Here is a 144179-nt window from a genome sequence, read left to right as displayed (position 1 = left end):
TTGTATTAGTGTGGAAAAAACACTTTTTGCACTTGTGATAGTGTTGAAAAACCACTTTTCGCACTTGTGTTAGTGTTGAAAAACCACTTTTCGCACTTGTGTTGGTGCAGGAAACCACTTTTGCACTTGTATTAGTGTGGAAAAAACACTTTTTCAACTTGTGATAGTGTTGAAAAACCACTTTTCGCACTTGTGTTAGTGTTGAAAAACCACTTTTCGCACTTGTGTTGGTGCAGGAAACCACTTTTGCACTTGTATTAGTGTGGAAAAAACACTTTTTCAACTTGTGATAGTGTTGAAAAACCACTTTTCGCACTTGTGTTAGTGTTGAAAAACCACTTTTCGCACTTGTGTTGGTGCAGGAAACCACTTTTGCACTTGTATTAGTGTTGAAAAACCACTTTTCGCACTTGTGTTAGTGTTGAAAAACCACTTTTCGCACTTGTGTTGGTGCAGGAAACCACTTTTGCACTTGTATTAGTGTGGAAAAAACACTTTTTGCACTTGTGATAGTGTTGAAAAACCACTTTTCGCACTTGTGTTGGTGCAGGAAACCACTTTTGCACTTGCATTAGTGTGGAAAAACCACTTTTCGCACTTGTGTTAGTGTTGAAAAACCACTTTTCGCACTTGTGATAGTGTTGAAAAACCACTTTTCGCACTTGTGTTGGTGCAGGAAACCACTTTTGCACTTGTATTAGTGTGGAAAAAACACTTTTTGCACTTGTGATAGTGTTGAAAAACCACTTTTCGCATTTGTGTTAGTGTTGAAAAACCACTTTTCGCACTTCTGTTGGTGCAGGAAACCACTTTTGCACTTGAATTAGTGTGGAAAAACCACTTTTCGCACTTGTGTTAGTGTTGAAAAACCACTTTTCGCACTTGTGTTAGTGTTGAAAAACCACTTTTCGCACTTGTGTTAGTGTTGAAAAACCACTTTTCGCACTTGTGTTGGTGCAGGAAACCACTTTTGCACTTGTATTAGTGTGGAAAAAACACTTTTTGCACTTGTGATAGTGTTGAAAAACCACTTTTCGCACTTGTGTTAGTGTTGAAAAACCACTTTTCGCACTTGTGTTGTTGCAGGAAACCACTTTTGCACTTGTATTAGTGTGGGAAAACCACTTTTCGCACTTGTGTTAGTGTTGAAAAACCACTTTTCGCACTTGTGTTGGTGCAGGAAACCACTTTTGCACTTGTATTAGTGTGGAAAAAACACTTTTGCACTTGTGATAGTGTTGAAAAACCACTTTTCGCACTTGTGTTATTGTTGAAAAACCACTTTTCGCACTTGTGTTGGTGCAGGAAACCACTTTTGCACTTGTATTAGTGTGGAAAAACCACTTTTCGCACTTGTGTTAGTGTTGAAAAACCACTTTTCGCACTTGTGTTAGTGTTGAAAAACCACTTTTTGCACTTGTGTTAGTGTTGAAAAACCACTTTTCGCACTTGTGTTGGTGCAGGAAACCACTTTTGCACTTGTATTAGTGTGGAAAAAACACTTTTTGCACTTGTGATAGTGTTGAAAAACCACTTTTCGCACTTGTGTTAGTGTTGAAAAACCACTATTCGCACTTGTGTTAGTGTTGAAAAACCACTTTTCGCACTTGTGTTGGTGCAGGAAACCACTTTTGCACTTGTATTAGTGTGGAAAAAACACTTTTTGCACTTGTGATAGTGTTGAAAAACCACTTTTCGCACTTGTGTTAGTGTTGAAAAACCACTTTTCGCACTTGTGTTGATGCAGGAAACCACTTTTGCACTTGTATTAGTGTGGAAAAATCACTTTTCGCACTTGTGTTAGTGTTGAAAAACCACTTTTCGCACTTGTGTTAGTGTTGAAAAACCACTTTTCGCACTTGTGTTGGTGCAGGAAACCACTTTTGCACTTGTATTAGTGTGGAAAAACCACTTTTCGCCCTTGTGTTAGTGTTGAAAAACCACTTTTCGCACTTGTGTTGGTGCAGGAAACCACTATTTCACTTGTATTAGTGTGGAAAAAACACTTGTTGCACTTGCGAAAGTATTGAAAAACCACTTTTCGCATTTGTGTTAGTGTTGAAAAACCACTTTTCACACTTGTGTTGGTGCAGGAAACCACTTTTGCACTTGTATTAGTGTGGAAAAACCACTTTTCGCACTTGTGTTAGTGTTGAAAAACCACTTTTCGCACTTGTGTTAGTGTTGAAAAACCACATTTCGCACTTGTGTTAGTGTTGCAAAACCACTTTTCGCACTTGTGTTGGTGCAGGAAACCACTTTTGCACTTGTATTAGTGTGGAAAAAACACTTTTTGCACTTGTGATAGTGTTGAAAAACCACTTTTCGCACTTGTGTTAGTGTTGAAAAACCACTTTTCGCACTTGTGTTGTTGCAGGAAACCACTTTTGCACTTGTATTAGTGTGGGAAAACCACTTTTCGCACTTGTATTAGTGTTGAAAAACCACTTTTTGCACTTGTGTTAGTGTTGAAAAACCACTTTTCGCACTTGTGTTGGTGCAGGAAACCACTTTTGCACTTGTATTAGTGTGGAAAAAACACTTTTGCACTTGTGATAGTGTTGAAAAACCACTTTTCGCACTTGTGTTATTGTTGAAAAACCACTTTTCGCACTTGTGTTGGTGCAGGAAACCACTTTTGCACTTGTATTAGTGTGGAAAAACCACTTTTCGCACTTGTGTTAGTGTTGAAAAACCACTTTTTGCACTTGTGTTAGTGTTGAAAAACCACTTTTTGCACTTGTGTTAGTGTTGAAAAACCACTTTTCGCACTTGTGTTGGTGCAGGAAACCACTTTTGCACTTGTATTAGTGTGGAAAAAACACTTTTTGCACTTGTGATAGTGTTGAAAAACCACTTTTCGCACTTGTGTTAGTGTTGAAAAACCACTTTTCGCACTTGTGTTGGTGCAGGAAACCACTTTTGCACTTGTATTAGTGTGGAAAAAACACTTTTCGCACTTGTGTTAGTGTTGAAAAACCACTTTTCGCACTTGTGGTAGTGTTGAAAAACCACTTTTCGCACTTGTGTTAGTGTTGAAAAATCACTTTTCGCACTTGTGTTGGTGCAGGAAACCACTTTTGCACTTGTATTAGTGTGGAAAAAACACTTGTTGCACTTGTGATAGTGTTGAAAAACCACTTTTCGCACTTGTGTTAGTGTTGAAAAACCACTATTCGCACTTGTGTTAGTGTTGAAAAACCACTTTTCGCACTTGTGTTGGTGCAGGAAACCACTTTTGCACTTGTATTAGTGTGGAAAAAACACTTTTTGCACTTGTGATAGTGTTGAAAAACCACTTTTCGCACTTGTGTTACTGTTGAAAAACCACTTTTCGCACTTGTGTTGATGCAGGAAACCACTTTTGCACTTGTATTAGTGTGGAAAAATCACTTTTCGCACTTGTGTTAGTGTTGAAAAACCACTTTTCGCACTTGTGTTAGTGTTGAAAAACCACTTTTCGCACTTGTGTTGGTGCAGGAAACCACTTTTGCACTTGTATTAGTGTGGAAAAACCACTTTTCGCACTTGTGTTAGTGTTGAAAAACCACTTTTCGCACTTGTGTTGGTGCAGGAAACCACTATTTCACTTGTATTAGTGTGGAAAAAACACTTGTTGCACTTGCGAAAGTATTGAAAAACCACTTTTCGCATTTGTGTTAGTGTTGAAAAACCACTTTTCGCACTTGTGTTGGTGCAGGAAACCACTTTTGCACTTGTATTAGTGTGGAAAAACCACTTTTCGCACTTGTGTTAGTGTTGAAAAACCACTTTTCGCACTTGTGTTAGTGTTGAAAAACCACATTTCGCACTTGTGTTAGTGTTGAAAAACCACTTTTCGCACTTGTGTTGGTGCAGGAAACCACTTTTGCACTTGTATTAGTGTGGAAAAACCACTTTCGCACTTGTGTTATTGTTGAAAAACCACTTTTCGCACTTGTGTTAGTGTTGAAAAACCACTTTTCGCACTTGTGTTAGTGTTGAAAAACCACTTTTCGCACTTGTGTTAGTGTTGAAAAACCACTTTTCGCACTTGTGTTGGTGCAGGCAACCACTTTTGCACTTGTATTAGTGTGGAAAAAACACTTTTTGCACTTGTGATAGTGTTGAAAAACCACTTTTCGCACTTGTGTTGGTGCAGGAAACCACTTTTGCACTTGCATTAGTGTGGAAAAACCACTTTTCGCACTTGTGTTAGTGTTGAAAAACCACTTTTCGCACTTGATAGTGTTGAAAAACCACTTTTCGCACTTGTGTTGGTGCAGGAAACCACTTTTGCACTTGTATTAGTGTGGAAAAAACACTTTTTGCACTTGTGATAGTGTTGAAAAACCACTTTTCGCATTTGTGTTAGTGTTGAAAAACCACTTTTCGCACTTGTGTTAGTGTTGAAAAACAACTTTTCGCACTTGTGTTAGTGTTGAAAAACAACTTTTCGCACTTGTGTTGGTGCAGGAAACCACTTTTGCACTTGTATTAGTGTGGGAAAACCACTTTTCGCACTTGTGTTAGTGTTGAAAAACCACTTTTCGCACTTGTGTTAGTGTTGAAAAACCACTTTTCGCACTTGTGTTAGTGTTGAAAAACCACTTTTTGCACTTGTGTTAGTGTTGAAAAACCACTTTTCGCACTTGTGTTGGTGCAGGAAACCACTTTTGCACTTGTATTAGTGTGGAAAAAACACTTTTTGCACTTTTGATAGTGTTGAAAAACCACTTTTCGCACTTGTGTTAGTGTTGAAAAACCACTTTTCGCACTTGTGTTGGTGCAGGAAACCACTTTTGCACTTGTATTAGTGTGGAAAAAACACTTTTCGCACTTGTGTTAGTGTTGAAAAACCACTTTTCGCACTTGTGGTAGTGTTGAAAAACCACTTTTCGCACTTGTGTTAGTGTTGAAAAATCACTTTTCGCACTTCTGTTGGTGCAGGAAACCACTTTTGCACTTGTATTAGTGTGGCAAAACCACTTTTCGCACTTGTGTTAGTGTTGAAAAACCACTTTTCGCACTTGTGTTAGTGTTGAAAAACAACTTTTCGCACTTGTGTTAGTGTTGAAAAAACACTTTTCGCACTTGTGTTGGTGCAGGAAACCACTTTTGCACTTGTATTAGTGTGGAAAAAACACTTTTTGCACTTGTGATAGTGTTGAAAAACCACTTTTCGCACTTGTGTTAGTGTTGAAAAACCACTTTTCGCACTTGTGTTGTTGCAGGAAACCACTTTTGCACTTGTATTAGTGTGGGAAAACCACTTTTCGCACTTGTGTTAGTGTTGAAAAACCACTTTTCGCACTTGTGTTAGTGTTGAAAAACCACTTTTCGCACTTGTGTTAGTGTTGAAAAACCACTTTTTGCACTTGTGTTAGTGTTGAAAAACCACTTTTCGCACTTGTGTTGGTGCAGGAAACCACTTTTGCACTTGTATTAGTGTGGAAAAAACACTTTTTGCACTTGTGATAGTGTTGAAAAACCACTTTTCGCACTTGTGTTAGTGTTGAAAAACCACTTTTCGCACTTGTGTTGGTGCAGGAAACCACTTTTGCACTTGTATTAGTGTGGAAAAAACACTTTTCGCACTTGTGTTAGTGTTGAAAAACCACTTTTCGCACTTGTGGTAGTGTTGAAAAACCACTTTTCGCACTTGTGTTAGTGTTGAAAAATCACTTTTCGCACTTGTGTTGGTGCAGGAAACCACTTTTGCACTTGTATTAGTGTGGAAAAAACACTTGTTGCACTTGTGATAGTGTTGAAAAACCACTTTTCGCACTTGTGTTCGTGTTGAAAAACCACTATTCGCACTTGTGTTAGTGTTGAAAAACCACTTTTCGCACTTGTGTTGGTGCAGGAAACCACTTTTGCACTTGTATTAGTGTGGAAAAAACACTTTTTGCACTTGTGATAGTGTTGAAAAACCACTTTTCGCACTTGTGTTAGTGTTGAAAAACCACTTTTCGCACTTGTGTTGGTGCAGGAAACCACTTTTGCACTTGTATTAGTGTGGAAAAAACACTTTTCGCACTTGTGTTAGTGTTGAAAAACCACTTTTCGCACTTGTGTTGGTGCAGGAAACCACTTTTGCACTTGTATTAGTGTGGCAAAACCACTTTTCGCACTTGTGTTAGTGTTGAAAAACCACTTTTCGCACTTGTGTTAGTGTTGAAAAACAACTTTTCGCACTTGTGTTAGTGTTGAAAAAACACTTTTCGCACTTGTGTTGGTGCAGGAAACCACTTTTGCACTTGTATTAGTGTGGAAAAAACACTTTTTGCACTAGTGATAGTGTTGAAAAACCACTTTTCGCACTTGTGTTAGTGTTGAAAAACCACTTTTCGCACTTGTGTTGTTGCAGGAAACCACTTTTGCACTTGTATTAGTGTGGGAAAACCACTTTTCGCACTTGTGTTAGTGTTGAAAAACCACTTTTCGCACTTGTGTTAGTGTTGAAAAACCACTTTTCGCACTTGTGTTAGTGTTGAAAAACACTTTTTGCACTTGTGTTAGTGTTGAAAAACCACTTTTCGCACTTGTGTTGGTGCAGGAAACCACTTTTGCACTTGTATTAGTGTGGAAAAAACACTTTTTGCACTTGTGATAGTGTTGAAAAACCACTTTTCGCACTTGTGTTAGTGTTGAAAACCACACTTTCGCACTTGTGTTGGTGCAGGAAACCACTTTTGCACTTGTATTAGTGTGGAAAAAACACTTTTTCAACTTGTGATAGTGTTGAAAAACCACTTTTCGCACTTGTGTTAGTGTTGAAAAACCACTTTTCGCACTTGTGTTGGTGCAGGAAACCACTTTTGCACTTGTATTAGTGTTGAAAAACCACTTTTCGCACTTGTGTTAGTGTTGAAAAACCACTTTTCGCACTTGTGTTGGTGCAGGAAACCACTTTTGCACTTGTATTAGTGTGGAAAAAGCACTTTTTGCACTTGTGATAGTGTTGAAAAACCACTTTTCGCACTTGTGTTGGTGCAGGAAACCACTTTTGCACTTGCATTAGTGTGGAAAAACCACTTTTCGCACTTGTGTTAGTGTTGAAAAACCACTTTTCGCACTTGTGATAGTGTTGAAAAACCACTTTTCGCACTTGTGTTGGTGCAGGAAACCACTTTTGCACCTGTATTAGTGTGGAAAAAACACTTTTTGCACTTGTGATAGTGTTGAAAAACCACTTTTCGCATTTGTGTTAGTGTTGAAAAACCACTTTTCGCACTTCTGTTGGTGCAGGAAACCACTTTTGCACTTGAATTAGTGTGGAAAAACCACTTTTCGCACTTGTGTTAGTGTTGAAAAACCACTTTTCGCACTTGTGTTAGTGTTGAAAAACCACTTTTCGCACATGTGTTAGTGTTGAAAAACCACTTTTCGCACTTGTGTTGGTGCAGGAAACCACTTTTGCACTTGTATTAGTGTGGAAAAAACACTTTTTGCACTTGTGATAGTGTTGAAAAACCACTTTTCGCACTTGTGTTAGTGTTGAAAAACCACTTTTCGCACTTGTGTTGTTGCAGGAAACCACTTTTGCACTTGTATTAGTGTGGGAAAACCACTTTTCGCACTTGTGTTAGTGTTGAAAAACCACTTTTCGCACTTGTGTTGGTGCAGGAAACCACTTTTGCACTTGTATTAGTGTGGAAAAAACACTTTTGCACTTGTGATAGTGTTGAAAAACCACTTTTCGCACTTGTGTTATTGTTGAAAAACCACTTTTCGCACTTGTGTTGGTGCAGGAAACCACTTTTGCACTTGTATTAGTGTGGAAAAACCACTTTTCGCACTTGTGTTAGTGTTGAAAAACCACTTTTCGCACTTGTGTTAGTGTTGAAAAACCACTTTTTGCACTTGTGTTAGTGTTGAAAAACCACTTTTCGCACTTGTGTTGGTGCAGGAAACCACTTTTGCACTTGTATTAGTGTGGAAAAAACACTTTTTGCACTTGTGATAGTGTTGAAAAACCACTTTTCGCACTTGTGTTAGTGTTGAAAAACCACTTTTCGCACTTGTGTTGGTGCAGGAAACCACTTTTGCACTTGTATTAGTATGGAAAAAACACTTTTCGCACTTGTGTTAGTGTTGAAAAACCACTTTTCGCACTTGTGGTAGTGTTGAAAAACCACTTTTCGCACTTGTGTTAGTGTTGAAAAATCACTTTTCGCACTTGTGTTGGTGCAGGAAACCACTTTTGCACTTGTATTAGTGTGGAAAAACACTTGTTGCACTTGTGATAGTGTTGAAAAACCACTTTTCGCACTTGTGTTAGTGTTGAAAAACCACTATTCGCACTTGTGTTAGTGTTGAAAAACCACTTTTCGCACTTGTGTTGGTGCAGGAAACCACTTTTGCACTTGTATTAGTGTGGAAAAAACACTTTTTGCACTTGTGATAGTGTTGAAAAACCACTTTTCGCACTTGTGTTAGTGTTGAAAAACCACTTTTCGCACTTGTGTTGATGCAGGAAACCACTTTTGCACTTGTATTAGTGTGGAAAAATCACTTTTCGCTCTTGTGTTAGTGTTGAAAAACCACTTTTCGCACTTGTGTTAGTGTTGAAAAACCACTTTTCGCACTTGTGTTGGTGCAGGAAACCACTTTTGCACTTGTATTAGTGTGGAAAAACCACTTTTCGCACTTGTGTTAGTGTTGAAAAACCACTTTTCGCACTTGTGTTGGTGCAGGAAACCACTATTTCACTTGTATTAGTGTGGAAAAAACACTTGTTGCACTTGCGAAAGTATTGAAAAACCACTTTTCGCATTTGTGTTAGTGTTGAAAAACCACTTTTCACACTTGTGTTGGTGCAGGAAACCACTTTTGCACTTGTATTAGTGTGGAAAAACCACTTTTCGCACTTGTGTTAGTGTTGAAAAACCACTTTTCGCACTTGTGTTAGTGTTGAAAAACCACATTTCGCACTTGTGTTAGTGTTGCAAAACCACTTTTCGCACTTGTGTTGGTGCAGGAAACCACTTTTGCACTTGTATTAGTGTGGAAAAAACACTTTTGCACTTGTGATAGTGTTGAAAAACCACTTTTCGCACTTGTGTTAGTGTTGAAAAACCACTTTTCGCACTTGTGTTGTTGCAGGAAACCACTTTTGCACTTGTATTAGTGTGGGAAAACCACTTTTCGCACTTGTGTTAGTGTTGAAAAACCACTTTTTGCACTTGTGTTAGTGTTGAAAAACCACTTTTCGCACTTGTGTTGGTGCAGGAAACCACTTTTGCACTTGTATTAGTGTGGGAAAAACACTTTTGCACTTGTGATAGTGTTGAAAAACCACTTTTCGCACTTGTGTTATTGTTGAAAAACCACTTTTCGCACTTGTGTTGGTGCAGGAAACCACTTTTGCACTTGTATTAGTGTGGAAAAACCACTTTTCGCACTTGTGTTAGTGTTGAAAAACCACTTTTTGCACTTGTGTTAGTGTTGAAAAACCACTTTTTGCACTTGTGTTAGTGTTGAAAAACCACTTTTCGCACTTGTGTTGGTGCAGGAAACCACTTTTGCACTTGTATTAGTGTGGAAAAAACACTTTTTGCACTTGTGATAGTGTTGAAAAACCACTTTTCGCACTTGTGTTAGTGTTGAAAAACCACTATTCGCACTTGTGTTAGTGTTGAAAAACCACTTTTCGCACTTGTGTTGGTGCAGGAAACCACTTTTGCACTTGTATTAGTGTGGAAAAAACACTTTTTGCACTTGTGATAGTGTTGAAAAACCACTTTTCGCACTTGTGTTACTGTTGAAAAACCACTTTTCGCACTTGTGTTGATGCAGGAAACCACTTTTGCACTTGTATTAGTGTGGAAAAATCACTTTTCGCACTTGTGTTAGTGTTGAAAAACCACTTTTCGCACTTGTGTTAGTGTTGAAAAACCACTTTTCGCACTTGTGTTGGTGCAGGAAACCACTTTTGCACTTGTATTAGTGTGGAAAAACCACTTTTCGCACTTGTGTTAGTGTTGAAAAACCACTTTTCGCACTTGTGTTGGTGCAGGAAACCACTATTTCACTTGTATTAGTGTGGAAAAAACACTTGTTGCACTTGCGAAAGTATTGAAAAACCACTTTTCGCATTTGTGTTAGTGTTGAAAAACCACTTTTCGCACTTGTGTTGGTGCAGGAAACCACTTTTGCACTTGTATCAGTGTGGAAAAACCACTTTTCGCACTTGTGTTAGTGTTGAAAAACCACTTTTCGCACTTGTGTTAGTGTTGAAAAACCACATTTCGCACTTGTGTTAGTGTTGAAAAACCACTTTTCGCACTTGTGTTGGTGCAGGAAACCACTTTTGCACTTGTATTAGTGTGGAAAAACCACTTTTCGCACTTGTGTTATTGTTGAAAAACCACTTTTCGCACTTGTGTTAGTGTTGAAAAACCACTTTTCGCACTTGTGTTAGTGTTGAAAAACCACTTTTCGCACTTGTGTTAGTGTTGAAAAACCACTTTTCGCACTTGTGTTGGTGCAGGCAACCACTTTTGCACTTGTATTAGTGTGGAAAAAACACTTTTTGCACTTGTGATAGTGTTGAAAAACCACTTTTCGCACTTGTGTTAGTGTTGAAAAACCACTTTTCGCACTTGTGTTGTTGCAGGAAACCACTTTTGCACTTGTATTAGTGTGGGAAAACCACTTTTCGCACTTGTGTTAGTGTTGAAAAACCACTTTTCGCACTTGTGTTAGTGTTGAAAAACCACTTTTCGCACTTGTGTTAGTGTTGAAAAACCACTTTTTGCACTTGTGTTAGTGTTGAAAAACCACTTTTCGCACTTGTGTTGGTGCAGGAAACCACTTTTGCACTTGTATTAGTGTGGAAAAAACACTTTTTGCACTTGTGATAGTGTTGAAAAACCACTTTTCGCACTTGTGTTAGTGTTGAAAAACCACTTTTCGCACTTGTGTTGGTGCAGGAAACCACTTTTGCACTTGTATTAGTGTGGAAAAAACACTTTTCGCACTTGTGTTAGTGTTGAAAAACCACTTTTCGCACTTGTGGTAGTGTTGAAAAACCACTTTTCGCACTTGTGTTAGTGTTGAAAAATCACTTTTCGCACTTGTGTTGGTGCAGGAAACCACTTTTGCACTTGTATTAGTGTGGAAAAAACACTTGTTGCACTTGTGATAGTGTTGAAAAACCACTTTTCGCACTTGTGTTCGTGTTGAAAAACCACTATTCGCACTTGTGTTAGTGTTGAAAAACCACTTTTCGCACTTGTGTTGGTGCAGGAAACCACTTTTGCACTTGTATTAGTGTGGAAAAAACACTTTTTGCACTTGTGATAGTGTTGAAAAACCACTTTTCGCACTTGTGTTAGTGTTGAAAAACCATTTTTCGCACTTGTGTTGGTGCAGGAAACCACTTTTGCACTTGTATTAGTGTGGAAAAAACACTTTTCGCACTTGTGTTAGTGTTGAAAAACCACTTTTCGCACTTGTGGTAGTGTTGAAAAACCACTTTTCGCACTTGTGTTAGTGTTGAAAAATCACTTTTCGCACTTCTGTTGGTGCAGGAAACCACTTTTGCACTTGTATTAGTGTGGCAAAACCACTTTTCGCACTTGTGTTAGTGTTGAAAAACCACTTTTCGCACTTGTGTTAGTGTTGAAAAACAACTTTTCGCACTTGTGTTAGTGTTGAAAAAACACTTTTCGCACTTGTGTTGGTGCAGGAAACCACTTTTGCACTTGTATTAGTGTGGAAAAAACACTTTTTGCACTAGTGATAGTGTTGAAAAACCACTTTTCGCACTTGTGTTAGTGTTGAAAAACCACTTTTCGCACTTGTGTTGTTGCAGGAAACCACTTTTGCACTTGTATTAGTGTGGGAAAACCACTTTTCGCACTTGTGTTAGTGTTGAAAAACCACTTTTCGCACTTGTGTTAGTGTTGAAAAACCACTTTTCGCACTTGTGTTAGTGTTGAAAAACCACTTTTTGCACTTGTGTTAGTGTTGAAAAACCACTTTTCGCACTTGTGTTGGTGCAGGAAACCACTTTTGCACTTGTATTAGTGTGGAAAAAACACTTTTTGCACTTGTGATAGTGTTGAAAAACCACTTTTCGCACTTGTGTTAGTGTTGAAAAACCACTTTTCGCACTTGTGTTGGTGCAGGAAACCACTTTTGCACTTGTATTAGTGTGGAAAAAACACTTTTTCAACTTGTGATAGTGTTGAAAAACCACTTTTCGCACTTGTGTTAGTGTTGAAAAACCACTTTTCGCACTTGTGTTGGTGCAGGAAACCACTTTTGCACTTGTATTAGTGTTGAAAAACCACTTTTCGCACTTGTGTTAGTGTTGAAAAACCACTTTTCGCACTTGTGTTGGTGCAGGAAACCACTTTTGCACTTGTATTAGTGTGGAAAAAGCACTTTTTGCACTTGTGATAGTGTTGAAAAACCACTTTTCGCACTTGTGTTGGTGCAGGAAACCACTTTTGCACTTGCATTAGTGTGGAAAAACCACTTTTCGCACTTGTGTTAGTGTTGAAAAACCACTTTTCGCACTTGTGATAGTGTTGAAAAACCACTTTTCGCACTTGTGTTGGTGCAGGAAACCACTTTTGCACCTGTATTAGTGTGGAAAAAACACTTTTTGCACTTGTGATAGTGTTGAAAAACCACTTTTCGCATTTGTGTTAGTGTTGAAAAACCACTTTTCGCAGTTCTGTTGGTGCAGGAAACCACTTTTGCACTTGAATTAGTGTGGAAAAACCACTTTTCGCACTTGTGTTAGTGTTGAAAAACCACTTTTCGCACTTGTGTTAGTGTTGAAAAACCACTTTTCGCACATGTGTTAGTGTTGAAAAACCACTTTTCGCACTTGTGTTGGTGCAGGAAACCACTTTTGCACTTGTATTAGTGTGGAAAAAACACTTTTTGCACTTGTGATAGTGTTGAAAAACCACTTTTCGCACTTGTGTTAGTGTTGAAAAACCACTTTTCGCACTTGTGTTGTTGCAGGAAACCACTTTTGCACTTGTATTAGTGTGGGAAAACCACTTTTCGCACTTGTGTTAGTGTTGAAAAACCACTTTTCGCACTTGTGTTGGTGCAGGAAACCACTTTTGCACTTGTATTAGTGTGGAAAAAACACTTTTGCACTTGTGATAGTGTTGAAAAACCACTTTTCGCACTTGTGTTATTGTTGAAAAACCACTTTTCGCACTTGTGTTGGTGCAGGAAACCACTTTTGCACTTGTATTAGTGTGGAAAAACCACTTTTCGCACTTGTGTTAGTGTTGAAAAACCACTTTTCGCACTTGTGTTAGTGTTGAAAAACCACTTTTTGCACTTGTGTTAGTGTTGAAAAACCACTTTTCGCACTTGTGTTGGTGCAGGAAACCACTTTTGCACTTGTATTAGTGTGGAAAAAACACTTTTTGCACTTGTGATAGTGTTGAAAAACCACTTTTCGCACTTGTGTTAGTGTTGAAAAACCACTTTTCGCACTTGTGTTGGTGCAGGAAACCACTTTTGCACTTGTATTAGTATGGAAAAAACACTTTTCGCACTTGTGTTAGTGTTGAAAAACCACTTTTCGCACTTGTGGTAGTGTTGAAAAACCACTTTTCGCACTTGTGTTAGTGTTGAAAAATCACTTTTCGCACTTGTGTTGGTGCAGGAAACCACTTTTGCACTTGTATTAGTGTGGAAAAACACTTGTTGCACTTGTGATAGTGTTGAAAAACCACTTTTCGCACTTGTGTTAGTGTTGAAAAACCACTATTCGCACTTGTGTTAGTGTTGAAAAACCACTTTTCGCACTTGTGTTGGTGCAGGAAACCACTTTTGCACTTGTATTAGTGTGGAAAAAACACTTTTTGCACTTGTGATAGTGTTGAAAAACCACTTTTCGCACTTGTGTTAGTGTTGAAAAACCACTTTTCGCACTTGTGTTGATGCAGGAAACCAATTTTGCACTTGTATTAGTGTGGAAAAATCACTTTTCGCACTTGTGTTAGTGTTGAAAAACCACTTTTCGCACTTGTGTTAGTGTTGAAAAACCACTTTTCGCACTTGTGTTGGTGCAGGAAACCACTTTTGCACTTGTATTAGTGTGGAAAAACCACTTTTCGCACTTGTGTTAGTGTTGAAAAACCACTTTTCGCACTTGTGTTGGTGCAGGAAACCACTATTTCACTTGTATTAGTGTGGAAAAAACACTTGTTGCACTTGCGAAAGTATTGAAAAACCACTTTTCGCATTTGTGTTAGTGTTGAAAAACCACTTTTCACACTTGTGTTGGTGCAGGAAACCACTTTTGCACTTGTATTAGTGTGGAAAAACCACTTTTCGCACTTGTGTTAGTGTTGAAAAACCACTTTTCGCACTTGTGTTAGTGTTGAAAAACCACATTTCGCACTTGTGTTAGTGTTGCAAAACCACTTTTCGCACTTGTGTTGGTGCAGGAAACCACTTTTGCACTTGTATTAGTGTGGAAAAAACACTTTTTGCACTTGTGATAGTGTTGAAAAACCACTTTTCGCACTTGTGTTAGTGTTGAAAAACCACTTTTCGCACTTGTGTTGTTGCAGGAAACCACTTTTGCACTTGTATTAGTGTGGGAAAACCACTTTTCGCACTTGTGTTAGTGTTGAAAAACCACTTTTTGCACTTGTGTTAGTGTTGAAAAACCACTTTTCGCACTTGTGTTGGTGCAGGAAACCACTTTTGCACTTGTATTAGTGTGGGAAAAACACTTTTGCACTTGTGATAGTGTTGAAAAACCACTTTTCGCACTTGTGTTATTGTTGAAAAACCACTTTTCGCACTTGTGTTGGTGCAGGAAACCACTTTTGCACTTGTATTAGTGTGGAAAAACCACTTTTCGCACTTGTGTTAGTGTTGAAAAACCACTTTTTGCACTTGTGTTAGTGTTGAAAAACCACTTTTTGCACTTGTGTTAGTGTTGAAAAACCACTTTTCGCACTTGTGTTGGTGCAGGAAACCACTTTTGCACTTGTATTAGTGTGGAAAAAACACTTTTTGCACTTGTGATAGTGTTGAAAAACCACTTTTCGCACTTGTGTTAGTGTTGAAAAACCACTATTCGCACTTGTGTTAGTGTTGAAAAACCACTTTTCGCACTTGTGTTGGTGCAGGAAACCACTTTTGCACTTGTATTAGTGTGGAAAAAACACTTTTTGCACTTGTGATAGTGTTGAAAAACCACTTTTCGCACTTGTGTTACTGTTGAAAAACCACTTTTCGCACTTGTGTTGATGCAGGAAACCACTTTTGCACTTGTATTAGTGTGGAAAAATCACTTTTCGCACTTGTGTTAGTGTTGAAAAACCACTTTTCGCACTTGTGTTAGTGTTGAAAAACCACTTTTCGCACTTGTGTTGGTGCAGGAAACCACTTTTGCACTTGTATTAGTGTGGAAAAACCACTTTTCGCACTTGTGTTAGTGTTGAAAAACCACTTTTCGCACTTGTGTTGGTGCAGGAAACCACTATTTCACTTGTATTAGTGTGGAAAAAACACTTGTTGCACTTGCGAAAGTATTGAAAAACCACTTTTCGCATTTGTGTTAGTGTTGAAAAACCACTTTTCGCACTTGTGTTGGTGCAGGAAACCACTTTTGCACTTGTATCAGTGTGGAAAAACCACTTTTCGCACTTGTGTTAGTGTTGAAAAACCACTTTTCGCACTTGTGTTAGTGTTGAAAAACCACATTTCGCACTTGTGTTAGTGTTGAAAAACCACTTTTCGCACTTGTGTTGGTGCAGGAAACCACTTTTGCACTTGTATTAGTGTGGAAAAACCACTTTTCGCACTTGTGTTATTGTTGAAAAACCACTTTTCGCACTTGTGTTAGTGTTGAAAAACCACTTTTCGCACTTGTGTTAGTGTTGAAAAACCACTTTTCGCACTTGTGTTAGTGTTGAAAAACCACTTTTCGCACTTGTGTTGGTGCAGGCAACCACTTTTGCACTTGTATTAGTGTGGAAAAAACACTTTTTGCACTTGTGATAGTGTTGAAAAACCACTTTTCGCACTTGTGTTGGTGCAGGAAACCACTTTTGCACTTGCATTAGTGTGGAAAAACCACTTTTCGCACTTGTGTTAGTGTTGAAAAAGCACTTTTCGCACTTGATAGTGTTGAAAAACCACTTTTCGCACTTGTGTTGGTGCAGGAAACCACTTTTGCACTTGTATTAGTGTGGAAAAAACACTTTTTGCACTTGTGATAGTGTTGAAAAACCACTTTTCGCATTTGTGTTAGTGTTGAAAAACCACTTTTCGCACTTGTGTTAGTGTTGAAAAACAACTTTTCGCACTTGTGTTAGTGTTGAAAAACAACTTTTCGCACTTGTGTTGGTGCAGGAAACCACTTTTGCACTTGTATTAGTGTGGAAAAAACAGTTTTTGCACTTGTGATAGTGTTGAAAAACCACTTTTCGCACTTGTGTTAGTGTTGAAAAACCACTTTTCGCACTTGTGTTGTTGCAGGAAACCACTTTTGCACTTGTATTAGTGTGGGAAAACCACTTTTCGCACTTGTGTTAGTGTTGAAAAACCACTTTTCGCACTTGTGTTAGTGTTGAAAAACCACTTTTCGCACTTGTGTTAGTGTTGAAAAACCACTTTTTGCACTTGTGTTAGTGTTGAAAAACCACTTTTCGCACTTGTGTTGGTGCAGGAAACCACTTTTGCACTTGTATTAGTGTGGAAAAAACACTTTTTGCACTTTTGATAGTGTTGAAAAACCACTTTTCGCACTTGTGTTAGTGTTGAAAAACCACTTTTCGCACTTGTGTTGGTGCAGGAAACCACTTTTGCACTTGTATTAGTGTGGAAAAAACACTTTTCGCACTTGTGTTAGTGTTGAAAAACCACTTTTCGCACTTGTGGTAGTGTTGAAAAACCACTTTTCGCACTTGTGTTAGTGTTGAAAAATCACTTTTCGCACTTCTGTTGGTGCAGGAAACCACTTTTGCACTTGTATTAGTGTGGGAAAACCACTTTTCGCACTTGTGTTAGTGTTGAAAAACCACTTTTCGCACTTGTGTTAGTGTTGAAAAACAACTTTTCGCACTTGTGTTAGTGTTGAAAAAACACTTTTCGCACTTGTGTTGGTGCAGGAAACCACTTTTGCACTTGTATTAGTGTGGAAAAAACACTTTTTGCACTTGTGATAGTGTTGAAAAACCACTTTTCGCACTTGTGTTAGTGTTGAAAAACCACTTTTCGCACTTGTGTTGTTGCAGGAAACCACTTTTGCACTTGTATTAGTGTGGGAAAACCACTTTTCGCACTTGTGTTAGTGTTGAAAAACCACTTTTCGCACTTGTGTTAGTGTTGAAAAACCACTTTTCGCACTTGTGTTAGTGTTGAAAAACCACTTTTTGCACTTGTGTTAGTGTTGAAAAACCACTTTTCGCACTTGTGTTAGTGTTGAAAAACCACTTTTTGCACTTGTGTTAGTGTTGAAAAACCACTTTTCGCACTTGTGTTGGTGCAGGAAACCACTTTTGCACTTGTATTAGTGTGGAAAAAACACTTTTTGCACTTTTGATAGTGTTGAAAAACCACTTTTCGCACTTGTGTTAGTGTTGAAAAACCACTTTTCGCACTTGTGTTGGTGCAGGAAACCACTTTTGCACTTGTATTAGTGTGGAAAAAACACTTTTCGCACTTGTGTTAGTGTTGAAAAACCACTTTTCGCACTTGTGGTAGTGTTGAAAAACCACTTTTCGCACTTGTGTTAGTGTTGAAAAATCACTTTTCGCACTTCTGTTGGTGCAGGAAACCACTTTTGCACTTGTATTAGTGTGGCAAAACCACTTTTCGCACTTGTGTTAGTGTTGAAAAACCACTTTTCGCACTTGTGTTAGTGTTGAAAAACAACTTTTCGCACTTGTGTTAGTGTTGAAAAAACACTTTTCGCACTTGTGTTGGTGCAGGAAACCACTTTTGCACTTGTATTAGTGTGGAAAAAACACTTTTTGCACTTGTGATAGTGTTGAAAAACCACTTTTCGCACTTGTGTTAGTGTTGAAAAACCACTTTTCGCACTTGTGTTGTTGCAGGAAACCACTTTTGCACTTGTATTAGTGTGGGAAAACCACTTTTCGCACTTGTGTTAGTGTTGAAAAACCACTTTTCGCACTTGTGTTAGTGTTGAAAAACCACTTTTCGCACTTGTGTTAGTGTTGAAAAACCACTTTTTGCACTTGTGTTAGTGTTGAAAAACCACTTTTCGCACTTGTGTTGGTGCAGGAAACCACTTTTGCACTTGTATTAGTGTGGAAAAAACACTTTTTGCACTTGTGATAGTGTTGAAAAACCACTTTTCGCACTTGTGTTAGTGTTGAAAAACCACTTTTCGCACTTGTGTTGGTGCAGGAAACCACTTTTGCACTTGTATTAGTGTGGAAAAAACACTTTTCGCACTTGTGTTAGTGTTGAAAAACCACTTTTCGCACTTGTGGTAGTGTTGAAAAACCACTTTTCGCACTTGTGTTAGTGTTGAAAAATCACTTTTCGCACTTGTGTTGGTGCAGGAAACCACTTTTGCACTTGTATTAGTGTGGAAAAAACACTTGTTGCACTTGTGATAGTGTTGAAAAACCACTTTTCGCACTTGTGTTCGTGTTGAAAAACCACTATTCGCACTTGTGTTAGTGTTGAAAAACCACTTTTCGCACTTGTGTTGGTGCAGGAAACCACTTTTGCACTTGTATTAGTGTGGAAAAAACACTTTTTGCACTTGTGATAGTGTTGAAAAACCACTTTTCGCACTTGTGTTAGTGTTGAAAAACCACTTTTCGCACTTGTGTTGGTGCAGGAAACCACTTTTGCACTTGTATTAGTGTGGAAAAAACACTTTTCGCACTTGTGTTAGTGTTGAAAAACCACTTTTCGCACTTGTGGTAGTGTTGAAAAACCACTTTTCGCACTTGTGTTAGTGTTGAAAAATCACTTTTCGCACTTCTGTTGGTGCAGGAAACCACTTTTGCACTTGTATTAGTGTGGCAAAACCACTTTTCGCACTTGTGTTAGTGTTGAAAAACCACTTTTCGCACTTGTGTTAGTGTTGAAAAACAACTTTTCGCACTTGTGTTAGTGTTGAAAAAACACTTTTCGCACTTGTGTTGGTGCAGGAAACCACTTTTGCACTTGTATTAGTGTGGAAAAAACACTTTTTGCACTAGTGATAGTGTTGAAAAACCACTTTTCGCACTTGTGTTAGTGTTGAAAAACCACTTTTCGCACTTGTGTTGTTGCAGGAAACCACTTTTGCACTTGTATTAGTGTGGGAAAACCACTTTTCGCACTTGTGTTAGTGTTGAAAAACCACTTTTCGCACTTGTGTTAGTGTTGAAAAACCACTTTTCGCACTTGTGTTAGTGTTGAAAAACCACTTTTTGCACTTGTGTTAGTGTTGAAAAACCACTTTTCGCACTTGTGTTGGTGCAGGAAACCACTTTTGCACTTGTGTTAGTGTTGAAAAACCACTTTTCGCACTTGTGTTGTTGCAGGAAACCACTTTTGCACTTGTATTAGTGTGGGAAAACCACTTTGCGCACTTGTGTTAGTGTTGAAAAACCACTTTTTGCACTTGTGTTAGTGTTGAAAAACCACTTTTCGCACTTGTGTTGGTGCAGGAAACCACTTTTGCACTTGTATTAGTGTGGAAAAAACACTTTTGCACTTGTGATAGTGTTGAAAAACCACTTTTCGCACTTGTGTTATTGTTGAAAAACCACTTTTCGCACTTGTGTTGGTGCAGGAAACCACTTTTGCACTTGTATTAGTGTGGAAAAACCACTTTTCGCACTTGTGTTAGTGTTGAAAAACCACTTTTTGCACTTGTGTTGTTGCAGGAAACCACTTTTGCACTTGTATTAGTGTGGGAAAACCACTTTTCGCACTTGTGTTAGTGTTGAAAAACCACTTTTCGCACTTGTGTTAGTGTTGAAAAACCACTTTTCGCACTTGTGTTGGTGCAGGAAACCACTTTTGCACTTGTATTAGTGTGGAAAAAACACTTTTTGCACTTGTGATAGTGTTGAAAAACCACTTTTCGCATTTGTGTTAGTGTTGAAAAACCACTTTTCGCACTTGTGTTAGTGTTGAAAAACAACTTTTCGCACTTGTGTTAGTGTTGAAAAACAACTTTTCGCACTTGTGTTGGTGCAGGAAACCACTTTTGCACTTGTATTAGTGTGGAAAAAACAGTTTTTGCACTTGTGATAGTGTTGAAAAACCACTTTTCGCACTTGTGTTAGTGTTGAAAAACCACTTTTCGCACTTGTGTTGTTGCAGGAAACCACTTTTGCACTTGTATTAGTGTGGGAAAACCACTTTTCGCACTTGTGTTAGTGTTGAAAAACCACTTTTCGCACTTGTGTTAGTGTTGAAAAACCACTTTTCGCACTTGTGTTAGTGTTGAAAAACCACTTTTTGCACTTGTGTTAGTGTTGAAAAACCACTTTTCGCACTTGTGTTGGTGCAGGAAACCACTTTTGCACTTGTATTAGTGTGGAAAAAACACTTTTTGCACTTTTGATAGTGTTGAAAAACCACTTTTCGCACTTGTATTAGTGTTGAAAAACCACTTTTCGCACTTGTGTTGGTGCAGGAAACCACTTTTGCACTTGTATTAGTGTGGAAAAAACACTTTTCGCACTTGTGTTAGTGTTGAAAAACCACTTTTCGCACTTGTGGTAGTGTTGAAAAACCACTTTTCGCACTTGTGTTAGTGTTGAAAAATCACTTTTCGCACTTCTGTTGGTGCAGGAAACCACTTTTGCACTTGTATTAGTGTGGCAAAACCACTTTTCGCACTTGTGTTAGTGTTGAAAAACCACATTTTCGCACTTGTGTTAGTGTTGAAAAACAACTTTTCGCACTTGTGTTAGTGTTGAAAAAACACTTTTCGCACTTGTGTTGGTGCAGGAAACCACTTTTGCACTTGTATTAGTGTGGAAAAAACACTTTTTGCACTTGTGATAGTGTTGAAAAACCACTTTTCGCACTTGTGTTAGTGTTGAAAAACCACTTTTCGCACTTGTGTTGTTGCAGGAAACCACTTTTGCACTTGTATTAGTGTGGGAAAACCACTTTTCGCACTTGTGTTAGTGTTGAAAAACCACTTTTCGCACTTGTGTTAGTGTTGAAAAACCACTTTTCGCACTTGTGTTAGTGTTGAAAAACCACTTTTTGCACTTGTGTTAGTGTTGAAAAAACACTTTTCGCACTTGTGTTGGTGCAGGAAACCACTTTTGCACTTGTATTAGTGTGGAAAAAACACTTTTTGCACTTGTGATAGTGTTGAAAAACCACTTTTCGCACTTGTGTTAGTGTTGAAAAACCACTTTTCGCACTTGTGTTGGTGCAGGAAACCACTTTTGCACTTGTATTAGTGTGGAAAAAACACTTTTTCAACTTGTGATAGTGTTGAAAAACCACTTTTCGCACTTGTGTTAGTGTTGAAAAACCACTTTTCGCACTTGTGTTGGTGCAGGAAACCACTTTTGCACTTGTATTAGTGTTGAAAAACCACTTTTCGCACTTGTGTTAGTGTTGAAAAACCACTTTTCGCACTTGTGTTGGTGCAGGAAACCACTTTTGCACTTGTATTAGTGTGGAAAAAACACTTTTTGCACTTGTGATAGTGTTGAAAAACCACTTTTCGCACTTGTGTTGGTGCAGGAAACCACTTTTGCACTTGCATTAGTGTGGAAAAACCACTTTTCGCACTTGTGTTAGTGTTGAAAAACCACTTTTCGCACTTGTGATAGTGTTGAAAAACCACTTTTCGCACTTGTGTTGGTGCAGGAAACCACTTTTGCACTTGTATTAGTGTGGAAAAAACACTTTTTGCACTTGTGATAGTGTTGAAAAACCACTTTTCGCATTTGTGTTAGTGTTGAAAAACCACTTTTCGCACTTCTGTTGGTGCAGGAAACCACTTTTGCACTTGAATTAGTGTGGAAAAACCACTTTTCGCACTTGTGTTAGTGTTGAAAAACCACTTTTCGCACTTGTGTTAGTGTTGAAAAACCACTTTTCGCACTTGTGTTAGTGTTGAAAAACCACTTTTCGCACTTGTGTTGGTGCAGGAAACCACTTTTGCACTTGTATTAGTGTGGAAAAAACACTTTTTGCACTTGTGATAGTGTTGAAAAACCACTTTTCGCACTTGTGTTAGTGTTGAAAAACCACTTTTCGCACTTGTGTTGTTGCAGGAAACCACTTTTGCACTTGTATTAGTGTGGGAAAACCACTTTTCGCACTTGTGTTAGTGTTGAAAAACCACTTTTCGCACTTGTGTTGGTGCAGGAAACCACTTTTGCACTTGTATTAGTGTGGAAAAAACACTTTTGCACTTGTGATAGTGTTGAAAAACCACTTTTCGCACTTGTGTTATTGTTGAAAAACCACTTTTCGCACTTGTGTTGGTGCAGGAAACCACTTTTGCACTTGTATTAGTGTGGAAAAACCACTTTTCGCACTTGTGTTAGTGTTGAAAAACCACTTTTCGCACTTGTGTTAGTGTTGAAAAACCACTTTTTGCACTTGTGTTAGTGTTGAAAAACCACTTTTCGCACTTGTGTTGGTGCAGGAAACCACTTTTGCACTTGTATTAGTGTGGAAAAAACACTTTTTGCACTTGTGATAGTGTTGAAAAACCACTTTTCGCACTTGTGTTAGTGTTGAAAAACCACTATTCGCACTTGTGTTAGTGTTGAAAAACCACTTTTCGCACTTGTGTTGGTGCAGGAAACCACTTTTGCACTTGTATTAGTGTGGAAAAAACACTTTTTGCACTTGTGATAGTGTTGAAAAACCACTTTTCGCACTTGTGTTAGTGTTGAAAAACCACTTTTCGCACTTGTGTTGATGCAGGAAACCACTTTTGCACTTGTATTAGTGTGGAAAAATCACTTTTCGCACTTGTGTTAGTGTTGAAAAACCACTTTTCGCACTTGTGTTAGTGTTGAAAAACCACTTTTCGCACTTGTGTTGGTGCAGGAAACCACTTTTGCACTTGTATTAGTGTGGAAAAACCACTTTTCGCCCTTGTGTTAGTGTTGAAAAACCACTTTTCGCACTTGTGTTGGTGCAGGAAACCACTATTTCACTTGTATTAGTGTGGAAAAAACACTTGTTGCACTTGCGAAAGTATTGAAAAACCACTTTTCGCATTTGTGTTAGTGTTGAAAAACCACTTTTCACACTTGTGTTGGTGCAGGAAACCACTTTTGCACTTGTATTAGTGTGGAAAAACCACTTTTCGCACTTGTGTTAGTGTTGAAAAACCACTTTTCGCACTTGTGTTAGTGTTGAAAAACCACATTTCGCACTTGTGTTAGTGTTGCAAAACCACTTTTCGCACTTGTGTTGGTGCAGGAAACCACTTTTGCACTTGTATTAGTGTGGAAAAAACACTTTTTGCACTTGTGATAGTGTTGAAAAACCACTTTTCGCACTTGTGTTAGTGTTGAAAAACCACTTTTCGCACTTGTGTTGTTGCAGGAAACCACTTTTGCACTTGTATTAGTGTGGGAAAACCACTTTTCGCACTTGTATTAGTGTTGAAAAACCACTTTTTGCACTTGTGTTAGTGTTGAAAAACCACTTTTCGCACTTGTGTTGGTGCAGGAAACCACTTTTGCACTTGTATTAGTGTGGAAAAAACACTTTTGCACTTGTGATAGTGTTGAAAAACCACTTTTCGCACTTGTGTTATTGTTGAAAAACCACTTTTCGCACTTGTGTTGGTGCAGGAAACCACTTTTGCACTTGTATTAGTGTGGAAAAACCACTTTTCGCACTTGTGTTAGTGTTGAAAAACCACTTTTTGCACTTGTGTTAGTGTTGAAAAACCACTTTTTGCACTTGTGTTAGTGTTGAAAAACCACTTTTCGCACTTGTGTTGGTGCAGGAAACCACTTTTGCACTTGTATTAGTGTGGAAAAAACACTTTTTGCACTTGTGATAGTGTTGAAAAACCACTTTTCGCACTTGTGTTAGTGTTGAAAAACCACTTTTCGCACTTGTGTTGGTGCAGGAAACCACTTTTGCACTTGTATTAGTGTGGAAAAAACACTTTTCGCACTTGTGTTAGTGTTGAAAAACCACTTTTCGCACTTGTGGTAGTGTTGAAAAACCACTTTTCGCACTTGTGTTAGTGTTGAAAAATCACTTTTCGCACTTGTGTTGGTGCAGGAAACCACTTTTGCACTTGTATTAGTGTGGAAAAAACACTTGTTGCACTTGTGATAGTGTTGAAAAACCACTTTTCGCACTTGTGTTAGTGTTGAAAAACCACTATTCGCACTTGTGTTAGTGTTGAAAAACCACTTTTCGCACTTGTGTTGGTGCAGGAAACCACTTTTGCACTTGTATTAGTGTGGAAAAAACACTTTTTGCACTTGTGATAGTGTTGAAAAACCACTTTTCGCACTTGTGTTACTGTTGAAAAACCACTTTTCGCACTTGTGTTGATGCAGGAAACCACTTTTGCACTTGTATTAGTGTGGAAAAATCACTTTTCGCACTTGTGTTAGTGTTGAAAAACCACTTTTCGCACTTGTGTTAGTGTTGAAAAACCACTTTTCGCACTTGTGTTGGTGCAGGAAACCACTTTTGCACTTGTATTAGTGTGGAAAAACCACTTTTCGCACTTGTGTTAGTGTTGAAAAACCACTTTTCGCACTTGTGTTGGTGCAGGAAACCACTATTTCACTTGTATTAGTGTGGAAAAAACACTTGTTGCACTTGCGAAAGTATTGAAAAACCACTTTTCGCATTTGTGTTAGTGTTGAAAAACCACTTTTCGCACTTGTGTTGGTGCAGGAAACCACTTTTGCACTTGTATTAGTGTGGAAAAACCACTTTTCGCACTTGTGTTAGTGTTGAAAAACCACTTTTCGCACTTGTGTTAGTGTTGAAAAACCACATTTCGCACTTGTGTTAGTGTTGAAAAACCACTTTTCGCACTTGTGTTGGTGCAGGAAACCACTTTTGCACTTGTATTAGTGTGGAAAAACCACTTTCGCACTTGTGTTATTGTTGAAAAACCACTTTTCGCACTTGTGTTAGTGTTGAAAAACCACTTTTCGCACTTGTGTTAGTGTTGAAAAACCACTTTTCGCACTTGTGTTAGTGTTGAAAAACCACTTTTCGCACTTGTGTTGGTGCAGGCAACCACTTTTGCACTTGTATTAGTGTGGAAAAAACACTTTTTGCACTTGTGATAGTGTTGAAAAACCACTTTTCGCACTTGTGTTGGTGCAGGAAACCACTTTTGCACTTGCATTAGTGTGGAAAAACCACTTTTCGCACTTGTGTTAGTGTTGAAAAACCACTTTTCGCACTTGATAGTGTTGAAAAACCACTTTTCGCACTTGTGTTGGTGCAGGAAACCACTTTTGCACTTGTATTAGTGTGGAAAAAACACTTTTTGCACTTGTGATAGTGTTGAAAAACCACTTTTCGCATTTGTGTTAGTGTTGAAAAACCACTTTTCGCACTTGTGTTAGTGTTGAAAAACAACTTTTCGCACTTGTGTTAGTGTTGAAAAACAACTTTTCGCACTTGTGTTGGTGCAGGAAACCACTTTTGCACTTGTATTAGTGTGGGAAAACCACTTTTCGCACTTGTGTTAGTGTTGAAAAACCACTTTTCGCACTTGTGTTAGTGTTGAAAAACCACTTTTCGCACTTGTGTTAGTGTTGAAAAACCACTTTTTGCACTTGTGTTAGTGTTGAAAAACCACTTTTCGCACTTGTGTTGGTGCAGGAAACCACTTTTGCACTTGTATTAGTGTGGAAAAAACACTTTTTGCACTTTTGATAGTGTTGAAAAACCACTTTTCGCACTTGTGTTAGTGTTGAAAAACCACTTTTCGCACTTGTGTTGGTGCAGGAAACCACTTTTGCACTTGTATTAGTGTGGAAAAAACACTTTTCGCACTTGTGTTAGTGTTGAAAAACCACTTTTCGCACTTGTGGTAGTGTTGAAAAACCACTTTTCGCACTTGTGTTAGTGTTGAAAAATCACTTTTCGCACTTCTGTTGGTGCAGGAAACCACTTTTGCACTTGTATTAGTGTGGCAAAACCACTTTTCGCACTTGTGTTAGTGTTGAAAAACCACTTTTCGCACTTGTGTTAGTGTTGAAAAACAACTTTTCGCACTTGTGTTAGTGTTGAAAAAACACTTTTCGCACTTGTGTTGGTGCAGGAAACCACTTTTGCACTTGTATTAGTGTGGAAAAAACACTTTTTGCACTTGTGATAGTGTTGAAAAACCACTTTTCGCACTTGTGTTAGTGTTGAAAAACCACTTTTCGCACTTGTGTTGTTGCAGGAAACCACTTTTGCACTTGTATTAGTGTGGGAAAACCACTTTTCGCACTTGTGTTAGTGTTGAAAAACCACTTTTCGCACTTGTGTTAGTGTTGAAAAACCACTTTTCGCACTTGTGTTAGTGTTGAAAAACCACTTTTTGCACTTGTGTTAGTGTTGAAAAACCACTTTTCGCACTTGTGTTGGTGCAGGAAACCACTTTTGCACTTGTATTAGTGTGGAAAAAACACTTTTTGCACTTGTGATAGTGTTGAAAAACCACTTTTCGCACTTGTGTTAGTGTTGAAAAACCACTTTTCGCACTTGTGTTGGTGCAGGAAACCACTTTTGCACTTGTATTAGTGTGGAAAAAACACTTTTCGCACTTGTGTTAGTGTTGAAAAACCACTTTTCGCACTTGTGGTAGTGTTGAAAAACCACTTTTCGCACTTGTGTTAGTGTTGAAAAATCACTTTTCGCACTTGTGTTGGTGCAGGAAACCACTTTTGCACTTGTATTAGTGTGGAAAAAACACTTGTTGCACTTGTGATAGTGTTGAAAAACCACTTTTCGCACTTGTGTTCGTGTTGAAAAACCACTATTCGCACTTGTGTTAGTGTTGAAAAACCACTTTTCGCACTTGTGTTGGTGCAGGAAACCACTTTTGCACTTGTATTAGTGTGGAAAAAACACTTTTTGCACTTGTGATAGTGTTGAAAAACCACTTTTCGCACTTGTGTTAGTGTTGAAAAACCACTTTTCGCACTTGTGTTGGTGCAGGAAACCACTTTTGCACTTGTATTAGTGTGGAAAAAACACTTTTCGCACTTGTGTTAGTGTTGAAAAACCACTTTTCGCACTTGTGTTGGTGCAGGAAACCACTTTTGCACTTGTATTAGTGTGGCAAAACCACTTTTCGCACTTGTGTTAGTGTTGAAAAACCACTTTTCGCACTTGTGTTAGTGTTGAAAAACAACTTTTCGCACTTGTGTTAGTGTTGAAAAAACACTTTTCGCACTTGTGTTGGTGCAGGAAACCACTTTTGCACTTGTATTAGTGTGGAAAAAACACTTTTTGCACTAGTGATAGTGTTGAAAAACCACTTTTCGCACTTGTGTTAGTGTTGAAAAACCACTTTTCGCACTTGTGTTGTTGCAGGAAACCACTTTTGCACTTGTATTAGTGTGGGAAAACCACTTTTCGCACTTGTGTTAGTGTTGAAAAACCACTTTTCGCACTTGTGTTAGTGTTGAAAAACCACTTTTCGCACTTGTGTTAGTGTTGAAAAACACTTTTTGCACTTGTGTTAGTGTTGAAAAACCACTTTTCGCACTTGTGTTGGTGCAGGAAACCACTTTTGCACTTGTATTAGTGTGGAAAAAACACTTTTTGCACTTGTGATAGTGTTGAAAAACCACTTTTCGCACTTGTGTTAGTGTTGAAAACCACACTTTCGCACTTGTGTTGGTGCAGGAAACCACTTTTGCACTTGTATTAGTGTGGAAAAAACACTTTTTCAACTTGTGATAGTGTTGAAAAACCACTTTTCGCACTTGTGTTAGTGTTGAAAAACCACTTTTCGCACTTGTGTTGGTGCAGGAAACCACTTTTGCACTTGTATTAGTGTTGAAAAACCACTTTTCGCACTTGTGTTAGTGTTGAAAAACCACTTTTCGCACTTGTGTTGGTGCAGGAAACCACTTTTGCACTTGTATTAGTGTGGAAAAAGCACTTTTTGCACTTGTGATAGTGTTGAAAAACCACTTTTCGCACTTGTGTTGGTGCAGGAAACCACTTTTGCACTTGCATTAGTGTGGAAAAACCACTTTTCGCACTTGTGTTAGTGTTGAAAAACCACTTTTCGCACTTGTGATAGTGTTGAAAAACCACTTTTCGCACTTGTGTTGGTGCAGGAAACCACTTTTGCACCTGTATTAGTGTGGAAAAAACACTTTTTGCACTTGTGATAGTGTTGAAAAACCACTTTTCGCATTTGTGTTAGTGTTGAAAAACCACTTTTCGCACTTCTGTTGGTGCAGGAAACCACTTTTGCACTTGAATTAGTGTGGAAAAACCACTTTTCGCACTTGTGTTAGTGTTGAAAAACCACTTTTCGCACTTGTGTTAGTGTTGAAAAACCACTTTTCGCACATGTGTTAGTGTTGAAAAACCACTTTTCGCACTTGTGTTGGTGCAGGAAACCACTTTTGCACTTGTATTAGTGTGGAAAAAACACTTTTTGCACTTGTGATAGTGTTGAAAAACCACTTTTCGCACTTGTGTTAGTGTTGAAAAACCACTTTTCGCACTTGTGTTGTTGCAGGAAACCACTTTTGCACTTGTATTAGTGTGGGAAAACCACTTTTCGCACTTGTGTTAGTGTTGAAAAACCACTTTTCGCACTTGTGTTGGTGCAGGAAACCACTTTTGCACTTGTATTAGTGTGGAAAAAACACTTTTGCACTTGTGATAGTGTTGAAAAACCACTTTTCGCACTTGTGTTATTGTTGAAAAACCACTTTTCGCACTTGTGTTGGTGCAGGAAACCACTTTTGCACTTGTATTAGTGTGGAAAAACCACTTTTCGCACTTGTGTTAGTGTTGAAAAACCACTTTTCGCACTTGTGTTAGTGTTGAAAAACCACTTTTTGCACTTGTGTTAGTGTTGAAAAACCACTTTTCGCACTTGTGTTGGTGCAGGAAACCACTTTTGCACTTGTATTAGTGTGGAAAAAACACTTTTTGCACTTGTGATAGTGTTGAAAAACCACTTTTCGCACTTGTGTTAGTGTTGAAAAACCACTTTTCGCACTTGTGTTGGTGCAGGAAACCACTTTTGCACTTGTATTAGTATGGAAAAAACACTTTTCGCACTTGTGTTAGTGTTGAAAAACCACTTTTCGCACTTGTGGTAGTGTTGAAAAACCACTTTTCGCACTTGTGTTAGTGTTGAAAAATCACTTTTCGCACTTGTGTTGGTGCAGGAAACCACTTTTGCACTTGTATTAGTGTGGAAAAACACTTGTTGCACTTGTGATAGTGTTGAAAAACCACTTTTCGCACTTGTGTTAGTGTTGAAAAACCACTATTCGCACTTGTGTTAGTGTTGAAAAACCACTTTTCGCACTTGTGTTGGTGCAGGAAACCACTTTTGCACTTGTATTAGTGTGGAAAAAACACTTTTTGCACTTGTGATAGTGTTGAAAAACCACTTTTCGCACTTGTGTTAGTGTTGAAAAACCACTTTTCGCACTTGTGTTGATGCAGGAAACCACTTTTGCACTTGTATTAGTGTGGAAAAATCACTTTTCGCTCTTGTGTTAGTGTTGAAAAACCACTTTTCGCACTTGTGTTAGTGTTGAAAAACCACTTTTCGCACTTGTGTTGGTGCAGGAAACCACTTTTGCACTTGTATTAGTGTGGAAAAACCACTTTTCGCACTTGTGTTAGTGTTGAAAAACCACTTTTCGCACTTGTGTTGGTGCAGGAAACCACTATTTCACTTGTATTAGTGTGGAAAAAACACTTGTTGCACTTGCGAAAGTATTGAAAAACCACTTTTCGCATTTGTGTTAGTGTTGAAAAACCACTTTTCACACTTGTGTTGGTGCAGGAAACCACTTTTGCACTTGTATTAGTGTGGAAAAACCACTTTTCGCACTTGTGTTAGTGTTGAAAAACCACTTTTCGCACTTGTGTTAGTGTTGAAAAACCACATTTCGCACTTGTGTTAGTGTTGCAAAACCACTTTTCGCACTTGTGTTGGTGCAGGAAACCACTTTTGCACTTGTATTAGTGTGGAAAAAACACTTTTGCACTTGTGATAGTGTTGAAAAACCACTTTTCGCACTTGTGTTAGTGTTGAAAAACCACTTTTCGCACTTGTGTTGTTGCAGGAAACCACTTTTGCACTTGTATTAGTGTGGGAAAACCACTTTTCGCACTTGTGTTAGTGTTGAAAAACCACTTTTTGCACTTGTGTTAGTGTTGAAAAACCACTTTTCGCACTTGTGTTGGTGCAGGAAACCACTTTTGCACTTGTATTAGTGTGGGAAAAACACTTTTGCACTTGTGATAGTGTTGAAAAACCACTTTTCGCACTTGTGTTATTGTTGAAAAACCACTTTTCGCACTTGTGTTGGTGCAGGAAACCACTTTTGCACTTGTATTAGTGTGGAAAAACCACTTTTCGCACTTGTGTTAGTGTTGAAAAACCACTTTTTGCACTTGTGTTAGTGTTGAAAAACCACTTTTTGCACTTGTGTTAGTGTTGAAAAACCACTTTTCGCACTTGTGTTGGTGCAGGAAACCACTTTTGCACTTGTATTAGTGTGGAAAAAACACTTTTTGCACTTGTGATAGTGTTGAAAAACCACTTTTCGCACTTGTGTTAGTGTTGAAAAACCACTATTCGCACTTGTGTTAGTGTTGAAAAACCACTTTTCGCACTTGTGTTGGTGCAGGAAACCACTTTTGCACTTGTATTAGTGTGGAAAAAACACTTTTTGCACTTGTGATAGTGTTGAAAAACCACTTTTCGCACTTGTGTTACTGTTGAAAAACCACTTTTCGCACTTGTGTTGATGCAGGAAACCACTTTTGCACTTGTATTAGTGTGGAAAAATCACTTTTCGCACTTGTGTTAGTGTTGAAAAACCACTTTTCGCACTTGTGTTAGTGTTGAAAAACCACTTTTCGCACTTGTGTTGGTGCAGGAAACCACTTTTGCACTTGTATTAGTGTGGAAAAACCACTTTTCGCACTTGTGTTAGTGTTGAAAAACCACTTTTCGCACTTGTGTTGGTGCAGGAAACCACTATTTCACTTGTATTAGTGTGGAAAAAACACTTGTTGCACTTGCGAAAGTATTGAAAAACCACTTTTCGCATTTGTGTTAGTGTTGAAAAACCACTTTTCGCACTTGTGTTGGTGCAGGAAACCACTTTTGCACTTGTATCAGTGTGGAAAAACCACTTTTCGCACTTGTGTTAGTGTTGAAAAACCACTTTTCGCACTTGTGTTAGTGTTGAAAAACCACATTTCGCACTTGTGTTAGTGTTGAAAAACCACTTTTCGCACTTGTGTTGGTGCAGGAAACCACTTTTGCACTTGTATTAGTGTGGAAAAACCACTTTTCGCACTTGTGTTATTGTTGAAAAACCACTTTTCGCACTTGTGTTAGTGTTGAAAAACCACTTTTCGCACTTGTGTTAGTGTTGAAAAACCACTTTTCGCACTTGTGTTAGTGTTGAAAAACCACTTTTCGCACTTGTGTTGGTGCAGGCAACCACTTTTGCACTTGTATTAGTGTGGAAAAAACACTTTTTGCACTTGTGATAGTGTTGAAAAACCACTTTTCGCACTTGTGTTAGTGTTGAAAAACCACTTTTCGCACTTGTGTTGTTGCAGGAAACCACTTTTGCACTTGTATTAGTGTGGGAAAACCACTTTTCGCACTTGTGTTAGTGTTGAAAAACCACTTTTCGCACTTGTGTTAGTGTTGAAAAACCACTTTTCGCACTTGTGTTAGTGTTGAAAAACCACTTTTTGCACTTGTGTTAGTGTTGAAAAACCACTTTTCGCACTTGTGTTGGTGCAGGAAACCACTTTTGCACTTGTATTAGTGTGGAAAAAACACTTTTTGCACTTGTGATAGTGTTGAAAAACCACTTTTCGCACTTGTGTTAGTGTTGAAAAACCACTTTTCGCACTTGTGTTGGTGCAGGAAACCACTTTTGCACTTGTATTAGTGTGGAAAAAACACTTTTCGCACTTGTGTTAGTGTTGAAAAACCACTTTTCGCACTTGTGGTAGTGTTGAAAAACCACTTTTCGCACTTGTGTTAGTGTTGAAAAATCACTTTTCGCACTTGTGTTGGTGCAGGAAACCACTTTTGCACTTGTATTAGTGTGGAAAAAACACTTGTTGCACTTGTGATAGTGTTGAAAAACCACTTTTCGCACTTGTGTTCGTGTTGAAAAACCACTATTCGCACTTGTGTTAGTGTTGAAAAACCACTTTTCGCACTTGTGTTGGTGCAGGAAACCACTTTTGCACTTGTATTAGTGTGGAAAAAACACTTTTTGCACTTGTGATAGTGTTGAAAAACCACTTTTCGCACTTGTGTTAGTGTTGAAAAACCATTTTTCGCACTTGTGTTGGTGCAGGAAACCACTTTTGCACTTGTATTAGTGTGGAAAAAACACTTTTCGCACTTGTGTTAGTGTTGAAAAACCACTTTTCGCACTTGTGGTAGTGTTGAAAAACCACTTTTCGCACTTGTGTTAGTGTTGAAAAATCACTTTTCGCACTTCTGTTGGTGCAGGAAACCACTTTTGCACTTGTATTAGTGTGGCAAAACCACTTTTCGCACTTGTGTTAGTGTTGAAAAACCACTTTTCGCACTTGTGTTAGTGTTGAAAAACAACTTTTCGCACTTGTGTTAGTGTTGAAAAAACACTTTTCGCACTTGTGTTGGTGCAGGAAACCACTTTTGCACTTGTATTAGTGTGGAAAAAACACTTTTTGCACTAGTGATAGTGTTGAAAAACCACTTTTCGCACTTGTGTTAGTGTTGAAAAACCACTTTTCGCACTTGTGTTGTTGCAGGAAACCACTTTTGCACTTGTATTAGTGTGGGAAAACCACTTTTCGCACTTGTGTTAGTGTTGAAAAACCACTTTTCGCACTTGTGTTAGTGTTGAAAAACCACTTTTCGCACTTGTGTTAGTGTTGAAAAACCACTTTTTGCACTTGTGTTAGTGTTGAAAAACCACTTTTCGCACTTGTGTTGGTGCAGGAAACCACTTTTGCACTTGTATTAGTGTGGAAAAAACACTTTTTGCACTTGTGATAGTGTTGAAAAACCACTTTTCGCACTTGTGTTAGTGTTGAAAAACCACTTTTCGCACTTGTGTTGGTGCAGGAAACCACTTTTGCACTTGTATTAGTGTGGAAAAAACACTTTTTCAACTTGTGATAGTGTTGAAAAACCACTTTTCGCACTTGTGTTAGTGTTGAAAAACCACTTTTCGCACTTGTGTTGGTGCAGGAAACCACTTTTGCACTTGTATTAGTGTTGAAAAACCACTTTTCGCACTTGTGTTAGTGTTGAAAAACCACTTTTCGCACTTGTGTTGGTGCAGGAAACCACTTTTGCACTTGTATTAGTGTGGAAAAAGCACTTTTTGCACTTGTGATAGTGTTGAAAAACCACTTTTCGCACTTGTGTTGGTGCAGGAAACCACTTTTGCACTTGCATTAGTGTGGAAAAACCACTTTTCGCACTTGTGTTAGTGTTGAAAAACCACTTTTCGCACTTGTGATAGTGTTGAAAAACCACTTTTCGCACTTGTGTTGGTGCAGGAAACCACTTTTGCACCTGTATTAGTGTGGAAAAAACACTTTTTGCACTTGTGATAGTGTTGAAAAACCACTTTTCGCATTTGTGTTAGTGTTGAAAAACCACTTTTCGCAGTTCTGTTGGTGCAGGAAACCACTTTTGCACTTGAATTAGTGTGGAAAAACCACTTTTCGCACTTGTGTTAGTGTTGAAAAACCACTTTTCGCACTTGTGTTAGTGTTGAAAAACCACTTTTCGCACATGTGTTAGTGTTGAAAAACCACTTTTCGCACTTGTGTTGGTGCAGGAAACCACTTTTGCACTTGTATTAGTGTGGAAAAAACACTTTTTGCACTTGTGATAGTGTTGAAAAACCACTTTTCGCACTTGTGTTAGTGTTGAAAAACCACTTTTCGCACTTGTGTTGTTGCAGGAAACCACTTTTGCACTTGTATTAGTGTGGGAAAACCACTTTTCGCACTTGTGTTAGTGTTGAAAAACCACTTTTCGCACTTGTGTTGGTGCAGGAAACCACTTTTGCACTTGTATTAGTGTGGAAAAAACACTTTTGCACTTGTGATAGTGTTGAAAAACCACTTTTCGCACTTGTGTTATTGTTGAAAAACCACTTTTCGCACTTGTGTTGGTGCAGGAAACCACTTTTGCACTTGTATTAGTGTGGAAAAACCACTTTTCGCACTTGTGTTAGTGTTGAAAAACCACTTTTCGCACTTGTGTTAGTGTTGAAAAACCACTTTTTGCACTTGTGTTAGTGTTGAAAAACCACTTTTCGCACTTGTGTTGGTGCAGGAAACCACTTTTGCACTTGTATTAGTGTGGAAAAAACACTTTTTGCACTTGTGATAGTGTTGAAAAACCACTTTTCGCACTTGTGTTAGTGTTGAAAAACCACTTTTCGCACTTGTGTTGGTGCAGGAAACCACTTTTGCACTTGTATTAGTATGGAAAAAACACTTTTCGCACTTGTGTTAGTGTTGAAAAACCACTTTTCGCACTTGTGGTAGTGTTGAAAAACCACTTTTCGCACTTGTGTTAGTGTTGAAAAATCACTTTTCGCACTTGTGTTGGTGCAGGAAACCACTTTTGCACTTGTATTAGTGTGGAAAAACACTTGTTGCACTTGTGATAGTGTTGAAAAACCACTTTTCGCACTTGTGTTAGTGTTGAAAAACCACTATTCGCACTTGTGTTAGTGTTGAAAAACCACTTTTCGCACTTGTGTTGGTGCAGGAAACCACTTTTGCACTTGTATTAGTGTGGAAAAAACACTTTTTGCACTTGTGATAGTGTTGAAAAACCACTTTTCGCACTTGTGTTAGTGTTGAAAAACCACTTTTCGCACTTGTGTTGATGCAGGAAACCAATTTTGCACTTGTATTAGTGTGGAAAAATCACTTTTCGCACTTGTGTTAGTGTTGAAAAACCACTTTTCGCACTTGTGTTAGTGTTGAAAAACCACTTTTCGCACTTGTGTTGGTGCAGGAAACCACTTTTGCACTTGTATTAGTGTGGAAAAACCACTTTTCGCACTTGTGTTAGTGTTGAAAAACCACTTTTCGCACTTGTGTTGGTGCAGGAAACCACTATTTCACTTGTATTAGTGTGGAAAAAACACTTGTTGCACTTGCGAAAGTATTGAAAAACCACTTTTCGCATTTGTGTTAGTGTTGAAAAACCACTTTTCACACTTGTGTTGGTGCAGGAAACCACTTTTGCACTTGTATTAGTGTGGAAAAACCACTTTTCGCACTTGTGTTAGTGTTGAAAAACCACTTTTCGCACTTGTGTTAGTGTTGAAAAACCACATTTCGCACTTGTGTTAGTGTTGCAAAACCACTTTTCGCACTTGTGTTGGTGCAGGAAACCACTTTTGCACTTGTATTAGTGTGGAAAAAACACTTTTTGCACTTGTGATAGTGTTGAAAAACCACTTTTCGCACTTGTGTTAGTGTTGAAAAACCACTTTTCGCACTTGTGTTGTTGCAGGAAACCACTTTTGCACTTGTATTAGTGTGGGAAAACCACTTTTCGCACTTGTGTTAGTGTTGAAAAACCACTTTTTGCACTTGTGTTAGTGTTGAAAAACCACTTTTCGCACTTGTGTTGGTGCAGGAAACCACTTTTGCACTTGTATTAGTGTGGGAAAAACACTTTTGCACTTGTGATAGTGTTGAAAAACCACTTTTCGCACTTGTGTTATTGTTGAAAAACCACTTTTCGCACTTGTGTTGGTGCAGGAAACCACTTTTGCACTTGTATTAGTGTGGAAAAACCACTTTTCGCACTTGTGTTAGTGTTGAAAAACCACTTTTTGCACTTGTGTTAGTGTTGAAAAACCACTTTTTGCACTTGTGTTAGTGTTGAAAAACCACTTTTCGCACTTGTGTTGGTGCAGGAAACCACTTTTGCACTTGTATTAGTGTGGAAAAAACACTTTTTGCACTTGTGATAGTGTTGAAAAACCACTTTTCGCACTTGTGTTAGTGTTGAAAAACCACTATTCGCACTTGTGTTAGTGTTGAAAAACCACTTTTCGCACTTGTGTTGGTGCAGGAAACCACTTTTGCACTTGTATTAGTGTGGAAAAAACACTTTTTGCACTTGTGATAGTGTTGAAAAACCACTTTTCGCACTTGTGTTACTGTTGAAAAACCACTTTTCGCACTTGTGTTGATGCAGGAAACCACTTTTGCACTTGTATTAGTGTGGAAAAATCACTTTTCGCACTTGTGTTAGTGTTGAAAAACCACTTTTCGCACTTGTGTTAGTGTTGAAAAACCACTTTTCGCACTTGTGTTGGTGCAGGAAACCACTTTTGCACTTGTATTAGTGTGGAAAAACCACTTTTCGCACTTGTGTTAGTGTTGAAAAACCACTTTTCGCACTTGTGTTGGTGCAGGAAACCACTATTTCACTTGTATTAGTGTGGAAAAAACACTTGTTGCACTTGCGAAAGTATTGAAAAACCACTTTTCGCATTTGTGTTAGTGTTGAAAAACCACTTTTCGCACTTGTGTTGGTGCAGGAAACCACTTTTGCACTTGTATCAGTGTGGAAAAACCACTTTTCGCACTTGTGTTAGTGTTGAAAAACCACTTTTCGCACTTGTGTTAGTGTTGAAAAACCACATTTCGCACTTGTGTTAGTGTTGAAAAACCACTTTTCGCACTTGTGTTGGTGCAGGAAACCACTTTTGCACTTGTATTAGTGTGGAAAAACCACTTTTCGCACTTGTGTTATTGTTGAAAAACCACTTTTCGCACTTGTGTTAGTGTTGAAAAACCACTTTTCGCACTTGTGTTAGTGTTGAAAAACCACTTTTCGCACTTGTGTTAGTGTTGAAAAACCACTTTTCGCACTTGTGTTGGTGCAGGCAACCACTTTTGCACTTGTATTAGTGTGGAAAAAACACTTTTTGCACTTGTGATAGTGTTGAAAAACCACTTTTCGCACTTGTGTTGGTGCAGGAAACCACTTTTGCACTTGCATTAGTGTGGAAAAACCACTTTTCGCACTTGTGTTAGTGTTGAAAAAGCACTTTTCGCACTTGATAGTGTTGAAAAACCACTTTTCGCACTTGTGTTGGTGCAGGAAACCACTTTTGCACTTGTATTAGTGTGGAAAAAACACTTTTTGCACTTGTGATAGTGTTGAAAAACCACTTTTCGCATTTGTGTTAGTGTTGAAAAACCACTTTTCGCACTTGTGTTAGTGTTGAAAAACAACTTTTCGCACTTGTGTTAGTGTTGAAAAACAACTTTTCGCACTTGTGTTGGTGCAGGAAACCACTTTTGCACTTGTATTAGTGTGGAAAAAACAGTTTTTGCACTTGTGATAGTGTTGAAAAACCACTTTTCGCACTTGTGTTAGTGTTGAAAAACCACTTTTCGCACTTGTGTTGTTGCAGGAAACCACTTTTGCACTTGTATTAGTGTGGGAAAACCACTTTTCGCACTTGTGTTAGTGTTGAAAAACCACTTTTCGCACTTGTGTTAGTGTTGAAAAACCACTTTTCGCACTTGTGTTAGTGTTGAAAAACCACTTTTTGCACTTGTGTTAGTGTTGAAAAACCACTTTTCGCACTTGTGTTGGTGCAGGAAACCACTTTTGCACTTGTATTAGTGTGGAAAAAACACTTTTTGCACTTTTGATAGTGTTGAAAAACCACTTTTCGCACTTGTGTTAGTGTTGAAAAACCACTTTTCGCACTTGTGTTGGTGCAGGAAACCACTTTTGCACTTGTATTAGTGTGGAAAAAACACTTTTCGCACTTGTGTTAGTGTTGAAAAACCACTTTTCGCACTTGTGGTAGTGTTGAAAAACCACTTTTCGCACTTGTGTTAGTGTTGAAAAATCACTTTTCGCACTTCTGTTGGTGCAGGAAACCACTTTTGCACTTGTATTAGTGTGGGAAAACCACTTTTCGCACTTGTGTTAGTGTTGAAAAACCACTTTTCGCACTTGTGTTAGTGTTGAAAAACAACTTTTCGCACTTGTGTTAGTGTTGAAAAAACACTTTTCGCACTTGTGTTGGTGCAGGAAACCACTTTTGCACTTGTATTAGTGTGGAAAAAACACTTTTTGCACTTGTGATAGTGTTGAAAAACCACTTTTCGCACTTGTGTTAGTGTTGAAAAACCACTTTTCGCACTTGTGTTGTTGCAGGAAACCACTTTTGCACTTGTATTAGTGTGGGAAAACCACTTTTCGCACTTGTGTTAGTGTTGAAAAACCACTTTTCGCACTTGTGTTAGTGTTGAAAAACCACTTTTCGCACTTGTGTTAGTGTTGAAAAACCACTTTTTGCACTTGTGTTAGTGTTGAAAAACCACTTTTCGCACTTGTGTTAGTGTTGAAAAACCACTTTTTGCACTTGTGTTAGTGTTGAAAAACCACTTTTCGCACTTGTGTTGGTGCAGGAAACCACTTTTGCACTTGTATTAGTGTGGAAAAAACACTTTTTGCACTTTTGATAGTGTTGAAAAACCACTTTTCGCACTTGTGTTAGTGTTGAAAAACCACTTTTCGCACTTGTGTTGGTGCAGGAAACCACTTTTGCACTTGTATTAGTGTGGAAAAAACACTTTTCGCACTTGTGTTAGTGTTGAAAAACCACTTTTCGCACTTGTGGTAGTGTTGAAAAACCACTTTTCGCACTTGTGTTAGTGTTGAAAAATCACTTTTCGCACTTCTGTTGGTGCAGGAAACCACTTTTGCACTTGTATTAGTGTGGCAAAACCACTTTTCGCACTTGTGTTAGTGTTGAAAAACCACTTTTCGCACTTGTGTTAGTGTTGAAAAACAACTTTTCGCACTTGTGTTAGTGTTGAAAAAACACTTTTCGCACTTGTGTTGGTGCAGGAAACCACTTTTGCACTTGTATTAGTGTGGAAAAAACACTTTTTGCACTTGTGATAGTGTTGAAAAACCACTTTTCGCACTTGTGTTAGTGTTGAAAAACCACTTTTCGCACTTGTGTTGTTGCAGGAAACCACTTTTGCACTTGTATTAGTGTGGGAAAACCACTTTTCGCACTTGTGTTAGTGTTGAAAAACCACTTTTCGCACTTGTGTTAGTGTTGAAAAACCACTTTTCGCACTTGTGTTAGTGTTGAAAAACCACTTTTTGCACTTGTGTTAGTGTTGAAAAACCACTTTTCGCACTTGTGTTGGTGCAGGAAACCACTTTTGCACTTGTATTAGTGTGGAAAAAACACTTTTTGCACTTGTGATAGTGTTGAAAAACCACTTTTCGCACTTGTGTTAGTGTTGAAAAACCACTTTTCGCACTTGTGTTGGTGCAGGAAACCACTTTTGCACTTGTATTAGTGTGGAAAAAACACTTTTCGCACTTGTGTTAGTGTTGAAAAACCACTTTTCGCACTTGTGGTAGTGTTGAAAAACCACTTTTCGCACTTGTGTTAGTGTTGAAAAATCACTTTTCGCACTTGTGTTGGTGCAGGAAACCACTTTTGCACTTGTATTAGTGTGGAAAAAACACTTGTTGCACTTGTGATAGTGTTGAAAAACCACTTTTCGCACTTGTGTTCGTGTTGAAAAACCACTATTCGCACTTGTGTTAGTGTTGAAAAACCACTTTTCGCACTTGTGTTGGTGCAGGAAACCACTTTTGCACTTGTATTAGTGTGGAAAAAACACTTTTTGCACTTGTGATAGTGTTGAAAAACCACTTTTCGCACTTGTGTTAGTGTTGAAAAACCACTTTTCGCACTTGTGTTGGTGCAGGAAACCACTTTTGCACTTGTATTAGTGTGGAAAAAACACTTTTCGCACTTGTGTTAGTGTTGAAAAACCACTTTTCGCACTTGTGGTAGTGTTGAAAAACCACTTTTCGCACTTGTGTTAGTGTTGAAAAATCACTTTTCGCACTTCTGTTGGTGCAGGAAACCACTTTTGCACTTGTATTAGTGTGGCAAAACCACTTTTCGCACTTGTGTTAGTGTTGAAAAACCACTTTTCGCACTTGTGTTAGTGTTGAAAAACAACTTTTCGCACTTGTGTTAGTGTTGAAAAAACACTTTTCGCACTTGTGTTGGTGCAGGAAACCACTTTTGCACTTGTATTAGTGTGGAAAAAACACTTTTTGCACTAGTGATAGTGTTGAAAAACCACTTTTCGCACTTGTGTTAGTGTTGAAAAACCACTTTTCGCACTTGTGTTGTTGCAGGAAACCACTTTTGCACTTGTATTAGTGTGGGAAAACCACTTTTCGCACTTGTGTTAGTGTTGAAAAACCACTTTTCGCACTTGTGTTAGTGTTGAAAAACCACTTTTCGCACTTGTGTTAGTGTTGAAAAACCACTTTTTGCACTTGTGTTAGTGTTGAAAAACCACTTTTCGCACTTGTGTTGGTGCAGGAAACCACTTTTGCACTTGTATTAGTGTGGAAAAAACACTTTTTGCACTTGTGATAGTGTTGAAAAACCACTTTTCGCACTTGTGTTAGTGTTGAAAAACCACTTTTCGCACTTGTGTTGGTGCAGGAAACCACTTTTGCACTTGTATTAGTGTGGAAAAAACACTTTTTCAACTTGTGATAGTGTTGAAAAACCACTTTTCGCACTTGTGTTAGTGTTGAAAAACCACTTTTCGCACTTGTGTTGGTGCAGGAAACCACTTTTGCACTTGTATTAGTGTTGAAAAACCACTTTTCGCACTTGTGTTAGTGTTGAAAAACCACTTTTCGCACTTGTGCTGGTGCAGGAAACCACTTTTGCACTTGTATTAGTGTGGAAAAAGCACTTTTTGCACTTGTGATAGTGTTGAAAAACCACTTTTCGCACTTGTGTTGGTGCAGGAAACCACTTTTGCACTTGCATTAGTGTGGAAAAACCACTTTTCGCACTTGTGTTAGTGTTGAAAAACCACTTTTCGCACTTGTGATAGTGTTGAAAAACCACTTTTCGCACTTGTGTTGGTGCAGGAAACCACTTTTGCACTTGTATTAGTGTGGAAAAAACACTTTTTGCACTTGTGATAGTGTTGAAAAACCACTTTTCGCATTTGTGTTAGTGTTGAAAAACCACTTTTCGCACTTCTGTTGGTGCAGGAAACCACTTTTGCACTTGAATTAGTGTGGAAAAACCACTTTTCGCACTTGTGTTAGTGTTGAAAAACCACTTTTCGCACTTGTGTTAGTGTTGAAAAACCACTTTTCGCACTTGTGTTAGTGTTGAAAAACCACTTTTCGCACATGTGTTGGTGCAGGAAACCACTTTTCGCACTTGTGTTGGTGCAGGAAACCACTTTTGCACTTGTATTAGTGTGGAAAAAACACTTTTTGCACTTGTGATAGTGTTGAAAAACCACTTTTCGCACTTGTGTTAGTGTTGAAAAACCACTTTTCGCACTTGTGTTGTTGCAGGAAACCACTTTTGCACTTGTATTAGTGTGGGAAAACCACTTTTCGCACTTGTGTTAGTGTTGAAAAACCACTTTTCGCACTTGTGTTAGTGTTGAAAAACCACTTTTCGCACTTGTGTTATTGTTGAAAAACCACTTTTCGCACTTGTGTTGGTGCAGGAAACCACTTTTGCACTTGTATTAGTGTGGAAAAACCACTTTTCGCACTTGTGTTAGTGTTGAAAAACCACTTTTCGCACTTGTGTTAGTGTTGAAAAACCACTTTTTGCACTTGTGTTAGTGTTGAAAAACCACTTTTCGCACTTGTGTTGGTGCAGGAAACCACTTTTGCACTTGTATTAGTGTGGAAAAAACACTTTTTGCACTTGTGATAGTGTTGAAAAACCACTTTTCGCACTTGTGTTAGTGTTGAAAAACCACTTTTCGCACTTGTGTTGGTGCAGGAAACCACTTTTGCACTTGTATTAGTATGGAAAAAACACTTTTCGCACTTGTGTTAGTGTTGAAAAACCACTTTTCGCACTTGTGGTAGTGTTGAAAAACCACTTTTCGCACTTGTGTTAGTGTTGAAAAATCACTTTTCGCACTTGTGTTGGTGCAGGAAACCACTTTTGCACTTGTATTAGTGTGGAAAAACACTTGTTGCACTTGTGATAGTGTTGAAAAACCACTTTTCGCACTTGTGTTAGTGTTGAAAAACCACTATTCGCACTTGTGTTAGTGTTGAAAAACCACTTTTCGCACTTGTGTTGGTGCAGGAAACCACTTTTGCACTTGTATTAGTGTGGAAAAAACACTTTTTGCACTTGTGATAGTGTTGAAAAACCACTTTTCGCACTTGTGTTAGTGTTGAAAAACCACTTTTCGCACTTGTGTTGATGCAGGAAACCACTTTTGCACTTGTATTAGTGTGGAAAAATCACTTTTCGCACTTGTGTTAGTGTTGAAAAACCACTTTTCGCACTTGTGTTAGTGTTGAAAAACCACTTTTCGCACTTGTGTTGGTGCAGGAAACCACTTTTGCACTTGTATTAGTGTGGAAAAACCACTTTTCGCACTTGTGTTAGTGTTGAAAAACCACTTTTCGCACTTGTGTTGGTGCAGGAAACCACTATTTCACTTGTATTAGTGTGGAAAAAACACTTGTTGCACTTGCGAAAGTATTGAAAAACCACTTTTCGCATTTGTGTTAGTGTTGAAAAACCACTTTTCACACTTGTGTTGGTGCAGGAAACCACTTTTGCACTTGTATTAGTGTGGAAAAACCACTTTTCGCACTTGTGTTAGTGTTGAAAAACCACTTTTCGCACTTGTGTTAGTGTTGAAAAACCACATTTCGCACTTGTGTTAGTGTTGCAAAACCACTTTTCGCACTTGTGTTGGTGCAGGAAACCACTTTTGCACTTGTATTAGTGTGGAAAAAACACTTTTTGCACTTGTGATAGTGTTGAAAAACCACTTTTCGCACTTGTGTTAGTGTTGAAAAACCACTTTTCGCACTTGTGTTGTTGCAGGAAACCACTTTTGCACTTGTATTAGTGTGGGAAAACCACTTTTCGCACTTGTGTTAGTGTTGAAAAACCACTTTTTGCACTTGTGTTAGTGTTGAAAAACCACTTTTCGCAATTGTGTTGGTGCAGGAAACCACTTTTGCACTTGTATTAGTGTGGGAAAAACACTTTTGCACTTGTGATAGTGTTGAAAAACCACTTTTCGCACTTGTGTTATTGTTGAAAAACCACTTTTCGCACTTGTGTTGGTGCAGGAAACCACTTTTGCACTTGTATTAGTGTGGAAAAACCACTTTTCGCACTTGTGTTAGTGTTGAAAAACCACTTTTTGCACTTGTGTTAGTGTTGAAAAACCACTTTTTGCACTTGTGTTAGTGTTGAAAAACCACTTTTCGCACTTGTGTTGGTGCAGGAAACCACTTTTGCACTTGTATTAGTGTGGAAAAAACACTTTTTGCACTTGTGATAGTGTTGAAAAACCACTTTTCGCACTTGTGTTAGTGTTGAAAAACCACTTTTCGCACTTGTGTTGGTGCAGGAAACCACTTTTGCACTTGTATTAGTGTGGAAAAAACACTTTTCGCACTTGTGTTAGTGTTGAAAAACCACTTTTCGCACTTGTGGTAGTGTTGAAAAACCACTTTTCGCACTTGTGTTAGTGTTGAAAAATCACTTTTCGCACTTGTGTTGGTGCAGGAAACCACTTTTGCACTTGTATTAGTGTGGAAAAAACACTTGTTGCACTTGTGATAGTGTTGAAAAACCACTTTTCGCACTTGTGTTAGTGTTGAAAAACCACTATTCGCACTTGTGTTAGTGTTGAAAAACCACTTTTCGCACTTGTGTTGGTGCAGGAAACCACTTTTGCACTTGTATTAGTGTGGAAAAAACACTTTTTGCACTTGTGATAGTGTTGAAAAACCACTTTTCGCACTTGTGTTACTGTTGAAAAACCACTTTTCGCACTTGTGTTGATGCAGGAAACCACTTTTGCCCTTGTATTAGTGTGGAAAAATCACTTTTCGCACTTGTGTTAGTGTTGAAAAACCACTTTTCGCACTTGTGTTAGTGTTGAAAAACCACTTTTCGCACTTGTGTTGGTGCAGGAAACCACTTTTGCACTTGTATTAGTGTGGAAAAACCACTTTTCGCACTTGTGTTAGTGTTGAAAAACCACTTTTCGCACTTGTGTTGGTGCAGGAAACCACTATTTCACTTGTATTAGTGTGGAAAAAACACTTGTTGCACTTGCGAAAGTATTGAAAAACCACTTTTCGCATTTGTGTTAGTGTTGAAAAACCACTTTTCGCACTTGTGTTGGTGCAGGAAACCACTTTTGCACTTGTATCAGTGTGGAAAAACCACTTTTCGCACTTGTGTTAGTGTTGAAAAACCACTTTTCGCACTTGTGTTAGTGTTGAAAAACCACATTTCGCACTTGTGTTAGTGTTGAAAAACCACTTTTCGCACTTGTGTTGGTGCAGGAAACCACTTTTGCACTTGTATTAGTGTGGAAAAACCACTTTTCGCACTTGTGTTATTGTTGAAAAACCACTTTTCGCACTTGTGTTAGTATTGAAAAACCACTTTTCGCACTTGTGTTAGTGTTGAAAAACCACTTTTCGCACTTGTGTTAGTGTTGAAAAACCACTTTTCGCACTTGTGTTGGTGCAGGCAACCACTTTTGCACTTGTATTAGTGTGGAAAAAACACTTTTTGCACTTGTGATAGTGTTGAAAAACCACTTTTCGCACTTGTGTTGGTGCAGGAAACCACTTTTGCACTTGCATTAGTGTGGAAAAACCACTTTTCGCACTTGTGTTAGTGTTGAAAAACCACTTTTCGCACTTGATAGTGTTGAAAAACCACTTTTCGCACTTGTGTTGGTGCAGGAAACCACTTTTGCACTTGTATTAGTGTGGAAAAAACACTTTTTGCACTTGTGATAGTGTTGAAAAACCACTTTTCGCATTTGTGTTAGTGTTGAAAAACCACTTTTCGCACTTGTGTTAGTGTTGAAAAACAACTTTTCGCACTTGTGTTAGTGTTGAAAAACAACTTTTCGCACTTGTGTTGGTGCAGGAAACCACTTTTGCACTTGTATTAGTGTGGAAAAAACAGTTTTTGCACTTGTGATAGTGTTGAAAAACCACTTTTCGCACTTGTGTTAGTGTTGAAAAACCACTTTTCGCACTTGTGTTGTTGCAGGAAACCACTTTTGCACTTGTATTAGTGTGGGAAAACCACTTTTCGCACTTGTGTTAGTGTTGAAAAACCACTTTTCGCACTTGTGTTAGTGTTGAAAAACCACTTTTCGCACTTGTGTTAGTGTTGAAAAACCACTTTTTGCACTTGTGTTAGTGTTGAAAAACCACTTTTCGCACTTGTGTTGGTGCAGGAAACCACTTTTGCACTTGTATTAGTGTGGAAAAAACACTTTTTGCACTTTTGATAGTGTTGAAAAACCACTTTTCGCACTTGTGTTAGTGTTGAAAAACCACTTTTCGCACTTGTGTTGGTGCAGGAAACCACTTTTGCACTTGTATTAGTGTGGAAAAAACACTTTTCGCACTTGTGTTAGTGTTGAAAAACCACTTTTCGCACTTGTGGTAGTGTTGAAAAACCACTTTTCGCACTTGTGTTAGTGTTGAAAAATCACTTTTCGCACTTCTGTTGGTGCAGGAAACCACTTTTGCACTTGTATTAGTGTGGCAAAACCACTTTTCGCACTTGTGTTAGTGTTGAAAAACCACTTTTCGCACTTGTGTTAGTGTTGAAAAACAACTTTTCGCACTTGTGTTAGTGTTGAAAAAACACTTTTCGCACTTGTGTTGGTGCAGGAAACCACTTTTGCACTTGTATTAGTGTGGAAAAAACACTTTTTGCACTTGTGATAGTGTTGAAAAACCACTTTTCGCACTTGTGTTAGTGTTGAAAAACCACTTTTCGCACTTGTGTTGTTGCAGGAAACCACTTTTGCACTTGTATTAGTGTGGGAAAACCACTTTTCGCACTTGTGTTAGTGTTGAAAAACCACTTTTCGCACTTGTGTTAGTGTTGAAAAACCACTTTTCGCACTTGTGTTAGTGTTGAAAAACCACTTTTTGCACTTGTGTTAGTGTTGAAAAACCACTTTTCGCACTTGTGTTGGTGCAGGAAACCACTTTTGCACTTGTATTAGTGTGGAAAAAACACTTTTTGCACTTGTGATAGTGTTGAAAAACCACTTTTCGCACTTGTGTTAGTGTTGAAAAACCACTTTTCGCACTTGTGTTGGTGCAGGAAACCACTTTTGCACTTGTATTAGTGTGGAAAAAACACTTTTCGCACTTGTGTTAGTGTTGAAAAACCACTTTTCGCACTTGTGGTAGTGTTGAAAAACCACTTTTCGCACTTGTGTTAGTGTTGAAAAATCACTTTTCGCACTTGTGTTGGTGCAGGAAACCACTTTTGCACTTGTATTAGTGTGGAAAAAACACTTGTTGCACTTGTGATAGTGTTGAAAAACCACTTTTCGCACTTGTGTTCGTGTTGAAAAACCACTATTCGCACTTGTGTTAGTGTTGAAAAACCACTTTTCGCACTTGTGTTGGTGCAGGAAACCACTTTTGCACTTGTATTAGTGTGGAAAAAACACTTTTTGCACTTGTGATAGTGTTGAAAAACCACTTTTCGCACTTGTGTTAGTGTTGAAAAACCACTTTTCGCACTTGTGTTGATGCAGGAAACCACTTTTGCACTTGTATTAGTGTGGAAAAATCACTTTTCGCACTTGTGTTAGTGTTGAAAAACCACTTTTCGCACTTGTGTTAGTGTTGAAAAACCACTTTTCGCACTTGTGTTGGTGCAGGAAACCACTTTTGCACTTGTATTAGTGTGGAAAAACCACTTTTCGCACTTGTGTTAGTGTTGAAAAACCACTTTTCGCACTTGTGTTGGTGCAGGAAACCACTATTTCACTTGTATTAGTGTGGAAAAAACACTTGTTGCACTTGCGAAAGTATTGAAAAACCACTTTTCGCATTTGTGTTAGTGTTGAAAAACCACTTTACGCACTTGTGTTAGTGTTGAAAAATCAGTTTTCGCACTTGTGTTGGTGCAGGAAACCACTTTTGCACTTGTATTAGTGTGGAAAAAACACTTGTTGCACTTGTGATAGTGTTGAAAAACCACTTTTCGCACTTGTGTTAGTGTTGAAAAACCACTATTCGCACTTGTGTTAGTGTTGAAAAACCACTTTTCGCACTTGTGTTGGTGCAGGAAACCACTTTTGCACTTGTATTAGTGTGGAAAAAACACTTTTTGCACTTGTGATAGTGTTGAAAAACCACTTTTCGCACTTGTGTTAGTGTTGAAAAACCACTTTTCGCACTTGTGTTGGTGCAGGAAACCACTTTTGCACTTGTATTAGTGTTGAAAAACCACTTTTCGCACTTGTGTTAGTGTTGAAAAACCACTTTTCGCACTTGTGTTGGTGCAGGAAACCACTTTTGCACTTGTATTAGTGTGGAAAAAACACTTTTTGCAATTGTGATAGTGTTGAAAAACCACTTTTCGCACTTGTGTTGGTGCAGGAAACCACTTTTGCACTTGCATTAGTGTGGAAAAACCACTTTTCGCACTTGTGTTAGTGTTGAAAAACCACTTTTCGCACTTGTGATAGTGTTGAAAAACCACTTTTCGCACTTGTGTTGGTGCAGGAAACCACTTTTGCACTTGTATTAGTGTGGAAAAAACACTTTTTGCACTTGTGATAGTGTTGAAAAACCACTTTTCGCATTTGTGTTAGTGTTGAAAAACCACTTTTCGCACTTCTGTTGGTGCAGGAAACCACTTTTGCACTTGAATTAGTGTGGAAAAACCACTTTTCGCACTTGTGTTAGTGTTGAAAAACCACTTTTCGCACTTGTGTTAGTGTTGAAAAACCACTTTTCGCACTTGTGTTAGTGTTGAAAAACCACTTTTCGCACTTGTGTTGGTGCAGGAAACCACTTTTGCACTTGTATTAGTGTGGTAAAAAACACTTTTTGCACTTGTGATAGTGTTGAAAAACCACTTTTCGCACTTGTGTTAGTGTTGAAAAACCACTTTTCGCACTTGTGTTGTTGCAGGAAACCACTTTTGCACTTGTATTAGTGTGGGAAAACCACTTTTCGCACTTGTGTTAGTGTTGAAAAACCACTTTTCGCACTTGTGTTGGTGCAGGAAACCACTTTTGCACTTGTATTAGTGTGGAAAAAACACTTTTGCACTTGTGATAGTGTTGAAAAACCACTTTTCGCACTTGTGTTATTGTTGAAAAACCACTTTTCGCACTTGTGTTGGTGCAGGAAACCACTTTTGCACTTGTATTAGTGTGGAAAAACCACATTTCGCACTTGTGTTAGTGTTGAAAAACCACTTTTCGCACTTGTGTTAGTGTTGAAAAACCACTTTTTGCACTTGTGTTAGTGTTGAAAAACCACTTTTCGCACTTGTGTTGGTGCAGGAAACCACTTTTGCACTTGTATTAGTGTGGAAAAAACACTTTTTGCACTTGTGATAGTGTTGAAAAACCACTTTTCGCACTTGTGTTAGTGTTGAAAAACCACTTTTCGCACTTGTGTTGGTGCAGGAAACCACTTTTGCACTTGTATTAGTGTGGAAAAAACACTTTTCGCACTTGTGTTAGTGTTGAAAAACCACTTTTCGCACTTGTGGTAGTGTTGAAAAACCACTTTTCGCACTTGTGTTAGTGTTGAAAAATCACTTTTCGCACTTGTGTTGGTGCAGGAAACCACTTTTGCACTTGTATTAGTGTGGAAAAAACACTTGTTGCACTTGTGATAGTGTTGAAAAACCACTTTTCGCACTTGTGTTAGTGTTGAAAAACCACTATTCGCACTTGTGTTAGTGTTGAAAAACCACTTTTCGCACTTGTGTTGGTGCAGGAAACCACTTTTGCACTTGTATTAGTGTGGAAAAAACACTTTTTGCACTTGTGATAGTGTTGAAAAACCACTTTTCGCACTTGTGTTAGTGTTGAAAAACCACTTTTCGCACTTGTGTTGATGCAGGAAACCACTTTTGCACTTGTATTAGTGTGGAAAAATCACTTTTCGCACTTGTGTTAGTGTTGAAAAACCACTTTTCGCACTTGTGTTAGTGTTGAAAAACCACTTTTCGCACTTGTGTTGGTGCAGGAAACCACTTTTGCACTTGTATTAGTGTGGAAAAACCACTTTTCGCACTTGTGTTAGTGTTGAAAAACCACTTTTCGCACTTGTGTTGGTGCAGGAAACCACTTTTGCACTTGTATTAGTGTGGAAAAACCACTTTTCGCACTTGTGTTAGTGTTGAAAAACCACTTTTCGCACTTGTGTTAGTGTTGAAAAACCACATTTCGCACTTGTGTTAGTGTTGAAAAACCACTTTTCGCACTTGTGTTGGTGCAGGAAACCACTTTTGCACTTGTATTAGTGTGGAAAAAACCACTTTTCGCACTTGTGTTATTGTTGAAAAACCACTTTTCGCACTTGTTTTAGTGTTGAAAAACCACTTTTCGCACTTGTGTTAGTGTTGAAAAACCACTTTTCGCACTTGTGTTAGTGTTGAAAAACCACTTTTCGCACTTGTGTTGGTGCAGGCAACCACTTTTGCACTTGTATTAGTGTGGAAAAAACACTTTTTGCACTTGTGATAGTGTTGAAAAACCACTTTTCGCACTTGTGTTGGTGCAGGAAACCACTTTTGCACTTGCATTAGTGTGGAAAAACCACTTTTCGCACTTGTGTTAGTGTTGAAAAACCACTTTTCGCACTTGATAGTGTTGAAAAACCACTTTTCGCACTTGTGTTGGTGCAGGAAATCACTTTTGCACTTGTATTAGTGTGGAAAAAACACTTTTTGCACTTGTGATAGTGTTGAAAAACCACTTTTCGCATTTGTGTTAGTGTTGAAAAACCACTTTTCGCACTTGATAGTGTTGAAAAACCACTTTTCGCACTTGTGTTGGTGCAGGAAACCACTTTTGCACTTGTATTAGTGTGGAAAAAACACTTTTTGCACTTGTGATAGTGTTGAAAAACCACTTTTCGCATTTGTGTTAGTGTTGAAAAACCACTTTTCGCACTTCTGTTGGTGCAGGAAACCACTTTTGCACTTGTATTAGTGTTGAAAAACCACTTTTCGCACTTGTGTTAGTGTTGAAATACAACTTTTCGCACTTGTGTTAGTGTTGAAAAACCACTTTTCGCACTTGTGTTGGTGCAGGAAACCACTTTTGCACTTGTATTAGTGTGGAAAAAACACTTTTTGCACTTGTGATAGTGTTGAAAAACCACTTTTCGCACTTGTGTTAGTGTTGAAAAACCACTTTTTGCACTTGTGTTGTTGCAGGAAACCACTTTTGCACTTGTATTAGTGTGGGAAAACCACTTTTCGCACTTGTGTTAGTGTTGAAAAACCACTTTTCGCACTTGTGTTAGTGTTGAAAAACCACTTTTCGCACTTGTGTTGGTGCAGGAAACCACTTTTGCACTTGTATTAGTGTGGAAAAAACACTTTTTGCACTTGTGATAGTGTTGAAAAACCACTTTTCGCATTTGTGTTAGTGTTGAAAAACCACTTTTCGCACTTGTGTTAGTGTTGAAAAACAACTTTTCGCACTTGTGTTAGTGTTGAAAAACAACTTTTCGCACTTGTGTTGGTGCAGGAAACCACTTTTGCATTTGTATTAGTGTGGAAAAAACAGTTTTTGCACTTGTGATAGTGTTGAAAAACCACTTTTCGCACTTGTGTTAGTGTTGAAAAACCACTTTTCGCACTTGTGTTGTTGCAGGAAACCACTTTTGCACTTGTATTAGTGTGGGAAAACCACTTTTCGCACTTGTGTTAGTGTTGAAAAACCACTTTTCGCACTTGTGTTAGTGTTGAAAAACCACTTTTCGCACTTGTGTTAGTGTTGAAAAACCACTTTTTGCACTTGTGTTAGTGTTGAAAAACCACTTTTCGCACTTGTGTTGGTGCAGGAAACCACTTTTGCACTTGTATTAGTGTGGAAAAAACACTTTTTGCACTTTTGATAGTGTTGAAAAACCACTTTTCGCACTTGTGTTAGTGTTGAAAAACCACTTTTCGCACTTGTGTTGGTGCAGGAAACCACTTTTGCACTTGTATTAGTGTGGAAAAAACACTTTTCGCACTTGTGTTAGTGTTGAAAAACCACTTTTCGCACTTGTGGTAGTGTTGAAAAACCACTTTTCGCACTTGTGTTAGTGTTGAAAAATCACTTTTCGCACTTCTGTTGGTGCAGGAAACCACTTTTGCACTTGTATTAGTGTGGCAAAACCACTTTTCGCACTTGTGTTAGTGTTGAAAAACCACTTTTCGCACTTGTGTTAGTGTTGAAAAACAACTTTTCGCACTTGTGTTAGTGTTGAAAAAACACTTTTCGCACTTGTGTTGGTGCAGGAAACCACTTTTGCACTTGTATTAGTGTGGAAAAAACACTTTTTGCACTTGTGTTAGTGTTGAAAAACCACTTTTCGCACTGGTGTTAGTGTTGAAAAACCACTTTTCGCACTTGTGTTAGTGTTGAAAAACCACTTTTTGCACTTGTGTTAGTGTTGAAAAACCACTTTTCGCACTTGTGTTGGTGCAGGAAACCACTTTTGCACTTGTATTAGTGTGGAAAAAACACTTTTTGCACTTGTGATAGTGTTGAAAAACCACTTTTCGCACTTGTGTTAGTGTTGAAAAACCACTTTTCGCACTTGTGTTGGTGCAGGAAACCACTTTTGCACTTGTATTAGTGTGGAAAAAACACTTTTTCAACTTGTGATAGTGTTGAAAAACCACTTTTCGCACTTGTGTTAGTGTTGAAAAACCACTTTTCGCACTTGTGTTGGTGCAGGAAACCACTTTTGCACTTGTATTAGTGTTGAAAAACCACTTTTCGCACTTGTGTTAGTGTTGAAAAACCACTTTTCGCACTTGTGTTGGTGCAGGAAACCACTTTTGCACTTGTATTAGTGTGGAAAAAACACTTTTTGCACTTGTGATAGTGTTGAAAAACCACTTTTCGCACTTGTGTTGGTGCAGGAAACCACTTTTGCACTTGCATTAGTGTGGAAAAACCACTTTTCGCACTTGTGTTAGTGTTGAAAAACCACTTTTCGCACTTGTGATAGTGTTGAAAAACCACTTTTCGCACTTGTGTTGGTGCAGGAAACCACTTTTGCACTTGTATTAGTGTGGAAAAAACACTTTTTGCACTTGTGATAGTGTTGAAAAACCACTTTTCGCATTTGTGTTAGTGTTGAAAAACCACTTTTCGCACTTCTGTTGGTGCAGGAAACCACTTTTGCACTTGAATTAGTGTGGAAAAACCACTTTTCGCACTTGTGTTAGTGTTGAAAAACCACTTTTCGCACTTGTGTTAGTGTTGAAAAACCACTTTTCGCACTTGTGTTAGTGTTGAAAAACCACTTTTCGCACTTGTGTTGGTGCAGGAAACCACTTTTGCACTTGTATTAGTGTGGAAAAAACACTTTTTGCACTTGTGATAGTGTTGAAAAACCACTTTTCGCACTTGTGTTAGTGTTGAAAAACCACTTTTCGCACTTGTGTTGTTGCAGGAAACCACTTTTGCACTTGTATTAGTGTGGGAAAACCACTTTTCGCACTTGTGTTAGTGTTGAAAAACCACTTTTCGCACTTGTGTTGGTGCAGGAAACCACTTTTGCACTTGTATTAGTGTGGAAAAAACACTTTTGCACTTGTGATAGTGTTGAAAAACCACTTTTCGCACTTGTGTTATTGTTGAAAAACCACTTTTCGCACTTGTGTTGGTGCAGGAAACCACTTTTGCACTTGTATTAGTGTGGAAAAACCACTTTTCGCACTTGTGTTAGTGTTGAAAAACCACTTTTCGCACTTGTGTTAGTGTTGAAAAACCACTTTTTGCACTTGTGTTAGTGTTGAAAAACCACTTTTCGCACTTGTGTTGGTGCAGGAAACCACTTTTGCACTTGTATTAGTGTGGAAAAAACACTTTTTGCACTTGTGATAGTGTTGAAAAACCACTTTTCGCACTTGTGTTAGTGTTGAAAAACCACTTTTCGCACTTGTGTTGGTGCAGGAAACCACTTTTGCACTTGTATTAGTGTGGAAAAAACACTTTTCGCACTTGTGTTAGTGTTGAAAAACCACTTTTCGCACTTGTGGTAGTGTTGAAAAACCACTTTTCGCACTTGTGTTAGTGTTGAAAAATCACTTTTCGCACTTGTGTTGGTGCAGGAAACCACTTTTGCACTTGTATTAGTGTGGAAAAAACACTTGTTGCACTTGTGATAGTGTTGAAAAACCACTTTTCGCACTTGTGTTAGTGTTGAAAAACCACTATTCGCACTTGTGTTAGTGTTGAAAAACCACTTTTCGCACTTGTGTTGGTGCAGGAAACCACTTTTGCACTTGTATTAGTGTGGAAAAAACACTTTTTGCACTTGTGATAGTGTTGAAAAACCACTTTTCGCACTTGTGTTAGTGTTGAAAAACCACTTTTCGCACTTGTATTGATGCAGGAAACCACTTTTGCACTTGTATTAGTGTGGAAAAATCACTTTTCGCACTTGTGTTAGTGTTGAAAAACCACTTTTCGCACTTGTGTTAGTGTTGAAAAACCACTTTTCGCACTTGTGTTGGTGCAGGAAACCACTTTTGCACTTGTATTAGTGTGGAAAAACCACTTTTCGCACTTGTGTTAGTGTTGAAAAACCACTTTTCGCACTTGTGTTGGTGCAGGAAACCACTATTTCACTTGTATTAGTGTGGAAAAAACACTTGTTGCACTTGCGAAAGTATTGAAAAACCACTTTTCGCATTTGTGTTAGTGTTGAAAAACCACTTTTCACACTTGTGTTGGTGCAGGAAACCACTTTTGCACTTGTATTAGTGTGGAAAAACCACTTTTCACACTTGTGTTAGTGTTGAAAAACCACTTTTCGCACTTGTGTTAGTGTTGAAAAGCCACATTTCGCACTTGTGTTAGTGTTGAAAAACCACTTTTCGCACTTGTGTTGGTGCAGGAAACCACTTTTGCACTTGTATTAGTGTGGAAAAAACCACTTTTCGCACTTGTGTTATTGTTGAAAAACCACTTTTCGCACTTGTTTTAGTGTTGAAAAACCACTTTTCGCACTTGTGTTAGTGTTGAAAAACCACTTTTCGCACTTGTGTTAGTGTTGAAAAACCACTTTTCGCACTTGTGTTGGTGCAGGCAACCACTTTTGCACTTGTATTAGTGTGGAAAAAACACTTTTTGCACTTGTGATAGTGTTGAAAAACCACTTTTCGCACTTGTGTTGGTGCAGGAAACCACTTTTGCACTTGCATTAGTGTGGAAAAACCACTTTTCGCACTTGTGTTAGTGTTGAAAAACCACTTTTCGCACTTGATAGTGTTGAAAAACCACTTTTCGCACTTGTGTTGGTGCAGGAAACCACTTTTGCACTTGTATTAGTGTGGAAAAAACACTTTTTGCACTTGTGATAGTGTTGAAAAACCACTTTTCGCATTTGTGTTAGTGTTGAAAAACCACTTTTCGCACTTCTGTTGGTGCAGGAAACCACTTTTGCACTTGTATTAGTGTGGCAAAACCACTTTTCGCACTTGTGTTAGTGTTGAAAAACCACTTTTCGCACTTGTGTTAGTGTTGAAATACAACTTTTCGCACTTGTGTTAGTGTTGAAAAACCACTTTTCGCACTTGTGTTGGTGCAGGAAACCACTTTTGCACTTGTATTAGTGTGGAAAAAACACTTTTTGCACTTGTGATAGTGTTGAAAAACCACTTTTCGCACTTGTGTTAGTGTTGAAAAACCACTTTTTGCACTTGTGTTGTTGCAGGAAACCACTTTTGCACTTGTATTAGTGTGGGAAAACCACTTTTCGCACTTGTGTTAGTGTTGAAAAACCACTTTTCGCACTTGTGTTAGTGTTGAAAAACCACTTTTCGCACTTGTGTTGGTGCAGGAAACCACTTTTGCACTTGTATTAGTGTGGAAAAAACACTTTTTGCACTTGTGATAGTGTTGAAAAACCACTTTTCGCATTTGTGTTAGTGTTGAAAAACCACTTTTCGCACTTGTGTTGGTGCAGGAAACCACTTTTGCACTTGTATTAGTGTGGAAAAACCACTTTTCGCACTTGTGTTAGTGTTGAAAAACCACTTTTCGCACTTGTGTTAGTGTTGAAAAACCACTTTTCGCACTTGTGTTAGTGTTGAAAAACCACTTTTCGCACTTGTGTTGGTGCAGGAAACCACTTTTGCACTTGTATTAGTGTGGAAAAACCACTTTTCGCAATTGTGTTATTGTTGAAAAACCACTTTTCGCACTTGTGTTAGTGTTGAAAAACCACTTTTCGCACTTGTGATAGTGTTGAAAAACCACTTTTCGCACTTGTGTTGGGTGCAGGAAACCACTTTTGCACTTGCATTAGTGTGGAAAAACCACTTTTCGCACTTGTGTTAGTGTTGAAAAACCACTTTTCGCACTTGTGATAGTGTTGAAAAACCACTTTTCGCACTTGTGTTGGTGCAGGAAACCACTTTTGCACTTGTATTAGTGTGGAAAAACCACTTTTCGCACTTGTGTTATTGTTGAAAAACCACTTTTCGCACTTGTGTTAGTGTTGAAAAACCACTTTTCGCACTTGTGTTAGTGTTGAAAAACCACTTTTCGCACTTGTGTTGGTGCAGGAAACCACTTTTGCACTTGTATTAGTGTGGAAAAAACACTTTTTGCACTTGTGATAGTGTTGAAAAACCACTTTTCGCACTTGTGTTAGTGTTGAAAAACCACTTTTCCCACTTGTGTTGGTGCAGGAAACCACTTTTGCACTTGTATTAGTGTTGAAAAACCACTTTTCGCACTTGTGTTAGTGTTGCAAAACCACTTTTCGCACTTGTGTTAGTGTTGAAAAACCACTTTTCGCACTTGTGTTGGTGCAGGAAACCACTTTTGCACTTGTATTAGTGTGGACAAAACACTTTTTGCACTTGTGATAGTGTTGAAAACCCACTTTTCGCACTTGTGTTAGTGTTGAAAAACCACTTTTCGCACTTGTGTTGGTGCAGGAAACCACTTTTGCACTTGTATTAGTGTGGAAAAAACACTTTTCGCACTTGTGTTAGTGTTGAAAAACCACTTTTCGCACTTGTGTTAGTGTTGTAAAAACACTTTTCGCACTTGTGTTAGTGTTGAAAAACCACTTTTCGCACTTGTGTTGGTGCAGGAAACCACTTTTGCACTTGTATTAGTGTGGATAAAACACTTGTTGCACTTGTGATAGTGTTGAAAAACCACTTTTCGCACTTGTGTTAGTGTTGAAAAACCACTTTTCGCACTTGTGTTGGTGCAGGAAACCACTTTTGCACTTGTAATAGTGTGGAAAAAACACCGCACCATGGCCTTCCACTCCCAGGCTAACAGCCTGTGCGAGCGGTTCCACCGCTCGTTGAAGGCCGCGCTCCGGGCGACCCTCCGCGACGGCAGCTGGGTCGACAGGCTCCCCTGGGTGCTGCTGGGCCTCCGGACGGCGCCCAAGGATGACCTGCGCGCATCCGCGGCGGAGTTGGTCTTCGGGCAACCGCTGCGGGTGCCGGTCGAGTTCCTCCCCGACTCCACGGCACCATGGTCCACGGCGCAGGAGCGCTCCGCGCTGCAGGAGACCGCCCAGAGGTTCGCCCCGGTGCCCACGGCGCACCACGGGCACCCACCTACGCACGTCGCCCCGGAGCTTCGCACCGCGGAGTACGTCTTCGTCCGGCACGACGCCCACCGGACACCACTGCAGCCCCCGTACGACGGGCCTTTCCATGTGCTGGAGACCGGGGTGAAACATTTCACCTTGGACATCGGCGGCACTCCTGACCGTGTCTCCATAGACCGCCTCAAGCCGGCCCACCTTGACGTGGACCACCCACCGCCAGTGGCTCGGCCCCCGCGTCGGGGCCGCCCCCCAGCGGGCGGACCCCCGGCACCCCCCAGCCCCACCGGCACGCCGCACCCCGAGCCTGCACCCATCCCGGGTGCAGCCGGAGGCATCCCAGCTGGCATCCCTGCACCCTGGACGCCGCCAATCGCCAGAGGGCGCTTCGGCCGGGTCATCCGTTTGCCCCGCAAACTGGCCCTCCAGGTGCGCGGGAATTCTGGGGGGGCGCGTGTGGCGGAGACGAAAGCTCACTGGCGCGAGAGCATCATTCCGCGCACCAAGTGGGCGGCGGTCACGCCCGAGGGGTAGGCGTGGCCGCGGGATATACACCGGGCGCGCAGCCCGGAACGCTCCAGTGTTTCAGTGGAGCTCTTGAATAAAGACTCTTACAACTTACCGCGTTGTCCGCTTCCTACTTGCTTACAAGCAGCGCGCGTGACACCGTGCTTCACCAACACTATTTAATAATAAAAACACACTAACATTATTTCATAATAATAACACACCAACACTATTTAATAATAAAAACACGCCAACACTATTTAATAATAAAAACACAGCAACACTATTTAATAATAACTAGGGCATTGCCCGTACTATATCTATATCTAAAATTATATCCCCCCCCTCTATTTACATGAAATGGTTTGGTCCAAAGCGAACGGCTTGCGAGTACGGTGACAACCCCCCCCCCCCCTCTATTTACATGCAATGGTTTGGTCCAAAGCGAACGGCTTCCGGAGTTTGGTAAAGAAATCGCCATCGCGTGCACAAACGCGCAGGAAAGCGAATGAATCGCAAATTCGGTTTTATTAGTTTTAAAACATAGTTTAACGCCAACATAGTTTGCAAACGTGAAATAAATGAATACGCTCTCAAATGTGCCATCCGAGGCAGAGTGTGTCCTCCACGTTCGGCACACGCGATATCCCCCCCCCTATTTACATGAAATGGTTTGGTCCAAAGCGAACGGCTTGCGAGTGGTGACAATCCCCCCCCTCTATTTACATGCAATGGTTCGGTCCAAAGCGAACGGCTTCCGGAGTTTGGTAAAGAAATCGCCATCGCGTACACAAACGCGCAGGAAAGCGAATGAATCGCAAATTCGTTTTTATTAGTTGTAAAACATAATGCCCAATTATTCAATTAGCGCCAACGTATTTTGGCTGTTTGCAATTTAATCGCAAGGCAAAGTAGAAAGAGAAGAGGGAAAAAAAGAAAAGCCTTGCCTTGCTGCAAACAGCTGCTGCAAACAACAACAACATGGAAGGCTGCACTGTCCGGAAGTTGGCATATCGCAGTTACGATTATTTTAGTGTTAATGGCCAATTATTCAATTAGCGCCAACGTATTTTGGCTGTTTGCAATTTAATCGCAAGGAAAAGTAGAAAGAGAAGAGGGGAAAAAAGAAAAGCCTTGCATTAACGCATTAACGCTTGCATTGCATTAACGGTTCGGCACACGTGATAGCTCGCTGCTCTCTGATTGGTTGAAGCGTTTTTTGGACATAGCTCGGTAGGTACTTGTCCGATTAATTTCAAACCTTGAAAAGGCACATCCTCGGGTCCCCAGCAATATACCTGGCAAGTTTCAAGTATATCGGACCCGTGGTTGTCGAGAAACAGCGGTCACAGACACACAGACAGACACACAGAGATTACTGGCATTATAGATAGATAACACACGAACCTTATTTCATAATAATAACACACCAACACTATTTAATAATAATAACACATTGCTTTCCTGCGTTTCAGCTTCGCATACCCTTGGTGATTTCGAGAGATAAGGTGGGTTTTCACGGGACACACGAACGGTTCGCGAAGGATGCGAATGTCGAAAAAATGGCAAAGTCCAACATTCGTATTTTAGGCTCCAAAAGTTCGCCAAACATGCGCGGGGGTTCGGAAGCGTCGTCAATTGTTCGCAGGAGTCGTTTTTTGTTCGGCGGGTATTTCAAACATTTTTGCAATGTGTTATTATTTCAAACATTTTTGAAATACCCGCCGAACAAAAAACGACTCCTGCGAACAATTGACGACGCTTCCGAACCCCCGTGCATGTTTGGCGAACTTTTGGAGCCTAAAATACGAATGTTGGACTTTGCCATTTTTTCGACATTCGCATCCTTCGCGAACCGTTCGCGTGTCCCGTGAAAACCCACCTTTAGGAGCGAGGAACTCAAGGGTTTTGTACATATTTTAATTGTTGCTTAAAGGGTGTAGAACGGTAAGGACAGGTAAGTTAGCTATGGCTCGCTTCCCACAGCCCCTCCTTATTTATTTCAAAGTCTAATTAAGTGTGAGTCGGTAAGTGTTAAGGCTGGAACGGTTACGCCTGCAGTGAACCTTGCATGAGCTACGGTTCGGGGGAGGGGGCGCTGTGTTACGTTTGTGGGAGTAGGCATGGAATACCTTAAGAAAGTTCAGAATGTGTAGGTTTTCGTATGGACCGTATGACGTGAAGAAGAAGAAACCCATCGATGTACATCAGCAGGGTAAATGTTCAAGCTAAGAGTGTTTTCATGTCGCCATAAGGAGGTGGTGTTGTGCTAATTAATTATAGGGCTTATGGTTAATAATCCCCAGTATTTGTTGTCTCCCTGTGATTTTTCCCTTATGTTCTTATAAAACTCAGCCGGCCAGGCAATGGCTCTATTTGCTCACAGTGCCGCCAGGTCCGACAGAAACAGCAATTGCCAATCAGCAAGGAAACCCCAACATCATCCGAACATTCCCAAACAGAGACGAGACTCTGCCCCCTGCACCCCGACGACTTGTGACGTGGAGACCACGCCCTGAGCTAGGGGATTGGTATTAGTGATGGATGATGGAATAGCGCTTGGTGATTGGACAGAGTGTAACGTCAGCGTCGAACATTCGAGAGCTGGAGGAAAAAGACACCGTCTCGCCATCTTGGTATTCTTCTGGTCCTGGCTGCATGGCGGACGGTCGCTCCTCTTGTGTGCACTCATGCAGAGATCCTTCGGAGCATTGTGGAGTTTTTGCAACGTTGGAGGAGGGTGGTGTCATTGGACTGTGGTAACTTTTGGGGGAGCTGGGGCCACGTTGTGCTTGGCGGTGGAAGTGAGGAAGGGCTCGGTTGAATGCCTGCTCACGCCTGGGAATTTTCTCTAATGCACGTGTTCGGCGCCATTATCGGGGCGCGTCCCGCACAAGCGGCTACACCAGCAGCAACGACCAACTCACCCTCTACGCACTTTGGGGCCAGAGCTGAGGGCCAGCCCTACAATAAGGGAAGTTATTTTTATTTATCTTTCCCCCTTGTTTGTATATGAGTCTGATGGAGACATCTCATATTCGGAAATAGTTTTTACTTCACATTCATTTTATTGGCTTTGCATTTTTTTTATTTTTTTTTTGTATACAAGATCGAGGCTTGTGTAAGAGCTAAATCACAAAAAGAGCATCACAAAAAATCACAAAAAATGGCATAAGGGCTAAATGTAAGAGCATCAATTACAAAAAAAAAACTGACACACAAAACATACATAAAAGAGAGCGGGAGACAAGATGGGGAGGGAGAGGGTTTGGGGGGGAGGAGGCATGGGAATGCGGGGGGGGAGGGTGTGGGGGGGGGGGGTGGGAAAGTATAAAACACATGGACACTGCTGGAACTTCCAGTAAAGAAAAAAGTCGGTATTTCAAAAAAAAGTGGATTTGGGGTGAATTAACGGGGTTAGAAGAGATCACGGTTTTGGATGGGGGAAGATAAGAGATGGTGGTGAACAGCTGTTTTGAAGACCTGGAGGGAGGAGTGGGATTGAAGAGAGTGAGGGAGTTTGTTCCAGAGGTGGGAGTAAAGGGGAGTGAAGGTGGGCAGAGAGCCTTGATTTTGGCAATTTCACCAGAAGAGGGTTACTGGCAGATATTGTGCGACCTGTAGGAATATTTGGGGGACAGAGCACAGATAGAGCTGGGGGAGCTAGGCCGGAGAGGAGTCGGTAGAATACATAAAGACCACCAACCTGCCTGTGGTGAGTGAGTGAAAGGACCTCGAGTTAGCTTCATCGCGGGAGATTCCAATGATTCTGAAAGCTTTGTTTTCGACAGCGTGAAGACGAGCTAGGTGTGAGGCAGGAACACCAGCCCAGAGGGGAAAACAGTATTCCATTGAGCTGTGGATGAATGTGGTGAGGAGCTCAGGTGTGCCAAGGAAGGACCTCGCACGACGGAGAATGCGAGCTTTCAGTCCAATTTATTTTCAGAAAATCATTATTTGTTGAATTTTACTTTTCTTGTCCTGGTTCGTTTCTTTGTTTTGTGGGTTCTGAATAACCCTGTGTGTACCGGATCAGATAAGGCTTCGAGCCTTTCCTGCGCATGTCAAAGACAATGCCGCCAAGGTTTGAAATACGCCTCTGACTGAAAACTCGTTTCGGTCATCCGTCATCCAGGGGTCTTAACACCGGGGATGCGACGGCATGGTTAACTCTTTTAATAATCTGTAAGCGCATTCCTTCAATAAATTGGAAATGGTACCTGGTGTTGTCGTTTTTTTTTGGTTTTTTTGTAAGCATTTTTTCTGTGAAACTGTAATCATGTGCATTTGCGGTTGAAAACATTTTAAACTTTTTAAATTTTTCTCTATTGTTCAGGAACCACCGGGAACCTATAACATATACCCCTTTTCCCCATTGAAGCAATGCCATGGCATACATTCATGGGATTTTCATCGACCTCTGTGGATCTTCATCGACCTTCGCGGATCTTCGTCGACCTTCGTGGATTTTCATCGACCTTCGCGTGTTTTTGTCGACATTCGTGGGTTTTGTCTCACCATTTCCGGGACTTTCATCGACCTTCGCAGATTATCTTCGACATTCTCGTGATTTGTATCACCAATTGCGGATTTTGCCTCGCTGTTCACGATTTGTTCCTCTCTATTTGTGGATTTTCACAACTCGGGAACCTATCCCGCCTTTTTCCATTGAAACAATGCCCCACTATTCGCGGGTTTCGCTATTGGGGCCATATATTTACTGGGTCCATATATTTATTGGGGTCATATGTTAATTAAGGCTCTATATAATATGGAACCATATATTTGTTGGGCTCTTATGTCTATTTGGGCCATATATAACTTGGTACCATATTTATTTGTCAAATAAATAATATACACTATTTAATAACAATAACACACTAACACTATTAATAACTAGAATGGCACTCAGTAGAGAGCATATCTCCGCCTGGTTGGCCATATATCACTCAATGGTGAAGAATCACTAAAAAAATTATACCAGCTGGATCCGGCTCTTCACCAAAATTGAATCGATTCTTCCTTGTCGCACACACAACCGGTCCACCAAGTTTCATCCAAATCCATCCATAACCTTTTGAGATATCCTGCTATGTATCGTTTTTGCCCCTATCTCCCAATGGTGAAGAATCACTTCAAAAATTAAATAATTCTCATATCCGAATCCATATTCAGATCTTCACCAAAATCAAATCGATTCTTCCTTGTCACATACTCGATCTCTCCACCAAGTTTCGTCCAAATCTGTCCACAACCTTTTGAGATATCCTACTATGTATCGTGTTTGGCCCGATCTCCCAATGGTGAAGAATCACTTTAAAAAATTCAAGTAGCCGGATTCGAATCCGGATCTTAACCAAAATCTAATCATTTCGTCCTTGTTACATACGCTACCTCTCTGCCAAATTTTGTCCGAATCCGTCCACAATGTTTTGAGATATTTTGTTCACAAACGCACAAACAAACTAGAACGGGCACTCGGTAGAGCGCATACCTTCGCCGCAGCTACTGTTCTGTACTTGGCATGGGAGTGTAGGGAACAGAACAGTGAACAGTTTGGTGCTGATTTCATGCAAATCGGATAAGAATTGACCGAGTTATGACAAAAAACGCACATTTTGCAAGGTCGTGACCCCCCTGACCTTTGACCCCCAACCGCTAACAAGGGTAATGTCTTCACTGGGTCATGTCGTATATCACAAGATCGGGCATTGAATTCTGAACATTTTGGCATTAGTTGCATGCCAATTGGATAAAAATTGACCGCGCTATGGTAAAAATACGATTTTGACCTTTTCGTGACCTTCACCTTGACCTTTGACCCGATTGCTCCCAAAATCTAATCAAATGTGTCCCGTATAATAACCAATCATCCCACCAAATTTCATGCAATTCGGTTGAATACTTTTTGAGTTATGCGAATAACATACACACACACACACACACAGACATACAAATAAATACACAGCGATCAAAACATAACCTTCCGCTTTTGCGAAGGTAACAAACAAACAGACATGGGTGAAAACATAACCTCCATCCACCTTTGGTGGCGGAGGTAATAATAACACTAACTATGACCTTATTGGGCCAGGTTTATATTTGTTTATTTGGGCCATATGTGTAACTTGGGTCCATATTTATATAGGTCAAATGTTTATTTGGGCCATATATGTAACTTGGGGCCATATATTTATTGTGATCAAATGTTTATTTGGGATATATATATATATATATATATATATATATATATATATATATATATATATATACTGTATATATATATACTGTATATATATATACTGTATATATATATATATATATATATATATATATATATATATATATATATATATATATATATATATATATATATATATACATATATAAACATTATACCAGCTGGATAAGGGTCCCGGATATATATAAAAACATGGGGCCATATATTTGTTGGTATCATATTGTTACGGATCGCGGATTTGATGTTATTTACCGAGCGGTGGTATTGCCGCGACCTAACAATTCCCCCGATTCTTCCCCAACTCACCCGATTCCACCCGACGTTGACCAAGTCGCGCTATGCTAAATCAATGATTTGGAAAGGACACAACGACTGGGATAAATGAAACGACACAAGGGGTACAGTTCTCAAGACCTCCGGAGGAGGATATAATTGGTGGTGGAGAAAAGGGGTAGATTACAAGGTATGAGGTAAAGCACAGAAGAGATAGGCACTTAGACACAATCTTTTCCATCCCAGACAGACCACAGACAAACGGAACAAGACTGACTTACACAGGGATTGATGGCAGGGAAGGACAGGCAGTCGATAGCACAAGGTGCACATTGGCTCAGGGACAGGATACAGCTCAGTCTTTGGGAGGTCTCTCAGCGCTCGGAGGGTGCGTCCTTTCTCCTTCAGCTCTGCGCGCATCTGACGTCACCTCCCTCTTCCTGCGCATGCTCAGCGGGGAGTGACACGCCCTCGGCTCGTTGGCTCCGCCCATTAGATGGGATCGGTCCGCCGCTTCTATTGGGTGCGGGGGGTTACCGGGCTCCGCCCTTGACGAGGAGCTGACAGCGAGCCCCTACGTGGTAACCCCGTCGAGCACATGCTCGATGGCGGCTCGTTGGAAAGGCTTGGTGCCCTCCCAACACCCCCCACCAACCAAGCCGGAGTGAGGACGCACACTCCCCGCGCCGCCGCCGCTGTTGTTGTTGTTGCTGTTGCTGTTGTTGTTGCCTGTACCATGAGGAAGAGCTGCGGGGAGGTATTGGGAGGTCCTAAACTTCCTAACGGTGCCATACAATCACATTCTGGTGCAACGAAGAGTCAGAATTAATGGAAACGAGTCCTTAACTGACATAGACTAAGAATAACTAGCAAGATGTCCTATAGTTGTCTACGTGAGATGCGGTGGACCTGGATGCGACATTTAATGGGGAAATAGGGGGAGGTCGGGTCTACAGAGTGTTGTTTACAGAAAATGGGACTAGGGAATGGGGGATTGGGGATAGTTGGGAAGTATGGAGGAAATAGGGGAATATTTACAAGCGGATATGGATGGAGGCCAATCTCATATCCGCAACATTGCACCCCTCTCTACCTCGGGCGTCCCGACCCGATAAATTTTTACCTACTTTAATGTGGCACTCAGATGTAGTTCCCTCTACTATTAACTCAACCCTGAGTGCGACAGTTTTACAGATGTTCACAAATGAGTAAATATGTCCCCCTGCGACGTTGCACCCTTCTCCTCACAGAAACACACCCACAGGATAACCGAATCGCGGAAAGAATCCTCAAACTAAACATACAGCCAGTAGGGAGCATCATTTACACAAGACTGATATTTACACTACGATCCAGGACCTGTTCTTTGAGGAACACATGCAGATGTTATGCATAGAGAGAGAGCACGCATGCCAGCATCGATACACCAACCCACGAGTGCCCTGTGGCCTTACGGCCTTTAATAATGTGCAGAGCACCCCATCCAAGCACCAAAAGCACCACCCCATTCATACAGTCAGCACCATCCGGTGCACCAATAAAGTGTTCATAGTCACCGGTGGTGTCGCAGCCGGCCGATGTTCTGCCGCTGGTCTTGCCTTCTCTTGTCCTTCTGGCTTCTTTAGGAATAAAGAAAGGCGCCAACCGCGTCCATTTCTAAATTGTGGCCGTCAGGGGGGCCAACTATAAGTGGTTCACCTGTATGGCATATGTGCCACGTTGACCCAGAGGTCCATCAACAGGTGGTGCTTGCCCGCAAAAGAACTGCGGTCCATTGTGGGCGGCCACAAAAATTGCGGTCCATATGGTGTATCGATCCAGGCAGCAAGCAGCGAAAGTACAGGCCCACAACTGCGGAGCCAGCACCTCTCTCTCCTCTCTCTCCGCCCCAAAGCCAGATCCTCGGAGGTGGGAGACAAAAGAAACAAGTAAGTAAGGTGGTAAGGGCGCAAAAGTGCACGCAATACAAGGTAATGCACTCTGGGGGCACATGGGAACCAGGTGAGACAGGTACGTTCCTACCGTACGCCCCCCCCCCCCCCACCAGGTAACCTACATTGCCCCTCCCTTACCCCTTACTGTATCATCTACTTTACACATCAAACAACCGTCCCTACTCTCTTCCCCGTTCCTCCCATAAACCAAATTCGTCTTCTCTCCCTCCTAACCAATCAAATTTGCCATTTCCAACTCAACATCAAAATTTGCCATCACCAATTCATCATCAGTCCCTCCGAGGGAGGGAGAGATGGAATCACCCCAATGTCTCATCCACGTCGTGATGCGTCTCACAAATCCACACAGCAATTCTCCTTTCCTGCAACACAAAACAAAGAAAACACAGGTGTGGAGTCATCATCATCACCTCAGGTAAGTGGCTGCGTATGGTGCGACAGGTTCATCAATCCTAACTATTTTCTAAATGACTTTAACAACTTTACATTACCCGGGGTCTTTCCCTGCCAATCCATTGGCCAACTTACACTATGGGTTCTAAAAACCAATTCCCATTGACCAAACTGTGGTGCTTCCCAATTTGGGGTCTCACTCCCCCGATTCATCTCCCGGTGCCCTCGCACAATTTCTGGGCTGTGACGTGTAGCTCTCCCAGCAGGTCTACCCACCTGCACACCTCCACCACTGTAGTTGCCACCCGAGCTTACCTGCTCCTCACCCTAACCTAACTAACTGGGGAAGGCCCTCTCGCACTCTCACCCCCTCAGTGCCCTCTCTGGCACGGGCTGCCCGATCCACACCCGGGATCCTCAGGCACCCACTGACACTAACGGCTCCCAGAGCCCACCTGCGGCCTCACCTGGCCGACATCCTCACAGTGGTGGAGTGCCCAAACCAACTACACACACTAACAGGCTACACGCCCAGCCATTTCCACAACACTAATGCACCCATCCACAATACCATTCTGCAACCGCACCACAAATGCCAATATCCAACCACAATTTACCTATATCCTCTACCTAACACTTACACTACCCGCCCCGGGTACTCGTGAAAAGGGGTCCACTCTTCCCCCATCCACACCTTCGCACCATGCACACCACTCCGTACCACTTACTCCAACTCTCTCCACACCACTCATTCCAATACTCCATGTATTCCACACACCTGTACTTGCACACCTGTGCTCTCATACTTGGTGCCGCCTGCACCCTTCTCTCCCCCAAGCGCATTTGCGCTGATCCACAACACTCACTACTCATACACTGCTCCACACACCTGTCCAGTTGCACACCTGTGCAATCACACCTGTTCAATCCTCAACCACATGGCATCATCTCATCTAACTACTCCCCTCTGAAACTTGTGCTTCCCCGTCTTCCCTTACACTCAGCGCTCCCACGTCATTATCAAACACTAAGCTACTACGTCCCCACTACAGGTATCAGTCACTACCTAACCTTATCGTTACCTAATGTCATCTTCTAGGGCCCTACACACAATATCCTAACCCACCCGGGCTAGTTTTCACTGCCATAAACCCCCTAATCTATAGCGCATTTGCCCCACTATTCGTGAGGGATGACAGAGTTGCCATCCCACCACATCGGGCATCTCCCACTACCAATTTTGCACATCAAATTTCAACAAATCAAAAATTTGCCAATCACTACCCATCATCTGCCAATCATTACTGCCAATCCTTTGCCAATCATCAAATTTTGTTTTTTTCTAATTTTGGGTCCAAAACACTAACCTCGTCATTACAGTCTACTTACTAATGCCTCTCGGTGCGCCAATTAACTTCTAAAGCTCGGCTTCATACAGCCAAGCCATGAATGCGGGTTGTTTGGTGCCAGCGGCTGGATACGTCCCGCATTCGGTGCAGGGAAGGAGGTTTACCCGGGCCGAGGTCCCACGCACCATCTCGGCACGGAGCCATCCCATGGCCCGATCTCGACCTGCCGGAATGCCTCAACAAAAAGTGGTCGCCATGACGACCCTTCCTATCGGGCTGCCCGCTCCGCCTAGTGGAGCACGGACGCGGCCGTTCAAAGCGAGGCCCAGCGTGGATCGCGTACGGCGGTCCTTTCGAACCCGCCGTGGCTCGGATCCCCGCTGGTTCTCGCGGCACGCGAAGCTGCCCGACGCGCACCGAGGGCCCGATTCGGCTATAAGTCGCTCTAACCTCTAACCCGGTTACCGTCGATGCCTCACCTGCATGCTTACACCCCGCAGCCCGTTCCTTGCTCACACATCCAGCTGTTCCCATGCTCCTCGTCGTACCTTCTCTAACACACCCAGGTACACTCATTCCACTCACAGCCTTGGTCACACACCTGACCACCGAACACTTTGGCACACATTCGTTGGTCGCACACCTCACCAACACACCTCTTCGCGCCCCTTCCTCGGTCACCTCCTCTGTGACAATCACAGGTGTGCTTTCACTCGCACACCCAACCACGTGCCTCACTACCAATTCCAGCGTGCATTCCCACACACGCTCTACCATTCCAGGTGTGCTTCCTTTCTCACCTGTCACAACCAACTCACGCTCCGTGTCACTCTTACTACTCTCACCTCCACTCTTGACAGCGCACTCACCCTTACTCTCGACAGCGCACTCTTTCCTCATGCACCCGTCCGTTACACACCTTTCTCGCGAACACTCTCCCGTTACACCCTCTGTAACACTCACCACAGGTGTACACTCTTCCTTACTTTTGACAGCGCACTCTTTCCCCATGCACCTGTCCGTCACACATCTTTCTCGCACACCCTCTCCCGTTACATCCTCTGTAACACTCACCACAGGCGTGCATTCTCCCTTTACACCCTCCGTAACACTCCTCACTACGCGCTTCCATGTGCTCCCTCGCACACGCGCTACGACCGACTCACTCTCGACAGCACCCTCACTCCTTGGCACGCACTTTTTCCTCACACACCCCAGAGTCGGACTTTCTCGCACACCTCCTATTTCGCACACCAGACCTGTCGCACACTTCACCAACGGCCTCTCACGAACACCCGGGTCCATCTCGACCCCCAAGCTTATTAAATCCCCTGGCGCATCATACGCACGACCATATTGGTCACCACTTACACCGGGTCCTTTTTCTCTTCGCTTCTCCTCCATCACCTGCGAATCCCTCATCCGGTTAATGAGCACATCATCACGATCCGAACACAGACTTTGGACCAATTCTTTTACTTCCTCCTTTATCTCTTTCTTATCCCCTCTCCGTCGCTTCTTAATTTCGCTCACCCCTTCTTCCACTTCTTCTAATTTCTGCTTCACCTCTTTTATTTCCCGGTGCGTCTCCTCAAGTTCGTCCTCTAAGGCTACCTTGACCGTTTCCATGTGCGTCCTCACCTGCCGGTCCTTCGTCTCCATTACCTCTGTCACCTCGTCCAACCTCGTTGTCAGTCCCTCACGTACCATCTGACATTGCCTCTGTGTCGCTATCAAGTCATTTTTTATGTCGTTTTGTGTCGCTTTTAACCCTCCTAATACCGCAGTGTTCCTTTGAACCTGCTCCGTTAGTCCTTTTTGTCCCTCCGTCAGCTGTTCCACTCCCAGCGTCAACTCCTCTATACCACCTTGCAATTTTACAGTCCCCTTTCTCACCTCCTTCTCCATGCGCTCCTTACAGTGCCTCACCTCCTCACGCACTCCTCCGACCTCCTCACTCACACCTCTTCTGATCTCTTCTCCCATCACTTGCATCTCCTGCCCAGATGCCACCCTCATCTGCTCCATTTCCTCCCTGTGAGCATCCAATTTAGTTTCTACCCCCATTCTGACCCCCTCTATCTGCTGCCCCATTTTTTTAACTTCCCTTGCCGCTTGGTCCCTCATGTCCCTCAATTTGCCTTCCATACTGTTTCCTAACCCCTCTAACCCATTTTTCACTCCCTCTATCTGATTCTCCTGGGCAGCCATTCTATTTTCCACCCCCGTTAACCCATTCTTTACCTCTTTTATCCCATTGTCTAACCCCTCACCGGTACCCCTCGCTTCGTCCCTCATTACCCCCATTTGGCCCTCCAATCGCTCACCCTGAGCTACCATCCGGTTCCCCATTACCCCCATTTGGCCCGCCAATCGCTCACTCTGAGCATCCATCCGGTTCCCCATTACCCCCATCATTCTGCTTTCCATTTCTTCGCTATTCTTGTCCATAAGGGCCTTCATTTGTATAAAAAAAAGGTTCAAATCCACCAACGGCGCTGCTACGGTCGCGGGCGCGGTCGCTGTAGCCATGTGCGAGGCGCCATTTTGCGCGCCCGTAACCTCGTGCACGAGGACGCCATTTTGCGAACCTGCCGCCATCACTGCTTCGCTCTCCTCATGTCCCTCAATTTGGTCCTGGATCGATCCTGCCTCACTCTCCTCTACCGGAACCCAGCCGTCTTGATCCGCCATAGCGCGACTTTCAAAATTCGGGTTTTTATTTTAAAACAAAACAAATTTCGGTTACTTGTAATTTTGAGCGCGTAAAGCGCGCTTCGGGTCCGATCTCACTCCTCGACACCAGTTGTTACGGATCGCGGATTTGATGTTATTTACTGAGCGGTGGTATTGCCGCGACCTAACAATTCCCCCGATTCTTCCCCAACTCACCCGATTCCACTCGACGTTGACCAAGTCGTGCTATGCTAAATCAATGATTTGGAAAGGACACAACGACTGGGATAAATGAAACGACACAAGGGGTACAGTTCTCAAGACCTCCGGAGGAGGATATAATTGGTGGTGGAGAAAAGGGGTAGATTACAAGGTATGAGGTAAAGCACAGAAGAGATAGGCACTTAGACACAATCTTATCTATCCCAGACAGACCACAGACAAACGGAACAAGACTGACTTACACAGGGATTGATGGCAGGGAAGGACAGGCAGTCGATAGCACAAGGTGCACCTTGGCTCAGGGACAGGATACAGCTCAGTCTTTGGGAGGTCTCTCAGCGCTCGGAGGGTGCGTCCTTTCTCCTTCAGCTCTGCGCGCATCTGACGTCACCTCCCTCTTCCTGCGCATGCTCAGCGGGGAGTGACACGCCCTCGGCTCGTTGGCTCCGCCCATTAGATGGGATCGGTCCGCCGCTTCTATTGGGTGCGGGGGGTTACCGGGCTCCGCCCTTGACGAGGAGCTGACAGCGAGCCCCTACGTGGTAACCCCGTCGAGCACATGCTCGATGGCGGCTCGTTGGAAAGGCTTGGTGCCCTCCCAACACCCCCCACCAACCAAGCCGGAGTGAGGACGCACACTCCCCGCGCCGCTGCCGCTGTTGTTGTTGTTGCTGTTGCTGTTGTTGTTGCTGTACCATGAGGAAGAGCTGCGGGGAGGTATTGGGAGGTCCTAAACTTCCTAACGGTGCCATACAATCACATTCTGGTGCAACGAAGAGTCAGAATTAATGGAAACGAGTCCTTAACTGACATAGACTAATAATAACTAGCAAGATGTCCTATAGTTGTCTACGTGAGATGCGGTGGACCTGGATGCGACATTTAATGGGGGAAATAGGGGGAGGTCGGGTCTACAGAGTGTTGTTTACAGAAAATGGGACTAGGGAATGGGGGATTGGGGATAGTTGGGAAGTATGGAGGAAATAGGGGAATATTTACAAGCGGATATGGATGGAGGCCAATCTCATATCCGCAACAATATTTTAGCGGTTGCCGAAGATGATAAGAAGAGGCCATTTCGTTGGGTACAAAAGGTTGTTTATTGTACAGAAATCTCCAGCAACTGCTAGCAAATGGAAGTCGTAACGGGTTATATAAAACCAAGAACCCTCTTCGGAGGGCGTGGCTCCAACAGCCGCGTGTGCGTCACGACGACACAACCAAAAGCCCGTGTGCGTGGGTTAGTCCAAACCCATCGTAATGGTAACTGTCACATGCGGATAAGTTAACCGCGACAAGTGAATAAGGTAACCGCGACATGTGAATAAGGTAACCACTACATGCGCCCCCCCAGAAGGCACGCCACGGGCGTGTACGTAGTTCACGGGTGGAACAGAGCCGGGCCGCGAGTGGAACAGAGCCGGGCCGCGGGTGGAACAGAGCCGGGCCGTGGGTGCTGAGCAGCAGTAGCCGTTGTAGTTGCAGCAGTAGGAATTGCGGGAGCGGAGAGCAGCAGTGCGCGCGAAGACAATGAGGCGCCAGTGCGCGCGAAGGTAACAAAGCTGCCGTGCGTGCACAAGAGATGAGCAGCGGTAGCCGTTGTAGTTGCAGGAGCATCAGCCTCAGGATCCGCCGTAGGAGCAGTCGTAGGAGTGGCGAGCAGCAGTACTCGGCCTGTGTGCGCGGAGGCGATGAAGTTGCAGTACCCGGCCTGTGTGCGCGAAGGCGACGAGCAGCAGTACTCGGCCTGTGTGCGCAGAGGCGACGAGCAGCGGTGCTCGGCCTGTGTGCGCGAAGGCGACGAAGTAGCTGTGCCCGGCCTGTGTGCGCGGAGGTGATGAGCAGCAGTACTCGGCCTGTGTGCGCGAAGGCGACGAAGTAGCCGTGCCGCCAACGCCCCGTAACGGCGTTCCTTCGGAGGGTCCCGGAGCTGGTTCGCCCCTCCAGTCATAGAGGAGGACCGAGCGCGATGCGCGAACCACATGGCCGCTCGCCGTTGCTAAAACTCCGGCAGTTCGAGTTTAGGTCTTGTGGAAGAAATTGCGGTCGCAATCCTGTCATGTTCATTCGGCCCCCAAATACGTTCGGGGGCAACGGGGTCACCAGTTTAGCGGTTGCCGAAGACGATAAGAAGAGGCCATTTCGTTGGGTACAAAAGGTTGTTTATTGTACAGAAATCTCCAGCAACTGCTAGCGAACGGAAGTCGTAACGGCTTATATAAAACCAAGAACCCTCTTCGGAGGGCGTGGCTCCAACAGCCGCGCGTGCGTCACGATGACACAACCAAAAGCCCGTGTGCGTGGGTTAGTCCAAACCCATCGTAATGGTAACCGTCACATGCAGATAAGTTAACCGCGATAAGTGAATAAGGTAACCGCGACATGTGAATAAGGTAACCACTACAATATGTTTATTTGCCTTTGGGCCATATCTATGACTTGCGGCCATATATTTATTGCGGTCAAATGTTTATTTGGGCGATATATATATCGTTTATTAAAGGTCTATATAACTTGGGGCCAAATATTTATTGGGGTCATATGTTTATTAAGGGTTTATATAATTTGGGGTCATATGTTTATTAAGGGTCTGGATAATTTGGGACCATAAACTTAATGCATATTCACATTTGTTTGTGCAGTATTGCCAGCCATGACGCAGTAGGTGGCATATGCAACGTTTTCGATTAAGATTTGTGATTGATAGTAAAATTGTTCAAAAGTATTAATAATGTTAAATCGTTTTAGTTTAAGATCCTGCTATGAAAAGAGTAAAATATAACAGCGTTATTGATCGATTCGCTTAGGCTAGATTTCCTTAAATAACGAGTTGACGTTGACGGGCAAGTGAGGGTAAGTAGAATAGTTTATAAACATGTCTAGAGGTTCATGGTGATTGTGTAGTTTACGTGTCAGAGAAAGTCATAGAACTTCAGATGAGTGTGACAGTTTGAGTTTGTTTCATCGGCTTTGTTCGAATTGACCGTTTCGAGGCCGACACTCGAATCGCTTTAATACGATGTTTACCCAAATAATTAACTTTAGGGATACAAAGATTAAATTTAATAATAGAAGAGTAATACTAGTTAAAATAACGCGGTGGCGAGAGAGAGTTTTATCAGTGTTACGTAGTCAGTGCATTGTACTGTGCCTACTTTGTGTGCTCGAACTTGTGTGCACTGTACTCTACTGTACATGCTCCATGTTTTCCTTGGTCACTTTGAATAGGTTGTTTTTGTACAACTATAATAAAATAGCTGCTAGCACGATAGCTTTGGCCTTAGAGCTTGCCTAATCTCCGTTAAACTGTCGAGTAGGTTGTAGGGGGTTCGATTCCGCACCCGACTGTAAACTGTCGCCTTGGTGCTTCACAGGCAGTATGATTCATCAATATGTGTACCGACACTCGGATGGACGTTAAACTGGGCTGCTGGCATTGGGGGCTGTTCAATAACCCACGGTGTCCTTCGCGAAGTGTAAGCAAGCCATTGCCAGCACCATGAACAAATTACAAATTCCTGCCATTATTACCTCAGCCACCAAAGGTGGATGGAGGTTATGTTTTCACCTCTGTCTGCCTGTCTGTCTCTCCGTTTGTGAACAAAAATCTCAAAAAGTTGTGGACGGATTCGGACGAAATTTGGCAGAGATGTAGCGTATGTGACAAGGACGAAATGATTAGATTTTGGTGAAGATCCGGATCCGGCTACTAGAATTTTAAAAGTGATTCTTCACCATTGGGAGATAGGGCCAAAAACGATACATAATGGGATATTGTGGCGGACACAAAAGCCCACTGGCGTGGTGACATCATTCCGCGCACCAAGCGGGCGGTGGCCACGCACCAGGGGTAGGCGTGGCCTCATGATATACACCGGGCGCCCAGCCCGGGACAGTACAGTGTTACAGTGTAGTCTTACAATAAAGACATATATATGTTACCGCTTGTCCGCTTCCTCCTTGCTCACAAGCAGCGCGCGTAACGCCGCGCTTTACTGGTGACCCTCGACGTTGGATCCGCCGAAGCGATCCTTCCGAACACGACGCCATGGCATTGGCGATTAAACTTCCCGAGTTTTGGGAGGCCCAGGCCGAGGTCTGGTTCGTTCAAGCCGAAGCCCAGTTTCAGCTTCGGCGCCTCACCAACGACGACCTGCGCTACTGCCATGTCGTCGCCTCCCTCGGGCCCGGCACGGCCGCTCGAGTTGTGTCCGTCCTTCGCCACCCACCGGACGGCCACAAGTACGAGACACTCAAGCGGCTACTCCTAGCCACGTTCGGCCTCACGGACGACGCACGCGCCGATCGCCTCCTGGATCTCCCCGAGCTCGGTGAGACGCGCCCGTCGGTCCGAATGGACCATATGCTGTCACTGTTGGGCGACGAAGCCCCCGGTTCGCTATTCCGGGCGCTTTTCCGGCGCCAACTTCCAGCGCAGGTTCGCCTTGCGTTGGCCGGGACCGAGCTAACGGAACCCCGAGCATTGGCAGCCGAGGCGGACAGGTATTTCGCCGCTTCGGACACGCGGGCGAGCGTCGGCGTGGTCTTCACGGCCCTCGACGCTGATGTTCAGCAGCACGCTGATGTTCAGCAGCACGCTGATGTTCAGCAGCACGCTGATACGCGCCTCGTGAGCGCCGCCACACCCCGCCCACCGCCGCGGCGAAAACCGCCACCGCGGGGAAACCCGCCAACTCCACCGGCCTGGCGGAGCCAGCCGCGCTCCTCCAGCTCCACCACCTGGTGCTGGTTCCACACCAAGTTCGGCCACGAAGCTCGGCGGTGTCATCCGCCGTGCTCCTTCCACGGGTCGGGAAACGCCCGGGCCGGCGCTCAATAGTGGCGATGAGCGCCGGCCGTTCGAACAGCCTGCTGTTCATAACGGACACCTTCTCCGGGCTACGTTACCTGTGCGACACGGGAGCGCAGGTGAGTGTCATTCCCGCCGGCACGTCAGACAAGCACGCCGCGGGTGGGGGCCCCACGCTGCTTGCCGCGAACGGGACGCCCATCCGTACGTACGGAAAACGCTGCCTCTCTCTGCGGTTTGGAGGGCAGGTTTTCCGATGGACGTTCGTCACTGCCGACGTGCCCATGGCACTGCTTGGCGCGGACTTCCTGTGCGCTAATGGGCTCCTGGTCGACGTCAAGCGCAGACGGCTTGTCCAGGCCGAGACGTTCAGCTCGCTCGCTTGCGCGTTGCCCAGCTCAACGAGCGGCTTGCCAAGCGGCTTGCCGAACGATTCGGTTCCGGCCACGTTGGGCTGTACGCTTCCGGCAGCGGACGCATTCACCCGCCTCCTCGCCGGCTTCCCGGCCCTCACGCGGCCCACCTTCTCGGCGGGGGCCGTCAAGCACGGGGTGGCCCATCACATCCCCACCGTCGGGCCACCGGTCTACGCCCGGGCACGCCGCCTCGAGCCGACGAAGCTGGCGGTGGCAAAAGCGGAGTTCGCTACCCTGGAGCGACTCGGCATCGTGCGGCGCTCAGAGAGCGCTTGGGCGTCGCCGCTGCACATCGTGCCGAAGCCCGGCGGGGGATGGCGACCGTGCGGGGACTATCGCCGTCTCAATGACGCTACGACTCCCGACCGCTACCCCGTCCCCCACATTCAGGACTTTTCCGCCCGTTTGGCGGGCAGGTCCTTCTTCTCGAAGGTGGACCTCATACGCGGCTACCATCAGGTCCCCGTCAGGCCGGAGGACGTCCCGAAGACGGCGGTCATCACGCCATTCGGACTCTTCGAGTTCCTGCGCATGCCCTTCGGTCTGAAGAATGCGGCTCAGGCGTTCCAGCGACTGATGGACAGCGTCCTGCGCGACTTGGATTTTGTCTTTGTCTACCTGGACGATATCCTCGTCGCCAGTGCGTCCCGCGAAGAGCACCTATGCCACCTCCGCACGCTCTTCGAACGCCTGGGCCAGCATGGCCTAATTGTGAACCCCGCAAAGTGCCGGTTCGGCGCCACCACAATCGATTTTCTGGGGCACCGTGTCACCAGGCACGGAGCCGTCCCCCTGCCGGCCAAGGTGGAGGTGGTGAAGGGGTTTCCGCGCCCCCGCACGATCAGAGGGCTGCAGGAGTTCCTGGGCATGGTGAACTTTTACCATCGGTTCCTGCCCCGTATCGCCCAGCTCCTGCGCCCCCTGCACGAAGCTCTCCGAGGTAAGCCGGGCAAAGGCGACGTTACCTGGACCGAGCAGATGGACACGGCGTTCACGGGCGCGAAGCTCGCCTTGGCTAACGCCACCATGCTCGCGCACCCGGCGCCCGATGCACCGATCGCCCTCACCACCGATGCCTCGGACTACGCGGTGGGCGCGGTGCACGAGCAATGGGTGCGTGGAGCTTGGCAACCGCTGGCGTTCTTTAGCCGGCAGCTTCGCCCGCCCGAACGCCGTTACAGTACCTTTGACCGCGAGTTGCTTGGACTTCACTTGGCGGTCAGGCACTTCCGCCATCTGCTCGAGGGCCGTGCGTTCACTGCCTTCGTCGACCACAAGCCGTTGATCTTCGCGATGGGCAAGGTCACCGAGCCGTGGTCGGCCCGGCAGCAGCGTCACCTCTCGGCCGTGTCCGAGTACACGACGGACATCCAGCACGTCGCGGGGAAGGACAACCCGGTGGCGGATTGCCTTTCCCGGGCCGTCGCCCACGCAGTCCACCTCGGCATCGACTATGCCCGGATGGCAGCGGACCAGGCCGCTGACCCCGACGTCCAGGCCTTGCGGACCGCCGTCACGGGCCTCCGCGTCACCGAGGTGCCGTTCGACGGCGCGGGCGCGGCCCTCTTGTGCGACGTCTCTCTCGGGCGTCCTCGCCCCATCGTGCCCGCGGGCTGGCAGCGCCAGGTGTTTGACGCCATCCACGGCTTGTCCCACCCGGGCGCGAGGGCCTCCCAAAGGCTGATCGCCGACAAGTTCGTCTGGCATGGCCTCCGGAAGGCCGTCCGCGGCTGGGCCAGGACGTGCCTCGCGTGCCAGCGCGCCAAGGTGCACCGGCACACCCAGGCCCCGTTGGCCCCGTTCACGGTGCCGGAACGCCGGTTTGACCACGTCCACGTGGACCTCGTGGGACCTCTGCCCCCCTCGCGGGGTTTCACCTACGTCCTCACCATGGTGGACCGCACCACCCGGTGGCCGGAGGCCGTGCCCTTGGCGTCGACAACGGCGGCCGATGTCGCGCAGGCTTTCATCGCCACCTGGGTCGCCCGGTTCGGCGCCCCCTCAGACATCTCATCCGACCGCGGCCCCCAGTTCACCTCGGAGCTCTGGGGGGCGGTTGCGCAGGGGCTCGGGGTCCGGCTGCACCGAACCACGGCCTACCACCCCCAGGCTAACGGCCTGTGTGAGCGATTTCACCGCTCATTGAAGGCCGCGCTCCGGGCCACCCTCCGCGACGGCGGCTGGGTCGACAGGCTCCCCTGGGTCCTGCTGGGCCTCCGGACGGCGCCCAAGGAGGACCTGCGCGCATCCGCGGCGGAGTTGGTCTTCGGGCAACCGCTGCGGGTGCCGGGCGAGTTCCTCCCCGACTCCACGGCACCATGGTCCGCGGCACAGCAGCGCTCCGCTCTGCAAGAGACCGCCCAGAGGTTCGCCCCGGTGCCAACGGCATGCCACGGGCACCCACCGACGCACGTCGCCCCGGAGCTTCGCACGGCGGAGTACGTCTTCGTCCGCCACGATGCCCATCGGACACCACTGCGGCCCCCATACGACGGGCCTTTCCGCGTGCTGGAGACCGGGGCGAAGCACTTCACCCTGGACATCGGCGGTACTCCTGACCGCGTTTCGGTAGACCGCCTCAAGCCGGCCCACCTCGATGTGGACCATCCACCGCCAGTGGCCCGACCCCCACGTCGGGGCCGACCTCCTGCGGGCGGACCCCCGGCACCGCCCAGCCCCACCGCCACGCCGCCCCCCGGTCCTGCACCCATCCCAGGGGCAGCCAGGGGCATCCCACCTGGCATCCCTGCACCCCGGACGCCGCCGATCGCCAGGGGGCGCTTCGGCCGGGTCATTCGTCTGCCCCGCAAACTGGCCCTCCAGGTGCGCGGGAATTCTGGGGGGGCGCGTGTGGCGGACACAAAAGCCCACTGGCGTGGTGACATCATTCCGCGCACCAAGCGGGCGGTGGCCACGCACCAGGGGTAGGCGTGGCCTCATGATATACACCGGGCGCCCAGCCCGGGACAGTACAGTGTTACAGTGTAAGCCGCGCCACGCTGGCTCAATAAGAAAAAGAAGACACCCGGCTGGATTACAATAACACAATACGACACCAAGGGTTCAGTTCTCAAGACCTCCGGAGGAGATTATATTCGTACGGAAAGGTCAGATTACAGGGGCTAGAGTTATAATCACAGAAAGACAGGCACTTAGACACACTCTTATATTAACCCCGGACAGACTACAGACAAACGGGACAAGGCTGACTCACACGGGGGTTGATGAAAAGGACAGCGGGTATCGATGGCTCAAGGTGCACTCTTGGCTCAAAGCAGGGTCCAGTACGGTCCGGTCCGGTCCAAAGATGCGGGGAGGTCTCGTCGCGCTGGGGGTGGCGGTGGCTTCTCTCTCCAAGCTGAGGCGCATCTGACGTCACATCCGGCAAGCGGCTGCGTATATCCGGCGGGGAGTGACACGCCCTCGGCTCGTTAGCTCCGCCTCGTGGAATCGGCACGTTGCTTCTCATTGGGTGCGTGCGGGGGGGGTTACTGGCTCCGCCCCTGACGAGGAGCTGACAGCCAGCCCCTTCGGGGTAACCCCGTGGAGCGCATGGTCTGGAGCTAATCGAGCCGGTGTGAGGACGCATCCTCCCCCGCTCCGCCGCCATCTCCTCTGTTGTTGTTGTAATTGTTGTTGTAGTTGTTGTTATTGTTGTTGTTTGGGGAAGAAGATGGGAGGAGGTATGGGAAAGGTCCTAAACTCACTACTGATGCCATATAATCACATTCTGGTGCAACGAAGAGTCATAATTAATGGAAACGAGGCCTTAACTGACATAGATTAAGAATAACTAGGAAGATGTCCGAAAGTTGTCTACGTGTGGTGCGGTGGACCTGGGCACGACATTTAATGGGGGAATAAGGGGAAGGTCGGCTCTACTGATTGTTATTTACATGCAATGGGACTAGGGAATGGGGGATCGGGGAAAGTTGGGGAGTATTGGAGAAAATAGGGGAATATTTACAAGCGGATATGGAGGCCAAATTCCATATTCGCAACATTGCACCCTTCTCTACCCTCGGGGCGTCCCGACCCGATAAATTTTTACCTACTTTAGTGTGGCACGCAATGTAGTTCCCTCTACTATTAACTCTACCCTGAGTGCGACAGTTTTACAGATATTCACAAATGAGTAAATATGTCCCCCTGCGACGTTGCACCCTTCTCCTCACAGAAACACACCCACAGGATAACCGAATCCGGAAAGAATTCTCAAACTAAACATACAGCCGGTAGGGAGCATTATTTACAAGACTATGCTGCTATTTACACTACGATCCAGGACCTGTTTTTTTGGAGGAACACATGCAGATGTTATGCATAGAGAGAGCGCGCTTGCCAGCATCGATACACCAACCCACGAGTGCTCTGTGGCCGACGGCCTTTAATAACGTGCAGAGCACCCTTCCCCGAGCATCAAAAGCACCACCCCACCACCAATCGGTGCAGTCACCATTGTTCATTGGAATAAAAATAAATTCGACAACCCCTAACCCTGCAGGTGTCTCTTGCTCTTCTTGTGGTGCACTTGGTGTTAACTAAAAGTGGTTCACCTGTATGGCATAGGTGCCACGTTGACCCATAGGTCCATCCCCGGGTGGTGCTTGGCCGCAAACGAACTGCGGTCCATTGTGGGTGGCCACAAACATTGCGGTCCATATGGTGTATCGATCCCGGCAGCAAACAGCGAAAGTGCAGGCCCACAACTGCGCAGCCAGCACCTCTCTCTCTTCTCTCTCTACCCCAAAGCCAGATCCTCGGAGGTGGGAGACAAAAGAAGCAGACAAGTGAGTAAGGTGGTAAGGGCGCAAAAGTGCACGCAATGTAAGGTGATGCACACTGGGGGCACATGGGAACCAGGTGAGACAGGTACGTTCCTATCGTACGCCCCCCCCCCCCCCACCAGGTAACCTACATGGCCCCTCCCTTACCCCTTACTGCATCCACAAAACACAACACTACCCATAACCATCTACTTTACAAATCGACAAACATCCCTACTGTCTTCCCCGTTCCTCCCATAAACCAAATTCGTCTTCTCTCCCTCCTAACCAATCAAATTTGCCATTTTCAACTCTCATCAAAATTTGCCATCTCCAACTCAACATCATAATTTGCCATTACCAATTCATCATCAGTCCCTCCTAGGGAGGGAGAGATGGAATCACCCCAATGTCTCATCCACGTCGTGATGCGTCTCACCAATCCTCACAGCAATTCTCATTTCTGCGACACAAACAAAGAAAACACAGGTGTGGAGTCATCATCATCACCACAGGTAAGTGGCTGCGTATGGTGCGACAGGTTCATCAATCCTAACTATTTCCTAAATGACTTTAACAACTTTACACTACCCGGGGTCTTTCTCCGGCCAAACCATTGGCCCTCTTACTCTATGGGTTCTAAAAACCAATTCCCATTGGCCAACCTGTGGTGCTTTTCAATTTGGGGTCTCACTCCCCCGATTCATCTCCCGGTGCCCTCGCACAATTTCTGGGCTGCGGCGTGTACCTCTCCCAGTGGGTCTACCCACCTGCACACCTCCACCACTGCAGTTGCCTCCGAGCTTACCTGCTCCTTACCCTAACCTAACTACCTGGGGAAGGCCCTCTGGCTCTCTCCCCACTCCGTGCCCTCTCTGGCACTGGGCTGCCCGATCCACACCCGGGATCCTCAGGCACCCACTCACAACTACCGGCTCCCAGAGCCCACCTGCGGCCTCACCTGGCCGACATCCTCACAGTGGTGGAGTGCCCAACCAACTACACACACTAACAGGCTACACGCCCAGCCATTTCCACAACACTAATGCACCCATTCACAACACCATTCTGCAACCGCACCACAAATGCCAATATCCAACCACAATTTACCTGCACCCTCTACCTAACACTTACACTACCCGCCCCGGGTACTCGTGAAAGGGGTCCACTCTTCCCCCATCCACACCTTCGCACCATGCACACCACTCCGTACCACTCACTCCAACTCTCTCCACACACCTGTACCTGCACACCTGTGCTCTCACACCTGGTGCCACCTGCACCCTTCTCTCCCCAAGCGCATTCGCGCTGATCCACACACTCACTACTCATACACTGCTCCACACACCTGTCCAGTTGCACACCTGTGCAATCACACCTGTTCAATTCTCACACACACGGCATCATCTCAGCTAACTACTCCCTTCTGAAACTTGCGCTTCCCAGTCGTCCCTTTAAACTATTGCGCTCCCACGTCATTATCATCCACACTAATCTACCTGCGTCCCCACTACAGGTATCAGTCACTAACTAAACTTAACGTTACCTAAGGTCATCTTCTCTAGATCCCTACACACAATATCCTAACCCACCCGGGCTAGTTTTCACTGCCATACACCCCATAAGCTATTGCTCCTTTGCCCCCCTTGGGCAGGGTGGCAGGGATGCCATCCCACCACATCGGGGGTCTCTCACTACCAATTTTGCACATCAAATTTCAACAAATCAAAAATTTGCCAATCACTACCCATCATCTGCCAATCACTACTGCCAATCCCTTGCCAATCATCAAATTTTGTTTTTCTCTAATTTTGGGTCCAAAACACTAACCGCATCACCCAGTCGACTCACTACTGCCTCTCGGTGCGCCAATTCCCGTCCAAAGCCCGGCTTCGTAAAGCCAAGCAATGGATGCTGGTTGTTTTGTGCCTGCGGCTGGATGCGTCCGGCATTCGGGACAGGGACGGGGGCTTACCCGGGCCGAGATCCCATGCATCACCTCGGCGTGGAGCCATCCAATGTCCCGATCTCGACCTGCCGGCACGTCTCAACAAAACGTGGTCGCCATGACGACCCTTTCTATCGGGCTGCCAGCTCCGCCTAGTGGAGCCTGGACGCGGCCGTTCAAAGCGAGGCCCGGCACGCACCGAGGGCCTGCTTCGGCTAAAAGTCGCTCTAACCTCTAACCCGTGTAACGTCGATGCTTCACCTGCATGCTTACACCCCGCAGCCCGTTCCTTGCTCACACATCCAGCTGTGCCCATGCTCCTCGTACCCTTCCTTACACACCCAGGTACACCCATTCCACTCACAGCCTTGGTCACACACCTGACCACCGAACACTTTGGCACACATTCGTTGCTCGCACACCTCACCAATACACCGCTTCGCGCCCCCTCCTCGGTCACCTCCTCTGTGACAATCACAGGTGTGCCCTCATTCGCACACCCAACCATGTGCCTCACCACCAACTCCAGCGTGCATTCCCACTCACGCTCTACCATTCCAGGTGTGCATCCTTCCATCCCAGGTGTACATCCTCGCTCACCTGTCACAACCAGCTCACTCTCCTTGTCACTCTCACTACTCTCACCTCCATTCTTGACAACGCACTCACCCTTACTCTTGACAGCACACTCTTTCCCCATGCACCTGTCCGTCACACACCTTCCTCGCGCACACTCTCCCGTCACACCCTCTGTAACACTCACCACAGGTGTGCATTCTTCCTTGCCTTTGACAGCGCACTCTTTCCCCATGCACCTGTCCGTCACACACCTTCCTCGCGCACACTCTCCCGTCACATCCTCTGTAACACTCACCACACCGCGCTTCCATGTGCCCCCTCGCACACGCGCTATGACCGACTCACTCTCGCCAGCACCCTCACTCCTTGGCACGCACTTTTTCCTCACACACCCCAGAGTCGGACTTTCTCGCACACCTCCATTTTCGCACACCAGACCTGTCGCACACTTCACCAACGGCCTCTCACGAACACCCGGGTCTATCTCGACCCCCAAGCCTCTTAAATCACCTGGCGCATCATACGCACGACCATATTGGTCACCACTTACACCGGGTCCTCTTCCTCTTCGCTTCTGCTCCATCACCTGCGAATCCCTCATCCGGTTAATGAGCACATCATCACGATCCAAACACAGACTTTGGACCAATTCTTTTATCTCCTCTTTTATCTCTTTCTTATCCCCTCTCCGTCGCTTCTTAATTTCGCTCATCCCTTCTTCCACTTCTTCTAATTTGTGCCTCACCTCTTTTATTCCCCGGTACGTCTCCTCAAGCTCGTCCTCCAAGGCTACCTTGACCGTTTCCATGTGCGTCCTCACCTGCCGGTCCTTCGTCTCCATTACCTCTATCACCTCGTCCAACCTCGTTGTCAGTCCCTCACGTACTATCTGACATTCCCTCTTTGTCGCTATCAAGTCATCTTTTAGTTCTTTCTGTGTCGCCTTTAAACCTCCTAATACCGCAGTGTTCCTTTGAACCTGCTCCGTTAGTCCTTTTTGTCCCTCCGTCAGCTGTTCCACCTCCTGCGTCAGGTCCTCTATGCCCCCTTGTAACTTTACAGTCCCCTTTCTCACCTCCTTTTCCATGTGCTCCTCACAGTGCCTCACCTCCTCGCGCACTCCTCCGACCTCCTCACTCACTCCTCTTCTGATCTCCTCTCCCATCACTTGCATCTCCTGCCCAGATGCCACCCTCATCTGCTCCATTTCCTCCCTGTGAGCATCCAGTTTGGTTTCTACCCCCATTCTGACCCCCTCTATCTGCTGCTCCATTTGTTTAACTTCCCTTTCCGCTTGGTCCCTCATGTCCCTCAATTTGCCTTCCATACTGTTTTCTAACCCCTCTAACCCAGTTTTCACCTCTTTTATCCCGTTGTCTAACCCCTCAAAATTATTGTCTAACTTCCCAAATTTCTTGTCTAACTCCTCAAAATTATTGTCTAACTTCCCAAATTTCTTGTCTAACCCCCCGATTTGATTCCCTAGTCGCTCCCCCATTCTGTTTTCCATTTTCTCCATTTCCCTGGCTCTTTTTTCGTTGTCGCTCTTCGACTCTGCCATGTATTCGCTAAACCGTGCCATGAACTGCTGCATGTCAAACGGCTGCATGTTAAAGCCCGCTGATACAGCCGGCTCGGCTACCGCGCGCTCGTGCGAGGCGCCTTTTTGCGCGCCCGCTACTTCGTGCGTGACGGCGCTATTTTGCGAACCTGCCGCCCTCACTGCTTCGCTCTCCTCTTGTCCCTCAATTTGGTCCTGGACCGACCCTGCTTCACTCTCCCCTACCGGACCCCAGCCGTCTTGATCCGCCATAGCGCGACTTTCAAAATTCGAGTTTCGTAAAACAAATTCGAAATTTCGCCGTTATACTTTCGTCGAGCGCAGTACCCGCGCTCCGGATCGATTTTGTCGAGCGCCGTACGCGCTCCGGATCGATTTTGTCGAGCGCAGTACGCGCTCCGGATCGATTTTGTCGAGCGCCGTACGCGCTCCGGATCGATTTTGTCGAGCGCAGTACGCGCTCCGGATCGATTTTCCCTCCCAAAATTTGGGCCTAACTAATTTAGTCCCGGGTCCGAATCTCACTCCTCGACACCAATTGTTACAGACACGACTTTGATGTTAAAGTGGGCCGAGCGGAATGGCCGTCGTGTCCGCACAAATTACCCGACTATACTCGACGTTGACGAAGCCGCGCCACGCTGGCTCAATAAGAAAAAGAAGACACCCGGCTGGATTACAATAACACAATACGACACCAAGGGTTCAGTTCTCAAGACCTCCGGAGGAGATTATATTCGTACGGAAAGGTCAGATTACAGGGGCTAGAGTTATAATCACAGAAAGACAGGCACTTAGACACACTCTTATATTAACCCCGGACAGACTACAGACAAACGGGACAAGGCTGACTCACACGGGGGTTGATGAAAAGGACAGCGGGTATCGATGGCTCAAGGTGCACTCTTGGCTCAAAGCAGGGTCCAGTACGGTCCGGTCCGGTCCAAAGATGCGGGGAGGTCTCGTCGCGCTGGGGGTGGCGGTGGCTTCTCTCTCCAAGCTGAGGCGCATCTGACGTCACATCCGGCAAGCGGCTGCGTATATCCGGCGGGGAGTGACACGCCCTCGGCTCGTTAGCTCCGCCTCGTGGAATCGGCACGTTGCTTCTCATTGGGTGCGTGCGGGGGGGGTTACTGGCTCCGCCCCTGACGAGGAGCTGACAGCCAGCCCCTTCGGGGTAACCCCGTGGAGCGCATGGTCTGGAGCTAATCGAGCCGGTGTGAGGACGCATCCTCCCCCGCTCCGCCGCCATCTCCTCTGTTGTTGTTGTAATTGTTGTTGTAGTTGTTGTTATTGTTGTTGTTTGGGGAAGAAGATGGGAGGAGGTATGGGAAAGGTCCTAAACTCACTACTGATGCCATATAATCACATTCTGGTGCAACGAAGAGTCATAATTAATGGAAACGAGGCCTTAACTGACATAGATTAAGAATAACTAGGAAGATGTCCGAAAGTTGTCTACGTGTGGTGCGGTGGACCTGGGCACGACATTTAATGGGGGAATAAGGGGAAGGTCGGCTCTACTGATTGTTATTTACATGCAATGGGACTAGGGAATGGGGGATCGGGGAAAGTTGGGGAGTATTGGAGAAAATAGGGGAATATTTACAAGCGGATATGGAGGCCAAATTCCATATTCGCAACAATATGTTACCGCTTGGCCGCTTCCTCCTTGCTCACAAGCAGCGCGCGTAACGCCGCGCTTTAATATCTCAAAAAGTTATGGACGGATTTGGACGAAACATGGTGGACCGGTTGTGTGTTTGACAAGGAAGAATCGATTCAATTTTGGTGAAGATCCGGATCCAGCTAGTAGAAGTTTTAAAGTGATTCTTCACCATTGAGTGATATGGCCAAAAACGAGGGGTAGATCAGGGTATGAAAGACTGGACCTGTGGTGATTCCTGGGATTGATTTTGATTAAATGTGATTCTGTATTGTGATTTTCTGGTCTACTTTCTGTTTTCGGATTTTCTGATTCGGGTTCGGATTTCTTTCGGGTTTCGGATTTCGGGTTTTCGGATTTCTACTTTCGGATTTTCTGTTTTATACTTCTCCCCCCCCCCCCCCCTTCCCACGCCTCCTCCCCCCAAGCCCTCTCCCTCCCACACATCTCCCACACATCTCCCTGCTCTTAAATGTTGTGTGCTCTCAAGTGTTTGTGTGCTTCCCATTCTCTTGTCTTCCGCTCCCTCTTTTATATATTTTGTTTGTCTGGTTGATTTGTTTGTGATGTCAGCTCTTTCACGAGCCTCGATTCAGTATACAAAAAAAAAAGAAAAAAAAAACTCTGAGATGCAAAATGTAAACTGTTCACCAGGCGGTGGTATGCTCTCTACTGAGTGTCGTTCTAGTTTAGTCGAGCATCATGCCTGGCCAGCCGGTCCCTGAAGGATTTGGATCAAAATAATGCCCTGGCCGATCCCACAAGATCATGACACTAATTGTGGCCGTTGAAAAAGATGATGTCTTTTGTCTGGGTGGTTTAATTCTGTTCACTTTAATGATGATTACTTTGGTAAAGTATTGGGTCATTTCAAAACTTCTAATTAACTAGAACGGCACTAGGCACTTGTAGAGTGCATTGTCTCACTTGCTTCGCACGTTCATTCTGTACAAAAATACCATCATTATCTGAACACACTACTATTATGGGCCACTCCTATTACAGCCTATGTACCCATGTCATTCATGCACCCTATTATGTCACATAGTTTCTTGACATGGGTTATGAATGTCGTAATTCTAATTCTTCCCTTACACAAGTTTCACATTTTTCGAATAAGGATTTCAATTCAACCAATTATGGCTGGACTGCCACTTCTCCAATGACGTTATTTTTATCACCCTTGTTACGTGCTCCTCCCCAAACCCCGGTCACGCTGTACCTCCGAGCCCCGAGAGGCGTCACGGCAGAAAGATGTGTTATTCTGTATGTCTTAGATCAATGGTGAAACCACACCAATGGTTACCAACAAACAAGTATTGTATTAAGATCACACAAGCATAACAGTACAAAAAACAATAGTAATCAATTGTACAACCAATATATCCTTCCTATGATGGTACCATCAGTTTCGTACAATATAACTCGCTGTGCTCCAAGTGAGTGAAACAAGAACATTCCCAATGTCTCTATTCCGGCATCAAGCCAAAGTCGATCCGCTCCATGGATCGTCGGAACGATGTCTAATTGAGACCAGAATCCCGTTCGGTTGAGTGACAGTCACGCTGCCAAAGATGCGTAAAGGTGCCCTCCAGGCGACTAGGAAATCACACCTTTGGGTATGGACGTTCCACGGCTCCCAATCGGCGAACCGCAGATTTCCCACTCAAAAGCCACGTTACACACACACCAGGTTAACGTCTAGATGTGGTGAAAATGGTTGAAGCGAGGTGAAAAACCTGGAGCGATGCGAAAATCGGGCGTGAGTCAAAATGGCCAACAGCCCGCTCTCGAGACGTAATTGCACTCCAACGATTCTCTTCGGAATCGACCGCAAAACCTGTCACGCAGGTTTATCTGTCACACCGATAACAACTCTGTCACAGGAATCCCTTTCCGGGGAAACCCAAAGTTCACTCATGACTCTCGTTCGCCAACGTTCGCTCAAGACCTCAAAGCAGCTCGGCTTTCTTGTCGAACTCACTCGCTCCGCCTATTCTCCTCTTCTTCCTCTTCTTTGTCATCCGGTTCCGGTTTCATTTAAAACATTAACTTTTTTTACCTTTTGAAAATAGTAATCTCTATTTCACTTAAACGATAACAATAATAGTACATGGAACCAAAAATGTTTACAGTGGATGAAAACCACAACAACGGAAGTGACGAATCCGCAACACTTACCCCCCTCAAGAAAGAAAGTTTGAACATAGTGAAAACTTTCTTTTCCTGCAAAAAACTCTTTTAACAAACAAAAGTAAAACTCGCACCCAAATGATCAATTCACGTGAGCCACAATAATTAATATTCCCCAAAATAAAGCAACAAAACTTCCAAACAAACTACAGGAATTTCCAAAGTTAGTTCACCGGATAAAGCATCGACATTGTCCCTGCCATTTACATGCTCAATTTCCAAGTTGAACTGCAAAGCCAAACTCCATCTCATCAACCTCTGATTTTTATTTTTCATTTTTTTGAATGAAGGTTAAGGGGTTGTGACCAGTGAATCCAAAGCAAAGCAAATCTATAGCACTTTTTGAAGGAGGCCGAGCTGAGAGCCAGGTTTCATGGTGGTTGGGTGGTGAGGCCTGGAAGTATTCACTGCATGGACGCATTTAGGAACGTGGAGTTCACGGGTTAATCCGTGCAGGAATCTTGACTCGGCTGCTCCTAGGCACTCAGTGCTTCCAACTCTTCTCTTGATCATAAAAATCATAATCACGGTTGTAGAGTCTGGTGCTGTAGTCAGGTGAGCTTTAGCAGTCCCCATCTCGGCTACCACCGTAATAGTCATCCCGTCGAGAGTTGCCAAAACTGCGCTGCTGCTGCTGGGAGCCTCCGTAGTAATCACGACTGCGGCTGCCACCAAAACTACTACTCCCACCCTGGGAGCCATAGCCACCCCTGAAACTACCTCCACGTTTTCCTCCTCTGTAGCCCCCTCGACGCCCATGGCCTGCCTTCTCTACTGTTATGGTCCGACCATCCAAATCCTTGCCATTCAAATCCTTTTCTGCATCTTTGGCGTCCTTTGTGTTTTCAAACGTGACAAAGCCAAACCCTCTCGACTTTTGCTTCTCCCTGTCTTTTATCAGCAGCACTTCCAAGAGTGGTCCATATTTGCCAAAGATAGAGTCCAGAACATCTTCACTTGTGTCAAAGTTCAGTCCACCTACAAAGATCTTGCTAACATTGCCTCCATCCATGACTTGTGTGTGCTGACACTTAGTTTCAGGGTACTCGACAAGAAGTGCCTGTGCAAAGCGTGACGTCAGTACCTTCTCCTTCTCTTCAGAGTGCTTCCTACCCATAGCACGAGTCACGGCACAGGATGGAAAGATACCCGGAATCTCCTGCTCTAACTGTGCGGTGTTATTTTCCATACTCGGCTTTTCAACAAACATTGGATTACCAGAAACTCGACCACCGGCCAAATCATTCCCGATAACAAAAGAGATTCCCTTTACAGGAAGAGTGGCTTGTAAACCTACGGTGACCGATCCTGACACCAAATCAGACTTTAAATGGATGACATGAAGTGGAGCTTTAACATAGCCACCAACCCCCTGTAAAAGAACACTAACACCAGTTGCCATCTTCTCTGACAATGGCAAAATGCCTTCAAGCATCAAAGATTGATGTGCTCCTGTGTCCCTCCATACCCTAACAGGTCTCTGGTTCGTTAAGTCTCCATCCAGTGACACAAACCCCTCTGAAATAAAAGGTTTGTAACCCTCTTGAACAAGGTCGTTCTGTGATGCCGTAACTTTGGCATGGGAACCTTTACAAGGCACTGTCCTCCAAGGACGATTTCTCGCATTTGCCAATGCATTCGGAGTTGTACTAGTTTGACTCCGCTCCTGATTTTTCCTTTTCAGGGCGTAACATTGGGACATCAAATGTCCAGGTTTCTTGCAAAAAGCGCAAGTAGGCCCGGAGGAAAAACTCGTGGTCTGCCTCGGGCCCCCCGGAAGATAAGTCTGTCTTGGAACTGTAGTCTTCTGATCCCTAAAAGTCGCGGTATCAGATTTGTCCCCATAGTCCTCTCTAGGCCGCCTCCATGAAAATCTGTTCTCCGCACCTGATTTACCATAACTCCCCTGGCTAACTCTAGGCGAGAAGTTAGGTTTGTGGAACCCCATCCTGTGTGTCAAGGCATAGTCATCTGCCACGGTTGCTGCCTCATACAACTCTGGTACTTTCTTTTCATCCAGATGTACTTTAATGTCCACGTGGACACACTGTTTGAATTCCTCCACCAAGATCAATTGTCGTAACAGGTTGAAGTCTTTCCCAATCTCATTCGAGTCTCACCACCTATCAAACATGGTTTCCTTTATTCTGGCAAACTCCACATGGGTCTCACTCTCCCTCTTCCTGGCATTCCGGAATTTTTGCCGGTAAGCTTCAGGGACCAATTCATCGGCTTTGAGAATGGCTTTCTTCACTACCTCATAAATCTGCGCATTGGTCAATCGGTAAAGCCGAATAGATATCTTGAGCTTTACCCACCAGAACACTTTGCACTAACATAGTCCAGGACCCCACAGGCCATTTTAGCATTTGAGCCACTTTCTCAAAGTGTAAAAAAAACTTGGCTACCTCCTTTTCATTGAAGGGTGGAACCAGCCTCACATGCCTACCAACATCCCAAGTGTTCTGACTAGTTGTCGAACTAGCCGGCATGGATACTACTTCTCTCCGTTCTCCCAGTAATTCCAGCTCCTTGAGTTTAAGTTCCTTCTGATACTCCATGTCACGTTCCTTTAACTACCTTTCGGCTCTCCTTTCCTCTGCTCTTTCCTCTGCTCTTCTTTCTTCCTCTGCTCTTCTCTCCTCGAGTTCTCGTTCCTGTTCTGCTCTTCTTTCCTCAAGTTCTCGTTCCTGTTCTGCTCTTTCCTTTTCTGCTTTCCTTTCCTCTGCTTTTAACCTTTCCTGGCTCTGCAGTTGCATCTCCATTTTCCGGAGCTCCACATTTTCTTTTTCCTCGGGTAACCAATCCAAGGCTACCTCTTTCCATGTTCCTTGTCCCACCAGAGATTCTACCACCAATGTCTGCATCTCTGCTTTCTTCATATTGACTCGGATCTCCAAGTTAAAATATTTGGCCAATATCATGAGTTCCGATCTTTTTAACGCCTGGAACTGTGCCTCATTATGGGACGCTGCAAACTTCTCTGCGTCAAACACCATGGTGACTATTAGTTAGCACCTGTTAACCTTCACACAAAAATTTTTAAATTTTTAGAAAAAAATTGGGAATGTTAGGAAATTCCAAATTTGGGAATTTTGGGAATGTTATGGAATTCTATCCCGGACGAGGACGTTAGGGAATTTAATCCCGGACAAGGCCTTGCAATTTCTGTTATGTGCTCCTCCCCAAACCCCGGTCACGGTGTACCTCCGAGCCCCGAGAGGAGTCATGGCAGAAAGATGTGTTATTCTTTATGTCTTAGATCAATGGTGAAACCACACCAATGGTTACCAAAAAACAAGTATTGTATTAAGATCACATAAGAATAACAGTACAAAAAACAATAGTAATCAATTGTACAACCAATATATCCTTCCTATGATGGTACCATCAGTTTCGTACAATATAACTCACTGTGCTCCAAGTGAGTGAAACAAGAACATTCCCAATGTCTCTATTCCGGCACCAAGCCAAAGTCGATCCGCTCCATGGATCGTCAGAACGATGTCTAATCGAGACCAGAATCCCGTTCGGTTGAGTGACAGTCACGCTGCCAAAGATGCGTAAAGGTGCCCTCCAGGCGACTGGGAAATCACACCTTTGGGTATGGACGTTCCATGGCTCCCAATCGGCGAACCGCAGATTTCCCACTCAAAAGCCACGTTACATGCACACCAGGTTAACGTCTAGATGTGGTGAAAATGGTTGAAGCGAGGTGAAAAACCTGGAGCGATGCGAAAATCGGGCGCGAGTCAAAATGTCCAATGTCCCGTTCTCGAGACGTAATGGCACTCCAACGATTCTCTTCGGAATCGACCGCAAAACCTGTCACCCAGGTTTATCTGTCACAGCCATGACAACTCTGTCGCAGGAATCCCTTTCCCGGGAAACCCAAAGTTCACTCGTGACTCTCGTTCGCCAACGTTCGCTCAAGACCTCAAAGCAGCTCGGCTTTCTTGTCGAACACACTCGCTCCGCCTTTTCTCCTCTTCTTCCTCTTCTTTGTCATCCGGTTCCGGTTTCATTTAAAACATTAACTTTTTTACCTTTTGAAAATAGTAATCTCTATTTTACTTAAACGATAACAATAATAGTACATGGAACCAAAAATGTTTACAGTGGATGAAAACCACAACAACAGAAGTGACGAATCCGTAACACCCTATATACCCCATGGGGAGTTGATGATGTATGCCAAGTTTCAATTCCTTCTAGTTAAGCAGTTTCAAAGAAAATGATCTCCAAAATGTTTCCTTTAATCCAATATGGCTGTCATACCATGTGACCCATGACCTCAGAGATAGCAATAAAATATTCTCCATGGGGAATCCATTCTATGTTTAAAGTTTTGCGTCGATCGGACAAGCGGTTGCAGAGAAAACCATTTTTTAAGTGAAAATATGTAGACTTGGACACACGCACACACGCGCGCGCGCGCCCACATTGAAATAATCCCGCAAGCTCTTCGGGGCGAGACTAATAAACGGGTTGTAGTTTATTCGACTATTTCTTATATTGTACAGCTGATATCCTTTTACTTTGAGAGCAGGTTCAAAATCGAAATCTTCGGGTTTTTTGGGTCAAGTGTGAACTGAAATGCAAATCTCCTCATTTTGACCAGACTTTTATAATTCTTAACCTCGTTATAAAGTAGAGGTTAATTTGAGAGGTTAATTTTCGCTCCTTGTGAGGTTAATTGGAAGCAATAGAGGGAGTAGAAGTGATTGGTAAGGAGGAATTTTTGGTACCTATGGAAAGGTCTCCTGCATGGGGTGGCAGGAACCGTCCGTCATAAGTCCCACCACAAAGGCGAATCTGCAGTGATTCTATTTCGGCTCAATCCTTGTCCTTCTGAAATTATTCAAATTTACAAAGGAAAACATTGGAACACTTTACTTCAAGTTTTGTAGGATCACAGAATGGGAAGAAGGATATTTGACGGAAAGGCGATGGAAAGATTTGACGGGAAGAAGGATATTTCAAGTTTTGTAGGATCACAGAATGGGAAGAAGGATATTTGATGAAAACCACCGTTTAGAGGCCATTTTTCCCCACAAAGCGGGGGTTGGCCTTTTCGGGGACCGTGGTAGTTGTTGTTTTTTGGTCCCCTTTTTGAAGCAGTTTTACGGCCGGATGCCCTTCCTGACGCCAACCCTTTTTGCCGCCTTCAACGACAAACAGGGAATTACCAGTGAACTGGTACTCAATTAGCCGACCTCGGAAGGATGACAGGCTGAGTCAACCCCCCTGGCATTAATTCGGCGATCGACCAAGATTCGAACCCAGGATCCTAGGATCCTAAGCCGGCACCCTAACCGCTAGCCCAACACCAGGACTAGCCGCTAGCCCAAGAAGGATATTTGATGGAACACTGCTTTTTCTCATTGCGAGAACTGTCCATGGAATCCAAATGCACGATTCGTTCTGCTCCATATACTCTACCTCAGTCTGTCTGAGAGTATTCCACCAACAGACAGCAGGCAAAAGAAGGTGACAATAGAGGAGAAGATATGAAAGGTTTCTTGACTTGTGTCTATGACAACCCAAGGCTCAACATTAACATTTGCAACTATGGGGGACGCTTCTTCATGGTGGTCGTACCCCCAATGCAAGTCGGGGGCCAGATCATCCCCATTCTTCTCTGCTGCCCGGATTCGTCAAGGCAGCGCGGTCATGGTCAGAGTGCCGAGCAGTCCTTTCCCTCTTGTCTCTGTCTCTTTTTTCTCTGTTGTGGCCTTAACTTCGTGAAGGCGGAGGTCCACCATCCTGGATGTGGGTGATCTCTGGGTCGCTCCTGGGAGATCGATCGGTTGTCTCTGTGCTGTAGGCTTGTTTGAGAGAATTGTCCAGGGCTATGCAACAACAACAACAACAACAACAACAACAACATTAACATTTATTCCAACCTGTCTATGGAATAGGTATGTTTTAGATGTTATCTGTCCCGTCAAACATTGTGTCTGGCCCAACTATTCATTCTGTGAGCATGTGTGACGATCTTATTATGTTTATTTGAAGTTTCCGTCGACGTACGGTGGTGGTAGGGTCGAAAGGGATCTTCTTGGTCACTGTCAATCACAGTGGCTTTCCACGAAAAAGAACTGCGTTTGAGGTTACGTTTATGAAACTTCCCGTTTGTAAAATCGATTTGTGCTCTGGACGGGTTTATTGAGGTCTTCACGTGTGACAAAATTCACGGACAAAATTGCCTGTCCCGGTGAGACAGACAACCGTAAATGGCGAGACCTGCAACCATAGTGGCTCGCTCGTGTCTATTGATGGAATGGATTGTGAGAGGAAATTGTGGAAACTAAATTCCTTTATCGTGACCTTGCCCGTTTTTTTAATGTAACCCAGATCCCAAGATTTTCTCTCTGTGAACAATGCAGACCTCTTTTACTTTGGTATGTATGGTTATGGCAAAGACCAGAACCAGCTCACCTAAATGAAAATGGGAAGAGCATTCAAGGTCTTGGCTGAACATGTGGCTTGAAGATAAACCACTGGGCAGATGACTAGGTCCTTTGGCCACAGACCACTTTAAATATTGTTACATGGAAAGAGTGGGAGATCCATAGACAGAATGTGTTAATAGCTTGGTCCATGTGCTCGAGTCAGTTAGATTTACGCTTGTAGTAGTGATCAGAAGTAAGTTGTATTGTAAAACATGCACTGAGGAGGCAGTGATTCTCGCCTGTGTGGAAGTTTAGGATAAGGTTTTATTTGGTTAAACCTGTAAAGGCGAGGCCAGGTCGAAGATTTGTGGCATTTAACAGAATGGAACTTGTAAATGTAAACAACGTGGGCTGTTTGGCCCAAGGACTGCAGGCTAGGTCAGAGGAGTGAGTTGTGGAGCCCTGAAGATGGGTGGGACATCCCGAAAGGGGTTGCCGCCCACTGGTATGGGTCAGCCAATGAGGGACCAGCCATGTGCTGGAAGGCGGACTATAAGGCGATAAAAGCTGTGTCCACGCATGTGTGCGGAAGATGACGGTTGGTGTGAGATCAGATATCAGCTCTATCTGCTCGTCGATCCCCACAAAGGATGAGTTTGAGGGACGGTGAATGCCATCTCCCCATCTTCACACCTCATTGCCATCCTCTAGCCTTCGTCCTGCCAGCTGTCACCGCCACCTGTCTGCACAACATCATCGTCCTGCAGCAGAGACCAGCTCGCGCCTGCCTTAAGCCTGTGTTCCCCTTCGTTGTGTGGGGTTTTTTTTGTTTGTTTTTTTGTATACAAGATCGAGGCTCGTGAAAGAGCTAACATTAATCACAGAAAAAGTCAAACCGACACATAAAACACAAAAAATAAGGGGAGCGGTAGACAAGATGGGGAGAGAGGGGGAAGGACACAAACACAACATTTGAGAGCAGGGACATTGGGAGAAATGTGGGAGGGGGAGGGCTTGGGGGGAGGTGGGAGAGGTATAAAACATATGGACACTGCAAGGACTTCCAGGAAAGAAGTTGGAATTTCCAAAAAAAAAAAAAGTGTATCTGGGGTGAATTAGCGGGGGTAGAAAAGATCAAGGTTTTGGATGGGGGAAGACAAGAGATGGTGGTGAACAGCTGTTTTAAAGATCTTTTTTTTTGTATACAAGATCGAGGCTCGTGTAAGAGCTAACATTAATCACAAAAAAAGCAAATGGACACACAAAACATACAATAAAGGGACTGGGAGACAAGATGGGGAGAGAGAGGGAGGCACACAAGTACAACAGCAGAGAAGTTCCCAATCCACTGGAATGCAGCTTTCATTGTGAGAGCATGAAGCAAAATATTCTGTGGTCTGATAAGATGAAAATTGAACTCTTTGGCCTGAATGAAAAGTAAAGTACTGTGTATGGCAGAAAGCTCATCACCGAGCACAGCTCATCACCCATCTACCACCATCCCTTCCGTGAAGCATGGTGGTGGCAGCATCATTCTATGGGGATGCTTTTTAACGGGAGGGACTAGGAGACTTGTGAGGACAGAGGGAACAATGAATGGAGCCAAATGCAGGTGAATCCTTGAGGAGAATCTGCTTCGGAGTGCAAAAGACCTTAGATCGTGGCGAAGATTTATGTTCCAACAGGACAATGACCCCAAGCATACAGCCAAAGCAACACTGGAATGGCTTCAGAAGAAAAACGTGAAAATCCTTTAGTGGCCCAGCCAAAGCTCAGAATCTGTGGAAAGACTTGAAGATTGCTGTTCACCAACATTCCCCATCCAACTTGACAGAGCTTGAGCAAATCAACAAGGCCTCCACGCTGGCCGCACTTCTTCTTTCTCCCTGGAAATGGAAGACCTGGAGGGAGGAGTGGGATTGAAGGGAGTGGGGGAGTTTGTTCCAGAGGCAGGAGAAAAGGGGAATGAAAGTGAAGGTGAGCAGAGAGCCTAGATTTTGGCAGTTTAACCATAAGAGGGTTGCAGGCAGATCTTGTGCGACCTGAAGGAATATTGGGGGGACAGAGCACAGAGAGAGCTGGGGGAGCAAGGCTGGAGAGGAGTCGGTAGAAGACAAAGACCACCAACCTGCCTGCGGTGAGTGAGTGAAAGGCCCTCGGAGTTAAATTCATCCCAGGAGATTCCAATGATTCTGAAAGCTTTGGTTTCAACAGCGTGAAGCCGAGCTCGGTGTGAGGCAGGAGAACCAGCCCAGAGGGGGGAACAGTATTCCATTGAGCTGCGGATGAAAGCCTTGTATGTGGTGAGGAGCTCAGGTGTGCCAAGGAAGGACTTCGCACGACGGAGGATGCCCAGTCGGCGACTGGCTTTGGAGGCCAGCTTGGAAATGTGGTTTTCCCAAGAAATATCATGGCAGATAGTGAGACCCAAAAGCTTGAGCGACAGAACTTCTTGGAGAGGATTGTTGAGAAAGTATATGGGAGGTTTTTCCAGTCAGTCCTTTCGGAGAGACATTGTAAGACTGTGAGATTTGTCAGGATTGAAAGACATGTTCCACTTGTTTGACCAGTCTGTGATTTTGTCCAGGTCTGCAGAGAGTGAGGAGGCTGCAGACCTCCGATCTGAGGGATGAGGAATGGAGCGGCAGATAGTGGAGTCATCAGCAAAGAGATAGAGAGGATTTTCCAGAGAGTCGGAGAGATCATTGATGAAGACCAGAAATAGCACAGGGCCCAGAACACTACCTTGGGGAACTCCAGCCAGAACAGGAAGGGGAGAGGAGAGAAATCCATTCAGGGCCACACGTTGCCTATGACCAGAGAGGAAGTCCGCAAGCCATGAGTGGAGATTTCCATGGATACCATAGGAGGAGAGTTTGGTGAGCAGAGCTGGGTGCCAGACCGTATCGAAGGCACGTGATATGTCAAGTGAGACAACTCTGATTTCCTGTTTTGCATTGAGGACCTCCATCCATTGTTGAGACAGCAGAAGCAACATGTCCAGAGTAGCATGACCTGGTCTGAATCCAAATTGATGATCAGAGATCAAGCCATTGGAGAAGAGGAAGGATTTGATATCCGAAGCAATGATGGATTCCATGACTTTGCTGATAATTGGAAGCAGGCTGATTGGTCTGTAGTTGCAAGGATCTGTTTTTGCACATTTTTTGTGTAAAGCGGTAATGTTTGCTGATTTCCAAGATTCTGGCAGATGACCTTGAGCAAAAGAGAGGGTGAAAAGAACAGAGAGAGGGCGAGATAGAGCGGCAGAGCAGGATTTTAGGACCCGTGGGCTGATGCCGTCTGGTCCAGTTGCAGAATCAGTCGAGGTTTGACAAAAACTTCACCTTGTCAGGCAAGAAGGACACAGAGTCCAGGAGCAGTTGGGTTTGACTGGGAAAGGTGGGAACAGAGAGAGATGCGTTTGGGACACAAGATTTTTAGGCAAACACAGTGTTGAGGCATTCGGCTTTGTCACGTGCGGTGTCAACTGTGTAGCCATTTGAGGTAAGGGAGGGGATGGATGGGGAACAAACACCAGAAACGGATTTGACCAGACGCCACCAGGATTTGGAAGAAGGAGACAGGTTTGAGAGTTCAATCTTGAGTGTGGAGAGATAGTGCTTCCTGGCACTCCTGAGGGTAGCCACACACTTGTTTCGAGCTTGGTGGAAGGAACTGAGATTGCCTTCATTTGGATTTGCCTTCCAAGAGACAAAGGCAAGTTGTTTCAGGGCAACTGCCTCACCACAAGATTCAGTGTACCATGGACGGGAGGAAGGGTAAGACAACTGAAGACGAGATGGGATAAATCTGTGCATGAGAGAGAGCAGTTTGCTTTGGAAGAATTCCCCTTAAGAATTGATGTCAGAGGCAGTAGAGATGGGAGACCAGTCCAGGTGATTGATGGCTGCTTGTAGCCCATGCCAGTCGGCCTGAGTGAAATGCCAGACTCGTCGGCGCTGAGGAGGCTCTCTGAGAATGTCCAGAGAGATATCCACTTTAACAAGCACATGATCAGAAGAACCGATTGGAGCAGAAGAAGAGCAGCAGACATTTGCAGGGATTTGGGTTCAGTAATTTGGCGCCATAGCTGGGGTTAGTTTTTATAACACTTTTTTGCATACAAGTACGTATGCTCCCTAGTTGTTTTTTGACCGCCTGGTTCATTCTATTTATTGGTGCGTTTTGTCCTTCCTCATTCCCCGTATTACTTTCATAAACCATGATTATTTTTAAGAACGTCTTCCCGCCTGCTTGCCTTCCCGCGTCAGCAATCGCCAATTTCGGTTTGTATTGGACCGATCCTTGGGGGGATTGTAGATCGGTAAATCAAGCAGTTAATTTTGAATGCAGTGAATTTGGAGACCATTTGGTAATATACAAGGGTCAAAGACCACTCGGCATGGTGGGAGGTGTTAGACCAACCTGTCGACACGACATTGAAGCTGAGGCCTTGGGTTTGTGACTTGAGCATTTGGCCACACACCATTTTAAATATTATATGTGTAATTGCACAGTACGTTAGTGGATATCTGTACTAAAGATAAATGTAAGTTACTTCTAATATCCCAACCATTGGCTATGTTTGTGCTTCTTTCCAAAACAATACGATTCAAGTACCCATCATAAAGGTCAGTACTCCTGTCTGCCAGCTTATCATGTCAATTTAAGGTTGAACTCGGTTGGGTTAAGTTGAGATGGTCAATTATATTCCTGAATGAATTTAAATCGAATGATCCTTAAATACTTGTTTTTACAAAGCTGAGTTTGTTGACATTTGTTCGTTGAATTGGATATTTATCTTAACATCTGGATTAAAATGTCTTTTTTTTTTTTTTTTCAACCAGCTTTTAGTCCCTCTTCAAGCCACAGACAATGAAAAGTGGACGCAAGAGAGTCCCTGCGTCATGCCTCCGGCCAGGTGGACAAAACCAAAGTGTCCAAAGAGCAAGAGAAGGTTCAACAGACGAGGCAGCAGATGCTGCTTTGGATGGACCCTTGGAGCAGTCCACAGACACACAGGATGCCCCTGGTCAGTTATGTTTAAAGCTGTTCAGCATTCTTTAATTTCATTCCCTTTCTTAGATGGTTGTTTTTGAGGCCCATGTAAACGAATACATGGTGAATATTGATGCAGACACACTGAATCCGTCTGCATGACAGTTAATATAGTGAGGATGCTCTCTGCAGATCTGCCTGGATTTTATTATGATCCTGAAAGAAACCGCTACTTCCGTCTGCTTCCTGGGCACAACAATTTCAACCCACTGACGAACAGCAGTTTGCGTAGGCAGCAGCAGGAGAAAGATCGACTGAAAATGGTGGAGGAAGACAATCGTTGTAGCCCTGTGAGTATGTCACCATGTGATTCAGGGATAGGAGGGAGACTAGTGAGGAGCAACGTAAGATCGCTTGTACTGCCATACTTTTTCATCGTGTTCAGTTTGCACAGTTTCTAGAAGGGGAAGCTGTGGGGATTGACTTTTTGAAGAGCAATTTAACCGCATTCAAAAACTAACTTTCATTGACCTTGCAGTGCTGCCCTGTTTTCTATGCCTCCGCCTATGAAGTCACTGGAGGCATTATGTTTTCGGGTTGTCCATCGGTGATAGGTTTTCGTTATAATCATAACTTAAGATCGGCTGAAGGGATCTAAGTCAAACTTGGTGTAAGTATGTATAATGATACAAGGATGAACGTATTTGATTATGGGGTCAAAAGGTCAGAGGTCCAATTCCGTTTTTAAAAAAATCTGTTACAGAGCTAACTTGTGAACCAGTGATGTGATTTTGACCAAAGTTGGTATAAGTATATATTATGATGCAAAGATGAACTGATTAGATTTTGGTTCAGGTCATGTCAAGTCAAGTCATGACCTGAAAAGAAAATCAGGTCATGTCAGGTAAAAATTGATACGTGAGAACATCTGAAGGAATTTATATCAAACTTGGTATAAGTATGTAAAATTATGTAATAATGTGTGTGGAGGCATATCAGTCGACATCGCGACATCAGAGCGCTGTTCTACTTCTACATGTTTTGTTCAATAAATAAGATATTGTTATGTCGGTAGGGTAGCGCAATATCTAGAGCCAGGTAGATCTGAATAGGTAACATGCTTCGACTGTCGTGATAGGGAATCTACCTGTAATAAGTTCTGTTAGTCCAGTTTGTCGGGTTAAGATGTCTGCTTGTGAACATACCAGGATGTTCGTGTGCTAGGTAGTTAGGGATTAAAGATAACAGCCCCTGTGTGTCAAACCTGGTAGTCAAACCTTTGTCCCTTATGGCAATGCACACCTGTAGACACTTAGACAGGCCCTTAGTACAACATTAAATAATTCCCTTCCCTGACAGTGACTTCGGAAGGAACAGGCAAGGAAACCACGCCAGGACACCGCCGATGATGGCCGCCGCCAGCTACACCTCCGGCATGCCTAGCCACCTCGAGTAGCACGAGCTATTACCACACCACAGGCCTGTAATTCGGTGGAGGGCACTGATTGGGTGGCGTGCCAAGGCTGACGTCACCGCCGCAAGGCTATATAGGGGCGCGCAGAATGACATTTTCTCTCTTGCACTCTTGAGGCTCTTGCATTTCAGCAGTGCGGTGCAAGTCTTGCGTAGCATGTTTTCTGGTTGCTTGCACAGCTTCCTCTGGCAGCTCGAGCTCTCTTGCACACGTCCTTCCCTGGCTGTCTTGTGCTCTCTGCGCTTCCCTCCTTGGTCTTGGGAGGTCCCTGGTGGTCGTTGGCTCGCCATCTGCGTGGTGCTTGGAGCGAGGGACCTCGTGGGTGCATCGGGGCCGAACGGAGCCGTGTTGGACGGCAGACAATACCAGACGACGGACAGATAAGCTCACACCACATTTCACAATTACACAATGTGTTCTTTTCCTTTAATTCATTCCTGTGTCTTGTTTCCGAAATGTGTGTGTGGGGACGTCCCGATTAGGATATTTATTACCGGCGCGTGCTTTTCCTGTCCCGACCTTTATTGTGAATAAACCCTTATATTATTTTCTGTATATATATCTGAACGCAGTTTCCATGTGGTTGATTTAACAGGTAAGACTGCAGGGCTCTCACGCCCCCCTCCAATCCCGCGCGCTTTGGTGTAGCTTTTATTTTTGGAGTCCGCCATTGAGTTTCGCCTCAATGGCGAAACCTTCGCGAAGAGCTAAGGCCTTCGCGATCGGCTTCCGTGAGTGCCTGATTTTAATCAAAGGCGGCCGCACGACAATATTTAATGAATGCACCTTCATCCTGTGATCCATTGATCATCTTTTTATATGCACAATACATGTAACAGTTTTGTGTTATCTTCAGAAAGTCCCCGACTCTCGATGCACAGTTTCCAGACTGGTGGAAAGGCGCCGAGTTGGTCTGCAAGGCCCACAATCATACTGCCGGTGAGAATTAAAGTGGTGGATTAACGGAGGAAACCAGATGCTAATCTTCTCTCTAAGCAGTTTAGATTTTTTGTATTGTTTGTTTTTTCTTGTGCAACATCGAGGCTTGTGGAGGGGCAACAAAATAGAACGGATCAGGATGTAACAGCATAAAAGGAACAGCAAAATAAATGGGGGGGGGGGGGGTGGGCACCAAAGGTAGGGATCGAGGACATAATAGAGGGAGACTTGGAGAAATAAGGAATGTGGGGAAGAATGGGGACAAGGAGAGGACACAGGGGGTGGACAGGATGGATAAAACTGCAAAATCTCAGGAAGAAAAAAACTGGAAAGTTGGAAAGAGGTGAGCTTAGGTGGGTTGACGGGTAGAAAATATCATGATTTGGATTCGGGACTATTTGAGATGGTGGTTAACAGCTGTCTTGAAGACATGGAGGAAAGAATGAGATTGAAGAGAATTTAGAAGTTGGTTCCGCAGGTGGGAAAAAGAGAAAAAAATGAGTGGTCAGCAGTGATCCTGGATTTTGGGAGTTTTACTGGAAGGAGGTTGCTGGCAGACAAACTGTGTGCACCCTGCAGAAATCTGGGAGAATGGGTGGATGTTGACAAAGCTTGGAGAGCAGAGGGTGACCAGAAAGGAAGACCAGAACCTGTCTGTCATGGGAAAATGATCGCCTCATTGACTCGGCTTCATTGCCGCAGATTCCAATGATCTTGAAGACATTGGTTTCCCTGGCTCATAAGGTTAGATTAATAGGATAGATTCAAATTGTACGAATATTTCAAGTTGTACGATTCAAGTTGTGCATTCAATGGATAGATTCCAAGTTGTACGAATATCCAATTCAAAGTTTCTCCATCACATCGTTCTGCTGACTGTACAAAGTAAAGCACCGACATTAGGTGGCGCCACAAGCACTCAGTGTTTTGAGAAGTTGCTCTTCCTCAATTTGGAGTGTCACATTAAAGGGGTTGAATACTTATTGACTCAAGACATTTCAGCTTTTCATTTTCATTTATTCTGTAGAAATGTCAAAAAGAAAATTCAGCGTTGACATTATGGGGTCAAGAGGTCTAAGGTGTAGATTGGCTACACACAATGTGTAGATTGGTGACAAAATTTTTAAATTTAATCCATTTAAAATTCAGGCTGTAATATAACAAAATGTGGAAAAGTCAAGGGGTGTAAATACTTTCTTAAGGCACTGTTTGTGCGACAGCTTTTCCATTGGCCTTAGAAAGCTGTTAATTATCTAGTTCCGTCAAGTAGCAACTGACTTCTGGTGACATTCATGATCAGCTTAGTCCAAAGATCTCTTTCCTGCGCTCCTTTCAGAATATCTGAGTCCACTTGGTTGCATCGTTTACCCCATCCATGCAGTGCATACTAGTTCTGCCTCTTTTTTTCTTCTTCCCTTAACTCTACCCTTAACATTTTCCAATTTCTCCAGACTTTCGTTTTCTGCATGCATGATGTGTCCAAGGTATGACAGTTTTTGTTTTAGTACCAGTGCTTCTCATGAACATGGTGGTCTTGAAAACTGTGGAAATTTAAAAAAAAGACCAACATTTTAGCCACATATTTGCCTTCATCAGGGACTTGCATAGACAATGTGACTCAGATATTAATTGCCCTCTTGGAGTTGTGGAGGGACACATGCTTGCATTAGGCCACGAGACTGAGGAAACCAACTGATACTCGAGTTGATTGTGCCTTTTTCTTTTCTGCTCCACACATTATTTTAATTATCTTGTGTGCTGAATGAATAACATCCATGAACGTTTATGATGAACTTTGCGCCCTGTTGTCATTGCTATCCATCTGAAGCCAATGGTTTGTATTTCTCAGGCTAATGCATGAATTAAAGATTTCCGGCATGAGGAAACAAAGTGTTGAAATAACTGGAGCTGAAAGTGATGCGGTAGCATTCAAGTTGATCAAGGTGAGTTGGTTGTGCAAAGTCATGTTTGAGATTATTTTTTTTAGCGGGTGGAGGGGGGGTCGTGGGGTTAAAATCTTTCCATCCCTTTTTGAAATGCTCATATTTATTTATTCATTTATTTGAAAACAAAATCATTTTTATTCGTAAGTCATGTCTGTCCACCACATTTCAAGGCATTTGTCCCCCATTAGCGTTCTTCCTCTCCTTTGCTCGAGCTTTCTTTTGCCTCCCTCATTCTCATGTGTCCCAGTGTGTACCCTGGATAAGAATAGGTACGCCGTATCCCTGCATGTCATAAGAGGCGACTAAGAGGGTTGGCGTCAGGAAGGGCATCCGGCCATAAAAACATTGCCTCAAAAAGAGAACCATGACAATTACAACTACATGTGGGCAGGGTACAGCCCAAAGTGGAGATCGGTTTCTGAGGTTTGGGACATGGAATGTAGGGACAATGACAGGGAGATCAGGAGAAGTGGTGGAAGTATTGGTCAGAAGAAGAGTGGACATATGTTGTGTGCAAGAGACGAGATGGAAGGGAAGTGGTGTGAGAATGGTGAAGGGTAGGCAGGGACAAAAATACAAGTTTGTGTGGCAAGGGTGCCTGGAGGGCGTGAATGGTGTTGGTGTCCTGTTTTCTGAGGAGTTTGTAGACAGTGTGGTGAGTGTGACTGGAGTGAGTGATAGGTTGATGATGGTGAAAATGATGATTGGAAAGCTCTTGGTGAACGTCATCTCGGGATATGCTCCGCAGGTTGGTCGAAGCGATGAAGAGAAGGACAAGTTCTGGTGTGTGATAGAGAAGCTGATGGAAAACGTGAAAGATGAGGAGGTTGTTGTGGTAGGAGGAGACCTAAATGGACATGTGGGAAGGAGTATGGATGGTTTTGACGGAGTTCATGGGGGTTACGGATATGGTGTGAGAAATGGAGAAGGTGAAAGGATTTTGGAGTTTGCTGATGGAGCTGATTTGTTGATTTGTAATACTCAGTTCCAGAAAGAGGATAATAAGCTTGTGACATACACGTCAGGTGGGTCGACGACAACCGTTGACTACCTGATGGTGCGTAGGCGAGATCGGGGGCACCTCCGGGACACAAAGGTGATCCCGGGGGAGGAGGCTGTTTCACAGCACCACTTGGTTGTCTGCGACGTAAGGGTGAAAGGTGCGAGGAGAGCTCGGCGGGTGAAGTACCAACCGAGAATGAAGGTGTGGAGGTTGAAAGAGGTGACAGTAAGGGAGGCATTAAAAGAGAGGCTGAGTAGGGTCGAGGATGATGTGGTTGAGCTTGAAAGTGGTTGGATGTCAATGAAAGCTAGTCTGTTGGGAGCCGTTGGTGAGGTATGTGGATGGACAAAAGGACCACCGAGGCACTCAGAAACATGGTGGTGGGATGATGAAGTTGGAAAGAGGATTGACGAGAAGAGGAAGAAGTTCAAGGAGTGGCAGAAGGCGAAGGGTACGGGAGCAGAAACAGCAGAGCATGAAAGTTATAAGGCAGCCAGGAAGGCTGCAAAGAAAGAGGTAGCAAAGGCGCAGGAGGCATGTAGGAAAATGTTCGGAGAACGCTTGGATTCGGAAGAGGGTCAGAAAGCAGTATTCAGGATTGCAAAGCAGACAGCGAAAGAGAGGTGTGATGTGATGGGGGTGAGTTGCTTGAAGGATGAAGTGGGACAAATCGTTGTTGACCCAGATGGAATTAAAGGAAGATGGAAAAGATATATGGAAATGCTGTTGAATACAGAGAATGAATGGGATGGCAACATAGAGAGTAACCCAGTTTTAGGACCGGCAGAGAAGATAACTGAGAAGGAAGTTGAGGAAGCGATAAAAGCAATGAAGGGTAGAAAAGCGGGAGGGCCGACGGGAGTTGTGGGAGATATGTTGAAGGCAGCAGGAAGTTGGGGTGTGAAGAGAATGACAGAGATCTGTAATCTGGTTGTGAAAGAAGGCCGCATTCCAGTGGATTGGGAACTGAGTACCCTCGTCCCTCTATACAAGGGGAAAGGTGACCCTCTGGAGTGTGGCTCGTACCGAGCGATAAAGGTATTGGAGCATGGAATGAAGGTATTGGAAAGGGTGTTGGAGAGGAGGATAAGGAAGAAAGTGAAGATCGACGAAATGCAGTTTGGATTCATGCCAGGAAGAGGAACGACAGACGCGCTTTTCATTGTGAGGCAGTTGCAGGAGAAGTACATGGAGAAGAGGAAGAAGTTGTTTCTTGGGTTTGTTGATCTGGAGAAAGCATTCGATCGGGTTCCACGCAAAGTATTGACATGGGCATTGAGGAAGTTAGGAGTGGAGGAATGGTTGATCAGAGTCGTGATGGCAATGTACAAAAGAGCGCGCACAGCTGTAAGGACGAAGGACGGGAACAGTGGTGAGTTTGAGGTGAAGGTGGGAGTGCATCAAGGGTCGGTACTAAGGCCACTACTATTTGTGGCTGTGATGGAGGTGCTGGCTCAGAACGTAAAGGAGGGTTTACCGTGGGAGTTGTTGTATGCAGATGATCTGGTGTTGATTGCAGAAAGTATGGATGGACTGAAGGAAAAGATGAACACGTGGAAGGAATGTATGGAGACAAAAGGTCTGAAGGTGAATATCGGAAAGACGAAGGTGATGGCAAGTGGTAAAGCATGTGGTGAGGTGGAAAGAACTGGGAAGTGGCCCTGTGCTGTGTGTAGGAAGGGTGTCGGAGTGAACTCCATTCAGTGTACAATGTGCGCTGAGTGGGTTCATCAAAAATGTAGTGGTCTGAGAGGGTCATTAACCAGTGTGGCAGCTACATTCAAATGTAAGGTGTGCACAGAGGGAGCTGCAGATGGAGGAAATGTTGAGTTGGATCATGGAGACGGCGTGAAGCTGGAAGGTGTTTAAACATTTTGCTACCTCGGAGACATGCTGAATGGAGAAGGTGGATCAGACTCGGCAATGGTTGCTCGAGTGAGATGTGCATGGAAGAAGTTTCGGGAATTGAGTGGTGTGCTGATGATGAGGGGAGTGTCGTTGAAGCTGAAGGGAAAGGTGTATGCTGCATGTGTGAGAAGTGTTATGATTTATGGGAGCGAGACATGGGTAATGAACGTAGAGCAGCAACGAAGGTTGGAAAGGGTGGAAATGCGAATGGTTCGACGGATGTGCGGAGTATCGTTGAGAGAGAGGAAGACAAATGATGAATTGCGAAAGATAATGGGAATAGAGCCTGTGATTGATGCTGTGAAGAGGAACAGGTTGAGATGGTTTGGTCATGTGTTGAGGAAGGATGAAAGTGACTGGTTGAGAAGAGTGATGGAAATGAATGTAGAAGGAAGTAGAAGACGGGGAAGACCGAGAAAGACTTGGCTAAAGATGGTGGAAGAAGAAATGCGGGCAAGGGGGTTAACAAGGAGAGATGCAGAAAATAGGGCAAAATGGAGAAGATTGTCGTGGGGACCGCAAGGCTAACCCCCCCTCTAGCAGGGAAAATGGCCTTTTAAAATGCATGTTGTTGTTGTTGTATTCTCATGAGCACTTTATTAGTCCCCTAGCCGGGGACCATAGGTTTACTCTCCATCTGTCTGTCCGTCCAAACTGTGATTTTACTCGACTTTTTTTTCCCCATACCCTTTAACATGTTCAACTGAAACTTGGTACATGGCTTTAGTATGATAAGTTACAGAATAACTTTGAGTTTCGTGGAGTTTCCCCAATTTTTTATGGAGTTATGCCCTTTTTGAACTTGGAAAATATCATGAAAAATGAAACTTAGAAAACATATTATGCATGGTCAGTTTTCAGCTACTCTTATTCCACCCCACTTCTTTACACCCATTGGCTGGACAGCTGGCCTGACTCCACCCCAATTAAAATCATGCACCCCATTCTATGAAGCAGCACAGATCAGCAGGCATCAGGCATTAGTCCTGGGTGTTAGTCCATGGCCCAGTGCAATTGCAATACAACAACAACATGCATTTTGAGGCCATTTTCCCTGCTAGAACGTGGGTTAGCCTTGCGGTCCCCATGACAATCTTCTACATTTTGCCCTATTTTCTGCATCTCCCCTTGTTAATCCCCTTGCCCGCATTTCTTCTTCCACCACCTTTAGCCAAGTCTTTCTCGGTCTTCCCTGTCCTCTACTTCCTTCTACATTCATTTTCATCACTCTTCTCAGCCAGTCGCTTTCATCCTTCCTCAACACATGACCAAACCATCTCAACCTGTTTCTCTTCACAGCATCCATCACAGGCTCTATTCCCATCATCTTTCGCAATTCATCATTTGTCTTCCCCTCTCTCAACGATACTCTGCACATCCACTGAACCATTCGCATTTCCACCCTTTCCAGCCTTCGTTGCTGCTCTACGTTCATTACCCATGTCTCGCTCCCATAAATCAAAACACTTCTCACACATGCAGCATACACCTTTCCCTTCAGCTTCAACGACACTCCCCTCCTCGTCAGCACGCCACTCAGTTCCCGAAACTTCTTCCATGCACATCTCACTCCAGCAACCGTTGTCGAGTCTGATCCACCTTCTCCATTCAGCATGTCTCCGAGGTAGCAAAATGTTTTCACACCTTCCAGCTTCACGCTGTCTCCAAGATCCAACTCAACATTTCCTCCATCTGCAGCTCCCTCTGTACACACCTAATACTTGAATGTAGCTGCCACACTGGTTAATGACCCCCTCAGACCACTACATTATTTATGAACCCACTCAGCGCACATTGTACATTGAATGGAGTTCACTCAGACACCCTTCCTGCACACAGCACACGTCCACTTCCCAGTTCTTTCCACCTCACCGCATGCTTTACCACTTGCCATCACCTTCGTCTTTCCGATATTCACCTTCAGACCTTTTACCTCCAAACATTTCTTCCACTTGTTCATCTTCTCCTTCAGTCCATCCATACTTTCCGCAATCAACACCAGATCATCTGCATACAACAACTCCCACGGGAAACCCTCCTTTACATTCCGAGCCAGCACCTCCATCACAGCTACAAATAGTAGTGGACTTAGTACCGTCTCCTGATGCACTCCCACCTTCACCTCAAACTCACCACTGTTCCCGTCCTTCGTCCTTACAGCTGTGCGCGCTCTCTCGTACATTGTCATCACTACTCTGATCAACCATTCCTCCACTCCTAACTTCCTCAATGCCCATGTCAATACTTCACGTGGAACCCTATCGAATGCTTTCTCCAGATCAACAAACCCAAGAAACAACTTCTTTCTCTTCTCCATGTACTTCTCCTGCCTTACAATAAAAAGCGCGTCCGTCGTTCCTCTTCCTGGCATAAATCCAAACTGCATTTTGTCGATCTTCACTTTCTTCCTTATCCTCCTCTCCAACACCCTTTCCTATACTTTCATTCCATGCTCTAATAACTTTATCGCTGTATATGAGCCACAGTCCAGAGGGTCACCTTTCCCCTTGTATCGAGGGACGAGGGTACTCGGTTCCCAATACACTGGAATGCGGCCTTCTTTCACCACCAGATTGCAGATCTCTGTCATTCTCTTCACACCCCAACTTCCCGCTGCCTTCAACATATCTCCCACAACTACCGTCGGCCCTCCTGCTTTTCTACTCCATTGCTTTTATCACTTCCTCAACTTCCCTTTCAGTTATCTTCTCTGCCGGTCCTAAAACTGGGTTACTCTCTATGTTGCCATCCCATTCATTCTCTGCATTCAACAGCATTTCCATATATGTCTTCCATCTTCCTTTAATTCCATCTGGGTCCACAACGATTTGTCCCACTTCATCCTTCAAGCAACTCACCCCCATCACATCGCACCTCTCTTTCGCTATCTGCTTTGCAATCCTGAATACCATTCTCTGACCCTCTTCTGAATCCAGGCGTTCCCCGAACATTTTCCTACATGCCTCCTGCGCCTTTGCTACCTCTTTCTTTGCAGCCTTCTTGGCTGCCTTATAACTTTCATGCTCTGCTTTTTCTGCTCCCGTACCCTTCGCCTTCTGCCACTCCTTGAACTTCTTCCTTTTCTCGTCAATCTTCTTTCCAACTTCATCATCCCACCACCATGTTTCCGAGTGCCTCGATGGTCCTTTTGTCCATCCACCTACCTCACCAATGGCTCCCAACAGACTATCTTTCAATGACATCCAACCACTTTCAAGCTCAACCACATCATATTCTACCATACTCGGCCTCTCTTTTAATGCCTCCCTCACTGTCACCTCTTTCAACCTCCACACCTTCATTCTCTGTTGGTACTTCACCCGCTGAGCTCTCCTCGCACCTTTCACCCTTATGTCGCAGACAACCAAGTGGTGCTGTGAAACAATTGCAATGATCCCAGGTATTTCACCACGATTATATTATAATAATAATAATAATAATTCATTTATTTTGTATAGCGCTTTTCCAGAAGCCCAAAGGCGCTTTGACAGAGTGGAAAACATAATTCATAACAATACATGAAAACAACAATTGCAAAAAGACATTATATATGCACATAAGCCGTACGCATGTTTTTGATTTTTGTATGTACATCGGATTATTGTTTTATTGTTATTTTCAACACCGAACGTTGCATTATACACTGCCCAAATAAAGGAATGTGTTTACTGATATTGAACTGAAACTGGGTAGGGGACATTCTCGCTCTCGCTTTTGTTATTATCATAATCATCACAATTATGATTTTAATGTTAAGTTTTGATGCCAATGTTACCTCAACAAAACTTTTCTTGTTGTTGGCCTAATGGAATCATTTGATGATAATGTAACTTTTTCAGGCGGATTCACGATGTGAGAGACTTTTTGCGCTGTACGACCTTGGGCCTGGCTTCTGCAAGTACGGATTAATGACTTTAGATTGGCAAAATGGATCTGCACAGGCACAACTGTGGTACAACCATTACTTCACCAATCGAATGGTATGTGCTTGACTTCCCACCACATAGTTGTTTGTCCAATTCGTGCTTGTTTCCATTTTCCACTGGATTGACGCATTGAGCTGAAGTTTCCTCCATTCAAAAGCCATAAGCCATGACAAGCCATGGATGAAAATCCTCATTAACACCCATATGCAGTACCTTTAAAGGGTATTTTGTTACTTGCTTCTTGCCTCATCTTCTTTGGAAGTTCCTTCACTATAAATTATACATGTGATCTTCATCTTGAAATATTTGGGGCTCAACCTCATTGTTCATATTTAGAGACTGTTTCTCAACAAAAGAGACATCGAGTTCACCATCGGAGGACTGCAAAAAATGGGATGAGGATTGTGTTTTGTAACCCATTTCAGTGCTCAGATATGTTTCACTATCAACAGGTGAAAAGTGTTTGCTGGGCCTCCTTGACTGGCCAGGATTCTCACCTTTTGTATCCTTTATGAAAACGTGTGTGTGTGTGTGTGTGTGTGTGTGTGTGTGTGTGTGTGTGTGTGTGTGTGTGTGTGTGTGTGTGTGTGTGTGTGTGTGTGTGTGTGTGTGTGTGTGTGTGTGTGTGTGCGTGCGTGTGCGTGCGTGCGTGCGTGTGTGTGCGTGCGTGCACTGGACTACCATCCCATAACTAAGGGATTGTAACTCAGCTGAAGGAAGCAGTATTAACGAGAAGGGCACTCGGTAGAGCGCATACCTCAGCCACGCAATGCCTGATCCAGTAGAACATATCAGGCCCAATACGGTTTTGAAATATCATGCAATGCACAAACTATATATCGTTTTTGCCCCCCCCCCCTCAATGGTGAAGAATCACTTAAAAATTACTAAATTCTTGGATCCAGATCTTCACCAAAATATAATCAATTTGTCCTCATCACACACTCGTGTCCACCAAATTTTGTCCGAATATTTCCATAACTTTTTGAGATATTGTAGTATATATCGATTTTAGCCCTATCACTCAATGGTGAAGAATCACGAAAAAAAGTATCGGATCCGGATTCGGATCTTCACCAAAATCTCATCAATTCTTCTGTGTCACACGCTCCAACCTGTACACCAAATTTCGTCCGAATCCGTCCACAACCTTTTGAGATATCCTGCACACAAACAGAAATAAAGGCAGGGGGCAAAAACATAACCTCCATCCACCTTCGGTGGGCAGAGGTAATGATTTGGATTTTTAGCTTCTGGAAATTGAGCAAATCTCAGTAGAATTGCCATGTCATAATTAGATTGTTAGTTAAAACCCACCTGGGGTAATATTTCTGTCTTGCCAACTCGTCTGGCCTTCAGGTGAGTCACCTCCTTCCAAGGAAATTTTGAATGACACCAAATGTTGTCTTGTATAGTAGTGCCATCCCAAATCCTAACCATTATTATAGTTTAGAATACAATAGTGCAGTAATTCATCTCATTGTAACACAAATTATTGTTGTAAAATCCCTCCCTCTTTAGAATTACCCTTGGGAATTACCCTTTGGAATTACACTTTAGAATTACACTTTAGAATTACCCTTTAGAATTACACTTTAGAATTACCCTTTAGAACCCTTCAGAATTACCCATTAGAATTACCCTTTGGAATTACACTTTAGAATTACCCTTTAGAATTACCCTTTAGAACCCTTCAGAATTACCCATTAGAATTACCCATTAGAATTACCCATTAGAATTACCCATTAGAATTATCCATTCGAATTACCCATTAGAATTACCCTTTAGAACCCTTCAGAATTACCCATTAGAATTATCCATTAGAATTACCCTTTAGAATTACCCTTTAGAATTACCCTTTAGAATTACCCTTTAGAATTACCCTATAGAATTACCCTTTAGAATTACCTTTTAGAATTACCCTTTAGAATTACCCTTTAGAATTACCCTAGAGAATTACCCTTTAGAATTACCCTTTAAAATTACCCTATAGAATTACCCTTTAGAACCCTTTAGAATCCCCCTTTAGAATTACCCATTATAATTACCCATTAGAATTATCCTTTAGAATTACACTTTACAATTACCCTTTGGAATTACCCTTTGGAATTACCCTTTGGAATTACCCTTTGGAAATACCCTTTGGAATTACCCGTTGGAATTACCCTTTGGAATTACCCTTTGGAAATACCCTTTGGAATTACCCGTTGGAATTACCCTTTGGAATTACCCTTTGGAATTACCCTTTGGAATTACCCTTTGGAATTACCCTTTGGAAATACCCTTTGGAATTACCCTTTGGAAATACCCTTTGGAATTACCCTTTGGAAATACCCTTTGGAAATACCCTTTGGAAATACCCTTTGGAAATACCCTTTGGAATTACCCTTTGGAATTACCCTTTGGAAATACCCTTTGGAACCACCGTTTTAATTACCCTTTAGAACCAATTAGAATTACCGTGTAGAGCCAATTAGAATTCCCCTTTAGAACCCTTTAAAATTAATTACGGTGGGTTTCAAAGGTTCTTCCTCATTTTTGATGGATGGACGTAGTCAAATATTGAAGCAGCTTCATTGCCTAAAAAATTCAGCAAAAAAAAAAAAAACGATACAGGCATTGTGTGGAAAAGTAGTCACTGAGCAAAATAAGCCATGGATACAAGTTCTAACTATATGAACACCGTCTGTACTCGTAAAGACCTTGACTTGTTGACCGTGAACAGGTTGAGTCTGATGGGCTACGTGGATACTTCTGGATGTGTCAGCCTCCTTCCAGCATCACTCTTCTTGCCTGACGATCATGGTAAGGCCTGAGCATACATAGTTCTTGATTTTAAAATGTGATTTGTTTGGCTTCCTATACGGCAAAGATAGGGATTAAGCAGGTTGTGGTCATGGCTTGGATTAAGCAGGGAATCTCATTGAAATATTTGGCCTGCCTGCACCGAGGCCTACCAGGCCTGTGTTTTTGCAATAATCGATGCCAATCCAACATGTTCTATTTGATAAATGTTACTGCTAAATAGCCATAAAAAGTTGATTTATTGGCAGATCAAAGTTCATGGCTGATTACTCTGATCAGGGTTGATTACTCTGATCAGGGCTGATTTGGCATCCTCTTGTGTAAGTAATATTTACCCCACACACACAAAGTGAAAAGCGAGGTTAAGCGATTGGGTCCGTCTTTTTTCCCTCTGTCCATCCTATCAGTTTATGATCGAGGAACAACTTATTTAAGTTGAATGTTATATTTTGAACATTAATTTGAATGCAAACCTGCCGTTGTTTGTGCAACACTACTTTGTCTGCATTCATCCCGATCACATATGCGCAGAGAGGAGTGAGATTGTATTTTTACTCTGTCTGTCTTCCTGGCCATCAAATAAAATTGAAAATCAATCTAAACAGGAAACTTGCCGTTTTAAGGATGTCATAAAGGACACAAGCAACATGCACAAAGACCGAATATAACATGTTAGGTAGGACGGTGTAAAAGACTGGGTTAAACGGTGGTAAACCCCGGAATTTATTTATGTACACTACCGGTCAAACGTTTTAGAACACCTCAATTTTTCCAGTTTTTATTGAAATTTAAGCAATTCAAGTCCAGTGAATAACCTGAAATGGTACAAAGGTAAGCAGTAAACTGCTCGAGGTTAAAAAAAAAAGTTTAGGTTCGCAAAAACGGGAAAATAATGTAAATTGCAAAGTTGTTATTGCGGATCTCCTCGTCGGCCTTTACCAAGAGGGGGTTAATCCCCTTGTCTTTTACTAGCCGACGGGATCCAGAGCTATGACGTTCCTTCCGGACGACGTTAGGTACCCATTAGAATGGGTACCTAACGTCGAATGGGTACCTAAAGCCGAATTCTTATTACCTAATTACTAACGCCGGCCATGAAGCAAGGAAATAACCCCACCCGAACCACGGCTTTAGTGGACACGCCGAGCGATAGCGAGCCGCGATTCGGGCCGTTAACAGGAACTAACCCGATTGGAGCGGTTCCTAATCGTGCCCCGTTTACCCAATGGAGAAATCACTAAAACGGTCGAATCAAGAGGAAAAGGAAGAACAATTGATTTATTAATTATTTACACAGGAAGAAGGACAAGTACACACAGTGCAGCCTTAATGACAGTCTTAACTTATCCCTGGACACGGGCCCATTCACACTCAGACTCAGACTCACACGGGGGTTGTAGATGGTCGGGTTGAGGTCCAACGATGGCGTCCACAGCTCGCTCCGGTCCCCGACTCGTACCACGAAGAAGATGGTAGACGGCAGGCAAGCTCTCCACGTGTCGTTGGCGCGGATCAGACAATTATATGGGGGGGGAACGGTAAGCTGGGCTAGCGGTTACTTCGCGGCTCACGGCCGTGTACGTAACAGAAATACCGGTGCTTTATATGCGCTCCCAGCAAGCCCAAAGCCAAAGCCTCAACGAGTCCTTGCGATCAATGTTCCCCCAACAAGTCCTTTCACCAATGCCAAACGTGACAGTCCTCTTGGTAAAGCGCATATACTCTCCAGTCCTCTGATCAAAGCGCAATCGTGCAAGTCCTGGACAGTTCTCTCAATACGAGCTCGCTCAGTCCTCTTACATTCTCTCATAAGGGTAGTCCTGTGGAAGGGCTTTTCGTGCGCGTTTATATCGCGCCGCTTCGCGATCCCTCTCAAATGTGCCAGACGCGCACTCACCACACCCCTTAGGCCATGCCCACGGAGCCCTGGTTGGTTGTTGGGGTCTTACCAGCTCCGCCCTTGACGTCTGCTTGATGTGGTCTCACCCCCAACCTCGTGCTCCGCCCCTTTTCCAGGCCTTACCTCGTGGCATTTGGCTGGTTTGAGCATCCTAATGCGAGGGGCAATGGGGTGCAGATGGGATGGTGCGCAATGGGGGAATGGGGCGCTGACTGGATGGTGCGCAATGAGGTTGATTGGAGGGTGGGCTGCAAAATGAACGGGGCCTACTCTTATTTATTTATTTTACACAACGCAGGTATCACTATTGGAAATGGCCTTATCTCACATATACTAAGAAATAACTAACGTTCTAAGGTGACCTACGTGTTGCATGTGGACTAACTATGGGGGCAAAACCTTTAACCTTTATTAATCATATATGTACACTTTCAGAACCGCCACACTGCACCCCTCCTTCGCCAGGCTCGTCCCCGAGCCGAACCCACACACCAGTGAGCCCAACCGGTTCTGATGCAAGGGTCAGGACTACTTTTTAACTTAGTGTGACACTTAGGTGAGGTTACCCTCTACATTTAACCTAACACCCTGTGTGCGACAGTTTTAATCACTAGATATGTCCCACCTACTGCGTTGTGTACTAACTAACAGACTCACGCCCACAATTAACCGAATTACGGAAAGAATCCTCAAACTATACATAAAGCCGGTGGGGAGCATGTTATTTACAAGACTACTAATTATTTACAATACTACAACCCAGGACCTGTTCCCACACAAGACATCATTAATTATTTTGAAATGTGATTTTTGTGCCTTTTGGTGATTGTGCATTTTGGTTCTTTTTGTGCATTTTTTTTTTTTTGTGCATATGGGTGTATGGTGTATTGGTGCAGTGCATTGCATTTGTGTTTCCTCTTTTCAAAATTTCTATTCTTTCCCACATTTCCTTTTGTGGGAAAGAATAGAAATTTTGAAAAGAGGAAACACAAATGCAATGCACTGCACCAATATACCATACACCCATATGCACAAAAATAAAAAATAAATGCACAAAAAGCACCAAAATGCACAATCACCAAAAGGCACAAAAATCACATTTCAAAATAATTAATGATGTCTTGTGCTTGGCTGGCTGCTGGGCTGCGACGTCTTCTTACTTCATCTTCGGTGTGCCATCATCAACACTTACAGTCTTCTTGTCCTGACACACCAAAGGAAATTAATAAAAAGGCACAAACCGTGTCCGTTTTTATTTTGGCCAGCAGGGCCATCTTAGTTGGTCCGACTGCATGGCATCAAGGCCACTTTAAAAAAACAGTGGTCCGCAGGGCAAGATAACGTTTGCCGCGATTGTCTGCCCCAGCAAAGGTGCCAGGCCACAGAACGTGTGGTCCATATGGTGTACCGGTGCAGGCAACAGGCAGCAGGGTGCAGCGCAAAGGTGCAGCCGCACAGCTCAGGGCACCTGCACACTCCCCTCAACAAAAGATAATGGGTCCATGGGTGGGGAGCAGAGGTTAGCGGGGGGAAAGGGCGCAAGGGTACACGTCATGCAAGGCAATGCAATATGAGGGGCGCAGGAGAGCGAGCGGAGAAAACTCGTCCCTAGCCGTTCGTCACCCCCCATGTCAATCTACACTACCCTTGCCCCTCCCCGTATTTACACTTTTACAAATTCCGTCTCTACCGTCTTGTCTCCCATATCTCCCCTAATTCCAAATTCGTTTCCCAATCCCTCCCAAGAAGGAAGGGATGGAATAAACACACAATGTCTCACCCACATCATGATGCGTCTTTCATTCCAAATCATTTGCAAAACCTGGTGTGGAGTCCTGTCACCCTGGTGAGTGGATGTGTATGGTGCGAAGAGATTTTCATCCTAACTATCTTCTAATTGACATTAACTCACTTACACTACCCGGGGTCTTGCCCTGCCAATTGGCAACTTTAAACTATGCGGTTCTAAAAACCAATTCCCATTGACCCTCCTGTGGTGCTCTTCCAATTTGGGGTCTCACTCCCCCAATTTTTCAATACTGTGCCTTCGCACAATTTCGGGGCTGGGTCGTGTGGCTCTACCAGCAGGTCTACCGACCTGCGCACCTCCGCCACTGACGTCGCCACCCGAGCTTGCCTAGCTCCTCAACTACCCTAACCTGGGGAAGGCCCTCCTGGCTCTCTCACCCCGTGATGCCCTCTCTGGCATTGGGCTACCCGGGCCCTTCTCCTCGGATCCTCGGGCCCCACTGAACTCTACTCTGAACACTACCTGGCTCCCAGAGCCTACCTGCGGCCTCACCTGGCCGACAGACTACCAGTGGCGGAGTGCTCATTTAACCATACTCGCCAACAGCCTCACACGCCCAGCCATTCCACTCACTTATGCACCCCTCAAAGCAACGACTTGCTACTCCCTGCACCACAGATGTCAATATCCAAACAATTTACCTACTCCCACTACCTAACTTTAAACTACCCTCCCCGGGTATTCGTGAAGGGGTCCATCTTCCCCCATCCACTCCTTCGCACCATGCACTCCACACCACTCATTCCACACACCATTTACTCCACACCATTTACTCCACACCATTTATTCCACACCATTTATTCACTTGCACCCCATGCAAGCCAATCACTCAATATACTTACACACATCCTCAATACTCCATTCATACACCATCTCTGGGCAAACCCAGACCATTGCCTCATTTCACCAAGCCCAAGGTACACGGTGGTTTCCATCCAATTCCTCATTTGACCAAGTTCATTGCCTCATTTGACCAAGTTCCTTCCCATACTCACACACACAACCATTCTCAACCAATGCCTCATTTCACCAAGCCCATGCACACGGTGGTTCCCATTCAATTCCTCATTTCACCAAGCCCAAGAGGCACCCACAATTACACACACACAGCATCATCTAACTAACTCCTTCCCTCTAACACTTGTGCTTTCCCCATCTTCCCTTATACTAAGCACTTCCCTCGTCATTAACATCCACCTAATCTGACTACCTCCCCACTACTTGTACAATGTCTCTACTTAAATATTGGTCTCCTAAAGTCATTTCTAAATCCCTAACAATATCCTAGCCCGCCCTCGGCTAGCTTTCACTGCCAAACCCCATAAACTATAGCTCATGTGCCCCAATGAATGGTAAACTACCATTCGCCATTACTATCGCTGTTTGTCCACTATGCTTGAGCCTCTCGGGGTGGAAATACATTTTCACAGCTCGGCTTCGCAAAGCCGAGCAATGCATACTGGTGGTCTGTCTCCTGTTGGTTGGGTCCGTCCGGCATTTTCGATTCTGGGGAGGAGGCATACTCGGACCGAGGTTCCAGGCGCCATCCCGGCGCGGAGCCCTTCGCTCTCCGCCACGATGACCCAACCTCCCCCGGTCGGAGCACCGCGCCCGCCAGGGGGCGAAGGTCCGACCTGGCCTACCCCCCCCCCCCCCCCTGGAATCGTGCCGTTTGCCCCTTGCGCCACGGCACGGCACCGACCATACAGGGCGGGGCCCGGCCCGAATCGTGCACGCTGCCGCGGCAACGATCCCCGCCGGCCCCCGCAGCACACAAAGCGCACCACGCCCCGAGAGCTCGCGTCGGCTGTACGTCGCTCTAAACGCTGCTCCGGTCTGCGTCGATGTCCGAGTCGCATTCTCACATCCACACGCGACCCGTTCCATCCGCACACAACGTGGCGCTCCAGCGCCTCTCATACATTCCATGCACTCCGTCACTGCACTCTCTCGTGCACACCACCCAGGCGCACTCACGCCGCTCACACACTCCTTACTACACATCCTCGCGCACACCCTGGCACACTCATTCTACTCGCACACTCCATTACACACTCCTCTGTAACACCCATGGGTGTGCACTCCTGCACACACCCAATCATCACCACACATTCTTGTGCACACTCCTCCGTTACGTACTCTGTAACACTCACGGGTGTGCACTCTATTGCACACCCAATCACGCGCTCTGGTGTGCACTCCCGCACACTCTCCAACACGCTCTGGTGTGCATTCTCACACACTCTCCTCAGCCAACTCACACTCTGTATCACACTCTTCACACATACCCTCCGTTGTGCATTCATACTCGCGCTCTGGCTCCGTTTGCACACGCGCGCCATTCACTTTCGTACACCTCACCACGGACCTTCCACAAGCGCCCGGGTGACGTCGGGATCCCAAGCGCGCGAAAAATCATTTCCCGCCAAACACTTTCGCGCCAAACCTTTTCGCGCCATATACAACCCTACCTACCTTCGGGATTCTTTTCTCCTCTAAACGCATCTGCAAACTTTCATTTTGGTTAGGAAGCACGACATTACAATGCGAATGCAGACTTTGTACATATTCTATCTTTTCCTCCCGCGATTGATTTTCTTAGTCTGCCGTCTCCTCAACCCCAATTTTCACTATAATTTCTTTTTCTTTATTAAGCTCAACAACCACTGGCGCACATAAAAGAAAACTTTCTAATTCGGCGGCCGTCGGCTTTTCTATACCCCGAGTCGCAATTTCTACCCCGGTCCACCCAACCGTGCTCTGCTCTACCCGGCTCTCCACGCATTTCTCGAATCGCGTTACCTCTTCGCGTACCCCCGCGACCTTCTCGCTCAACCTGCGCCTTATGTCCTCCCCCATTTCTTTTATTTCCCGGGTGGATTTGTCCATTTCCTTCTTAAATAGAGTCATTATTAACTGCATGTCTTCAACACTCATTTGCACAACGGGTTTGGCCCCCGCCGCCACGTGCGAGGCGCCGCCATTTTCTTTGCCAGCTGCCGCACCCTCATCAATTCTCTCCTCCATTACCAACTGCCCTTCCCGGGGGTCCTGGGTCATTTCTAATTCTTCCTCTACCTCCTCATTTACCCCCACCGGCATCCGACCGTCTTGGTTATCCATGGCACGATTTCAATTTGGATTGTACTAAAATTTCGGCCGCTCGTAATTTTGAGTGCGTTAGGCGCACTTCGGGTCCAATCCCACTTCCCTGACACCAATTGTTGCGGCCAATATGCACAATTGGTGTCCAAAATTTGGTCTAAAAAATTTAGTCCCAGGTTCCAAATCCCCACTCCTGACTACCAATTGTTGTGGATCTCCTCGTCGGCCTTTCCCTTTTTACCAAGAGGGGGTTAGTCCCCTTTTCTTTGACTAGCCGACGGGATCCAGAGCTATGACGTTCCTTCCGGACGGCATTAACTAGGGTTGGAAGCCGAATTCTTATTACCTACTTACTAACGCCGCCCAGGAAGCAAGGAAATAACCCCGCCCGAACCACAGTTTTAGTGGACACGCCGAGCGATAGCGAGCCGCGATTCGGGCCGTTAACAGGAACTAACCCGATTGGAGTGGTTCCTAATCGTGCCACGTTTACCCAATGGAGAAATCACTAAAACGGTCGAATCAAGAGGAAAAGTAAGAACAATTCATTTATTAATTATTTACACAGGAAGAAGGAGAAGTACACACAGTGCAGCCTTAATGACAGTCTTAACTTATCCCTGGACACGGGCCCGTTCGCACTCAGACTCGGACTCACACGGGGGTTGTAGATGGTCGGGTTGAGGGTCCAACGATGGCGTCCACAGCTCGCTCCGGTCCCCAACTCGTACCACGAAGAAGATGGTAGACGGCAGGCGCAGATCGGACAATTATATGGGGGGGGATCGGTAAGCTGGGCTAGCGGTTACTTTGCGGCTCACGGCCGCGTACGTAATAGAAATACCGGCGCTTTATATGCGCTCCCAGCAAGCCCAAAGCCAAATCCTCAACGAGTCCTTGCGATCAATGTTCCCCCAGCGAGTCCTTTCACCAATGCCAAACGTGACAGTCCTCTTGGTAAAGCACATATACTCTCCAGTCCTCTGATCAAAGCACAATGGTGCAAGTCCTGGACAGTTCTCTCAATACGAGCTCGCTCAGTCCTCTTACATTCTCTCATAAGGGCAGTCCTGTGGAAGGGCTTTTCTTGCGCGTTTATATAGCGCCGCTTCGCGATCCCTCTCGAATGTGCCAGACACGCACTCACCACGCCCCTTAGGCCATGCCCACGGAGCCCTGGTTGGTTGATGGGGTCTTACCAGCTCCGCCCTTGACGTCTGCTTGACGTGGCCACACCCCCAACCTCGCGCTCCGCCCCTTTTCCAGGCCTTACCTCGTGGCATTTGGCTGGTTTGAGAATCCTAATGCGAGGGGCAATGGGGTGCAGACTGGATGGTGCGCAATGAGGTCGATTGGAGGGTGGGCTGCAAAATGAACGGGGTCTACTCTTATTTATTTCTTTTACACAATGCAGTATCACTATTGGAAATGGCCTTATCTCACATATACTAAGAAATAACTAACGTTCTAAGGTGACCTACGTGTTGCATGTGGACTAACTATGGGGGCAAAACCTTTCACCTTTATTAATCATATATGTACACTTTCAGAACCGCAACATTATATTGTAAAAAAAATAAAAGGCCTACTTCAGGGAACAAGTAATGGGTTAACAACTTACAGCTGTTCTGCAGCAATGTAAGTAAATTAAGCCTTGAAAGTTGATGCAAACAATTCCTACAGGTGTCCCAACCTCTGCTGATTTCTTGATTACAAACCCCCTGTCTGTATAAAAGCAGTATTGGAACAGACTGTTATTACCCCCTCTGAAGCATTATTTGGACAATATTGCACTGCAGGAAGTAGTATATTGGAAACTGGAGGAAACTCTGACAGGAAGAGGTCTGGCAGACCCAAAGCCACAACATAATCAGAAGACAAGTTTCTGAGAGTCAACAGCTTGCTTGATGGGCGGCTCACAGGACAACAGCTTCAAGCACAGCTTAACACTGGTCGAAGTAAGCAAGTCTCAGTTTCAAATGTGAAGAGAAGACTTTGAGCTGCAGGTTTGACAGGTCGAGTGGCAGTAAGAAAGCCATTGCTAAGATGGCAAAATAAGAAAAAGAGGCTTGCCTGGGTCATGAAGCACCGCCAGTGGACTAATGAAGACTGGAAGAAGGTCTTATGGACCGATGAATCAAAATTTGAAATCTTTGGTTCATCATGCACGGTTTTTGTACACCATCGAGTAGGCAAAAGGATGGTTCCTCAGTGTGTGACACCAACTGTCAAACATGGAGGAGGAAGCGTGATGGTCTGGGGCTCTTTCGCTGGATCCAGAGTCAACGACTTGCACAGAGTGACAGGCACCCTGAACCAAAAGGGCTACCACAGCATTTTGCAGCGCCATGCAATACACCAAAAAAAGAACCAAAGATTTCTGGTATACACCTTCATTCTCGGTTGGTACTTCACCCGCCGAGCTCTCCTCGCACCTTTCACCCTTGGTTGTCTGCGACATAAGGGTGAAAGGTGCGAGGAGAGCTCGGCGGGTGAAGTACCAACCGAGAATGAAGGTGTGGAGGTTGAAAGAGGTGACAGTAAGGGAGGCATTAAAAGAGAGGCTGAGTGGGGTAGAGGATGATGTGGTTGAGCTTGAAAGTGGTTGGATGTCAATGAAAGCTAGTCTGTTGGGAGCCGTTGGTGAGGTATGTGGATGGACAAAAGGACCACCGAGGCACTCGGAAACATGGTGGTGGGATGTTGAGGTTGGAAAGAGGATTGACGAGAAGAGGAAGAAGTTCAAAGAGTGGCAGAAGGCGAAGGGTACGGGAGCAGAAACAGCAGAGCATGAAAGTTATAAGGCAGCCAGGAAGGCTGCAAAGAAAGAGGTAGCAAAGGCGCAGGAGGCATGTAGGAAAATGTTCGGAGAACGCTTGGATTCGGAAGAGGGTCAGAAAGCAGTATTCAGGATTGCAAAGCACATAGCGAAAGAGAGGTGTGATGTGATGGGGGTGAGTTGCTTGAAGGATGAAGTGGGACAAATCGTTGTCGACCCAGATGGAATTAAAGGAAGATGGAAAAGATATATGGAAATGCTGTTGAATACAGAGAATGAATGGGATGGCAACATAGAGAGTAACCCAGTTTTAGGACCGGCAGAGAAGATAACTGAGAAGGAAGTTGAGGAAGCGATAAAAGCAATGAAGAGTGGAAAAGCGGGAGGGCCGACGGGAGTTGTGGGAGATATGTTGAAGGCAGCAGGAAGTTGGGGTGTGAAGAGAATGACAGAGATCTGTAATCTGGTGGTGAAAGAAGGCCGCATTCCAGTGGTTGGGAACTGAGTACCCTCGTACCTCTATACAAGGGGAAAGGTGACCCTCTGGAGTGTGGCTCGTACCGAGCGATAAAGTTATTGGAGCATGGAATGAAGGTATTGGAAAGGGTGTTGGAGAGGAGGATAAGGAAGAAAGTGAAGATCGACGAAATGCAGTTTGGATTTATGCCAGGAAGAGGAACGACAGATGCGCTTTTCATTGTGAGGCAGTTGCAGGAGAAGTACATGGATAAGAGGAAGAAGTTGTTTTTTTGGGTTTGTTGATCTGGAGAAAGCATTCGATAGGGTTCCACGCAAAGTATTGACATGGGCATTGAGGAAGTTAGGAGTGGAGGAATGGTTGATCAGAGTAGTGATGGCAATGTACAAAAGAGCACGCACAGCTGTAAGGACGAAGGACGGGAACAGTGGTGAGTTTGAGGTGAAGGTGGGAGTGCATCAGGGGTCGGTACTAAGTCCACTACTATTTGTAGCTGTGATGGAGGTGCTGGCTCAGACCGTAAAGGAGGGTTTACCGTGGGAGTTGTATGCAGATGATCTGGTGTTGATTGCGGAAAGTATGGATGGACTGAAGGAAAAGATGAACAAGTGGAAGGAATGTATGGAGACAAAAGGTCTGAAGGTGAATATCGGAAAGACAAAGGTGATGGCAAGTGGTAAAGCATGTGGTGAGGTGGAAAGAACTGGGAAGTGGCCGTGTGCTGTGTGCAGGAAGGGTGGCGGAGTGAACTCCATTCAATGTACAATGTGTGCTGAGTGGGTTCATCAAAAATGTAGTGGTCTGAGAGGGTCATTAACCAGTGTGGCAGCTACATTCAAATGTAAGGTGTGCACAGAGGGAGCTGCAGATGGAGGAAATGTTGAGTTGGATCTTGGAGACGGCGTGAAGCTGGAAGGTGTGAAAACATTTTGCTACCTCGGAGACATGCTGAATGGAGAAGGTGGATCAGACTCGGCAACGGTTGCTCGAGTGAGATGTGCATGGAAGAAGTTTCGGGAACTGAGTGGTGTGCTGATGAGGAGGGGAGTGTCGCTGAAGCTGAAGGGAAAGGTGTATGCTGCATGTGTGAGAAGTGTTATGATTTATGGGAGCGAGACATGGGTAATGAATGTAGAGCAGCAACGAAGGCTGGAAAGGGTGGAAATGCGAATGGTTCGATGGATGTGCGGAGTATTGTTGAGAGAGAGGAAGACAAATGATGAATTGCGAAAGATGATGGGAATATTGCCTGTGATTGATGCTGTGAAGAGGAACAGGTTGAGATGGTTTGGTCATGTATTGAGGAAGGATGAAAGTGACTGGTTGAGAAGAGTGATGGAAGTTAATGTAGAAGGAAGTCGAGGACGGGGAAGACCGAGAAAGACTTGTCTAAAGATGGTGGAAGAAGAAATGCGGGCAAGGGGGTTAACAAGGAGAGATGCAGAAAATAGGGCAAAATGGAGAAGATTGTCATGGGGACCGCAAGGCTAACCCCCGCTCTAGCAGGGAACATGGCCTTAAAATGCATGTTGTTGTTGTTGTTGTTGTATACGCCTAGTTGGTCAGGGGTTCATTCTACAGCAAGGTAATGACCCTAAACACACCTCCAGGCTATGTCAAAACTACCTTCGAGGAAAAGAACAAGACGGTAGGCTTCAAATCATGGAATGGCCAGCGGATACTTTGCCGAGTCAAAAATTAAAAATAAATTTTGTTAAACGAAAAGATTCTATGATTTCTTTTTTATCTCCAATTGTTTATTTGTTCTATGCTTAATTTCAGAGTACATCGAGACATTAAACTGCGTAAATTTCAATAAAAACTAGAAAAATTGAGGTGTTCTAAAACTTTTGATCGGTAGTGTAAGAGGTGTGTTCAAAAAGTATGCGACCTTAATTTGTCGTGCGTAAACAAATGAAGCTAGGGAGGCGTTGATTGGTGCACGTGTGTAGGCGATCCTAATGCACACGCGTGAATTTTTTCCCACCTGCAGAAGCTGTCATTCGACGGCAGACCGCCGATGAGTGAGGAAGTGTAAGTGAACGCCGTCGGATTTTCGTTTTTGACAAAATGACGGAAAAACTTGAACAACGCTACTGCATCAAATTTTGTGTAAAGCTTGGCGATTCCCAAGTGGAAACGAGCCGCAAGATTCAACAGGCCTTCGGGGACAAAGCAATGAGCACCACACAGATAAAGGAGTGGTACAACCACTTCAAAGATGGCCGCACATCAGTGGAGAGTGAAGCACGTTCGGGTAGGCCCTCAACATCCCGAAATGAGATCGTCATTGACCAATTGAGGACCCTGGTGATGCAGGATCATCGAATCACGATCAGAGAACTTGCAGACGAGGTGGGCGTCAGCATTGGATCCATTCATTCCATTATGAAGGAGGATTTGGGCTTCAGGAGAATCTCAGCGAAGTTCGTACCAAAGCTGCTAACGATTGAGCAGAAGCAACTCCGTTTGGAGATCGCACAGGACATGCTGGAGACTGTGAACAGCGATCCCAGCTTCCTCAACACAGTGATCACTGGCGATGAGTCCTGGGTTTATGGGTACGACCCAAAAACAAAGTTGCAGTCATCACAATGGAAGCATCCAACATCCCCGAGGCCAAAAAAAGCAAGGCAGGTCCGCAGCAATGTCAAAGTCATGCTGACCGTCTTCTTCGACTCCAGTGGCGTGGTTCATCACGAGTACGCACCACACGGCACAACCATCACCAAGGAGTATTACCAAGAGGTTCTGCGTCGCCTTCGTGACGCTGTGCGACGCAAACGGCCGGACCTGTGGGCAGCGGGCAATTGGCAGCTCCATCACGATAACGCACCCGCCCATTCTTCACATTTGATACAGAGTTTCTTGGCCCAACACAACACACCTGTGCTTCGTCAGGCTCCCTACTCTCCCGACATGGCTCCGTGTGACTTCTGGCTTTTCTCCAAGCTGAAAATGCCCCTGAAAGGGACCAGATTTCAGTCCAGAGAAGACATCATGCGGAATGCGACGGACCAGCTGCGCGCCATCCCAAAAGAGGCGTTCCAGCGCTCCTTCCGACAGTGGCAGAACCGTTGGGAGAAGTGTGTGGCAGCCCAAGGGGACTACTTTGAAGGAGATTAGTGTAAGTTTGTTGTATCTGGATACGAGTATTTTTTATGAACAAAGGTCGGATACTTTTTGAACACACCTCGTATATGACTTTTGCAATCTTTTTTAAAATTCAAATTGAATTATATACTTGAACACTGGAGAACATAAATCCCTTCTAAATACTTCCAATAATCTCCAATTTAGTAGTACTTGGACATGTACGATAGTGTGGTGTGCAAGACTGCTTCAGCAGTGCTAAACTTCCAGATTATTTTTTTTAAACGTAAACTCACTATTTTATTAACGTTGAAGAATATACTTGAACAGTGTGTCGTATCGCGTTCTATGAACACTCGTTGATTTCGTTGTTTCTTTATTGACACTGCCTCCCAAACATTGAGGTGCCACACTGTGTGCATTTACAGTATGCATTGGGTGGGTGGGTGGATGGGAGCTTTTCAAGTGCGCAAACTGGATGAGGGGAGGAAACACTGAAACTAGGATCTAAGATTGTTGGGTTAAGAAAGATTAATGGGGTGATCAAGATCATAGGTCAGAATTGTGGATGCATGGTGGTGCATTCATTGCTTGATGCCCTGGAGTGAAGAGCGAGACGGAACAACTTCTGGGAGGTGGTTCCATAAATGGGAAAAGCGAGGAACAAAAGAGTCGAGTTGTGCAGCCAACCTGGATTTTGGAAGTTTAACCTGGAGGGGTTACTGGAAGAATTCGTGCACCCTGAATTAGATGGGGAGGATTGGAAGACTGAGGGAGCTGAGAGAGCCAGAGACCACCGAGCTGTCTGTGATGCGACAGCAACAGCCCTTGTGCTTCGGCCTCCACATGGGAGATTGCAATAATTTTAGACTATTTAACAAACGCACATGATAATGTATATGGATTTGATATCACACCAGCTATTTGTGCATTAATATAGCTTTGATACAAAGTGAGGAAAATTAACTTTAGGATTAGGCCCAAAGATCTTCGGTGAAAGATTTGAAGAGATATTTGTTTCTTTCTTATTTATTCATTGTCGCATACTGTATTCATCCCTCATTCAAACAAATATACCATTTATTGACTTTGGCCTTTGTCGTTGGTGGAATTTGTGTGACATTTCAGGTTTTGGTTTGTAGTGGCACAGCAGGAAACGTGAAATGTTTGTCACCGTTTTAGCGTTATGCAAATGGTGTCAATGTGACCTTTTTATGTTGTGCAGAAAAGCGGCCAGGGCAGGTGTACAACTTCAAACAGATGGCATTTACATGCGCCTGGAGCCGATGTCCACAAATCGATTGCTCCTTTAGTGCAGGTAAAGTGCAAGTCTGAGTATTTGGATGGATGTGGTGTTATCTACGCCACAACATAGCTGTGTATTCATTTTAAGTTGAATTAAATATATTGCTAAAAGGAAAAGTGTGTGTGTGTGTGTGTGTGTGTGTGTGTGTGTGTGTGTGTGTGTGTGTGTGTGTGTGTGTGTGTGTGTGTGTGTGTGTGTGTGTGTGTGTGTGTGTGTGTGTGTGTGTGTGTGTGTGCGTGCGCGCGCACGCGTACGCACGCTGTTTAATATTTTACTGATCAAATGCATGTATACAATCAATATACATTATAGCCAGGCAGATCTGCAGTGTGACACTTCACTCTAAAGGGTTCCTGCTGTTGAAGAGTAATAAAAAACGGTACCGTTGGAAAGCGAATCATTTGTTTACTTGGACCAAATATTTGTGTTCTTTTAATCATAAAGATGTCTGTTTTAAAAGCCCCTCTTTCTGGGATTGAGGAAGAAGAAGCAGGATGGGAGGTAAATGTAGCGGTTCCAATGTTAACATTTATTATTATATGACAGTAGAACCCCTTAGAAGGACATGGGAGGAGCACTCAAAATCATATATAGTAACACTTCTCGAAGCAATAGAAAAATATATTAAAGTACATGGAAGGAGCACACAAACAACAACCACAGCCACGATAACAACAATTACGTGTTGTGTGTTTTGTGTTATGATTAAATCCGTCAGCAAAGCGACGAGTAGACATGCCTAGTATAGTCCTAAAAGAGGAGACAATAAACAAAAATAGCATGCAGTCCATTTTGCAGAAGTATGGTTTATGGAAACATTTTATTTACCAATAAATTGTTATGATACTAGATGTTGACAGAAAATAGCTTAATCATAGCTGTAGCTTCAGTTGAAGCAGAACGTTGGGTGGATCACTTTTTTCTCTCTCTCCATGATCCTTGTTTGTGTGGGTTGTAGGGTGTCCACGGAAAGCCGTTGTAATGGATGTTGTAACGACACAGCAGCAACACTTCCATACTCTGAGCGATGTCCTGGCACAGTGCTTCGCCACGCAGGTGTGTGCACTTTTGCACCTATATCGCAGCACCACCTGCTTTCATTCATTCACTCAGTGTCTGATTTATAGTTTACATTATTCAAGCACTTCATTTGAACCCAAATGGGAACACGTGCGGACGTGGTGACATCAGTATGCTGAAAGTACTAGTTAAGCACTCTGCTACTTTTCACCTGTGGTTCCTCAAGGTCGAACGAGGCTTTCCAAAATTTTGACAATTAACAGATGTAATTCCTCCCCTCCACCTCCCCCACCCTAAAAAATGTAAGGTTCAATAAGCAAGTTGCCCCACTTCACTTCCTTTTGCTCTACTGACACCAACCATGATTATTTTATTGCATATGCATCAGGGAGGGTTTTTGTGACACACGCACCCATACACTCATGCACGTGCACGCATATACAGTACCCTCTATAAGTATTGGAACAGTGAAGTCAAATTTGTTATAATTGCTATATACTCAATAAATTTGGATTTGAGATCAAAAGATGAATACAAGTCAAGAGTACAGAAGGTCAACTTTTACTTCTTGGTATTTCTATGAATATATGTTTTGTCATTGCAGAACAATAACACTTTCTATGTTCAGTCCCCCCCCCCCCCCCCCCCACCCCCCATTTTAGGTAAGCATAAGTATTGGAACAAATGACTGACAGGTGTTTCTTGCTACTCAGGTGTTTCTTGTTGCATTGATTGTTTACATCCAACCAAATTTTGCATGTTGACTGAGGATACACCAAGTATGGTTTATGTTGATGCGTATCTGGGGGAGCGAGTTCAGGGTGGAGGGAAGACCCCAATTCCCTCTATGTAAATGTGTATCGTATCCCACTATCGTACAAAGTGACTGGTTGAGAAGAGTGATGGAAATGAATGTAGAAGGAAGTAGAGGACGGGGAAGACCGAGAAAGACTTGGCTAAAGATGCTGCAAGAAGAAATGCGGGCAAGGGGGTTAACAAGGAGAGATGCAGAAAATAGGGCAAAATGGAGAAGATTGTCATGGGGACCGCAAGGCTAACCCCCGCTCTAGTAGGGAAAATGGCCTTAAAATGCATGTTGTTGTTGTTGTATCCCACTACCCGGTGGTAGCCAGTATTACAAGTCATATACTTCTACTATTAAGAAAGTTTAGACAATTTGATAATATGCATCACTGTGATGTTGAAATCTGAGTGAGAATAATTTGAAATTTTCAAAATGTTTCATTTCACTAATTTTAAGCGGAGGGTCAAACCAAAGCATCCAACACCGAGCTTCTTAGCGAAGTGGAAGTGGTTTTTGCTCACGCCATATATAAGCAGCAAGAATGGTTGATGAAGATGATAGATGACTTCCAAACAGATGGAAGATGATGTTGGGCAAATCGTGGAGTGAATAGAGCATAATGTTTGTGAAAAATGATTGGGTGAATAGAGCAGGATGTTTGTGAAGTACAACATGCCGTCTTTTGATTAAATCAGTCAGCAAAGCGATTGATTAAAATGCCTTGCACACGTAGAAATAAATAGTACCCTGAAAATGTATTTTCAGCCTTTTCTTTTTTTTCTTTTTTCCTAAAACGTTTTTGTAAACCGCTAACCCCCGCTCTAGCAGGGAAAATGGCCTTAAAATGCATGTTGTTTGTGTTGTAAAAAGTTTTTGTTTCTTTTGCAGGCACCGCTGTTGTACAGCGGCTCCCGGTCTGGTGAAGTATGGAGCTGGGACTTGCGGCAAAGAGCCCCCCGATTGGGGCCAAAGCCTTCTCTTTTTCGCCTGAGCTCAGCTGCTACATCCCTGTCTCTCCTTTCTGATGAAAACTATCTTGTTGCCGCAGACATGGCTGGAAAGGTTTGCTTCTCAAATATTTCGAGAGCTTATGAGATAAAACGATATTTTGCAATTTTTCGAGAATAAAGTATTCCTGAAATGCTGGCATCATTTTCTTAGTTAAAAAAGCCAAAGTTTCATTTTGAACAGACTTTCTTGCAATTTCTTCTTTAGATCAACCTCTGGGACATGAGAGCGCAGCGTACAGTGCAGAACTTTGAAGGACATCAGAACAAACACTACATCCTTCCCGTCCACGTGGAGGAGGCACTTGGCACTGTGGTTGCAGGTACTACTTCAAGAAACATAAGTTGAGTACCGTGCAGTAAAGCATGATGCTCGTAGTAGTCTTGCAAGATGACGGGTTTTTTTTGGGTTTTTTTCAAACATGTTCACGCATCAAGGCTCATGGAAGAACGGTACATAGAGCAGAGTCAACAGACAAAGTGGGGTATAGAAGAAATGGGAGGACAAGAATGTATAAGATGCACCACAGCACAATTAAATTAATTGCAGGTGAAATTGGACAAGGACTCAGTGGGTGTAAAAATAAAAGTTGAGGTGGAGGAGATGGGAGAGACCATGAGGTGGCTGTGGAGATCGGACTTGAAGATAATAACATGAGGCTTGATGGAAAAATGGTTCCACGTGTGAAAGAAGAGGGGGATGATTGAATGGAGATGAGTGTTAGGCTTCGACTTTGGGGGGGTAGCAAGATATGGTTTTCTGGGAAAAAGCATGTGACCTGTGGGGCAGGCACTAATTAGTTGACAAGCTGAGGAAGGACTTGGCACTGCAGGAAAATCTGAATTAACGACAGGCTTTAGATATACACTGGGGAATACGATATGGCCAGAACAAGTTGTAACTGATGATGAGGACCAGGAGCACCTCTCCCAGAGGTTGACCACAATAATATATTGTGGGGATGTACCTGCCAATCCTTTTGGAAGGGCAAAGTGAGAGTGTGGGACTTTCTTCCATTATAACTTGTTGATGACCATTGTTTTGGTTGATTTGACTCATTGATTAATTTCTCAAGACTGCTGCCACATTCTGCCTGTGTAAGGGTTTAGCTACCAGTCCTGCACAGAGTAGAGTTATCTGCAAAAATATGCATTAGATTTTTTTTTTAATTGATGAAGAGAGGTTATTTATGTGCACCAGTAACAGAATAATGGGGGAAATACCTTCCAAAGCAACTCCAGGATTTCCGAGTGTGAATAAAATCTGATAACCAATCTCATAAGGGGACTTTTTAAACGATATCTAAGGCTCCAGCTTGGGGGAAGTGCTGTCACTTCCCAGGGTACCAGCGATGTCACAACAGTTACGCCGCTTTTCTCACCACACTCAGCGGGGCATTTCATCAAAGGGAATTTCCTCCTCCCCATGGATGCCAACCCATGGAGATTTTCCGTGCTCTATCCTCTTTAAATGCTAAACACCACGCAATAATGCAGCACGTGCCATTTTTAAGTCTTTGGTGTGAATCGCCCGGGGTTTGAACTGCCGTCCTCCCGGACTCGGAGCGGATGCTCGAACCATTCCGACACCGAGTGTGGTAAATACCATTTTGAAATAGTTTGAAAAGTGGGGCATTGTGCTTGACGGTATTTGCTGCACAGGAGATGACATGTCCTCGTGTCGTCCTTTTTTAAACTGAAGACATCCATATATTGTTGACATAATAGAAGCAACATATCCAGGATGGAATGACATGACATGGACAGAAGTCAAACTGAAAAATGAAAAAGATAGAGGGAGAGAGAGAGACAGACAGACAGACAGAGACAGACACTTCCTGTTGAGTTTCGAGGGTTGGTGAAGAGATTGGGGGTAGTGGATCAATCTGTGGAAGAAACGGCGGACTATAAGCCAGACCAACCATCATCACAGAAGCAATACATACCATTGCTTCAACTATATACAATTATACATATATTCTGAAATTACAATTTTCGTAACACGTGTGAAAGAAGTAACACTAACAATACTTTAGCGGAAGGGAGAAAGTAAAACGGGAGCAACCATAGTGGGAGAATTTGAAATGTGTGGAGAAAGGGAGAGGAGGGGATAAAGAAGAAATGGAGGGTAGAACATACCTTTCGGAGGTAGGCAGGTAGCATCAGCATGGGAGAGGAGAAAAAAGAAATGAAGATACTTATTGATGAGTGATATAGATGGGAGAGGGATATGGGAAAGGAAATAAGACTGCAGGGGAAATGGGAAGGCAGGAAGATCAGGCAGGATAAATTTCCAACCACATTTTCCAAATGTCTGAGTCATTTTAGATCAATGAAAATACATTGCAATAATTTGGGTATTCTGTCTTGTAATATTGTTTTGTGCAGCCCTGGATGGGCTTGATGGATAAGAGAGTCAAGGGGACAGGAGATCAGTGCGTTAAAGCATATTATGCCAAGAATATTATGGCTTTCCTTGGAATTGACTGTGATTGCAACTCCCACCCACTCACATAACTGCAGTTGGGCAAGACTATGTTACGAGGATCTGGAGCCTGCGGAATGGACGCCTGCTACGCTCTGTGCCCTCCCCTGTGCCAGTGTCCTGCGAGGGCGTGCCAAGTGTGGTTCTTTCTCCACACCTTGGGGGGACACGTGGGGAGCCTGGCTTGCTCATGGCTGCCGGAAAGCAGCTATTGCGCTACTCGTACTCTGAGCGTGCGTGATGAGACATCTGTAAACTTTATTCTAATTTGAACATCATCATTCCTTTTGAAGTGCAAGTGGACATGTATAAATATTGCTCGTGTACATAGCAGCTATCATTTATGTGGAAGTTTGAAACAATTGTTTACACCTCCATTAAAATGGTCACCTGAAAGGTTGGCGAATATTTGTTAGTTTATCAATAGATAGCTCCCATTTTCTTTTGACAGCTACCTTACTAGTTTTCTTCCTGATCAACACTTGGTGTTGGCTTGTAAGTCTGTGTCTGGTGTATGCTCCCCTTCCATCCCTTCCCGCTTTTCAAATGGCATCACAGCCAACTCCGCTCGTGAGAATGCCTCAATTCTGTGTTTGCTTCCAAATCTTGTGTACCTTCACTCTGAGTACCCATCCTTCACTGTTGTATCCAGCTGCCCCTGAATTATGTGTCTTTGGCACCTATGGAGGTGGACACGTTTCTGGCGACCCTCGATTCTGACTCTGCAACTGGATCGGACGACATCAGCCTTTGTGTCTTAAACCTGCTTCTCTGTTGCTCTGTTGCTCTTGCACTTTATCTCTCTCCCCTTTTCACCGTGTCATTTGCCCCAGGTCATAATCCATCTGCTTGGAAATCAGCCAACATCACTGCATCGCATAAAGCAAGCACAAAAACCGATCCCCTTAACTACAGAGCTACCAGCTAACTTGCAATCATCACTGCAGTTAATATGAAATCCTTCCTTTTCTCCAATAGCCTCATCTCAAATCATCAATTTAGATTCAGACCTGGTCACTACTTTGGACATGCTGTGTCTGCTCAGCCAACAAAAGATGGAGGCCTTCAATGTCAGACGAGATCAGGGCCATCTCTCTGAACATAACCCGTACGTTTGATACCACCGTCTGGTATCCAGCCTTGCTCTCCAAACTCTCTGCTGATTGCATCCCAGACCAACTCCCCACATGGATTGTCGACTTCCTCTACTCTGGTAGCCAAAGTGTGGCTCTCAACGGAGTCCTTTCATCTCCTCTCCCTGTCACAAAGCTAGAGTGCGCCCAAGGCAGTGTTCTGGACCGAGTCCTATTCCTTCTTCTCCTCCTCTTACCTTTATAAGGGGTGATGTCCAATGGCACCAAGCTTCTGCCCTGTCTTGACCATAATACTCCTCCACTAACCTCTTTCCTCAGCCAACACTCTCCACTCTCCAACCAACCCCACCTTACTGATATCCCTCCTCACACAATCCTCCCATCTCAACAACTGTCTACCTATTTTCCTCCTACCTTATTCCTTAAACCTATCCGCTCTTTGCCATTCTGTCTTCCCACATCAGCACAACGTGTCCAGTCCATCTCAGTCGGCATTTCACCAATCTCCCCATCAAGCTCATATGAACACCAATCTCCTCCCTCAGTTAATCCATTCTCCTTCTATCCACCCTCTTCACTCCCAAAATCCTCCTGACCCAGTTGCTCTCACAAACCTCTGCAGCCTCTGTTGTCGCTCCGTCACTGCCACCATCTCCAGACCATAAAGGTAGGCCGGCGTTACACACAACATCAGAACCTTCCCTTTTAATTTCCTTGATATCTTTCTGTCTGCCATTACTCCCTCCACCCTCCTCCATGCATTCACACCCACCTGAATCCTCCTCCGCACCACTGCCTTGGACGTACCAATTCCCAGACACTGTTCCCCTCAGATACTCATACCTATTTCCTGTCTGATCTCCTCCTTCCCCTCAAACATGATATTCCTTTCTTTCCTTTGCTGCCCGACCGACATCACCTACTTCATCCTGCCCCATACTCACCTTCAGCCCATGCTTCCAAAAAGCCTCCTTCCACTCCCCCAGTACTTCCTGCATCTCCCATCCACTCTCCACCACAACAACCAGATTGTCAGCATACAACATCCTCCCCATATTACCGTTCATCTTCACCTTCCTGTTTACCAGCTCCGTCACCATGATAAACATGGGTGGACTGAGAGCGCTTCCCTGCCTCAAACCGATGTTCACGCTGAACTCCTCCGACATCCCAGGACCAGCCAAAACTCTTCCGTTCATTCCCTTGTACATCCCTTCCACCAACCTAACTTCTGCTCCGGCAATTCCATCCATCTGAGTGTCACCATCACCACCTCTTTTGGGAATTTCTCCAGTTCCACAAATCTCAATAGCATTTCACCTTGCACCTCTAACCTCTTCTCCGCCAGCTGTTTCAGTGCAAGCATTCCATCCGTCGGTCACCTACACTTTCTAAACCCCTGCTGCTCATCTCTGATCTCCATCTCCACACTCTTCCTTATTCTCCTGTCCAGAATCTTCTCCAGTACCTTCATGACATGATCTTCTCATCTCCATAAATGATTCATTCAAACTCCTGGGTCTCACAGCTTCATGGAGTACTGCTCTCCCTTCTGGGCTGGTGCATCTGCTTCACCCTTTTTCCAGCTCCATGCCATGGAACCAAGGCCTTCAAGATTATTGGAACCTCTCATGATGAACTTGAGTCTATGGGCTTATCGCTTTCTCTTCGCAGACAGGTGGATGGTCTCTCTGTCTTCTAATGCTTCCTTTCTGGTCTTGCACCATCTTTTCTATCTGCTATTTGTCCCCCCACCCCTCCACAGGTACCTGCAGGGTGCACACGGTCCACAATCAACCAACCCCCTCCTAGTTAAACTTCCAAAACCCAGGCTGACTGCATACCTTTTAATCCCTGCTTCTCCTGTCTATGGAACCACCTTTCAGAGGTTGTTCTATCTCACTCTGCCATCCACCACATCAAGCAAATAGTGCACCACCCTCTCATACCATCCACAATTCTGACGCATTATCCTTACAAGAAGCATTCACTCCCGAAGGGAGCGGCTCCAGCGGTTATGTTATTATCTTGATTCAAACTTGCAATACAAAATACCTTTTGCTGCGTAGATCAAAACACCTACCCCACTGCACTGCAAAACGTGGGGACAGGAATAGTTTATGGTGCTGTAAAGGGTGGAGACTTGTACCCCACCCTTTAGTGGGGTCGGGGGAAACACCAACAACAGAGCCGAAGGCCAAGACAGAGGGAGGTGGACAATGGGTGTGGGGAGAAATGGGGGCAGCAGAGCTTGCATGGGGTGGACAATATGGATACAGAAAGATGGATACAAGATGGATACAGAAAGGAAAGATACTCTCAGGAGAGAAAACTAGAAATTTGGAAGGGGGAGGGATTGAGGTAGGGGGTTAATTAAGGTAGAAAAGATCATGGTTTTGGATTGGGGACGAACTGAGATGGTGGTGATCAGCTATATTGAAGACCAGGAGGGTAGAGTGAGATTGAAGGATGTGGAAGTTGGTTCCATAGGTGTGAAGAAAGAGGAACAATTGAGTGGAAGGTGAGCAGTGATTTTTTTTTTTTTTTTTTTCTTTCTTAATACAAGATCGAGGTTCGTGACAGAGCTAACATTAATCACACAGAAAGACAAACCGACACATAAAACATATAATAAAGGGAGCGGTAGACAAGATGGGGAGAGAGGGGGAAGGACACAAACACAACATTTGATTGCAGGGACATCGAGAGATCTGTGGGAGGGAGAGGGCTTTGGGGGAGGAGGGGGGCATGGGAAGGAGGGTGGGAGAGGTATAAAACATATGGACACTGCAAGGACTTCCGGGAAAGAAGTTGGAATTTCCAAAAAAAGTGGATCTGGGGTGAATTAGCGGGGGTAGAAAAGATCAAGGTTATGGATGGGGGAAGATAAGAGATGGTGGTGAACAGCTGTTTTAAAGACCTTGAGGGAGGAGTGGGATTGAAGGGAGTGTGGGAGTTTGTTCCAGAGGCAGGAGAAAAGAGGAATGAAAGAGTGAAGGTGAGCAGAGAGCCGAGATTTTGGCAGTTTAACCATAAGAGGGTTGCTGGCAGATCTTGTGCGACCTGCAGGAATATTTGGGGGACAGAGCACAGATAGAGCTGCGGGAGCAAGGCCGGAGAGGTGTCGGTAGAAGACAGAAAGACCACCTACCTGCCTGCGGTGTGTGAGTGAAAGGCCCTCGGAGATAGCTTCATCGTGGGATCCTGGTGAGCAGTGACTTTTTTCAAATAATGCACCGTTTCTTCCAGAAAATTGTTGAAATTAAAATATATTTTGGATTTGATAGGGAACTTTTAACTGAACCCTTAAAAGAGATTTCTCAAGACGAGGCTCAGACTCAAAGGAACTCAGACTCGTTCAATTCAGGTCGAGATTTATTCCGAATTGCGGAGAGAACTTTTACACAAAATATAACCAAGATATGACGCGTCGTTCGGTTGAAGACTTCTCTCTCTCTCTCCCACTCTCTCGTACTCTCCTCTCGCAGCCTTGGAGCGTTCTCTTAAGTAGATCTCAGCTGCTTTGATGTCGGTGATTGGAATTTCGAGGTCAACACAGAGCTTGGTTGACTCCAGTCTTCTTGGCACCAAAGCCCATCTGGTTTCTATTAAGGAGCCACTAAAAGCTTTTCAAAAGAAGGCTATCACGGAAAAAAGAGAACAGGGTCACTGTTTGGGCCGAAAAGGTCAACCCTTTTTGACAATTTAATCTCTGTCGGTTGACTTCTTGCATTCAAACCCAGGCTAAGTCAACACTTTGCCCTGAGCCTTTCACTAAAGGACAAAGGTTCTATCTTCCAGATGGCCCCTTATCGTTTTGGTTCCATTTCCAATGCATTGCTCATGCTGCGAGCTTTAAAAGCACATTCTGTTTTTAATACTAATTTTAACAGTGGGCAATAACTTGCCTCCCTATATCTTTACAATTCCACAATCCCTCATTTTTTATTTTTCTTTATATTAACCATTAATCTAAACATCAATTGCAAAATACTCAAACCACAAATTTGGTAATCCAATTTTCAATACCTAAGGCATACACCGTCATCCTGGAAGAATCTGATCACAAAACATTTCTTTGTTCATTGACTCTTTCCATGTTGATAATTCAGTTCATTTCATTTGCATCACAAATATCTCTGCAAACAAAACTTCACCTTCACCAAGACACAACAATTTTAATTTATCATTTTAAAATAATAAAGCATCTGCAACATTTGGCAATACGTTTTGCTTCAAAACAAATGTTGACTTTTTGTTTGAAAAGAAGAGGCTGATCACTTGTGTTTGAAATTCAAATATGAAACATTTTCTTCTGATGTCTTCATAGCACCTACACTTTCGTGTAGGGTTTCCGCTGTTGTGATAGCTGGGCGGAGTCATAAACTGACCCTGCTCTGCATGTAGCATCCTTGCCACTCTTGCTGTGAGCCATAGTAGATTTGAACAAGGCCTTCGACCAGTTGTAGTTGACTTGCCTCCTCACTCATCATGAGTGGGCAGCAAGTATTGATGTGATGTTGGTTGACCAGCAAGATGTGGAACAGAGATGCCAGATGCATCCACAACGATGCATGGGACCATGGTGTTCAAGTTGTCCATGGTCCATACCAGGAGCAACCAGCAGAATCGTGCACAGCCGTTGTAGAGGAAGAAGCACAGCCGTCCGCTTACGGCTCCACGCTGGTTCCCCAGAAGTTGGTGGAGCAATGACACAAGTCACCGCATCCAGTAGAAGTTGCAGGTAAGATGTCATCGTCCCGCAATTGCTGACGTGATGAATGTTCGAGGCATTCGAACAAAAGCAAGTGATCGCCTTTCTTCCATACGTTGCAGTGTGATCCAGGCAAATGGTCACATAAATTTTCCTTGGTGAAGTTAAGCATCTGTCTCCAATCTTGCAAAGGAGAATGTCTTCATCATTCTTTTGAGAAGGAATCCCTGGTGTTGGGCTAGCGGCTAGGGTGCCGGCTTAGGATCCTAGGATCCTGGGTTCGAATCCCGGTCAATCGCTGAATTAACGCCAGGGGGGTTGACTCAGCCTGTCATCCTTCCGAGGTCGGCAAATTGAGTACCAGTTCACTGGTAATTCCCTGCTTGTCGTTAAAGGCGGCAAAAAGGGTTGGCGTCAGGAAGGGCATCCGGCCGTAAAACATTGCTTCAAAAAGGGGACCGAAAAACAACAACAACCACAGTTCCCGAAAAAGGCCAACCCCCGCTTGCGGGGAAAAAATGGCCTCTAAAGGTGGTTTTTTGTTTGTTTTTTTTCTTTGAGAAGGAGGGTGTATGCCAAGATTAACTTCATTTTTTTATCCACAAATTTTCTTTCTCGAACTTCTTCCCACTGCCGTTATCACTCCATTTGAGATGTGATCTGGTCTTATCCTCTACTCAGCCACATCTGTATCTGCTTTCCACACACACTGAATCAGATAGGGTACATCTTAACATTAAATCACCATGTTTTAACTAATCATGTATATCTTATAACAGCTTCACATTTAACAATTTGTTGTTTTCCTTAAAACATTCAAAAAGTTATATTCATTTATATACTTCACACGAATAATATCCAAATCAGGTATGTATTTTTTCACTACTAAACTAAGAATGAGCCATAGTCCGACCTCGCGAGATCTTGGAGACGGTGGCAGGGGTTTTCGACGGTCCACACGGTCTCCACGTTTTTCAAAGTTAAGTCTGTTCACAATTGTATTTTGTCGAAACTGTATTTATCGTTCGGTGTGTGAACTTATAGTGTCCCCCTTGGAAGTTTCTCGGTGTTTATCTTCCATATATTAATCGTTTGTTTGCCACGTCGCGAGCAAGGCCTTGCAGCCTCAGGCTTCCCCCGTCGCAGGTTGTTCCTTCCTTCGCTGTTTTGCTAGCTTTTTTGATTTCCCCTTATCCACCAAGCTTCACCAAACATCTACTATTTGTCTAACGTTGTAACCCCCACACACCCCCCCCCCCCAAAAACAAACAAAAAAAACTTTTATTTCCCTTTCTCCTCGTGTGCTTTTGCCTCTGCCCACGTGCGCTGTCTCGCCCCGCCCCCATTTTCCACTTGCCTTCCACCTTTTGCCCTGTTCAAGTGACTTGTGGTCGTCGCTCTAGGCTTCCTCTCCCCATTGGTATTTTTGTGAATATAATATTGTTCTTCACAGTTCTGTTTAAATATGTTTCAACTATCCCCTTCAGTGTTTTATTCAGTGGTTTATTACAACACGCTGTTTTTCTTCTTATTTAAAAGGCTTCTTTCAATTTCCTCTTCAACTCATTCCATTTCAAAAAAATATTCAATCTCTTATGATTCCAAATCACTCCATGCTCTAAATTCTCATTCATTCCATCCCTCCTCCATCGTTCTTAAACGAATCGCTAAGTTGAAAATCACAACAAACCCAATTTGTTATATATGTTCATCTTTCATTAATCATCCACTTTCTAAACTCCCCCCTTGCCCCTCCCCTTCAAATCTCCCCCCCAACCATCCCTCCCAAATTCTCCCTCCTCCCACCTCCTTCTCAAAGCTGCCTCCTCCCCACTTCGTCTCCCTTCTATGTCATACCTCCACCTCCCCCAACCTTCTACTTTCCTCTGCCCCCCCTCAAACAAACTCTCACTGTGCCTCATTCCCTCACCATCAAACCTTTCGTCCTCCTCATCCTTCCCTTTCTTGTAACTCTTCTGTAATCTCTGACACACTATCAACTGCTCTTCCTACATCCCCCTCTCACCCTTCATCTGACCCTACCCCTCCCCTCCCCTGTCCTGCACCCGATGCTCCCCCTCTCTCCTCACTAACGGTATGGACCTCAAACCACCGGGGCCTTCGCTCAAACCTGATTGATCTCTCCATTCAGGTTGCTTCTAAAAATCCAGACTTGATCTGCTTAACAGAAACTTTCCTCCTTCAAGATGTCTCTGATTCCTTAATATCTCTTCCTGGTTACTCCCTCCTCCGGTACGATAGACCTGAGCCTCGTCCTGGTGGTGGGGTGGCTATCTTTATCAAAAACTCTCTTCCTCACTCTCCCTGCACTGCCCTCTCTCCACCCCACCCACAGGAGTACCTCTGGCTACGGCTTCCTCTACGCTCCCACCTTTTGTTCATATGTGTTCTGTACCGTCCTCCAAACAGTGATGACTCCATTTACATTTCTCTGTCGGACAACATGGACCAACTTCTATCAACTCATCCAAACTCTCTCTTCCTCATATGTGGCGACTTCAACTGTCATCATGCCAGCTGGCTGGGTGTGGGTTCATCTCTCACCAGCCATGGCACCTCAGCAAAGGACTTCTGCGACTCATTGGGACTGACACAATCTGTCAATTTCCCGACCCGGATCTCAGTCAATGGAGTATCTTCTCTTCTGGACTTGGTTATGACTAACTTCCCAGCAAATGTCTGCTGCTCTTCTTCTGCTCCAATCGGTTCTTCTGATCATGTGCTTGTTAAAGTGGACATCTCTCTGGCCATTCTCAGAGAGCCTCCTCAGCGTCGACGAGTCTGGCATTTCACTCAGGCCGACTGGCATGGTCTGCAAGCAGCCATCAATCAACTGGACTGGTCTCCCATCTCTAATGCCTCTGACATCAATTCTTCCTGGGAATTCTTCCAAAGCAAACTGCTGTCTCTCATGCACAGATTTATCCCATCTCATCTTCAGTTGTCTTACCCTTCCTCCCATCCATGGTACACTGAATCTTGTGGTGAGGCAGTTGCCCTGAAACAACTTGCCTTTGCATCTTGGAAGGCAAATCCAACTGAAGGCAATCTCAGTTCCTTCCACCAAGCTCGAAACAAGTGTGTGTCTACCCTCAGGAGTGCCAGGAAGCACTATCTCTCCACACTCAAGATTGAACTCTCAAACCTGTCTCCTTCCTCCAAATCCTGGTGGCGTCTGGTCAAATCCGTTTCTGGTGTTTGTTCCCCCTCCATCCCGTCCCTTACCTCAAATGGCTACACAGTTGACACCGCACGTGACAAAGCCGAATGCCTCAACTCTGTGTTTGCCTCAAAATCTTGTGTCCCAAACCCATCTCTCTCTGTTCCCACCTTTCCCAGTCGAACCCAACTGCTCCTGGACTCTGTGTCCTTCTCTCCTGACGAGGTGGACAAGTTTTTATCAAACCTCGACTCTGATTCTGCAACTGGACCAGATGGCATCAGCCCTCGGGTCCTAAAATCCTGCTCTGCCGCTCTATCTCACCCTCTCTCTGTTCTTTTCACCCTCTCTTTTGCTCAAGGTCATCTGCCAGCATCTTGGAAATCAGCAAACATTACCGCTTTACACAAAAAAGGTGCAAAAACAGATCCTTGCAACTACAGACCAATCAGCCTGCTCCCAATTATCAGCAAAGTCATGGAATCCATCATTGCTTCAGATATCAAATCCTTCCTCTTCTCCAATGGCTTGATCTCTGATCATCAATTTGGATTCAGACCAGGTCATTCTACTCTGGACATGTTGCTTCTGCTGTCTCAACAATGGATGGAGGTCCTCAATGCCAAACAGGAAATCAGAGCTGTCTCACTTGACATATCACGTGCCTTCGATACGGTCTGGCACCCAGCTCTGCTCACCAAACTCACCTCCTATGGTATTCAGGGAAATCTCCACTCATGGCTTGCGGATTTCCTCTCTGGTCGTAGGCAACGTGTGGCCCTGAATGGATTTCTCTCATCTTCCCTTCCTGTTCTGGCTGGAGTTCCCCAAGGTAGTGTTCTGGGCCCTGTGCTATTTCTGGTCTTCATCAATGATCTCTCCGACTCTCTGGAAAATCCTCTCTATCTCTTTGCTGATGACTCCACTATCTGCCGCTCCATTCCTCATCCCTCAGATCGGCAGTCTGCAGCCTCCTCACTCTCTGCAGACCTGGACAAAATCACAGACTGGTCAAACAAGTGGAACATGTCTTTCAATCCTGACAAATCTCACACTCTTACAATGTCTCTCCGAAAGGACCGACTGGACAACCCTCCCATCTACTTTCTCAACAATCCTCTCCAAGAAGTTCTGTCGCTCAAGCTTTTGGGTCTCACTATCTGCCATGATCTTTCTTGGGAAAACCACATTTCCAAGCTGGCCTCCAAAGCCAGTCGCCGACTGGGCATCCTCCGTCATGCGAAGTCCTTCCTTGGCACACCTGAGCTCCTCACCACATACAAGGCTTTCATCCGCAGCTCAATGGAATACTGTTCCCCCCTCTGGGCTGGTGCTCCTGCCTCACACCTTGCTCGGCTTCACGCTGTTGAGGCCAAAGCTTTCAGAATAATTGGAATCTCCTGTGATGTAGTCAACTCCGAGGGCCTTTCACTCACTCACCGCAGGCAGGTTGGTGGTCTTTCTGTCTTCTACCGACTCCTCTCCGGCCTTGCTCCCCCAGCTCTCTCTGTGCTCTGTCCCCCAAATATTCCTTCAGGTCGCACAAGATCTGCCTGCAACCCTCTTATGGTTAAACTGCCAAAGTCTAGGCTCTCTACTCACCTTCACTCTTTCATTCCCCTTTTCTCCCGCCTC

At 44.3% G+C, this 144179-nt stretch overlaps 1 protein-coding gene across 1 annotated transcript; it reads left to right on the top strand.

The window, feature by feature from the left end:
• The first annotated feature begins 73116 nt into the window (after positions 1 to 73116).
• On the top strand, positions 73117 to 133951 carry DCAF4 (DDB1 and CUL4 associated factor 4). The gene is made up of 13 exons (XM_068133336.2): positions 73117 to 73284; positions 99616 to 99800; positions 99959 to 100116; positions 102097 to 102179; positions 104029 to 104122; positions 110876 to 111016; positions 111415 to 111464; positions 113688 to 113767; positions 128158 to 128250; positions 129197 to 129294; positions 130952 to 131125; positions 131279 to 131393; positions 133594 to 133951. Exons 2-13 carry the CDS (start codon positions 99644 to 99646, stop codon positions 133794 to 133796), a joined length of 1446 nt encoding a protein of 481 aa, XP_067989437.1. The 5' UTR covers positions 73117 to 73284; positions 99616 to 99643; the 3' UTR covers positions 133797 to 133951.
• The last annotated feature ends 10228 nt before the right edge of the window (positions 133952 to 144179 follow it).

This window comes from Myxine glutinosa, chromosome 1, assembly GCF_964187855.1.
Source record: "Myxine glutinosa chromosome 1, kmMyxGlut1.1, whole genome shotgun sequence".
In the NCBI taxonomy this organism is placed as follows: Eukaryota; Metazoa; Chordata; class Myxini; order Myxiniformes; family Myxinidae; genus Myxine; species Myxine glutinosa.
Note: the sequence above shows the minus strand (reverse complement) of the source record. Positions and strands in the feature narration are given on the sequence as shown.

What these genes read in the sequence shown, in the direction of transcription:
- DCAF4 (XM_068133336.2), top strand. Translation starts at nt 99,644, where the DNA reads ATGAAAAGTGGACGCAAGAGAGTCCCTGCGTCATGCCTCCGGCCAGGT. An exon ending in CGATTGCTCCTTTAGTGCAG is followed by an intron (nt 128,251 to 129,196) that starts GTAAAGTGCAAG and finishes TGTGGGTTGTAG; the next exon opens with GGTGTCCACGGAAAGCCGTT. An exon ending in ACTTGGCACTGTGGTTGCAG is followed by an intron (nt 131,394 to 133,593) that starts GTACTACTTCAA and finishes ACATAACTGCAG; the next exon opens with TTGGGCAAGACTATGTTACG.